The 129,075-nt window shown below is 41.1% G+C and overlaps 7 protein-coding genes, 3 long non-coding RNA genes and 81 other non-coding genes across 91 annotated transcripts in view; 5 read left to right on the top strand and 86 right to left on the bottom strand.

The window, feature by feature from the left end:
* LOC132464261 (uncharacterized) overlaps positions 1-903 on the bottom strand; it is a 2,866-nt gene extending 1,963 nt beyond the window's left edge. The window contains exon 1 of the long non-coding RNA XR_009527212.1: positions 1-903. This exon is cut by the window's left edge and continues 132 nt beyond it. This is a non-coding gene — a long non-coding RNA (uncharacterized LOC132464261).
* A 19,150-nt stretch (positions 904-20,053) lies between these two features.
* Positions 20,054-21,408, bottom strand: LOC132465243 (uncharacterized). Its single transcript, XM_060062067.1, has 4 exons — positions 21,349-21,408; positions 21,220-21,275; positions 20,947-21,135; positions 20,054-20,773 (listed from the first exon to the last, which is right to left on the bottom strand). The coding sequence occupies exons 1-4, from the start codon at positions 21,369-21,371 to the stop codon at positions 20,190-20,192; spliced, it is 852 nt and encodes a 283-aa protein (XP_059918050.1). The 5' UTR covers positions 21,372-21,408; the 3' UTR covers positions 20,054-20,189.
* An 8,268-nt stretch (positions 21,409-29,676) lies between these two features.
* LOC132464260 (uncharacterized) lies at positions 29,677-31,022 on the bottom strand. The gene is made up of 4 exons (XM_060060543.1): positions 30,964-31,022; positions 30,835-30,890; positions 30,562-30,750; positions 29,677-30,396 (listed from the first exon to the last, which is right to left on the bottom strand). Exons 1-4 carry the CDS (start codon positions 30,984-30,986, stop codon positions 29,813-29,815), a joined length of 852 nt encoding a protein of 283 aa, XP_059916526.1. The 5' UTR covers positions 30,987-31,022; the 3' UTR covers positions 29,677-29,812.
* Positions 31,023-35,740: 4,718 nt separating this feature from the next.
* On the bottom strand, positions 35,741-37,097 carry LOC132465242 (putative uncharacterized protein DDB_G0288537). The gene is made up of 4 exons (XM_060062066.1): positions 37,039-37,097; positions 36,910-36,965; positions 36,637-36,825; positions 35,741-36,463 (listed from the first exon to the last, which is right to left on the bottom strand). The coding sequence occupies exons 1-4, from the start codon at positions 37,059-37,061 to the stop codon at positions 35,877-35,879; spliced, it is 855 nt and encodes a 284-aa protein (XP_059918049.1). The 5' UTR covers positions 37,062-37,097; the 3' UTR covers positions 35,741-35,876.
* Positions 37,098-40,423: 3,326 nt separating this feature from the next.
* On the top strand, positions 40,424-44,182 carry ppib (peptidylprolyl isomerase B (cyclophilin B)). Its single transcript, XM_060060542.1, has 5 exons — positions 40,424-40,651; positions 41,125-41,238; positions 42,136-42,229; positions 42,736-42,920; positions 43,735-44,182. Exons 1-5 carry the CDS (start codon positions 40,517-40,519, stop codon positions 43,855-43,857), a joined length of 651 nt encoding a protein of 216 aa, XP_059916525.1. The 5' UTR covers positions 40,424-40,516; the 3' UTR covers positions 43,858-44,182.
* On the top strand, positions 41,587-41,770 carry LOC132465316 (small nucleolar RNA SNORA81). The gene has a single exon (XR_009527548.1). It is a non-coding gene; the product is annotated as a small nucleolar RNA SNORA81 (small nucleolar RNA).
* On the bottom strand, positions 41,607-42,737 carry LOC132464258 (uncharacterized). The gene is made up of 2 exons (XR_009527211.1): positions 42,477-42,737; positions 41,607-42,333 (listed from the first exon to the last, which is right to left on the bottom strand). It is a non-coding gene; the product is annotated as an uncharacterized LOC132464258 (long non-coding RNA).
* A 2,304-nt stretch (positions 44,183-46,486) lies between the features above and the next one.
* Positions 46,487-46,597, bottom strand: trnal-caa (transfer RNA leucine (anticodon CAA)). Its single transcript has 2 exons — positions 46,560-46,597; positions 46,487-46,532 (listed from the first exon to the last, which is right to left on the bottom strand). It is a non-coding gene; the product is annotated as a tRNA-Leu (tRNA).
* Positions 46,598-46,710: 113 nt separating this feature from the next.
* On the bottom strand, positions 46,711-46,821 carry trnal-caa (transfer RNA leucine (anticodon CAA)). The gene is made up of 2 exons: positions 46,784-46,821; positions 46,711-46,756 (listed from the first exon to the last, which is right to left on the bottom strand). It is a non-coding gene; the product is annotated as a tRNA-Leu (tRNA).
* Positions 46,822-47,603: 782 nt separating this feature from the next.
* trnal-caa (transfer RNA leucine (anticodon CAA)) lies at positions 47,604-47,714 on the bottom strand. The gene is made up of 2 exons: positions 47,677-47,714; positions 47,604-47,649 (listed from the first exon to the last, which is right to left on the bottom strand). It is a non-coding gene; the product is annotated as a tRNA-Leu (tRNA).
* A 559-nt stretch (positions 47,715-48,273) lies between these two features.
* Positions 48,274-48,384, bottom strand: trnal-caa (transfer RNA leucine (anticodon CAA)). Its single transcript has 2 exons — positions 48,347-48,384; positions 48,274-48,319 (listed from the first exon to the last, which is right to left on the bottom strand). It is a non-coding gene; the product is annotated as a tRNA-Leu (tRNA).
* A 783-nt stretch (positions 48,385-49,167) lies between these two features.
* trnal-uaa (transfer RNA leucine (anticodon UAA)) lies at positions 49,168-49,278 on the bottom strand. The gene is made up of 2 exons: positions 49,241-49,278; positions 49,168-49,213 (listed from the first exon to the last, which is right to left on the bottom strand). It is a non-coding gene; the product is annotated as a tRNA-Leu (tRNA).
* Positions 49,279-49,391: 113 nt separating this feature from the next.
* Positions 49,392-49,502, bottom strand: trnal-caa (transfer RNA leucine (anticodon CAA)). Its single transcript has 2 exons — positions 49,465-49,502; positions 49,392-49,426 (listed from the first exon to the last, which is right to left on the bottom strand). It is a non-coding gene; the product is annotated as a tRNA-Leu (tRNA).
* A 337-nt stretch (positions 49,503-49,839) lies between these two features.
* On the bottom strand, positions 49,840-49,950 carry trnal-caa (transfer RNA leucine (anticodon CAA)). The gene is made up of 2 exons: positions 49,913-49,950; positions 49,840-49,885 (listed from the first exon to the last, which is right to left on the bottom strand). It is a non-coding gene; the product is annotated as a tRNA-Leu (tRNA).
* Positions 49,951-50,287: 337 nt separating this feature from the next.
* trnal-caa (transfer RNA leucine (anticodon CAA)) lies at positions 50,288-50,398 on the bottom strand. The gene is made up of 2 exons: positions 50,361-50,398; positions 50,288-50,333 (listed from the first exon to the last, which is right to left on the bottom strand). It is a non-coding gene; the product is annotated as a tRNA-Leu (tRNA).
* A 705-nt stretch (positions 50,399-51,103) lies between these two features.
* Positions 51,104-51,214, bottom strand: trnal-caa (transfer RNA leucine (anticodon CAA)). The gene is made up of 2 exons: positions 51,177-51,214; positions 51,104-51,149 (listed from the first exon to the last, which is right to left on the bottom strand). It is a non-coding gene; the product is annotated as a tRNA-Leu (tRNA).
* Positions 51,215-51,998: 784 nt separating this feature from the next.
* On the bottom strand, positions 51,999-52,109 carry trnal-caa (transfer RNA leucine (anticodon CAA)). Its single transcript has 2 exons — positions 52,072-52,109; positions 51,999-52,044 (listed from the first exon to the last, which is right to left on the bottom strand). It is a non-coding gene; the product is annotated as a tRNA-Leu (tRNA).
* Positions 52,110-52,445: 336 nt separating this feature from the next.
* trnal-caa (transfer RNA leucine (anticodon CAA)) lies at positions 52,446-52,556 on the bottom strand. Its single transcript has 2 exons — positions 52,519-52,556; positions 52,446-52,491 (listed from the first exon to the last, which is right to left on the bottom strand). It is a non-coding gene; the product is annotated as a tRNA-Leu (tRNA).
* Positions 52,557-53,499: 943 nt separating this feature from the next.
* On the bottom strand, positions 53,500-53,610 carry trnal-caa (transfer RNA leucine (anticodon CAA)). The gene is made up of 2 exons: positions 53,573-53,610; positions 53,500-53,545 (listed from the first exon to the last, which is right to left on the bottom strand). It is a non-coding gene; the product is annotated as a tRNA-Leu (tRNA).
* Positions 53,611-53,722: 112 nt separating this feature from the next.
* Positions 53,723-53,833, bottom strand: trnal-caa (transfer RNA leucine (anticodon CAA)). Its single transcript has 2 exons — positions 53,796-53,833; positions 53,723-53,768 (listed from the first exon to the last, which is right to left on the bottom strand). It is a non-coding gene; the product is annotated as a tRNA-Leu (tRNA).
* A 1,007-nt stretch (positions 53,834-54,840) lies between these two features.
* trnal-caa (transfer RNA leucine (anticodon CAA)) lies at positions 54,841-54,951 on the bottom strand. Its single transcript has 2 exons — positions 54,914-54,951; positions 54,841-54,886 (listed from the first exon to the last, which is right to left on the bottom strand). It is a non-coding gene; the product is annotated as a tRNA-Leu (tRNA).
* A 559-nt stretch (positions 54,952-55,510) lies between these two features.
* trnal-caa (transfer RNA leucine (anticodon CAA)) lies at positions 55,511-55,621 on the bottom strand. Its single transcript has 2 exons — positions 55,584-55,621; positions 55,511-55,556 (listed from the first exon to the last, which is right to left on the bottom strand). It is a non-coding gene; the product is annotated as a tRNA-Leu (tRNA).
* Positions 55,622-55,734: 113 nt separating this feature from the next.
* On the bottom strand, positions 55,735-55,845 carry trnal-caa (transfer RNA leucine (anticodon CAA)). Its single transcript has 2 exons — positions 55,808-55,845; positions 55,735-55,780 (listed from the first exon to the last, which is right to left on the bottom strand). It is a non-coding gene; the product is annotated as a tRNA-Leu (tRNA).
* Positions 55,846-57,296: 1,451 nt separating this feature from the next.
* Positions 57,297-57,407, bottom strand: trnal-caa (transfer RNA leucine (anticodon CAA)). The gene is made up of 2 exons: positions 57,370-57,407; positions 57,297-57,342 (listed from the first exon to the last, which is right to left on the bottom strand). It is a non-coding gene; the product is annotated as a tRNA-Leu (tRNA).
* A 782-nt stretch (positions 57,408-58,189) lies between these two features.
* Positions 58,190-58,300, bottom strand: trnal-caa (transfer RNA leucine (anticodon CAA)). Its single transcript has 2 exons — positions 58,263-58,300; positions 58,190-58,235 (listed from the first exon to the last, which is right to left on the bottom strand). It is a non-coding gene; the product is annotated as a tRNA-Leu (tRNA).
* A 113-nt stretch (positions 58,301-58,413) lies between these two features.
* trnal-caa (transfer RNA leucine (anticodon CAA)) lies at positions 58,414-58,524 on the bottom strand. The gene is made up of 2 exons: positions 58,487-58,524; positions 58,414-58,459 (listed from the first exon to the last, which is right to left on the bottom strand). It is a non-coding gene; the product is annotated as a tRNA-Leu (tRNA).
* Positions 58,525-58,861: 337 nt separating this feature from the next.
* Positions 58,862-58,972, bottom strand: trnal-caa (transfer RNA leucine (anticodon CAA)). Its single transcript has 2 exons — positions 58,935-58,972; positions 58,862-58,907 (listed from the first exon to the last, which is right to left on the bottom strand). It is a non-coding gene; the product is annotated as a tRNA-Leu (tRNA).
* A 336-nt stretch (positions 58,973-59,308) lies between these two features.
* Positions 59,309-59,419, bottom strand: trnal-caa (transfer RNA leucine (anticodon CAA)). The gene is made up of 2 exons: positions 59,382-59,419; positions 59,309-59,354 (listed from the first exon to the last, which is right to left on the bottom strand). It is a non-coding gene; the product is annotated as a tRNA-Leu (tRNA).
* Positions 59,420-60,362: 943 nt separating this feature from the next.
* trnal-caa (transfer RNA leucine (anticodon CAA)) lies at positions 60,363-60,473 on the bottom strand. Its single transcript has 2 exons — positions 60,436-60,473; positions 60,363-60,408 (listed from the first exon to the last, which is right to left on the bottom strand). It is a non-coding gene; the product is annotated as a tRNA-Leu (tRNA).
* Positions 60,474-60,586: 113 nt separating this feature from the next.
* trnal-caa (transfer RNA leucine (anticodon CAA)) lies at positions 60,587-60,697 on the bottom strand. The gene is made up of 2 exons: positions 60,660-60,697; positions 60,587-60,632 (listed from the first exon to the last, which is right to left on the bottom strand). It is a non-coding gene; the product is annotated as a tRNA-Leu (tRNA).
* A 337-nt stretch (positions 60,698-61,034) lies between these two features.
* trnal-caa (transfer RNA leucine (anticodon CAA)) lies at positions 61,035-61,145 on the bottom strand. Its single transcript is given in 2 exon segments — positions 61,035-61,089; positions 61,108-61,145. It is a non-coding gene; the product is annotated as a tRNA-Leu (tRNA).
* Positions 61,146-61,482: 337 nt separating this feature from the next.
* trnal-caa (transfer RNA leucine (anticodon CAA)) lies at positions 61,483-61,593 on the bottom strand. Its single transcript has 2 exons — positions 61,556-61,593; positions 61,483-61,528 (listed from the first exon to the last, which is right to left on the bottom strand). It is a non-coding gene; the product is annotated as a tRNA-Leu (tRNA).
* Positions 61,594-61,706: 113 nt separating this feature from the next.
* trnal-caa (transfer RNA leucine (anticodon CAA)) lies at positions 61,707-61,817 on the bottom strand. The gene is made up of 2 exons: positions 61,780-61,817; positions 61,707-61,752 (listed from the first exon to the last, which is right to left on the bottom strand). It is a non-coding gene; the product is annotated as a tRNA-Leu (tRNA).
* Positions 61,818-62,154: 337 nt separating this feature from the next.
* trnal-caa (transfer RNA leucine (anticodon CAA)) lies at positions 62,155-62,265 on the bottom strand. Its single transcript is given in 2 exon segments — positions 62,155-62,209; positions 62,228-62,265. It is a non-coding gene; the product is annotated as a tRNA-Leu (tRNA).
* A 337-nt stretch (positions 62,266-62,602) lies between these two features.
* On the bottom strand, positions 62,603-62,713 carry trnal-caa (transfer RNA leucine (anticodon CAA)). The gene is made up of 2 exons: positions 62,676-62,713; positions 62,603-62,648 (listed from the first exon to the last, which is right to left on the bottom strand). It is a non-coding gene; the product is annotated as a tRNA-Leu (tRNA).
* Positions 62,714-63,272: 559 nt separating this feature from the next.
* trnal-caa (transfer RNA leucine (anticodon CAA)) lies at positions 63,273-63,383 on the bottom strand. The gene is made up of 2 exons: positions 63,346-63,383; positions 63,273-63,318 (listed from the first exon to the last, which is right to left on the bottom strand). It is a non-coding gene; the product is annotated as a tRNA-Leu (tRNA).
* A 336-nt stretch (positions 63,384-63,719) lies between these two features.
* Positions 63,720-63,830, bottom strand: trnal-caa (transfer RNA leucine (anticodon CAA)). The gene is made up of 2 exons: positions 63,793-63,830; positions 63,720-63,765 (listed from the first exon to the last, which is right to left on the bottom strand). It is a non-coding gene; the product is annotated as a tRNA-Leu (tRNA).
* Positions 63,831-64,773: 943 nt separating this feature from the next.
* On the bottom strand, positions 64,774-64,884 carry trnal-caa (transfer RNA leucine (anticodon CAA)). Its single transcript has 2 exons — positions 64,847-64,884; positions 64,774-64,819 (listed from the first exon to the last, which is right to left on the bottom strand). It is a non-coding gene; the product is annotated as a tRNA-Leu (tRNA).
* Positions 64,885-64,997: 113 nt separating this feature from the next.
* trnal-caa (transfer RNA leucine (anticodon CAA)) lies at positions 64,998-65,108 on the bottom strand. Its single transcript has 2 exons — positions 65,071-65,108; positions 64,998-65,043 (listed from the first exon to the last, which is right to left on the bottom strand). It is a non-coding gene; the product is annotated as a tRNA-Leu (tRNA).
* Positions 65,109-65,445: 337 nt separating this feature from the next.
* trnal-caa (transfer RNA leucine (anticodon CAA)) lies at positions 65,446-65,556 on the bottom strand. The gene is given in 2 exon segments: positions 65,446-65,500; positions 65,519-65,556. It is a non-coding gene; the product is annotated as a tRNA-Leu (tRNA).
* Positions 65,557-65,893: 337 nt separating this feature from the next.
* Positions 65,894-66,004, bottom strand: trnal-caa (transfer RNA leucine (anticodon CAA)). Its single transcript has 2 exons — positions 65,967-66,004; positions 65,894-65,939 (listed from the first exon to the last, which is right to left on the bottom strand). It is a non-coding gene; the product is annotated as a tRNA-Leu (tRNA).
* Positions 66,005-66,117: 113 nt separating this feature from the next.
* Positions 66,118-66,228, bottom strand: trnal-caa (transfer RNA leucine (anticodon CAA)). Its single transcript has 2 exons — positions 66,191-66,228; positions 66,118-66,163 (listed from the first exon to the last, which is right to left on the bottom strand). It is a non-coding gene; the product is annotated as a tRNA-Leu (tRNA).
* Positions 66,229-66,565: 337 nt separating this feature from the next.
* Positions 66,566-66,676, bottom strand: trnal-caa (transfer RNA leucine (anticodon CAA)). The gene is given in 2 exon segments: positions 66,566-66,620; positions 66,639-66,676. It is a non-coding gene; the product is annotated as a tRNA-Leu (tRNA).
* Positions 66,677-67,013: 337 nt separating this feature from the next.
* On the bottom strand, positions 67,014-67,124 carry trnal-caa (transfer RNA leucine (anticodon CAA)). The gene is made up of 2 exons: positions 67,087-67,124; positions 67,014-67,059 (listed from the first exon to the last, which is right to left on the bottom strand). It is a non-coding gene; the product is annotated as a tRNA-Leu (tRNA).
* A 559-nt stretch (positions 67,125-67,683) lies between these two features.
* Positions 67,684-67,794, bottom strand: trnal-caa (transfer RNA leucine (anticodon CAA)). The gene is made up of 2 exons: positions 67,757-67,794; positions 67,684-67,729 (listed from the first exon to the last, which is right to left on the bottom strand). It is a non-coding gene; the product is annotated as a tRNA-Leu (tRNA).
* Positions 67,795-67,907: 113 nt separating this feature from the next.
* Positions 67,908-68,018, bottom strand: trnal-caa (transfer RNA leucine (anticodon CAA)). Its single transcript has 2 exons — positions 67,981-68,018; positions 67,908-67,953 (listed from the first exon to the last, which is right to left on the bottom strand). It is a non-coding gene; the product is annotated as a tRNA-Leu (tRNA).
* Positions 68,019-68,355: 337 nt separating this feature from the next.
* trnal-caa (transfer RNA leucine (anticodon CAA)) lies at positions 68,356-68,466 on the bottom strand. The gene is given in 2 exon segments: positions 68,356-68,410; positions 68,429-68,466. It is a non-coding gene; the product is annotated as a tRNA-Leu (tRNA).
* Positions 68,467-69,026: 560 nt separating this feature from the next.
* Positions 69,027-69,137, bottom strand: trnal-caa (transfer RNA leucine (anticodon CAA)). Its single transcript has 2 exons — positions 69,100-69,137; positions 69,027-69,072 (listed from the first exon to the last, which is right to left on the bottom strand). It is a non-coding gene; the product is annotated as a tRNA-Leu (tRNA).
* A 1,229-nt stretch (positions 69,138-70,366) lies between these two features.
* On the bottom strand, positions 70,367-70,477 carry trnal-caa (transfer RNA leucine (anticodon CAA)). Its single transcript has 2 exons — positions 70,440-70,477; positions 70,367-70,412 (listed from the first exon to the last, which is right to left on the bottom strand). It is a non-coding gene; the product is annotated as a tRNA-Leu (tRNA).
* A 113-nt stretch (positions 70,478-70,590) lies between these two features.
* On the bottom strand, positions 70,591-70,701 carry trnal-caa (transfer RNA leucine (anticodon CAA)). Its single transcript is given in 2 exon segments — positions 70,591-70,645; positions 70,664-70,701. It is a non-coding gene; the product is annotated as a tRNA-Leu (tRNA).
* A 337-nt stretch (positions 70,702-71,038) lies between these two features.
* Positions 71,039-71,149, bottom strand: trnal-caa (transfer RNA leucine (anticodon CAA)). Its single transcript has 2 exons — positions 71,112-71,149; positions 71,039-71,084 (listed from the first exon to the last, which is right to left on the bottom strand). It is a non-coding gene; the product is annotated as a tRNA-Leu (tRNA).
* Positions 71,150-71,486: 337 nt separating this feature from the next.
* On the bottom strand, positions 71,487-71,597 carry trnaf-gaa (transfer RNA phenylalanine (anticodon GAA)). Its single transcript is given in 2 exon segments — positions 71,487-71,541; positions 71,560-71,597. It is a non-coding gene; the product is annotated as a tRNA-Phe (tRNA).
* Positions 71,598-71,934: 337 nt separating this feature from the next.
* Positions 71,935-72,045, bottom strand: trnal-caa (transfer RNA leucine (anticodon CAA)). Its single transcript has 2 exons — positions 72,008-72,045; positions 71,935-71,980 (listed from the first exon to the last, which is right to left on the bottom strand). It is a non-coding gene; the product is annotated as a tRNA-Leu (tRNA).
* Positions 72,046-72,604: 559 nt separating this feature from the next.
* trnal-caa (transfer RNA leucine (anticodon CAA)) lies at positions 72,605-72,715 on the bottom strand. The gene is made up of 2 exons: positions 72,678-72,715; positions 72,605-72,650 (listed from the first exon to the last, which is right to left on the bottom strand). It is a non-coding gene; the product is annotated as a tRNA-Leu (tRNA).
* A 113-nt stretch (positions 72,716-72,828) lies between these two features.
* trnal-caa (transfer RNA leucine (anticodon CAA)) lies at positions 72,829-72,939 on the bottom strand. The gene is made up of 2 exons: positions 72,902-72,939; positions 72,829-72,874 (listed from the first exon to the last, which is right to left on the bottom strand). It is a non-coding gene; the product is annotated as a tRNA-Leu (tRNA).
* A 1,234-nt stretch (positions 72,940-74,173) lies between these two features.
* On the bottom strand, positions 74,174-74,284 carry trnal-caa (transfer RNA leucine (anticodon CAA)). The gene is made up of 2 exons: positions 74,247-74,284; positions 74,174-74,219 (listed from the first exon to the last, which is right to left on the bottom strand). It is a non-coding gene; the product is annotated as a tRNA-Leu (tRNA).
* A 112-nt stretch (positions 74,285-74,396) lies between these two features.
* trnal-caa (transfer RNA leucine (anticodon CAA)) lies at positions 74,397-74,507 on the bottom strand. Its single transcript has 2 exons — positions 74,470-74,507; positions 74,397-74,442 (listed from the first exon to the last, which is right to left on the bottom strand). It is a non-coding gene; the product is annotated as a tRNA-Leu (tRNA).
* Positions 74,508-75,067: 560 nt separating this feature from the next.
* Positions 75,068-75,178, bottom strand: trnal-caa (transfer RNA leucine (anticodon CAA)). The gene is made up of 2 exons: positions 75,141-75,178; positions 75,068-75,113 (listed from the first exon to the last, which is right to left on the bottom strand). It is a non-coding gene; the product is annotated as a tRNA-Leu (tRNA).
* A 337-nt stretch (positions 75,179-75,515) lies between these two features.
* On the bottom strand, positions 75,516-75,626 carry trnal-caa (transfer RNA leucine (anticodon CAA)). Its single transcript has 2 exons — positions 75,589-75,626; positions 75,516-75,561 (listed from the first exon to the last, which is right to left on the bottom strand). It is a non-coding gene; the product is annotated as a tRNA-Leu (tRNA).
* Positions 75,627-76,185: 559 nt separating this feature from the next.
* trnal-caa (transfer RNA leucine (anticodon CAA)) lies at positions 76,186-76,296 on the bottom strand. The gene is made up of 2 exons: positions 76,259-76,296; positions 76,186-76,231 (listed from the first exon to the last, which is right to left on the bottom strand). It is a non-coding gene; the product is annotated as a tRNA-Leu (tRNA).
* A 114-nt stretch (positions 76,297-76,410) lies between these two features.
* On the bottom strand, positions 76,411-76,521 carry trnal-caa (transfer RNA leucine (anticodon CAA)). Its single transcript has 2 exons — positions 76,484-76,521; positions 76,411-76,456 (listed from the first exon to the last, which is right to left on the bottom strand). It is a non-coding gene; the product is annotated as a tRNA-Leu (tRNA).
* Positions 76,522-77,305: 784 nt separating this feature from the next.
* On the bottom strand, positions 77,306-77,416 carry trnal-caa (transfer RNA leucine (anticodon CAA)). The gene is made up of 2 exons: positions 77,379-77,416; positions 77,306-77,351 (listed from the first exon to the last, which is right to left on the bottom strand). It is a non-coding gene; the product is annotated as a tRNA-Leu (tRNA).
* Positions 77,417-78,198: 782 nt separating this feature from the next.
* trnal-caa (transfer RNA leucine (anticodon CAA)) lies at positions 78,199-78,309 on the bottom strand. Its single transcript has 2 exons — positions 78,272-78,309; positions 78,199-78,244 (listed from the first exon to the last, which is right to left on the bottom strand). It is a non-coding gene; the product is annotated as a tRNA-Leu (tRNA).
* Positions 78,310-78,422: 113 nt separating this feature from the next.
* trnal-caa (transfer RNA leucine (anticodon CAA)) lies at positions 78,423-78,533 on the bottom strand. The gene is made up of 2 exons: positions 78,496-78,533; positions 78,423-78,468 (listed from the first exon to the last, which is right to left on the bottom strand). It is a non-coding gene; the product is annotated as a tRNA-Leu (tRNA).
* Positions 78,534-79,463: 930 nt separating this feature from the next.
* On the bottom strand, positions 79,464-79,574 carry trnal-caa (transfer RNA leucine (anticodon CAA)). The gene is made up of 2 exons: positions 79,537-79,574; positions 79,464-79,509 (listed from the first exon to the last, which is right to left on the bottom strand). It is a non-coding gene; the product is annotated as a tRNA-Leu (tRNA).
* A 561-nt stretch (positions 79,575-80,135) lies between these two features.
* trnal-caa (transfer RNA leucine (anticodon CAA)) lies at positions 80,136-80,246 on the bottom strand. The gene is made up of 2 exons: positions 80,209-80,246; positions 80,136-80,181 (listed from the first exon to the last, which is right to left on the bottom strand). It is a non-coding gene; the product is annotated as a tRNA-Leu (tRNA).
* An 868-nt stretch (positions 80,247-81,114) lies between these two features.
* Positions 81,115-81,225, bottom strand: trnal-caa (transfer RNA leucine (anticodon CAA)). Its single transcript has 2 exons — positions 81,188-81,225; positions 81,115-81,160 (listed from the first exon to the last, which is right to left on the bottom strand). It is a non-coding gene; the product is annotated as a tRNA-Leu (tRNA).
* Positions 81,226-82,007: 782 nt separating this feature from the next.
* On the bottom strand, positions 82,008-82,118 carry trnal-caa (transfer RNA leucine (anticodon CAA)). Its single transcript has 2 exons — positions 82,081-82,118; positions 82,008-82,053 (listed from the first exon to the last, which is right to left on the bottom strand). It is a non-coding gene; the product is annotated as a tRNA-Leu (tRNA).
* A 113-nt stretch (positions 82,119-82,231) lies between these two features.
* trnal-caa (transfer RNA leucine (anticodon CAA)) lies at positions 82,232-82,342 on the bottom strand. The gene is made up of 2 exons: positions 82,305-82,342; positions 82,232-82,277 (listed from the first exon to the last, which is right to left on the bottom strand). It is a non-coding gene; the product is annotated as a tRNA-Leu (tRNA).
* Positions 82,343-83,124: 782 nt separating this feature from the next.
* Positions 83,125-83,235, bottom strand: trnal-caa (transfer RNA leucine (anticodon CAA)). Its single transcript has 2 exons — positions 83,198-83,235; positions 83,125-83,170 (listed from the first exon to the last, which is right to left on the bottom strand). It is a non-coding gene; the product is annotated as a tRNA-Leu (tRNA).
* Positions 83,236-83,794: 559 nt separating this feature from the next.
* On the bottom strand, positions 83,795-83,905 carry trnal-caa (transfer RNA leucine (anticodon CAA)). The gene is made up of 2 exons: positions 83,868-83,905; positions 83,795-83,840 (listed from the first exon to the last, which is right to left on the bottom strand). It is a non-coding gene; the product is annotated as a tRNA-Leu (tRNA).
* Positions 83,906-84,242: 337 nt separating this feature from the next.
* trnal-caa (transfer RNA leucine (anticodon CAA)) lies at positions 84,243-84,353 on the bottom strand. The gene is made up of 2 exons: positions 84,316-84,353; positions 84,243-84,288 (listed from the first exon to the last, which is right to left on the bottom strand). It is a non-coding gene; the product is annotated as a tRNA-Leu (tRNA).
* A 337-nt stretch (positions 84,354-84,690) lies between these two features.
* On the bottom strand, positions 84,691-84,801 carry trnal-caa (transfer RNA leucine (anticodon CAA)). The gene is made up of 2 exons: positions 84,764-84,801; positions 84,691-84,736 (listed from the first exon to the last, which is right to left on the bottom strand). It is a non-coding gene; the product is annotated as a tRNA-Leu (tRNA).
* A 559-nt stretch (positions 84,802-85,360) lies between these two features.
* Positions 85,361-85,471, bottom strand: trnal-caa (transfer RNA leucine (anticodon CAA)). The gene is made up of 2 exons: positions 85,434-85,471; positions 85,361-85,406 (listed from the first exon to the last, which is right to left on the bottom strand). It is a non-coding gene; the product is annotated as a tRNA-Leu (tRNA).
* A 113-nt stretch (positions 85,472-85,584) lies between these two features.
* trnal-caa (transfer RNA leucine (anticodon CAA)) lies at positions 85,585-85,695 on the bottom strand. Its single transcript has 2 exons — positions 85,658-85,695; positions 85,585-85,630 (listed from the first exon to the last, which is right to left on the bottom strand). It is a non-coding gene; the product is annotated as a tRNA-Leu (tRNA).
* A 561-nt stretch (positions 85,696-86,256) lies between these two features.
* trnal-caa (transfer RNA leucine (anticodon CAA)) lies at positions 86,257-86,367 on the bottom strand. The gene is made up of 2 exons: positions 86,330-86,367; positions 86,257-86,302 (listed from the first exon to the last, which is right to left on the bottom strand). It is a non-coding gene; the product is annotated as a tRNA-Leu (tRNA).
* Positions 86,368-86,926: 559 nt separating this feature from the next.
* On the bottom strand, positions 86,927-87,037 carry trnal-caa (transfer RNA leucine (anticodon CAA)). The gene is made up of 2 exons: positions 87,000-87,037; positions 86,927-86,972 (listed from the first exon to the last, which is right to left on the bottom strand). It is a non-coding gene; the product is annotated as a tRNA-Leu (tRNA).
* Positions 87,038-87,150: 113 nt separating this feature from the next.
* On the bottom strand, positions 87,151-87,261 carry trnal-caa (transfer RNA leucine (anticodon CAA)). Its single transcript has 2 exons — positions 87,224-87,261; positions 87,151-87,196 (listed from the first exon to the last, which is right to left on the bottom strand). It is a non-coding gene; the product is annotated as a tRNA-Leu (tRNA).
* Positions 87,262-87,822: 561 nt separating this feature from the next.
* Positions 87,823-87,933, bottom strand: trnal-caa (transfer RNA leucine (anticodon CAA)). The gene is made up of 2 exons: positions 87,896-87,933; positions 87,823-87,868 (listed from the first exon to the last, which is right to left on the bottom strand). It is a non-coding gene; the product is annotated as a tRNA-Leu (tRNA).
* Positions 87,934-88,492: 559 nt separating this feature from the next.
* On the bottom strand, positions 88,493-88,603 carry trnal-caa (transfer RNA leucine (anticodon CAA)). The gene is made up of 2 exons: positions 88,566-88,603; positions 88,493-88,538 (listed from the first exon to the last, which is right to left on the bottom strand). It is a non-coding gene; the product is annotated as a tRNA-Leu (tRNA).
* A 113-nt stretch (positions 88,604-88,716) lies between these two features.
* On the bottom strand, positions 88,717-88,827 carry trnal-caa (transfer RNA leucine (anticodon CAA)). The gene is made up of 2 exons: positions 88,790-88,827; positions 88,717-88,762 (listed from the first exon to the last, which is right to left on the bottom strand). It is a non-coding gene; the product is annotated as a tRNA-Leu (tRNA).
* Positions 88,828-89,388: 561 nt separating this feature from the next.
* On the bottom strand, positions 89,389-89,499 carry trnal-caa (transfer RNA leucine (anticodon CAA)). The gene is made up of 2 exons: positions 89,462-89,499; positions 89,389-89,434 (listed from the first exon to the last, which is right to left on the bottom strand). It is a non-coding gene; the product is annotated as a tRNA-Leu (tRNA).
* Positions 89,500-90,058: 559 nt separating this feature from the next.
* trnal-caa (transfer RNA leucine (anticodon CAA)) lies at positions 90,059-90,169 on the bottom strand. Its single transcript has 2 exons — positions 90,132-90,169; positions 90,059-90,104 (listed from the first exon to the last, which is right to left on the bottom strand). It is a non-coding gene; the product is annotated as a tRNA-Leu (tRNA).
* A 113-nt stretch (positions 90,170-90,282) lies between these two features.
* Positions 90,283-90,393, bottom strand: trnal-caa (transfer RNA leucine (anticodon CAA)). The gene is made up of 2 exons: positions 90,356-90,393; positions 90,283-90,328 (listed from the first exon to the last, which is right to left on the bottom strand). It is a non-coding gene; the product is annotated as a tRNA-Leu (tRNA).
* Positions 90,394-90,954: 561 nt separating this feature from the next.
* On the bottom strand, positions 90,955-91,065 carry trnal-caa (transfer RNA leucine (anticodon CAA)). Its single transcript has 2 exons — positions 91,028-91,065; positions 90,955-91,000 (listed from the first exon to the last, which is right to left on the bottom strand). It is a non-coding gene; the product is annotated as a tRNA-Leu (tRNA).
* A 559-nt stretch (positions 91,066-91,624) lies between these two features.
* Positions 91,625-91,735, bottom strand: trnal-caa (transfer RNA leucine (anticodon CAA)). The gene is made up of 2 exons: positions 91,698-91,735; positions 91,625-91,670 (listed from the first exon to the last, which is right to left on the bottom strand). It is a non-coding gene; the product is annotated as a tRNA-Leu (tRNA).
* Positions 91,736-91,848: 113 nt separating this feature from the next.
* On the bottom strand, positions 91,849-91,959 carry trnal-caa (transfer RNA leucine (anticodon CAA)). The gene is made up of 2 exons: positions 91,922-91,959; positions 91,849-91,894 (listed from the first exon to the last, which is right to left on the bottom strand). It is a non-coding gene; the product is annotated as a tRNA-Leu (tRNA).
* Positions 91,960-96,352: 4,393 nt separating this feature from the next.
* On the top strand, positions 96,353-98,519 carry LOC132464256 (uncharacterized). Its single transcript, XR_009527210.1, has 2 exons — positions 96,353-97,035; positions 97,882-98,519. It is a non-coding gene; the product is annotated as an uncharacterized LOC132464256 (long non-coding RNA).
* Positions 98,520-101,853: 3,334 nt separating this feature from the next.
* oaz2a (ornithine decarboxylase antizyme 2a) lies at positions 101,854-113,446 on the top strand. The gene is given in 6 exon segments (XM_060060541.1): positions 101,854-102,239; positions 107,786-107,852; positions 107,854-107,934; positions 109,502-109,677; positions 110,516-110,601; positions 111,749-113,446. Coding segments are annotated over 6 exon segments (648 nt in total). The 5' UTR covers positions 101,854-102,132; the 3' UTR covers positions 111,880-113,446.
* A 1,007-nt stretch (positions 113,447-114,453) lies between these two features.
* Positions 114,454-120,233, bottom strand: psma4 (proteasome 20S subunit alpha 4). The gene is made up of 9 exons (XM_060060540.1): positions 120,118-120,233; positions 119,601-119,628; positions 119,438-119,480; positions 119,020-119,182; positions 118,607-118,684; positions 117,869-117,957; positions 117,121-117,251; positions 116,027-116,150; positions 114,454-114,775 (listed from the first exon to the last, which is right to left on the bottom strand). Exons 2-9 carry the CDS (start codon positions 119,601-119,603, stop codon positions 114,621-114,623), a joined length of 786 nt encoding a protein of 261 aa, XP_059916523.1. The 5' UTR covers positions 119,604-119,628; positions 120,118-120,233; the 3' UTR covers positions 114,454-114,620.
* Positions 120,234-125,868: 5,635 nt separating this feature from the next.
* The window catches only part of LOC132464937 (unconventional myosin-IXAb-like), a 91,729-nt gene continuing 88,522 nt past the window's right edge, over positions 125,869-129,075 (top strand). The window contains 1 exon segment of the mRNA XM_060061571.1: positions 125,869-126,428. The gene's annotated coding sequence lies outside the window, so the exon portion shown is untranslated.

The following is a 129,075-nucleotide window of genomic DNA, read 5'->3' as shown; positions in this document are numbered from 1 at the left end:
AGACAGAGTGGCAGGAGAGGGCAGCAGTTCCAATTAATTCTGTCACCATTCAGCCTTCGAGGTGTCATATAGAATGTGCTGTCAGGCGTCTGCTTGTTATCTGATCTATAAGGAAATCCTCCAGGGACGCCGGTGGAGACGTGACAGTGACGCTTTGCACATTGAGGTAGAGTGACATTATCAGTAGGCACGGCCTTGAAATAGCATCGCCTTTGTTTCTCCCTGGCTCTCTCTCTGTCTCTCTCTCTCTCTCTCTCTCTCTCTGTCTCTCTCTCTCTCTGTCTCTCTCTCTCTCTCTGTCTCTCTCTCTCTCTCTCTCTCTCTCTCTCTGTCACTCTCTCTCTTTCTATCTCTATCCCTGTGTCTCTCACTCGCTTTCTCTTTCCCCCCCTCCATATCTCTCTCTCTCTCTCTCTCTCTCTCTCTCTTGCTCTCTCTTTCTCTCTCTTTCTCTCTCTCTCTCTCTCTCTCTCTCTCTCTCTCTCTCTCTCTCTCTCTCTCTCTCTCTCTCTCTCTGTCTTTCTCTCTCTGTCTCTCTCTCTCTTTCTCTCTTTTTCTCTCTCTAAATCTCCTACTTGTCTCATCCGATCTCATTCTTCTTCCCTCTCGCGCCATTTTCTCTTTTCCTCCCAGTGCTTTCTCCTCTTCCCTCTATGCCTCTAATTCTCTCCATTGCCTTCCCGACCAAGTCACTCACCCCAATCCTCTGATCTCTACCTGCAATCTTCCCTCCCCCCCCCCCCCCCCCCCCCCCCCCACACACACACACAAAGCTCCATCTATTCTTCTATCCTCTTTCTAATTAAACCCCAACCCTCTCTCTCCCTACCTCCCTCTCTCTCTCTTTCAACCTCTCTCCCTTATTTTTAAAGCCAAACAATTTCTCTCACTCTGTCGCTCTTACCAACCATTCCTCTCTCTCCGCCCTCCCACCACCCTCCCTCCTCCCTCCCTCCCTCCCTCCCTCCCTCCTCCCTCCCTCCCTCCCTCCCTCCCTCCCTGCCTGCCGCCCCCTCCATGCTCTCGCAGCGATGTGGTGCTTCCAGCAGATCAGGGGGTGATAGAGATGGGCTGGTCAGCGTAATGACACTCGGGCTGAGGCCAAAGGTCACTGCTGTGGGGAATTCGCCGGCTTTTCAGCCATTATGGGAGAGAGAGAGGCAGGTAGAGGGGGAGGTGGGGGACAGAGAGTGCAAGAGGGGGGAGGGAGAGTGCGGGTGGGGGGGAAAGGAGGGGGGTCACAGGGATGGAGAGAGAGGAGTGAGGTTGGGGGGAGAGCAAGAGAAATGGAAAAGAGGTGTGGAGGGAGATAGAAAGGTAGAGAGAGAGAGAGAGAGCGAGAGAGAGAGAGAGAGAGAGAGAGAGAGAGAGAGAGGAGAGAGAGAGAGAGAGAGAGAGAGAGAGAGAGAGACAGGTGGTGGAGGGAGAGAGAGATAGAGAGAATGGGGAGAAACAAAAACAATTGGGATGGAGAGAGAGAGACAGATAGAAAAAGGTGGGGAATAGAGAGAGAGAGATGGAGAGGTGGGGGAGAGAGAGAGACAGGTGGTGGAGGGAGAGAGATGGAGAGAATGCAGAGAATTAACGTTTTTGGGGATAGAGAGAGAGAAAGGGGGATTGGAGAGAGATAGTGAGTGAAGAAGGGGGAGACAGAGGTGGGGAGGGAGAGAGAGACAGATTGAAAAAGTTGGGGAATAGAGAGGGAGAGAGAGAGAGATAGAGAGGTGGGAGGGAGAGAGAAAATGGGGGAGAGGGGAATGTGTGATGGAGGCAGGCCCGCCAGGGAACATTCCATCTCCAAGCCGCTCCGCCAGCACGGAGGAGGAGGAGAGTTGTGATTAATTTGATTGGGACGCGATTGGAAATAATTATGTGTACACCACCGAGTGTGTGTGTGTGTGTGTGTGTGTGTGTGTGTGTGTATGAATAATTCAAACATAAACACCCCCCAGAGTGAACAAATGAAAGGAAACAAATCGGGCGAAAGGAAGACATCAAAGTAATTCAGCCTGACAACCTCTGAACACGCTGTCTACCGCGTTAGCCTCATCAGCCAGTGGCGTGTGGGTAACATATAATTATATACAACTACATATATATATATATATATACAGTATATGTATATATTTATATATATATCTATACATATATATATATATATATGTATATATATATATATATATATATATATATATATATATATATGTATGTTTGGAGAGAGCGGCAAAACCAAATGGATGCCGAGAATATTTCTGCATCAAAAGCCACCTTTTCAAGATCGCTTTCACCACAAAACCTCCTTCCCTTCTCTCCCCTTCCTCCATTTAACAATTCCTAGTTTTTTCTACCTATTTTAGTTCTTTAGCTACCTATTATATTTGATCCTGTTTTATCTTTTTATATTTATCTCTATCTTAATAAATGATTTCAATTTTAGTGCACTATGTAAAGCATCTATGAGCATTTAGCAAAGCGCTATATACGTTTAATGTATTATTATTATTATTATTATTATTATTAACGACGCGGCAGTGGGAACGCGGGCGGCCATGTTTGTGCCAACCCCGACCACCATTAAACCACCAGAGGATGCTTGTCATTCCGGTCGATAGCCGTCGGGACGAGGGGACGGGCTGCATGCGAGGGCCTAAAGTACCTGTTTGATGTTCCAGGTCTGCACACACAAACGGGTCGTTCTTCAAACACGGCGCCGCGCCAGCGGCACGGCCCTCTGGTGTCCACACCGCGGCAGACAGCAGGTGTCCACAGAGTGGGCCGCCAGGTAACATATCACGCAAGGCGAGGGGGGAGGGTCTGAGGAAGAGCTGCAGAGTAAATATCGTCCAGGGGGCTGGACGGACCGCCGTGTATGAGTCTCCAGTGTGTAGCACCGCGAAAAGAAATTGCCGAAATGGTAGTTATTAATTCCAGAGTGGATTAAACACACCCCTGTGTATGAATCGTGCTATAATCCACGCTTTATATTTCATTATATTTCAGGACGGTGGTTCATCATTCGTCGGTTATTTTTTTCCCTGTTACATCGGCAGCTATAGTGATGCAACCGTATCTCATCCTGTGGATCTCTCTCTGCTCTGTCCCACTCCCGTCCCCTGGCCGCCTGCCTCGATGCCTCTCTGCTCGGGAGAGAGCATGTGAGCGATCAACGCTGACACCTGTGTCCTCTCTCACCCTACTCCATGCTGCGGCTCATTTAATAGCTCCCTCTGTGTGTGTTAGTGTGTGTGTGTGTGTGTGTGTGTGTGTGTGTGTGTGTGTGTGTGTGTGTGTGTGTGTGTGTGTGTGTGTGTGTGTGTGTGTGTGTGTGTGTGTGTGTGTGTGTGTGAGTGTGAGTGAGAGCCTGTCTGTCTGTCTGTCTGTTTGTCTCTATGTGTGTGTGCTTGTATGCGTGACTGCATCAAGTGTGTGTGTGCGTGTGTGTCTGTGTGTGTGTGTGTGTGTGTGTGAGTGTGAGTGAGAGCCTGTCTGTCTGTCTGTCTGTTTGTCTCTATGTGTGTGTGCTTGTATGCGTGACTGCATCAAGTGTGTGTGTGCGTGTGTGTCTGTGTGTGTGTCTGTGTATGTGTGTGTGTCTGTCTATACGTGAGTGTGCTTGTATGCGTGACTGCATCAATTGTGTGTGTGTGTGTTTGTGTGTGTGTGTGTGTGTGTGTGTGTTCATATCTGGCTAGTGGTGATATGTCTTCATATCCCGGTTCCCTGTGAGTGTGTTAACTAGAAATAAAAGAGATTTCACAGAAGTACCGCCACAGCACCTGTGGCCTGATGCAGTGCACACATACACACACACACACACGTACACACACAAACACACACATACACAAACACACATACATCTCACTCAAACCTCTCAATCCTTAACACACTCAGACAGAGACACACACACACACACACACATTTCTCAACCATTAACACATCCACACATCCAGACACACACACATCAAAACCGTGAACACACATGCACACACAATCTCACACATACACACACAGACACACGCACACATACACACACCCTTAGAGCGCATAGGACCTATAGAACCCGTCGGCCTCGCAGTGGCCAATTATCACTAATCCTAGCAGCAGCAGATCAATACGGCGTACATGGGAAGAGATCCCACTCCGGGAGAGAATATAGTTTATCACCGTGCCTGGCTTAGCCTATCGCCCACATGGCTGCGTATCGATGGCGCTCTTTAGTGGGGAGGTGTGATGCAGGGGTGCGAGGCTCTCAGAGCGTAGCGCAACCCCGCTTCACCCCCCCCCCCCCCTCCTGTCCCCATGGAGCAGCCAGCGGTTCTCACCAGCAGGAGAGCCCCCCCTCCCAGCGTGGTTGTAACACCAGAGACGGCGTCGCTCCACTAGCAACACCACGCACGGCGGAGAAGCCCCTGAACCAGTCCTGGTGTGTTGATGGGTCTGCTCTAGGAACGCAGCATCACATAACGGAGCAAACTTTATGTTGGGTCCCTTTTATATCGCGGGGAAATACTTCCAGTTCAGTACTGATATTGCGTGGAAGCACTTGTACACAGAAAAAACAGGCACGCACGCACACATCAGGCACGCGCACACACACACACACACACACACACACACACACACACCCGTGCGCACGCACACATGCACACACACACACCTTGCACGCACACACACACACCTCACACACACACACACACAGACACGGCAAGGAATGCAAAGCATACACAAGAATTGTTAGGCATAAGTCTATCTCCAGTGTCTGCCTGTGATGCTAATTACTTAATTAATTACTGCTCAACCCAAATTCAGTAAGAGCCAATAATGCCTTCTTAACATGTATGAGAGGCTTCAAGATGCGTAGTGTAAAATCGATCGTCATACGCACCTGCACGCGTTCATTCAGCAGATGCTCTCCGCTCCCATCAGCCGTCTGCTCACTGCCTCGCTTCCTCTCATTCCCTGACTCTCCCTCTCTCTTTTACTCTGTCTGGCTTTCTCCCTCCCCCCTCTCTCTCCCTCTCTCTCTCTGTTGCTCTGTCTCTTTCTCTCTTTCTCTGTCCGTCTGTCCGTCTTTACCAGGGATCGGAGTCTTCCTCCTAGTCGGGGAGCTGCTCAGCTGCAGAGTCTGACATCATCCTTACAGGGAGCAGGTTTTACCATCTCTCTCTCTCTCTCTCTCTCTCTCTCTCTCTCTCTCTCTCTCTCTCTCTCTCTCTCTCTCTCTCTCTCTCTCTCTCTCTCATTCTCTCTCTCTCCCTCTCTCTCTCTCTCTCTCTCTCATTCTCTCTCTCTCCCTCTCTCTTTCTCTCTCTCTTTCTCTGGCTCGCTCCCTGTTTGTGTGTGTGTCTCTCTCTCTGTTTCTCTCTCTCTCTGTGTCTGTCTCTCTATCTCTCTCTCTCTCTTCTGTCTCCCTCTCATTATCTCTTTCTCTCTCTCCTCTCTGTCTCTCTCTACCTCTCTCTCTCACTCTCTCCAGCTCTCTCCCTCCCCTTCTCCCCAGACACTTGTGCACACCATACAGCACCATTCTGCAATCTCTCACCCTTTATTTTCTGTTTCTTCCAGTTCCTTCCTTTGCATTGTTTCACATGATGCCACTGTTTTCAACAGCTTTTCAATTCAATTCTATTCAATTCATCAAAGACAATTCTTCTATAGAAAGCTTGATGTTTGTGACACACAATGTTGGTGTGTTAAACTCATCAAACTGGATAATTATCCACCTTGAGATTCCTGCAGCATCTGGCAGGTGTTTTACCAGAAGCTCAATACGTTCTCTCTATGTCTTTCCCAGCAATCGACGGGGAAAACACATCAGGGTGAGCAGTAGTGTCTGAATCCGACCTGAATCCTCACAGACACCCATCTCTCTGCCCCCTGTATCATCCAGCCCCTCACTGAACGGTGTGAGGCAGAGAGGAGCCTGTCTCTGTCCATGGTGCTGATTACAGCTACTGATTACTTAGAGCTCCCCCAACCACAAACCACTGTACACTAACCCCCCAACCACTAACCATTAACCACTACCAACCACTAACCACTCCCCACTAACCACTATCCACTTACCATTAACCACTACTAACCACTAATCACTAACTATTAACCACAAACCACATACCACTCAGCATTAACCACTACTAGCCATTAACCACTAACCTTTAACCACTCACCACTCACCACTAACCACTTACCACTAACTATAAACCCCTAACCACTAAACACTATCCTCCCCCCTACCCCGCCTCAAGGCAACCTTGAGGACAGGTAGGAAAACAGGTGGTGCACAGCTTTAATAAACACAAACGTGCGTGTGTGTTAGTCCGTGCGTGCCACACACATGAACACACACACACACACACACACACAGCTATATTTACCTGGTGCTGCGGTGTCTCTGTGTAGCTGTGCGTCTCAACTCATTCAGCCTCACATTCATCACGCTGAGGAGACCCTGACAGCTGGGATTCAAATGGATTAGTCCTATTATAGAGATGTGTGGTGCAAATTACACAGAGACACACCCGCACACACACACACACACACACACACACACACACAAACGTACGGGTATGCACACACACACGGTGGGGTTTGCACTCACACCCACACATGCATACCCACACACACAAACGTAGGGGTCTGCACTCACGCACACCCACTCATGCATGCATCCCCACATGCATACACACACAGACATGCACACACATCACACACACACACACACACACACACACACACACACACACACACACACACACACACACACACACACACATACACATAGTTCTAAGAGGAATTTGTGCATGTGTTATTCCGAAGGCACGCCTTCACAAATGAACACACACACACACACACACACACACACACACACACACACACACACACACACACACACACACACACACACACACACACACACACACACACAAACACACACAAACACAACCCAAGGAAGTTAAAGGCCTGACTACTACTCATTTGATGGTTCAAGGCAGCAGATTGGGAGGTAGAGTTAAAGCTGTTTGTGTTGCAGCTCTCATGCCACATTGTTGTCTTAACCCTCATCTCAAGAGGTACCATCTCCTTGTTTCCATAGTGACACCATCCCTCCTTTGTGTGTGAGGCGGGATGTGTGTAAATCACAGTTAGGGGGGAGGGAGAAGGGCGAGAGAGGGGGGGGGAGGGAGAGGTGTCGACCGATAGGGAGAGCTTGAGAGAGAGAGAGAGAGCCAGGGTGTGATTCTTGGATGAGTCAGTTCATCTATTTATATAAAAACACGGACAAAGCCAGTGTGTTCCGTGTCTGGGAAATCCTCCTGCAGGTTTGATTTGTGCTCCGCGCACGCACGCACACGAGACGAGGAACCGATGCTCGCAGGAAGTCAGTGATGCGGCTGTTCATGCACTAGACTGTGTTGACACCCGCATCACGTCTGTGTGGAACGGTCGCTGAAGGGGATCTCTTGTGGCTGCGAATTGTGTCTCAACCGTTGGGAGCAGAGCAACATTAACAAAAGGCAGAGACTATTGTATTGTTTTACCTTTTTCTATGCCTCATTATGGGCCGCCGGTACTGGGAAACAAAGCCTCCTATCTGGTATTGTTACATTCCAGGTGGAAAGGGAAATGCAATGAATAATATGAATACATCGAAATTCCTTTTAATTAGTCTGGGACTCTGAGTCTATAGAATACGACGCCTGTGACTAGAGCTAGATGTTGTATAAATGCTAAGAGGAGTAGCCGCATTGAGGCCAGGGAACCAAAATCAGTTGGCACTTATTGCCAAGAGTACCCCAAACACTAGTTGTAATAACAGAGGCGATGCTATCCCTCAGGTTTGATTGTAGCCTGTTGCTTTATAGAAAAGTAAACTAAATAATCCTTAATTGCAGAATGAATCATCCTCGTCCGAACTAGCCGCTGTCTTGACGGAGGAATTAATCATACCTTAAAGGGTCCGAGCGGTGCTCCCAGCAGGAAATCCCCTCTGCCGCTGAAGCCATCGCTGCAGGAGGCAGTCAGAGGCCAGGGCAGTCCCTCCTGTTCCTCGGCCACCAGGGCTGGTGAGAGAGCGGGTCGGAGGGTCTGGATGAGCAGCAGGGCACCCCCGCGATGACGGGTTAGGATCCGAGGGCACGTTCTGCAGCGGGGTGTCGGCCATCTTGGCTGTTACCACTTCTGCGTGTTGGCGAGGGTGAGCGAAACAACCGGCAGACGATGGATCAAACTAAAGGGAGAAATTCGGATCCAGTACACTTTTTCTGTTTAATCCTACTTCTTGCTAGTACTACTGTTGGTAATTCAGTTTTGTCCTGTACTTATATGATAATCCATGAATTATCAGAGATTCATTCAAGGTTGAATTGATTGTATTGTCCAGAAGTGAGGAGGAGAGAGAGAATAATAAAAACAGAGAGAAATAAAAAAGGAAGGGGGCGTGTACTGAGGATCTCTATAAAAAGCGTGTCACTCGTCGCCTGACAGTGAGTCGTTGACAGCTGGGGAGCATTCTGTGTTTCGAGACGAGACCCACTGACACACGTTATTGTACTCTGGAAGGACTTTTTTCTTTCAAAAGATATTGCAGTAATTATTGTCCAAGTAATGTGTGCTTGAAAGGGTGTGTTTTTGAGAACACCTGTGTGTGTGTGTGTGTGTGTGTGTGTGTGTGTGTGTGTGTGTGTGTGTGTGTGTGTGTGTGTGTGTGTGTGTGTGTGTGTGTGTGTGTGTGTGTGTGTGTGTGTGTGTGTGTGCGCGCGTGTGCATGTGCGTGTGTGTGTGTGTGTGTGTCTGTTTGTCTGTGAATGTGTGTTCTCCTCTTCTCATTTCTATCTCATCTTGAATCAATCTCGAGAGTGGAACCGTACGTATTTCTCGGAGTATAATTTGACTGGCTGACAGCAGCGTCTGCAGCCAGCCAATGAAAGCACTTCCTGACAATAGAGTGTCTGATCTGTCACATGGCTTGAATGAGGACTGACACAGCTGCCAGCATGCTGTGTGTTTGTGTGTGTGTGTGTGTGTGTGTGTTTGTTTTTGCTACATAGTGAGGACCGATGCAAGTTTTTAACCCACAGAGTGAGGTCCTTTTTGGGAAGTGAGGACATTTTGGCCGGTCCTCAGTTTGTCTTCATTGAAATCACCTCCTAAGGCTATATAGATGCTGTCCTCTGTTTTTCTCAAAGGTCCTCATTTTGGGTCAAAAATTAGTTTTTTACTCCTGTATTTTAACACACTTTTGCTCTCTGACCCACCTACGGTCGTTCTTCGGTACTGCACCATCAAGGGGAGGGGCCTCCCCCCCTCCCAACGTAATGTGGACTCTTGACCTCGGCTATGAAATCGCAACAATGTTGCAAACTTGGGAGGGCACATCGCTAACGTGCAGGGCCCCTCCCCCCCTGCACGTGCTGCTGCCTGACGCAACAGAGGTGACTTAAAATAGTTCATCAATCCAATAGAAGTATGAAAAATATCTTCCCGGTGGCGTAACGGGGAAAACAAGGTGTCCTTTGACATCTACGTTTCGAGGCAATTGCAACGGTGCCACACATGACCATATTTGAATATGTTTCGGGGTAGTAATTAGCTGTCGATTTTGGAGGCCTTAATCAATATTGATCAGCTATAGATTTGCTCCCCGATGGAGACTTTTGACAAATGACATGTTATTTAGCATCTACACGTTGAGCTGAGTCCAATGAGATCAAGCTTGACCTTGTGCCACACCGAGATCATGTCCTAGACCATAGGTATACCATGTCAAATACATGTACCGTTTTGCTAGAGTGTCATGCTTGGTGTTATTGGACTCAGCTCAACGTGTAGATGCTAAAACACATGTCATTTGTCATAAACCTTTATCGGGAAGCAAATCAATAGCTGGTCATTAGTGATTAAGGCCTCCAATTTCGACAGCTAATTACTACCATTAAACATGTTGGAATATGGTCATGTGTGGCACCGTTGCAATCGCCTGGAAGCGTAGATGTTGAAGGACACCTTGTTCGCCCTCTTACGCCACCGGGAAGATATCTACATACTTCTGATTGACTAATGACATTATGTGTCAGGCAGCAGCAGTCCAGGTGCAGGGGGGGAGGGGCCCTCCCCTTGATGGGCCATCACTTAAGGCTGAGCTGAAGGCAGAGATGCACCACAGTATTCTCCACTGCTGAACTCTGACTCACAGGCCCAGTCCAGTGTTGAAAATACATAAATTATGTGTTTAATATAATTAAACACATAATCTCTCTCTCTCTCTCTCTCTCTCTCTCTCTCTCTCTCTCTCTCTCTCTCTCTCTCTCTCTCTCTCTCTCTCTCTCTCTCTCTCTCTCTCTCTCTCTCTCTCTCTCTCTCTCTTTCTTCCCCCCCTCCCCCCCCCCCGGTAGATCTCGGGAGGTTGGCTACTTGAAAAGTAAAGTAGATCTTGGGTCAAAAAAGGTTGGGCACCCCTGACTTAGGCTTATGCTTACAGTTTGCTGGCTTCAATGTCAATTGTCAATGTCAAAACAAACCGAGTGCTTGGTCCTCAATCTGTTTGTTAAAAACTTTTTCTTAAAGTTGGTGTTCCAATTTATCTAAGGCAGTGTTTGGGTTAAGGGGGGTACCTAGAGTCCAGAATTTTTATTTCTGTGATTGAATGTGAGCCAGAACTGCTGGTCCTCACTTTGTGGGTCTTTCAACCCGGTCCTCAATATGTAGCAAGTACACAGGGACGCTGGAAGTCCGTCCGAGGGGGGGGTGCTGAGAGAGAATCTATATAATGACGTCATAATAAATGCTGCGCAACATCCGTTGTTTACAGAGACGAGATGAGGGGTGACGTCACATTCAGGGATCCGCTCTGATAAACACTCTACTGGTGTGTAAAAAGAGTTCTGCCAACTAGCCACTGTTATTCACAAACGTTAGCAAATAAACAATGTGGAAATTAGAGTCAACTCGGCTGATACTGGGCTGAATTTCACACACTAACAACATGCCGACAAGCTGTTGCGGTCCGGGATTATACACAGCGTTATAACAAGGATTCAGGAGGTTATTTCTAAAGGTTTACAAAGGAAAGTGACAATAATAGAAAGCCTTAATTTTCATCCAGACTTACGAGTTGTCTGATATGAGGAAGGTGACGATTTCTCCGTCAAGTGAACCGCCCGTCTTTGCTCTTTTTTTGCCAACCAGTTTACGTGCGGGATTCCAGAATCAAAACGATAACATTCAAGTCTATTAATATGGCAGCAACATTTTACACCAGTTTTAGAATGTTCACTACAACAGATGTTGAACACCAACATGCTTATGTAAAATCAGCATAGTACCGATAATATGATAAATATCATAAAAAGGGTGGGTGTCAATAATTTAATGAAAAATCATGTTGTATGATAAAATTATACAACAAAAAAAAAGTATTGATTTGTTCAGAAAACTTTCTCACTTGCAGTTACAGCCAGGGGCCGCTGCAGCACCCTAAGCACCCCCACTTCCCGCGTCCCTGGGTTACACTGTTGTTTTTTATTGGTCGTCATGAAAAAAACCATAAGGGGTAACACTGTTGTTTTTTATTGGTCGTCATGAAAAAAACGTAAGGGGTAACACTGTTGTTTTTTATTGGTCGTCATGAGAAAAAACATAAGGGGTAACACTGTTCCTTTTTTAATTGGTCGTCATGAAAAAAAACATAAGGGGTAACATTGTTGTTTTTTATTGGTCGTCATGAAAAAAAACATAAGGGGTAACCATGTTGTTTTTTATTGGTCGTCATGAAAAAAAACATAAAAGGGGTAACACTGTTTTTTTTTATTGGTCGTCATGAAAAAAAACCTAAGGGGTAACAATGTCGTTTTTTATTGGTCGTCATGAAAAAAACTTAAGGGGTAACACTGTTGTTTTTTATTGGTCGTCATGAAAAAAAACATAAGGGGTAACACTGTTGTTTTTTATTGGTCGTCATGAAAAAAAACATAAAGGGGGTAACACAGTTGTTTTTTTTGGTCTTCATGAAAAAAAACATCAGGGGTAACACTGTTGTTTATTATTTGTCATCTTGAAAAAAAACATAAGGGGTAACACTGTTGTTTTTTATTGGTCGTCATGAAAAAAAACATAAGGGGTAACACTGTCGTTTTTTTTCATGACGACCAATAAAAAACGACAGTGTTACCCCTTGTGGTTTTTTTCATGACGACCAAAGAAAAACAACAGTGTTACCCCCTATGTTTTATTTGAAAAATATCGACAGTGTTATCCCTTATGTTTATTTCATGACGACCAATAAAAAACAGCAGTCTTACCCCTTATGTTTTTTTTCATTACGACCAATAAAAACGACAGAGTTACCCCTTATGTTTTTTTTCATGACGGCCAATAAAAAACGACAATGTAACACTGTCGTTTTTATCAAATGAAACATGAGGGGTGACACTGTCGTTTTTCTTTGGTAGTCACGAAAAAAACCATAAGGGGTAACACTGTTCCTTTTTTTATTGGTCGTCATGAAAAAAAACATAACACTGTTCCTTTTTTTATTGGTCGTCATGAAAAAAGACATAAGGGGTAACATTGTTGTTTTTTTATTGGTCGTCATGAAAAAAAACATAAGGGGTAACCATGTTGTTTTTTATTGGTCGTCATGAAAAAAAACATAAAGGGGGTAACACTGTTGTTTTTTTTGGTCGTCATGAAAAAAAACATAAGGGAAATAATAGAAATACACACATACATTTTAATGTCATGTATATCCTCTTTATTGATGATTGATTAATGTTAATTGTCATCGCCTCAGTGGTGCAGTGGGGTATACTCAGCCTAACCCCCTGGAGACAGGGGTTCAAGTCCGGTTGATGACCTCTGTTGGAAGTTTCTTTTCTCTATTTCATGCAAATTATAAAGTCAAGTATAACCTTTGTGATGACTTTAACCGGTGTCTTGATGGTGCATTGTTAAGTTCGGAGGTTAACACTCTAAACAGCTCATGTTCCGATCCCTGCAAAAACATCGACAGGGGTGCCACTGTCGTTTTTTATTGGTCAACATGGAAAAAACATGAGGGGTAACTCTGTTGTTTTTTATGGGCCGTCATGAAATAAATATAAGGGGAAAACACTGTCGATATTTATCAAATAAAACATAGGGGGTGACACTGTTCTTTTTCTTTGGTCGTCATGAAAAAAAACACAAGGGGTAACACTGTCGTTTTTATCAAATGAAACATGAGGGCTAACATTGTCGTTTTTATCAAATGAAACATAAGGGGTAACACTGTCGTTTTTCTTTGGTCGTCATGTGAAAAAAACCATAAGGGGTAACACTGTTGTTTTTTATTGGTCGTCATGAAAGGAAACATAAGGGGTAACACTGTTGTTTTTTATTGGTCGTCATGAAAGAAAACATAAGGGGTAACCATGTTATTTTTTATTGGTCGTCATGAAAAAAAACATAAAAGGGGTAACACTGTTTTTTTTTATTGGTCGTCACGAAAAAAAACCTAAGGGGTAACAATGTCGTTTTTTATTGGTCGTCATGAAAAAAACGTAAGGGGTAACACTGTTGTTTTTTATTGGTCGTCATGAAAAAAAACATAAGGGGTAACACTGTTGTTTTTTTTGGTCGTCATGAAAAAAAACATAAGGGGTAACACTGTTGTTTATTATTTGTCATCTTGAAAAAAAACATGAGGGGTAACACTGTTGTTTTTTATTGGTCGTCATGAAAAAAAACATAAGGGGTAACACTGTCGTTTTTTTTCATGACGACCAATAAAAAACGACAGTGTTACCCCTTGTGGTTTTTTTCATGACGACCAAAGAAAAACAACAGTGTTACCCCCTATGTTTTATTTGATAAATATCGACAGTGTTATCCCTTATGTTTATTTCATGACGACCAATAAAAAACAGCAGTCTTACCCCTTATGTTTTTTTTCATTACGACCAATAAAAACGACAGAGTTACCCCTTATGTTTTTTTTCATGACGACCAATAAAAAACGACAGTGTAACACTGTCGTTTTTATCAAATGAAACATGAGGGGCGAAACTGTCGTTTTTCTTTAGTTGTCACGAAAAAAACCATAAGGGGTAACACTGTTCCTTTTTTTATTGGTCGTCATGAAAAAAAACATAACACTGTTCCTTTTTTTATTGGTCGTCATGAAAAAAAACATAAGGGGTAACATTGTTGTTTTTTATTGGTCGTCATGAAAAAAAACATAAGGGGTAACCATGTTGTTTTTTATTGGTCGTCATGAAAAAAAACATAAAGGGGGTAACACTGTTGTTTTTTTTGGTCGTCATGAAAAAAAACATAAGGGAAATAATAGAAATACACACATACATTTTAATGTCATGTATATCCTCTTTATTGATGATTGATTAATGTTAATTGTTATCGCCTCAGTGGTGCAGTGGGGTATACTCTGCCTAACCCCCTGGAGACAGGGGTTCAAGTCCGGTTGATGACCTCTTTTGGAAGTTTCTTTTCTCTATTTCATGCGAATTATAAAGTCAAGTATAACCTTTGTGATGACTTTAACCGGTGTCTTGATGGTGCATTGTTAAGTTCGGAGGTTAACACTCTAAACAGCTCATGTTCCGATCCCTGCAAAAATATCGACAGGGGTGCCACTGTCGTTTTTTATTGGTCAACATGGAAAAAACATGAGGGGTAACTCTGTTGTTTTTTATGGGCCGTCATGAAATAAATATAAGGGGAAAACACTGTCGATATTTATCAAATAAAACATAGGGGGTGACACTGTTCTTTTTCTTTGGTCGTCATGAAAAAAAACACAAGGGGTAACACTGTCGTTTTTTCATCAAATGAAACATGAGGGCTAACATTGTCGTTTTTATCAAATGAAACATAAGGGGTAACACTGTCGTTTTTCTTTGGTCGTCATGTGAAAAAAACCATAAGGGGTAACACTGTTGTTTTTTATTGGTCGTCATGAAAGGAAACATAAGGGGTAACACTGTTGTTTTTTATTGGTCGTCATGAAAGAAAACATAAGGGGTAACACTGTTGTTTTTTATTGGTCGTCATGAAAAAAAACATAAGGGGTAACACTGTTGTCTTTGTCAAATAAAAAGATAAGGGGTAACCATGTTGTTTTTTATTGGTCGTCATGAAAAAAAACATAAAAGGGGTAACACTGTTTTTTTTTATTGGTCGTCATGAAAAAAAACCTAAGGGGTAACAATGTCGTTTTTTATTGGTCGTCATGAAAAAAACGTAAGGGGTAACACTGTTGTTTTTTATTGGTCGTCATGAAAAAAAACATAAGGGGTAACACTGTTGTTTTTTTTGGTCGTCATGAAAAAAAACATAAGGGGTAACACTGTTGTTTATTATTTGTCATCTTGAAAAAAAACATAAGGGGTAACACTGTCGTTTTTTATCAGTCATCATGAAAAAAACAAGGGGTAACACTGTCGTTTTTTTTCATGACGACCAATAAAAAACGACAGTGTTACCCCTTGTGGTTTTTTTCATGACGACCAAAGAAAAACAACAGTGTTACCCCCTATGTTTTATTTGATAAATATCGACAGTGTTATCCCTTATGTTTATTTCATGACGACCAATAAAAAACAGCAGTCTTACCCCTTATGTTTTTTTTCATTACGACCAATAAAAACGACAGTGTTACCCCTTATGTTTTTTTCATGACGGTCAATAAAAAAACGACAGTGTAACACTGTCATTTTTATCAAATGAAACATGAGGGGTGACACTGTCGTTTTTCTTTGGTAGTCACGAAAAAAACCATAAGGGGTAACACTGTTCCTTTTTTTATTGCTCGTCATGAAAAAAAACATAAGGGGTAACACTGTTCCTTTTTTTATTGGTCGTCATGAAAAAAAACATAAGGGGTAACATTGTTGGTTTTTATTGGTCGTCATGAAAAAAAACATAAGGGGTAACCATGTTGTTTTTTATTGGTCGTCATGAAAAAAAACATAAAAGGGGTAACACTGTTGCTTTTTATTGGTCGTCATGAAAAAAAACCTAAGGGGTAACACTGTCGTTTTTTATTGGTCGTCATGAAAAAAACGTAAGGGGTAACACTGTTGTTTTTTATTGGTCGTCATGAAAAAAAACATAAAGGTGGTAACACCTTTATGTCATGGTGTTACGACCAAAGGTGGTAACACCTTTGGTCGTCATGAAAAAAACGTAAGGGGTAACACTGTTGTTTTTTATTGGTCGTCATGAAAAAAAACATAAGGGGTAACACTTTCGTTTTTATCAAATGTTTTTTTTTTTTTATTGGTCGTCATGAAAAAAAACATAAGGGGTAACACTGTTCCTTTTTTTATTGGTCGTCATGAAAAAAAACATAAGGGGTAACATTGTTGTTTTTTATTGGTCGTCATGAAAAAAAACATAAGGGGTACCCATGTTGTTTTTTATTGGTCGTCATGAAAAAAAACATAAAGGGGGTAACACTGTTGTTTTTTTTGGTCGTCATGAAAAAAAACATAAGGGGTAACACTGTTGTTTATTATTTGTCGCCTTGAAAAAAAAACATTAGGGAAATAATAGAAATACACACATGCATTTTAATGTCATGTATATCCTCTTTTTTGATAATTGATTATTGTATATTGTCATCGCCTCAGTGGTGCAGTGGGGTGCACCCTGCCTAACCCCCTTGTGACCGGGGTTCAAGTCCGGTTGATGACCTCTGTTGGTAGTTTTTTTTCTCTATTTCATGCGAATTATAAAGTCAAGTATAACCTTTGTGATGACTTTAACTGGTATCTTGATGGTGCATTGTTAAGTTCGGAGGTTAACACTCTAAACAGCTCATGTTCCGATCCCTGCAAAAACGTCAACCGGGGTGCCATTGTCTTTTTTTATTGGTCAACATGGAAAAAACATGAGGGGTAACTCCGTCGTTTTTTATCGGCCGTCATGAAATAAATATAAGGGGAAAACACTGTCGATATTTATCAAATAAAACATAGGGGGTGACACTGTCATTTTTCTTTGGTCGTCATGAAAAAAACTATAAGGGGTAACACTGTTGTTTTTTATTGGTCGTCATGAAAGAAAACATAAGGGGTAACACTGTTGTTTTTTATTGGTCGTCATGAAAAAAAACATAAAGGTGGTAACACTGTTGTTTTTTTTGGTCGTCATGAAAAAAAACATAAGGGGTAACACTGTTGTTTATTATTTGTCGTCTTGAAAAAAAAAAAAAGGGAAATAATTGAAATACACACATACATTTGTGTAATGTCATGTATATCCTCTTTAATGATGATTGATTTTTGTGTATTATCATCGTCTCAGTGGTGCAGTGGGGTGCACTCTGCCTAAGCCCCTGGAGACCGGGGTTCAAGTCCGGTTGATGACATCTGTTGGAAGTTTCTTATCTCTATTTCATGCGAATTATAAATTCAAGTATAACCTTTGTGATGACTTTAAATGGTGTCACGATGGTGCATTGTTAAGTTCGGAGGTTAACACTCTAATCAGCTCATGTTCCGATCCCTGCAAAAAAGTTGACAGGGGTGCCACTGTTGTTTTTTATTGGTCGACATGGAAAAAACATGAGGGGTAACTGTCGTTTTTTATCGGCTGTCATGAAATAAATATAAGGGGAAAACACTGTCGATATTTATCAAATAAAACATAGGGGGTGACACTGTTGTTTTTCTTTGGTCGTCATGAAAAAAAACACAAGGGGTAACACTGTCGTTTTTATCAAATGTTTTTTTTTTTTTATTGGTCGTCATGAAAAAAAACATAAGGGGTAACACTGTTCCTTTTTTTATTGGTCGTCATGAAAAAAAACATAAGGGGTAACATTGTTGTTTTTTATTGGTCGTCATGAAAGAAAACATAAGGGGTAACACTGTTGTTTTTTATTGGTCGTCATGAAAAAAAACATAAGGGATAACACGGTTGTCTTTGTCAAATAAAATATAAGGGGTAACACTGTCGTTTTTTTTCATGACGACCAATAAAAAACGACAGTGTTACCCCTTGTGTTTTTTTTCATGACGACCAAAGAAAAACAACAGTGTTACCCCCTATGTTTTATTTGATAAATATCGACAGTGTTACCCCTTATGTTTATTTCATGACGACCAATAAAAAACAGCAGTCTTACCCCTTATGTTTTTTTTCATGACGACCAATAACACTGTCGTTTTTCTTTGGTCGTCATGAAAAAAACCATAAGGGGTAACACTGTTGTTTTTTATTGGTCGTCATGAAAGGAAACATAAGGGGTACCACTGTTGTTTTTTATTGGTCGTCATGAAAGAAAACATAAGGGGTAACACTGTTGTTTTTTATTGGTCGTCATGAAAAAAAACATAAGGGGTAACACTGTTGTCTTTGTCAAATAAAATATAAGGGGTAACACTGTCGTTTTTTATCAGTCATCAAGAAAAAAAACAAGGGGTAACACTGTTGTTTTTTTTCATGACGACCAATAAAAAACGACAGTGTTACCCCTTATGTTTTTTTTCATGACGACCAATAAAAAACGAAACATGAGGGGTGACACTGTCGTTTTTCTTTGGTAGTCACGAAAAAAAACATAAGGGGTAACACTGTTCCTTTTTTTATTGGTCGTCATGAAAAAAAACATAAGGGGTAACACTGTTCCTTTTTTTATTGGTCGTCATGAAAAAAAACATAAGGGGTAACACTGTTGTTTTTTATTGGTCGTCATGAATAAAAACATAAGGGAGGCACTGTTGTTTTTTATTGGTCGTCATGAATAAAAACATAAGGGAGGCACTGTTGTTTTTTATTGGTCGTCATGAATAAAAACATAAAGGGGGTAACACTGTTGTTTTTTATAGGTCGTCTCTTCTGTGGTATCGTTGTTTTTGGCCAGGTACACGTGGTTTATTCAGGTAAAACTGTTGCCAGATCGGATTGGCCAATTTCCGCCTAAAAACCGTCTAATCATCTTCAGCCAGCCCAAAACGCATATTGCCAGAAAACGGATTAACCATATATTTTTGCAATGGCAAATACACACCTTAATAAAACCTTGACTATGAACATCTTTCAGACACACAAAACACACAAGGTCTGTGTAAAGAACAGACAGCAGCAGAAAATGGGTCTTCAATGAGATGACATTAATACACAAAATAGGCAAGTAAAATGCCAATGCCTGAGCACAATAAACACCTGAATGCAAACTCAATGTTTTTTCAAACCAGCCTAAATTCTATGTACCCACCCCATGCGGGTACATACTTGGCCTGGGAGGAATGAACCCCTGAAAAAGCCTGATCTTTCTAGAGATTTACAGATGGACTCCAACAGGTGACAATTGTCTGGCCACTGGGAAAGGGATCATGCAGAGTCCAAGACACCGCACCTGGAGGTAATTCAGCTAATTTTTCGAGCACCTGACCAGCGACCAGTGCTCCGAAGCACCTGGTTTTGTGTCGCTGCACAGGCCACAGGGCTTTCGGGGTGCTGGCCTGCTGATGGTTAAAGCTGCTTTTGGAGGAGCAAATATAAAGGCTAGTAAAAAATAAAGTATGCCTTACATCAAGTATGAGATCGACATAGGCAAAAAAAAAAAAAAAACGTTCACCTCGATCAAGGCTTTTGTGCTCTCCTTGAAAGGTGGTAAAGTGCACCAAAGACTGCCATGTTCCAACTGCGGGATCTGTTTGCGAGTGGTGTGGTGGTGACGTATATCATACGCGTCGAGAGCAGCGGTTGTATTCCACAAAGCGCCCTACACAAAACTAACCGTATCAAACTCCTAAATTCTAGTTTTTTTGGCATGAACATTTTTCATTTAAATCCACAAACATGTGTAATCCGGGGCATATAAAGACTTGATCAGAAAATAATTACTTTCTCATTCATTTTTTTCAGTCTCATAGGTAGGTCCCATGAGCAATGGCGACTTACGAGCTCTATACCTGCAATTAACCCTTAATCATGCGGCTATGGATCATGGTAGTCCGCAAAATTAGGTACAAATGCTCTCTTGTTGTAGACGTGTGTGTGCTGAATGTTGTCGCTAGTAAAATCAAGTCAAGCAGTACACAATACATGGAAGTTACATTTGTAATTTTATTGACCAAACCGACAACATGTTAATGATCAAGGGTTCACTTCCATCCCTTGTACCCTCCATATACAGCACTCACCGAGGGCTTTCCCCCTGATACTTGCTGCCTAGCGGTAGGCTACTGGTAATACCTAGTGGGAAAGCTCTGGGCTTGTTGTCCATATCCTGATGGCATTCCCAGACTGGCCATCTGGACGCTCTGAGGAGAGGCTCCCTGCTGCTGCTGCTGCCACACTGGTTGCACGCTGTCCCACTCCTGCTGTTGCCCCTCCCACTGCTGCTGCTGCTGTTGCCCCTCCCACTGCTGCTGCTGCTCACTGCTGCTGCGAGGAGAGTCATAAACGATGTAGTGGTTCTCCTGCGAGTCATCTCTGCCATTCTCCAAGCTACTGGTGTAGTCAGTGTAGGTTCCTGTAAGGTACTGGCCTCTGAGGAACCTCATATTGAAAGGAAAGAAAGACCCCCGGGAAAAGGCACTGGGCATGGAGGCTCCTAGTTGAGGGGCGCTGGCAGCCCATGGAGGGGTGCCTTTTTCCTGGGTCTCAGACTCGTAGGCACCTTTCTCGTTCGTGGCCTCAACCTGGAGCAGCTCTCCTGGGAAGGACTCTGGGGGAGGAGGTAAAGCAGATGGGCTGCCATTACTGGTGGATGAACCACCTTGCCCTCCGGAGAAGGTGATAGGAGACATAACCCAGGAGCCATCTAGAAAGTAAAAAAATGAAAAAATGAATACAAGGTAGCCGTGAGTGTGAACCCATGGATAAAACCTTAGTCTTTCATAGAGCTCAAAACCAAAATGCTTTTTAATTTTACAATTCATTTAACATTGCTAACAGGAGTACGCTTGCATATTTGTATTATTCGTTCAAGGTTACCTTGAGATGCTCCATGTTTGGAATCTGGGACATATCCAGGAGGAGGAGCCATAGCAGACCCATCCTGGTATCCATGGCCAGACTGGGAACTGGTACCTCCATAGCCAGGGTTTACCTCTACCTCAGACTGGTAGACTCCTGGCGCTTTATAAGAGCCACCGCCAGTGGACCCAGCTTTATACATGGGGCCTAAACATAAGCAAAGATCAGCCACACATGTGAACACATTAAAGTGAATTTAAACAAAAAGCTACACTTTAATAATATACATACCATTTTTAAGAGGTCTACATTCGATATCCCAAAGCAGGACTGCTTGGATGATGACACTAAAACGGAACAAATGTTAAAAAAACAAAAACATTATTAATCATGAAACATTGCTAAATCCTCCTCGCTTACCATGTAATTAGAAATGCTGCCATGGTTCCAAATGGAATTTAGCACATTCTTCCTAAAGGGTTGAGGAGGGTTTTTAAATGTTGGCGGCCACCAGCTGACCAATCAAAGCATAATGAGTTGATGATGAACAGCTGTCACTCATTGATTGTGTAAGAAGTGGAAATGGGAACTCACCCCATATCGTCTCACGTTAAACCATTGAGGAAGCTTTACGTTTACAATCACATAAGCTTGAGTCAAAAGTCAAAGAAAAAAGTGACTAAGTGATACAAAAAGTAATAAATTAAATAATATAATTAAACATATCGGTTTTATCTTTATTTTACACTGAATTTGCACTGAATTCTAAATCACATTGCAGCTGGAATATCAACAGCATCTGAATCATCTTTATAGTTTGACTTTTGCTATATAGTTAACTGGTTTGATATAACCACCATTACTTTAATAATGAATAACAGAGATTAAAATGCATTATGCATTGTTATAAAGGCTGTGAAGCAATAGGAAAAGGTTTTTTTAGGTTAATTTGTAATTGTAAATAGTGTCGATTTGATGTCTCAACAGGCCAATAAACGGCCAATAAAAAACGACAGTGTAACACTGTCGTTTTTTTCAAATGAAACATGAGGGGTGACACTGTCGTTTTTCTTTGGTAGTCACGAAAAAAACCATAAGGGGTAACACTGTTCCTTTTTTTATTGGTCGTCATGAAAAAAAACATAAGGGGTAACACTGTTCCTTTTTTTATTGGTCGTCATGAAAAAAAACATAAGGGGTAACATTGTTGTTTTTTATTGGTCGTCATGAAAAAAAACATAAAGGGGGTAACACTGTTGTTTTTTTTGGTCGTCATGAAAAAAAACATAAGGGAAATAATAGAAATACACACATACATTTTAATGTCATGTATATCCTCTTTATTGATGATTGATTATGGTGAATTGTCATCGCCTCAGTGGTGCAGTGGGGTGCACTCTGCCTAACCCCCTGGAGACAGGGGTTCAAGTCTGGTTGATGACCTCTGTTGGAAGTTTCTTTTCTCTATTTCATGCGAATTATAAAGTCAAGTATAACCTTTGTGATGAGTTTAACCGGTGTCTTGATGGTGCATTGTTAAGTTCGGAGGTTAACACTCTAAACAGCTCATGTTCCGATTCCTGCAAAAACGTCGACAGGGGTGCCACTGTCGTTTTTTATTGGTCAACATGGAAAAAACATGAGGGGTAACTCTGTCGTTTTTTATCGGCCGTCATGAAATAAATGTAAGGGGAAAACACTGTAGATATTTATCAAATAAAACATAGGGGGTGACACTGTTGTTTTTCTTTGGTCGTCATGAAAAAAAACACAAGGGGTATACTGTCGTTTTTATCAAATGAAACATGAGGGGTAACACTGTCGTTTATATCAAATGAAACATAAGGGGTAACACTGTCGTTTTTCTTTGGTCGTCATGTGAAAAAAACCATAAGGGGTAACACTGTTGTTTTTTATTGGTCGTCATGAAAGGAAACATAAGGGGTAACACTGTTGTTTTTTATTGGTCGTCATGAAAGAAAACATAAGGGGTAACACTGTTGTTTTTTATTGGTCGTCATGAAAAAAAACATAAGGGGTAACACTGTTGTCTTTGTCAAATAAAATATAAGGGGTAACACTGTCGTTTTTTATCAGTCATCAAGAAAAAAACAAGGGGTAACACTGTTGTTTTTTTTCATGACGACCAATAAAAAACGACAGTGTTACCCCTTATGTTTTTTTTCATGACGACCAATAAAAAACGACAGTGTAACACTGTCGTTTTTATCAAATGAAACATGAGTGGTGACACTGTCGTTTTTCTTTGGTAGTCACGAAAAAAACCATAAGGGGTAACACTGTTCCTTTTTTTATTGGTCGTCTTGAAAAAAACCACAAGGGATAACACTGTTGTCTTTGTCAAATAAAACATAAGGGGCAATACTGTCGTATTTTATTGGTCGTCATGAATAAAAACATAAGGGGTAACACTGTTGTTTTTTATTGGTCGGCATGAAAAAAAACATAAGGGGTAACACTGTCGTTTTTTTTCATGACGACCAATAAAAAACGACAGTGTTACCCCTTGTGGTTTTTTTCATGACGACCAAAGAAAAACAACAGTGTTACCCCCTATGTTTTATTTGATAAATATCGACAGTGTTATCCCTTATGTTTATTTCATGACGACCAATAAAAAACAGCAGTCTTACCCCTTATGTTTTTTTTCATTACGACCAATAAAAACGACAGAGTTACCCCTTATGTTTTTTTTCATGACGACCAATAAAAAACGACAGTGTAACACTGTCGTTTTTATCAAATGAAACATGAGGGGCGAAACTGTCGTTTTTCTTTAGTTGTCACGAAAAAAACCATAAGGGGTAACACTGTTCCTTTTTTTATTGGTCGTCATGAAAAAAAACATAACACTGTTCCTTTTTTTATTGGTCGTCATGAAAAAAAACATAAGGGGTAACATTGTTGTTTTTTATTGGTCGTCATGAAAAAAAACATAAGGGGTAACCATGTTGTTTTTTATTGGTCGTCATGAAAAAAAACATAAAGGGGGTAACACTGTTGTTTTTTTTGGTCGTCATGAAAAAAAACATAAGGGAAATAATAGAAATACACACATACATTTTAATGTCATGTATATCCTCTTTATTGATGATTGATTAATGTTAATTGTCATCGCCTCAGTGGTGCAGTGGGGTATACTCTGCCTAACCCCCTGGAGACAGGGGTTCAAGTCCGGTTGATGACCTCTTTTGGAAGTTTCTTTTCTCTATTTCATGCGAATTATAAAGTCAAGTATAACCTTTGTGATGACTTTAACCGGTGTCTTGATGGTGCATTGTTAAGTTCGGAGGTTAACACTCTAAACAGCTCATGTTCCGATCCCTGCAAAAATATCGACAGGGGTGCCACTGTCGTTTTTTATTGGTCAACATGGAAAAAACATGAGGGGTAACTCTGTTGTTTTTTATGGGCCGTCATGAAATAAATATAAGGGGAAAACACTGTCGATATTTATCAAATAAAACAAAGGGGGTGACACTGTTCTTTTTCTTTGGTCGTCATGAAAAAAAACACAAGGGGTAACACTGTCGTTTTTTCATCAAATGAAACATGAGGGCTAACATTGTCGTTTTTATCAAATGAAACATAAGGGGTAACACTGTCGTTTTTCTTTGGTCGTCATGTGAAAAAAACCATAAGGGGTAACACTGTTGTTTTTTATTGGTCGTCATGAAAGGAAACATAAGGGGTAACACTGTTGTTTTTTATTGGTCGTCATGAAAGAAAACATAAGGGGTAACACTGTTGTTTTTTATTGGTCGTCATGAAAAAAAACATAAGGGGTAACACTGTTGTCTTTGTCAAATAAAAAGATAAGGGGTAACCATGTTGTTTTTTATTGGTCGTCATGAAAAAAAACATAAAAGGGGTAACACTGTTTTTTTTTATTGGTCGTCATGAAAAAAAACCTAAGGGGTAACAATGTCGTTTTTTATTGGTCGTCATGAAAAAAACGTAAGGGGTAACACTGTTGTTTTTTATTGGTCGTCATGAAAAAAAACATAAGGGGTAACACTGTTGTTTTTTTTGGTCGTCATGAAAAAAAACATAAGGGGTAACACTGTTGTTTATTATTTGTCATCTTGAAAAAAAACATAAGGGGTAACACTGTCGTTTTTTATCAGTCATCATGAAAAAAACAAGGGGTAACACTGTCGTTTTTTTTCATGACGACCAATAAAAAACGACAGTGTTACCCCTTGTGGTTTTTTTCATGACGACCAAAGAAAAACAACAGTGTTACCCCCTATGTTTTATTTGATAAATATCGACAGTGTTATCCCTTATGTTTATTTCATGACGACCAATAAAAAACAGCAGTCTTACCCCTTATGTTTTTTTTCATTACGACCAATAAAAACGACAGTGTTACCCCTTATGTTTTTTTCATGACGGTCAATAAAAAAACGACAGTGTAACACTGTCATTTTTATCAAATGAAACATGAGGGGTGACACTGTCGTTTTTCTTTGGTAGTCACGAAAAAAACCATAAGGGGTAACACTGTTCCTTTTTTTATTGCTCGTCATGAAAAAAAACATAAGGGGTAACACTGTTCCTTTTTTTATTGGTCGTCATGAAAAAAAACATAAGGGGTAACATTGTTGGTTTTTATTGGTCGTCATGAAAAAAAACATAAGGGGTAACCATGTTGTTTTTTATTGGTCGTCATGAAAAAAAACATAAAAGGGGTAACACTGTTGCTTTTTATTGGTCGTCATGAAAAAAAACCTAAGGGGTAACACTGTTGTTTTTTATTGGTCGTCATGAAAAAAAACATAAAGGTGGTAACACCTTTATGTCATGGTGTTACGACCAAAGGTGGTAACACCTTTGGTCGTCATGAAAAAAACGTAAGGGGTAACACTGTTGTTTTTTATTGGTCGTCATGAAAAAAAACATAAGGGGTAACACTTTCGTTTTTATCAAATGTTTTTTTTTTTTTTATTGGTCGTCATGAAAAAAAACATAAGGGGTAACACTGTTCCTTTTTTTATTGGTCGTCATGAAAAAAAACATAAGGGGTAACATTGTTGTTTTTTATTGGTCGTCATGAAAAAAAACATAAGGGGTACCCATGTTGTTTTTTATTGGTCGTCATGAAAAAAAACATAAAGGGGGTAACACTGTTGTTTTTTTTGGTCGTCATGAAAAAAAACATAAGGGGTAACACTGTTGTTTATTATTTGTCGCCTTGAAAAAAAAACATTAGGGAAATAATAGAAATACACACATGCATTTTAATGTCATGTATATCCTCTTTTTTGATAATTGATTATTGTATATTGTCATCGCCTCAGTGGTGCAGTGGGGTGCACCCTGCCTAACCCCCTTGTGACCGGGGTTCAAGTCCGGTTGATGACCTCTGTTGGAAGTTTTTTTTCTCTATTTCATGCGAATTATAAAGTCAAGTATAACCTTTGTGATGACTGTAACTGGTATCTTGATGGTGCATTGTTAAGTTCGGAGGTTAACACTCTAAACAGCTCATGTTCCGATCCCTGCAAAAACGTCAACCGGGGTGCCATTGTCTTTTTTTATTGGTCAACATGGAAAAAACATGAGGGGTAACTCCGTCGTTTTTTATCGGCCGTCATGAAATAAATATAAGGGGAAAACACTGTCGATATTTATCAAATAAAACATAGGGGGTGACACTGTCATTTTTCTTTGGTCGTCATGAAAAAAACTATAAGGGGTAACACTGTTGTTTTTTATTGGTCGTCATGAAAGAAAACATAAGGGGTAACACTGTTGTTTTTTATTGGTCGTCATGAAAAAAAACATAAAGGTGGTAACACTGTTGTTTTTTTTGGTCGTCATGAAAAAAAACATAAGGGGTAACACTGTTGTTTATTATTTGTCGTCTTGAAAAAAAAAAAAAGGGAAATAATTGAAATACACACATACATTTGTGTAATGTCATGTATATCCTCTTTAATGATGATTGATTTTTGTGTATTGTCATCGTCTCAGTGGTGCAGTGGGGTGCACTCTGCCTAAGCCCCTGGAGACCGGGGTTCAAGTCCGGTTGATGACATCTGTTGGAAGTTTCTTATCTCTATTTCATGCGAATTATAAATTCAAGTATAACCTTTGTGATGACTTTAAATGGTGTCTTGATGGTGCATTGTTAAGTTCGGAGGTTAACACTCTAATCAGCTCATGTTCCGATCCCTGCAAAAAAGTTGACAGGGGTGCCACTGTTGTTTTTTATTGGTCGACATGGAAAAAACATGAGGGGTAACTGTCGTTTTTTATCGGCTGTCATGAAATAAATATAAGGGGAAAACACTGTCGATATTTATCAAATAAAACATAGGGGGTGACACTGTTGTTTTTCTTTGGTCGTCATGAAAAAAAACACAAGGGGTAACACTGTCGTTTTTATCAAATGTTTTTTTTTTTTTATTGGTCGTCATGAAAAAAAACATAAGGGGTAACACTGTTCCTTTTTTTATTGGTCGTCATGAAAAAAAACATAAGGGGTAACATTGTTGTTTTTTATTGGTCGTCATGAAAGAAAACATAAGGGGTAACACTGTTGTTTTTTATTGGTCGTCATGAAAAAAAACATAAGGGATAACACGGTTGTCTTTGTCAAATAAAATATAAGGGGTAACACTGTCGTTTTTTTTCATGACGACCAATAAAAAACGACAGTGTTACCCCTTGTGTTTTTTTTCATGACGACCAAAGAAAAACAACAGTGTTACCCCCTATGTTTTATTTGATAAATATCGACAGTGTTACCCCTTATGTTTATTTCATGACGACCAATAAAAAACAGCAGTCTTACCCCTTATGTTTTTTTTCATGACGACCAATAACACTGTCGTTTTTCTTTGGTCGTCATGAAAAAAACCATAAGGGGTAACACTGTTGTTTTTTATTGGTCGTCATGAAAGGAAACATAAGGGGTACCACTGTTGTTTTTTATTGGTCGTCATGAAAGAAAACATAAGGGGTAACACTGTTGTTTTTTATTGGTCGTCATGAAAAAAAACATAAGGGGTAACACTGTTGTCTTTGTCAAATAAAATATAAGGGGTAACACTGTCGTTTTTTATCAGTCATCAAGAAAAAAACAAGGGGTAACACTGTTGTTTTTTTTCATGACGACCAATAAAAAACGACAGTGTTACCCCTTATGTTTTTTTTCATGACGACCAATAAAAAACGAAACATGAGGGGTGACACTGTCGTTTTTCTTTGGTAGTCACGAAAAAAAACATAAGGGGTAACACTGTTCCTTTTTTTATTGGTCGTCATGAAAAAAAACATAAGGGGTAACACTGTTCCTTTTTTTATTGGTCGTCATGAAAAAAAACATAAGGGGTAACACTGTTGTTTTTTATTGGTCGTCATGAATAAAAACATAAGGGAGGCACTGTTGTTTTTTATTGGTCGTCATGAATAAAAACATAAGGGAGGCACTGTTGTTTTTTATTGGTCGTCATGAATAAAAACATAAAGGGGGTAACACTGTTGTTTTTTATAGGTCGTCTCTTCTGTGGTATCGTTGTTTTTGGCCAGGTACACGTGGTTTATTCAGGTAAAACTGTTGCCAGATCGGATTGGCCAATTTCCGCCTAAAAACCGTCTAATCATCTTCAGCCAGCCCAAAACGCATATTGCCAGAAAACGGATTAACCATATATTTTTGCAATGGCAAATACACACCTTAATAAAACCTTGACTATGAACATCTTTCAGACACACAAAACACACAAGGTCTGTGTAAAGAACAGACAGCAGCAGAAAATGGGTCTTCAATGAGATGACATTAATACACAAAATAGGCAAGTAAAATGCCAATGCCTGAGCACAATAAACACCTGAATGCAAACTCAATGTTTTTTCAAACCAGCCTAAATTCTATGTACCCACCCCATGCGGGTACATACTTGGCCTGGGAGGAATGAACCCCTGAAAAAGCCTGATCTTTCTAGAGATTTACAGATGGACTCCAACAGGTGACAATTGTCTGGCCACTGGGAAAGGGATCATGCAGAGTCCAAGACACCGCACCTGGAGGTAATTCAGCTAATTTTTCGAGCACCTGACCAGCGACCAGTGCTCCGAAGCACCTGGTTTTGTGTCGCTGCACAGGCCACAGGGCTTTCGGGGTGCTGGCCTGCTGATGGTTAAAGCTGCTTTTGGAGGAGCAAATATAAAGGCTAGTAAAAAATAAAGTATGCCTTACATCAAGTATGAGATCGACATAGGCAAAAAAAAAAAAAAAACGTTCACCTCGATCAAGGCTTTTGTGCTCTCCTTGAAAGGTGGTAAAGTGCACCAAAGACTGCCATGTTCCAACTGCGGGATCTGTTTGCGAGTGGTGTGGTGGTGACGTATATCATACGCGTCGAGAGCAGCGGTTGTATTCCACAAAGCGCCCTACACAAAACTAACCGTATCAAACTCCTAAATTCTAGTTTTTTTGGCATGAACATTTTTCATTTAAATCCACAAACATGTGTAATCCGGGGCATATAAAGACTTGATCAGAAAATAATTACTTTCTCATTCATTTTTTTCAGTCTCATAGGTAGGTCCCATGAGCAATGGCGACTTACGAGCTCTATACCTGCAATTAACCCTTAATCATGCGGCTATGGATCATGGTAGTCCGCAAAATTAGGTACAAATGCTCTCTTGTTGTAGACGTGTGTGTGCTGAATGTTGTCGCTAGTAAAATCAAGTCAAGCAGTACACAATACATGGAAGTTACATTTGTAATTTTATTGACCAAACCGACAACATGTTAATGATCAAGGGTTCACTTCCATCCCTTGTACCCTCCATATACAGCACTCACCGAGGGCTTTCCCCCTGATACTTGCTGCCTAGCGGTAGGCTACTGGTAATACCTAGTGGGAAAGCTCTGGGCTTGTTGTCCATATCCTGATGGCATTCCCAGACTGGCCATCTGGACGCTCTGAGGAGAGGCTCCCTGCTGCTGCTGCTGCCACACTGGTTGCACGCTGTCCCACTCCTGCTGTTGCCCCTCCCACTGCTGCTGCTGCTGTTGCCCCTCCCACTGCTGCTGCTGCTCACTGCTGCTGCGAGGAGAGTCATAAACGATGTAGTGGTTCTCCTGCGAGTCATCTCTGCCATTCTCCAAGCTACTGGTGTAGTCAGTGTAGGTTCCTGTAAGGTACTGGCCTCTGAGGAACCTCATATTGAAAGGAAAGGAAGACCCCCGGGAAAAGGCACTGGGCATGGAGGCTCCTAGTTGAGGGGCGCTGGCAGCCCATGGAGGGGTGCCTTTTTCCTGGGTCTCAGACTCGTAGGCACCTTTCTCGTTCGTGGCCTCAACCTGGAGCAGCTCTCCTGGGAAGGACTCTGGGGGAGGAGGTAAAGCAGATGGGCTGCCATTACTGGTGGATGAACCACCTTGCCCTCCGGAGAAGGTGATAGGAGACATAACCCAGGAGCCATCTAGAAAGTAAAAAAATGAATACAAGGTAGCCGTGAGTGTGAACCCATGGATAAAACCTTAGTCTTTCATAGAGCTCAAAACCAAAATGCTTTTTAATTTTACAATTCATTTAACATTGCTAACAGGAGTACGCTTGCATATTTGTATTATTCGTTCAAGGTTACCTTGAGATGCTCCATGTTTGGAATCTGGGACATATCCAGGAGGAGGAGCCATAGCAGACCCATCCTGGTATCCATGGCCAGACTGGGAACTGGTACCTCCATAGCCAGGGTTTACCTCTACCTCAGACTGGTAGACTCCTGGCGCTTTATAAGAGCCACCGCCAGTGGACCCAGCTTTATACATGGGGCCTAAACATAAGCAAAGATCAGCCACACATGTGAACACATTAAAGTGAATTTAAACAAAAAGCTACACTTTAATAATATACATACCATTTTTAAGAGGTCTACATTCGATATCCCAAAGCAGGACTGCTTGGATGATGACACTAAAACAGAACAAATGTTAAAAAAACAAAAACATTATTAATCATGAAACATTGCTAAATCCTCCTCGCTTACCATGTAATTAGAAATGCTGCCATGGTTCCAAATGGAATTTAGCACATTCTTCCTAAAGGGTTGAGGAGGGTTTTTAAATGTTGGCGGCCACCAGCTGACCAATCAAAGCATAATGAGTTGATGATGAACAGCTGTCACTCATTGATTGTGTAAGAAGTGGAAATGGGAACTCACCCCATATCGTCTCACGTTAAACCATTGAGGAAGCTTTACGTTTACAATCACATAAGCTTGAGTCAAAAGTCAAAGAAAAAAGTGACTAAGTGATACAAAAAGTAATAAATTAAATAATATAATTAAACATATCGGTTTTATCTTTATTTTACACTGAATTTGCACTGAATTCTAAATCACATTGCAGCTGGAATATCAACAGCATCTGAATCATCTTTATAGTTTGACTTTTGCTATATAGTTAACTGGTTTGATATAACCACCATTACTTTAATAATGAATAACAGAGATTAAAATGCATTATGCATTGTTATAAAGGCTGTGAAGCAATAGGAAAAGGTTTTTTTAGGTTAATTTGTAATTGTAAATAGTGTCGATTTGATGTCTCAACAGGCCAATAAACGGCCAATAAAAAACGACAGTGTAACACTGTCGTTTTTATCAAATGAAACATGAGGGGTGACACTGTCGTTTTTCTTTGGTAGTCACGAAAAAAACCATAAGGGGTAACACTGTTCCTTTTTTTATTGGTCGTCATGAAAAAAAACATAAGGGGTAACACTGTTCCTTTTTTTATTGGTCGTCATGAAAAAAAACATAAGGGGTAACATTGTTGTTTTTTATTGGTCGTCATGAAAAAAAACATAAAGGGGGTAACACTGTTGTTTTTTTTGGTCGTCATGAAAAAAAACATAAGGGAAATAATAGAAATACACACATACATTTTAATGTCATGTATATCCTCTTTATTGATGATTGATTATGGTGAATTGTCATCGCCTCAGTGGTGCAGTGGGGTGCACTCTGCCTAACCCCCTGGAGACAGGGGTTCAAGTCTGGTTGATGACCTCTGTTGGAAGTTTCTTTTCTCTATTTCATGCGAATTATAAAGTCAAGTATAACCTTTGTGATGAGTTTAACCGGTGTCTTGATGGTGCATTGTTAAGTTCGGAGGTTAACACTCTAAACAGCTCATGTTCCGATTCCTGCAAAAACGTTGACAGGGGTGCCACTGTCGTTTTTTATTGGTCAACATGGAAAAAACATGAGGGGTAACTCTGTCGTTTTTTATCGGCCGTCATGAAATAAATGTAAGGGGAAAACACTGTAGATATTTATCAAATAAAACATAGGGGGTGACACTGTTGTTTTTCTTTGGTCGTCATGAAAAAAAACACAAGGGGTATACTGTCGTTTTTATCAAATGAAACATGAGGGGTAACACTGTCGTTTATATCAAATGAAACATAAGGGGTAACACTGTCGTTTTTCTTTGGTCGTCATGTGAAAAAAACCATAAGGGGTAACACTGTTGTTTTTTATTGGTCGTCATGAAAGGAAACATAAGGGGTAACACTGTTGTTTTTTATTGGTCGTCATGAAAGAAAACATAAGGGGTAACACTGTTGTTTTTTATTGGTCGTCATGAAAAAAAACATAAGGGGTAACACTGTTGTCTTTGTCAAATAAAATATAAGGGGTAACACTGTCGTTTTTTATCAGTCATCAAGAAAAAAACAAGGGGTAACACTGTTGTTTTTTTTCATGACGACCAATAAAAAACGACAGTGTTACCCCTTATGTTTTTTTTCATGACGACCAATAAAAAACGACAGTGTAACACTGTCGTTTTTATCAAATGAAACATGAGTGGTGACACTGTCGTTTTTCTTTGGTAGTCACGAAAAAAACCATAAGGGGTAACACTGTTCCTTTTTTTATTGGTCGTCTTGAAAAAAACCACAAGGGATAACACTGTTGTCTTTGTCAAATAAAACATAAGGGGCAATACTGTCGTATTTTATTGGTCGTCATGAATAAAAACATAAGGGGTAACACTGTTGTTTTTTATTGGTCGGCATGAAAAAAAACATGAGGGGTAACACTGTTGTTTTTTATTGGTCGTCATGAATAAAAACATAAGGGGTAACACTGTTGTTTTTTATTGGTCGTCATGAATAAAAACATAAAGGGGGTAACACTGTTGTTTTTTATTGGTCGTCATGAATAAAAACATAAGGGGTAACACTGTTGTTTTTTATCGGTCGTTATGAAAAAAACACAAGGGGTAACACTGTCGTTTTTATCAAATGAAACGTAAAAAAAAAATGTCGTTTTTTTATCTGTGGTCATGAAAAACCCATAGGGGGTAACACTGTAGAAAAGTATCGAATAAAACATAGGGGGTAACACCAGGGACGTGGGAAGTCAGTCCAGGGGGGGGGGGGGGGTGCTGAGAGAGAGTCTATATAATGACGTCATAATAAATGCTGCGCAACATTCAGGGCTCCGCTCTGATAAACACTCTACTGGTGTGTAAAAAGAGTTCTGCCAACTAGCCACTGTTATCCACAAACGTCAGCAAGTAAACAATGTGGAAATTAGAGTCAACTCGGCTGATACTGTGTTGAATTTCACACACTAACAACATGCCGACAAGCTGTTGCGGTCCGGGATTATACACAGCGTTATAACAAGGATTTAGGAGGTTATTTCTAAAGGTTTAAAAGGAGAGTGACAATAAAAGAAAGCCTTTATTTTCATCCAGAGTTACGAGTTGTCTGATATGAGGAAAGTGACGGTTTCTCCGTCAAGTGAACCGTCCGTCTTTGCTCTTTTTTTGCCAACCAGTTTACGTGCAGGATTCCAGAATCATAACGATAACATTCAACGTGTCTATTAATATGGCAGCAACATTTTACACCAGTTTTAGAATGTTCACTACAACAGATGTTGGAACACCAACATGCTTATGTAAAATCAGCATAGTACGATATTCAGCTATCGACAGTAAAGGAAGGAGAGGAAAGGAGAAAAATGGAAAAAGAGAAAAATTTAGGAATGCAGTGAAAACGAAATTAATTTAGCGTTACTATTGACGCTGCTGCTCATCAGGTAGGGCTTACTTTTGATCATGTTAGTTTAAGAAGGATGTCTAAACATGGCACCACCAAAGTATGGCATGGGGAGCACGAGTTCGATCTACGCCTGCAACATGTCTCTCTTATTAATCATTTTTTAAGAAGAAGAAGAAAAAAGATAACAATCATCGACAGAAAAATAGCGCAGGGAGCAGAGGCAGTCAAATATGGATCATACGTGATCTTACATTGACCCCTGGTGGTCAAATAACGAGTTTAATTTATCTTTGTAAATATGGCTAATCTCTGGCAACTCGCCAACCACACATTAAAATGCGTTGCAGAATGAAATGACTTATTATCAGACCGGGTGTTATGCAAATAAGAAAGTAATACGGCACCTCTTCAGCCTAGTGCGGCACACTAGACATTGCTGTTCGTTTCAGTGACGGCATAACCCCGTTTTCCAGGATATGTCTATTTTAACCTAAACTCTTATTGCCAATTGATGAAACGTACATTTAATCTTCTGTGGTATCGTTGTTTTTGGCCAGGTACACGTGGTTTATTCAGGTAAAACTGTTGCCAGATCGGATTGGCCAATTTCCGCCTAAAAACCGTCTAATCATCTTCAGCCAGCCCAAAACGCATATTGCCAGAAAACGGATTAACCATATATTTTTGCAATGGCAAATACACACCTTAATAAAACCTTGACTATGAACATCTTTCAGACACACAAAACACACAAGGTCTGTGTAAAGAACAGACAGCAGCAGAAAATGGGTCTTCAATGAGATGACATTAATACACAAAATAGGCAAGTAAAATGCCAATGCCTGAGCACAATAAACACCTGAATGCAAACTCAATGTTTTTTCAAACCAGCCTAAATTCTATGTACCCACCCCATGCGGGTACATACTTGGCCTGGGAGGAATGAACCCCTGAAAAAGCCTGATCTTTCTAGAGATTTACAGATGGACTCCAACAGGTGACAATTGTCTGGCCACTGGGAAAGGGATCATGCAGAGTCCAAGACACCGCACCTGGAGGTAATTCAGCTAATTTTTCGAGCACCTGACCAGCGACCAGTGCTCCGAAGCACCTGGTTTTGTGTCGCTGCACAGGCCACAGGGCTTTCGGGGTGCTGGCCTGCTGATGGTTAAAGCTGCTTTTGGAGGAGCAAATATAAAGGCTAGTAAAAAATAAAGTATGCCTTACATCAAGTATGAGATCGACATAGGCAAAAAAAAAAAAAAAACGTTCACCTCGATCAAGGCTTTTGTGCTCTCCTTGAAAGGTGGTAAAGTGCACCAAAGACTGCCATGTTCCAACTGCGGGATCTGTTTGCGAGTGGTGTGGTGGTGACGTATATCATACGCGTCGAGAGCAGCGGTTGTATTCCACAAAGCGCCCTACACAAAACTAACCGTATCAAACTCCTAAATTCTAGTTTTTTTGGCATGAACATTTTTCATTTAAATCCACAAACATGTGTAATCCGGGGCATATAAAGACTTGATCAGAAAATAATTACTTTCTCATTCATTTTTTTCAGTCTCATAGGTAGGTCCCATGAGCAATGGCGACTTACGAGCTCTATACCTGCAATTAACCCTTAATCATGCGGCTATGGATCATGGTAGTCCGCAAAATTAGGTACAAATGCTCTCTTGTTGTAGACGTGTGTGTGCTGAATGTTGTCGCTAGTAAAATCAAGTCAAGCAGTACACAATACATGGAAGTTACATTTGTAATTTTATTGACCAAACCGACAACATGTTAATGATCAAGGGTTCACTTCCATCCCTTGTACCCTCCATATACAGCACTCACCGAGGGCTTTCCCCCTGATACTTGCTGCCTAGCGGTAGGCTACTGGTAATACCTAGTGGGAAAGCTCTGGGCTTGTTGTCCATATCCTGATGGCATTCCCAGACTGGCCATCTGGACGCTCTGAGGAGAGGCTCCCTGCTGCTGCTGCTGCCACACTGGTTGCACGCTGTCCCACTCCTGCTGTTGCCCCTCCCACTGCTGCTGCTGCTGTTGCCCCTCCCACTGCTGCTGCTGCTGCTCACTGCTGCTGCGAGGAGAGTCATAAACGATGTAGTGGTTCTCCTGCGAGTCATCTCTGCCATTCTCCAAGCTACTGGTGTAGTCAGTGTAGGTTCCTGTAAGGTACTGGCCTCTGAGGAACCTCATATTGAAAGGAAAGGAAGACCCCCGGGAAAAGGCACTGGGCATGGAGGCTCCTAGTTGAGGGGCGCTGGCAGCCCATGGAGGGGTGCCTTTTTCCTGGGTCTCAGACTCGTAGGCACCTTTCTCGTTCGTGGCCTCAACCTGGAGCAGCTCTCCTGGGAAGGACTCTGGGGGAGGAGGTAAAGCAGATGGGCTGCCATTACTGGTGGATGAACCACCTTGCCCTCCGGAGAAGGTGATAGGAGACATAACCCAGGAGCCATCTAGAAAGTAAAAAAATGAAAAAATGAATACAAGGTAGCCGTGAGTGTGAACCCATGGATAAAACCTTAGTCTTTCATAGAGCTCAAAACCAAAATGCTTTTTAATTTTACAATTCATTTAACATTGCTAACAGGAGTACGCTTGCATATTTGTATTATTCGTTCAAGGTTACCTTGAGATGCTCCATGTTTGGAATCTGGGACATATCCAGGAGGAGGAGCCATAGCAGACCCATCCTGGTATCCATGGCCAGACTGGGAACTGGTACCTCCATAGCCAGGGTTTACCTCTACCTCAGACTGGTAGACTCCTGGCGCTTTATAAGAGCCACCGCCAGTGGACCCAGCTTTATACATGGGGCCTAAACATAAGCAAAGATCAGCCACACATGTGAACACATTAAAGTGAATTTAAACAAAAAGCTACACTTTAATAATATACATACCATTTTTAAGAGGTCTACATTCGATATCCCAAAGCAGGACTGCTTGGATGATGACACTAAAACGGAACAAATGTTAAAAAAACAAAAACATTATTAATCATGAAACATTGCTAAATCCTCCTCGCTTACCATGTAATTAGAAATGCTGCCATGGTTCCAAATGGAATTTAGCACATTCTTCCTAAAGGGTTGAGGAGGGTTTTTAAATGTTGGCGGCCACCAGCTGACCAATCAAAGCATAATGAGTTGATGATGAACAGCTGTCACTCATTGATTGTGTAAGAAGTGGAAATGGGAACTCACCCCATATCGTCTCACGTTAAACCATTGAGGAAGCTTTACGTTTACAATCACATAAGCTAGAGTCAAAAGTCAAAGAAAAAAGTGACTAAGTGATACAAAAAGTAATAAATTAAATAATATAATTAAACATATCGGTTTTATCTTTATTTTACACTGAATTTGCACTGAATTCTAAATCACATTGCAGCTGGAATATCAACAGCATCTGAATCATCTTTATAGTTTGACTTTTGCTATATAGTTAACTGGTTTGATATAACCACCATTACTTTAATAATGAATAACAGAGATTAAAATGCATTATGCATTGTTATAAAGGCTGTGAAGCAATAGGAAAAGGTTTTTTTAGGTTAATTTGTAATTGTAAATAGTGTCGATTCGATGTCTCAACAGGCAATTTCTCATTGAAGTATCTCCTGACCATTTGAATGATTTGTAATAATAAATCTGGTACATCCTTAATATCCTTGTGTTATATATCGATGTAAAAGCACCCACATCCACTTAGGTCTCAGTTGAACCAATCCGACTTACTTTCTCATATCTTGCGCAGATATAACCATGATGGATCATTGCTCACATGAATGTAATACACACATGGTATGTAGGTTTATACAAAAAATTGAATTTCACAGGATAATTTGTGTATGTTTACTATGAATATATAAGTGTATAGCCTGAGATAAATTGTGCAAAGTAGCTGCGTTGTCGTAGGTGGTGGGTGATATTGACGGAGAGAACAACGTTGTTACATTGTTACCTTAGTGTAGAAGAGACAAAAGCCCTCTGGGAGTGCTTCTTCTCACACCGTTGGTGTAGCAATCTGGTGCTTCGCGCAGCGCTTTCAGCTGCAAATCTAGAGGGCAGTCCAGGACAGCGCTAGCCCTCACAAGCCAGTCTTTTTCTATCCCTCTCAGCGCTTCCACCTCCCAGCAGACCAGTGCATAGAATATCAAAGATGCCACCACAGTATAATTATTTTTTTTATTAAACACGGTCCTGCACACTGCCAAGGACTCCTCAGCAAATGAAGACAACTTTGGCTAATGGGTACCGGACATTCGTGTTATCCTACCCGTCCAGTTTTTGGTTAAGTTGATCACCCAGATATCTGTACACTCCTACACTATCTCAACACCCAATCTCTGGGTGTGGAGCGGTCTAGTCCGGGGCTTCTTCCTGCAGAAGTTCATCACCATCATCTCGGTCTTGCTGACTTTCACATGAAGTCGGTTGGGCTCCCCCAAGTCGACAGAGTCCTGGATGACCTCCCTGTGATCATGTATGTTCCCATCTGAGGGGAGTGGAGTCGTGTCAGGAGGGGACAGTTATTTAATGTGCGGGACGTCCTGGGAGGAGGGAGGTCAGCAGTGTGCAAACGCTGTGTATCATTCATTCATTGGTTGAAAGGGACTCAGATGTTGCACCTCTTTATTTTGTTTTGTTGTAAATGCAGCTGGAACTACACACAAACTGCACACACCCACACACACATGCGCAGTCGCACACACACACACACACACACACACACACACACACACACACACACACACACACACACACACACAAACAAATCCATAAATTATGCAATTGTTCTTAAATGCATCTTTGTGTATTTAGTGTGTGCCAGAGCTTTATTTAGCATGCACGATAAAGACATGTAGACGGTTCTAAAGAACGTGAAACAACAGTCAAATAGATTTGTTTGTGTTCTCTGTTAAAACTATTATTCTTTGTAGGTTTTTTAGGCGATGCTGAATCAAAGTACAAGTTCAAAGTTCTAACGTTTTTATTCGCCATTTGTGCATAAACCAGACAGTCCAAACACATACGAATTCTTGTGCAGGGCTTCCCAAGTCAAGTACAGTATTAATACAAAGAGAGAGAGAGAGAGAGAGAGAGAGAGAGAGAGAGAGAGAGAGAGAGAGAGAGAGAGAGAGAGAGAGAGAGAGAGAGAGAGAGAGAGAGAGAGAGAGAGAAAAATTGAGATAAGGACAAATTGCATGTTGTGAATTGCATTCAGAGAGCACCACAGTAGATAGTGATTAAAATATATATACATATCAAATTAAATTGAATTCAGCAGTGCAACCATACTGTATAACCACATGTAGCAGCGTTATTGCACGTAGGAAGTGGGGGTAGGGTGGTGAGGGATATTGCACATTGTATTTTTTTCAGTTGTTCTCTGTTAATGCCATCAGTCACACTGTGGCAGGGAAGAAGCTGTTGAAGAATCTTGTTGTGTGTGTGATGACACTGTCCGCTCTACTGTGTCTGAGGCTGTATTTGGATTGTTTGTTATTGAGTAAAGGTGAGCTGGGTGGAGGGAGTCTCTAATGATTCTCACTGCCCTTTTCCGACAGCTGATTGTAAATAAATTCCATTGAGGGAAGTGTGGTCCCAGTAATCTGGTAATGTGGCCCAATCTGGCAACACTGCCAGATTGGGCATCCATCAGGAAGAGCAGACCGCTGCAGTCGTTAGGACCCCTTGGAGTGACCTCCTCTCTGCCTGTGTGGTATTCCCGTACCAGACAGTGATACCTGAAGTGAGAATGCTCTCTACAAGTCCACTGTAGGCCAGGGTGAGAGGACGCTGGTTTAGTCCCGATTTCCTGAGCAGTCTGATGAAATACAGCCACTGCTGGGCTTTTTTCACTGTGGCAGCAGTGAAATGATGGACCAATTGGAGTGAACCATGTATTTGACCATTCATTTCATGCATTACTTTTTTTTCTGGCACATTGGATCTCCACACCAGTGTGGTCATTTTAAAAAGGTCAATAGTATTTGTTGTGTGAAGACAAAATTCTTCCTGATTTCTTACTTCACGAAATGATTATGATTTTAGGCTATTTAGGCTGCTGCTCTGCTACACTTCAAAAAGTGTAACCGACATCGGTATGTCGTAGTGAATCATGGACCCAATGGAAGACGTGAATACGTGCCTGAACGGGACATGTATTTTTCAGTTCCCCTTGTACGCGTTGACCTTTGATTGGCTTGAATGCTCAAAGAGACGAACCAATCAGTGCAACATGCGTGTGTCTGGTCCCGGAAAGCCACGCCACTATGAGCAGTGTTGCCAGATTGGGTCAAATTTCCCGCCCAATCTGTCTGCAGCGGGCTTCAGCCAGTGTTGGGAATTCTGGCCCAATCTGGCAACACTGCCAGATTGGGCATCCATCAGGAAGAGCAGACCGCTGCTTCAGACCCTGCCCGTCGCTGCAGTCTCCACCCCCGACACCCGACACACAGTAGGATAAATAGGCCGTCGTTCGGCAGCTCCTTTTTCCTCGTTAATGGTCAGGATCTGCGAGAGGAGAATGAAGTTCCTAGTTGCTGCCACGCTCATTGTGGGATCGGTGGTTTTCCTTCTCTTCCCGAGCGGTTCCGACGCCGATGAAAAGAAGAAGGGGCCTAAAGTCACCGCGAAGGTATGCGCCGCCTTGCTAAGCTAGTGGCGGTCGGTGCGGATCAACCAGAGCCAGCTAGCCAAGCCCCGCCGTCAGGGCTCCACGGCGGAGCTCCGCGTCTGAGGCTAGCTCCGTGTTGGCCTAAACACCAGTGTGTGTCTACGCCGTTGCTAGCTGTTGGCTAGCCGCCTGTCAAGCGCTAGGCGGTTGCTGCATGCACTGATTTTATGGCGTCCTGGTTGTTTAAAATTCAAAGTGAGGGTTTCTCACGTATATATCTGCGTTCCTGCTAGTCCAGATGTTTATTGATGGGGAAATTAAGCTCTTGGTTGCAGGTTGTGTCCCGGTCAGGCCCAGACTGCTCCCCGTTGCTGCGGCTCTGTTGGCCACGTATACATACTGCAAACCTGCAAGCATGTTCAGCATGTTGGCAGATGTCCTTTTTATTTAGGATCAGAACTAATATGTTAAACACATTTGTGTTTCCTTTTCAGGTGTACTTTGATATGAACATTGGAGATGAGGAAGTGGGAAGAATTGTGATTGGAGTGTTTGGGAAGACCGTTCCCAAAACTGTGGAGAACTTTGTCGCATTGGCCACAGGGGAGGTAAGGAGAGACCCGTCTGAGACCACTAGGAGGAGATTAGTCTTATGCAGGGGTTTCTCTCAAAATTATGACCTGTATTACGGACTCCTTGAACTGGGTTTCTGAATGTAAACTGCCTTGCATGCTTTTGTTCTAGTTATGGATGGAAAATCTGATGAAATTTAAAAAATCCCCTAATTGCATTGGAGTACTTGGTTATACTAGCATTTAGTATTTGACCGAAAATGTTGTATAACTGATAAATCCATTATTTAAAAATAAATAAACAAATTGCTGGAAGATAAAGCAAAGACGCCCAAGTCAAATGCATAGTTTTGAACAGTCTATTGGAATTTTATTGTGTATATACCCTTCTTTTTAAAGCACCCTGCTAAAACTGCGACAGTCAAGGCTTTGATGCCTAGCTCTTGTGGCCGTGTAAGCATGGGTACACCAAGGAAGGAGAGCGTAAGCACGGTGTCGAAAGTTAGGCTTGGGAGGACCTCTTTCTTAATGTCCAGTATCCCTTGGCTCAAGATGCTGTGCAACATTGCAAAATGTAGGCCTTGAAACAACTATTGTTTCTTATCTTGGGTGTTGTTTGGACACCAACTACTACTACTACTACTACTACTACTAATGGACTGTATAATGTAGCGTGCTGTGAACCTGCTGGCCTCATTCTGGGTTCATGCTTGATTTATAAATGTCAAGTTCAATGGCAGTCATCTTAATCCTTAATAAGTAAACTTACCATACAGTTTTAAGTAGGCCACATGATGTCATTATGTCACGTCACCTCCATAAATTAATCTCCCTTCAATTGTTTTACTATTTCCTCTCATCCCTACTCGAATAATGATCGATTGTATTCATAGCTTGAGTTAAACACATTGAACAACTCATTGTTCTTTACAGAAAGGATTCGGCTACAAAGGCAGCAAATTCCATCGTGTCATCAAGGACTTTATGATCCAGGGTGGAGACTTCACCAGGGGTGATGGCACTGGAGGTAAAGCCCAGCTTAGCGCTCCTCTTGATGCCCCTGCATGTGTATAATGTAATGTAGCCGTCTGCTCCACAATAGAAATTGTTGTGGCGTAAGGTCTTGAATGGCTATATGTATGAAGCCTAAACAAGTGATTTATTAATAGAAAGTAGACTAATTGATTGTGTAGAACATAAGCAGCAGTGTCATAAAATGCATATGTCGGGATGGATACAGCAAAACTATATTTGCACTAAAGTCATTGGCAAACCAATGTGGGTGGCGTACCAAATGTGCTTGCTAAATATTATTTGTTATATTATGGTGCTCACAGGAGCACATTAAACAAATCCTGGAGGATACACCTCGCCCTTCTATTCAAATAGTGTTAAACTGCAACAACAAATCAAGTAGTACCTGTTACGGGGTGGGGCGTGGTTATTAGTCTTGTGTTTCCGAGCCTAGTCCTAGGTGTAGAATCGTTTTTATTCTCAATACTGACAACGATTCCTTGACTCCCCGTGTTCTAGGCAAGAGCATCTACGGAGACCGCTTCCCCGATGAGAACTTCAAGCTGAAGCACTACGGCAAGGGCTGGCTGAGCATGGCCAACGCCGGCAAGGACACCAACGGCTCCCAGTTCTTCATCACCACCATCCAGACTCCCTGGCTGGACGGAAAGCACGTGGTCTTTGGAAAGATCCTGGAGGGCTTTGTGAGTGTCTTGTTATTACTGAACCATAACCCGATTTGTACAGGCTTAATCATTTGACAACCTGATGATTAACTAGTATTGGTGCTACAAATCTGCATTCAGACACTTTATACCTTAAAGGCACCCAGTGCAACTTTCGAGGCTTAAAAATAAACATTCAATTTCTAGTCTTTTTTACACGTAGTAAGTTTCAATAACTCCATACCATTACATACCGACATTTAAGCAGCAAAGATGAGACGTCGTTGTGTGGTGAGAACTGATACAAAATCGATAACAACAACAATGCCGCCATTTTCTTTCTTTTTTGTAACCTACAATAAATAAAGCAGGCTTCCAGTCAATGGAAAAATGGCTTCTCCCCACCGGCGATTGTTGTTGTTTACGATTTTCTATCAGTTCTCACCACACAACGACGTCTCATCTTTGCTCCTTGAATGTCGATATGTAATGGTATGGAGTTATTGAAACTTACTACGTGTAAAAAAGACTAGAAATTGAATGTTTATTTTTCATTGAATGTTTACATAAAGTTGCACTGGGTGCCTTTTAAGAAAATAGTACCTGGCGTTGTGTAGCATCTTATCCTAGATATCTTTGGTTAAATGGGTTAACCTTGCATTTGTTAGTGCTTGGCACTTGTTTCTATGAACATCCTTACTGTACCAACAGCGATATGTTTATTTCTGACAAATGTACTTTTTGCAAGTCTCTTTGGATAAAAGTTTGCACCAACCATATTGGCCCTTTGTTTCCGCCTCCGCTCGTGGTTGTTCTTGGTGGGAGCCTCCATTCATTATCCTTTTTCTTTCAGGATGTTGTGAAGAGGATTGAGGCCACCAAGACGGACAGCAGGGACAAGCCCCTCCTCGAGGTCTCCATCCGCGACTCTGGCAAGATCGATGTGGACAAGCCCTACGCGGTGGCCAAGGAGTAGAGCACTACTGAAGCATCACATTAAACGGCACTGTGTGCAGGGGAGGGAAGAGGAGATCGGGTGCTGGCCGCTTTGGAATTGACGCCAGACCCGTTGTGTGTCCTGATGAAGAGGGGGGCCGTGGTCATCATGAGGATGAAGAAGGAGGTGCCTTCTTTTTAAATGCGGCAGAACAAAAATCGCAGCCAAGATTTCAAAACCACAAGGTTTGGGTCCATTTTCAGTTTTCCCCAACAATCATTCCAAGTTGCAATTCCAAGCTGTTCTTGCGATTGGTTTTTTGTAATAAAATAAGGAAATCTTGAATAAAGGTTACTTAACTTGATTTGGTGCCGACTGAATCGTTATGATTTACTGTATTTATTCTGGAAGGGTATAGTTCCTTATATATTTTTCGGAGCAACAACGCTACCTCCCCATTTCTACTTGTAAGTGCACTAAAATAACCATATGACGTGAAATGTCCTCTAGGGGTCGCGCTTACACAGCATCAGGCTACTAGGAAACTGCAGTGAAGTGCGCACATTATCTAACATGAATAACCAAATTCCTATTCTGACTCCCTGACTCCCTCACGTATTTTCTTAGATGTCTGCTTGTGACATGTCTAATGTTTAATAAGCATTTACCATGTGGTGGGCCTATATATTTAGATAATCTTCCGGTGTAGGCTATAATTCCATTTCGCCATGTGGATCCGATTCATTACAAGGACGGACAGGCGGATGTGGTTCAGCATAATTAAATTCTGACATAATGGTCCTCACTAAACCTTGCAGAAACATAGATCACTTGTATGATGCCCATATATTTTCAAGTGCATAATATTGTGTAGCATAGGATAGAGTTCAGTCTACTCTCCCGTCTTGAGACATGAACATAAACTGAACTGAGCAGAATAATCTTTAAACTAATCAAAATGTCAAATTAATGTAGTGTTGTAGTGGATCTGAGTAACATTTTCTTAAAAGACAACTCAATCATAGGCCTATCAAACATTTTCTTTTCTATTCGTGGTGCCAGTAAGATCATGCTGGCATATATTAAAACACATTAGTTCATAATCTTTTCAGCAACCGATTCCTACAAGCTCCATGGCTGACCATCTGCACTTTAAGTACGTTTAGAGAGACTTTTAAAGAGAAATGGGAGTTCTAATCATTTATTTGAGTTATTAATGTTTATATTTAGCCAATGCATTAATCGCTCAAATGAAAAAATCTTTATCCTGTTCTTTCAATGTCTGTATTTATATAATATATAAGGCCATAGGCAGCAATCTATGAGGCCAGAGGGAGGGTGCTGGTCATTAGGATGGAATTGCTAAAAAAGAACGAGCTCCTCTGTTTGAGTGAACCGACGGTCATGGACAGAGTGCGCTGCTATATACAGTGTGTCTTAGCTATGTAGTCCATGTTATGACATATTTAAGGCTGAAGTTTAAAATTAATTGTCAGCAGTGGGATTTGAACTTATGCCTCAAGTCGGAGACCAGAAACCTCCAATTTAGCATTAATTCGAGTGGCGTACGGCCACACCGAACGCAACGCCATGATGTCACTACATGCGTCCGTCGGCGGATTGCCGAGGGCGTGTCTGACGGATAGGGGACCAGTCTTTGTAGACGCATACTGCAGCCAATCAAATCGCCTCCCTCTTCAAAGCCAATGTGTGGATATTAATACAAAAAAGCACACAAACAACAGGTGACTAAAAACAATCCTATTATTCCACATTTCTTTAAAAGTATATAGGCCTAACGGCCAGATTTTTCCTGCTTCTTCCTGCATGATAAAGCAAAATGGATCCAGTAAAACTCGTGGAGTGTATTTGCATAACCGCGATCTGATTGGCTGACAGATCCGGCACTGCCTGAAAAGTAAAAAAATTCTCAACTTCTGAACGCAAGAGACGGAGCCAACAATACATTTCAGGATCACCGCATGCAATGTCAATGAGATCCGTCAGAACTGGGCTCCCACTCCTCCAGTTGGAGACCAGAAACAACAGATTTGTAGATGGCAGTAAATCTTGCGTCTCTCGCCTTTTAGACCTCTAGGCCATCCTGACGACTGGGTAGTGGAGTGTCTAACTTGAGTTTAAAAACCTTAGAAATGTACAATGATTTATAAATGTATAATGATTTATAAAAGTGAAGTTTTTAAAAGTTTGTCAATAGAGTGATTTGAACCCACGCCTCCAGTTAGAGACTAGAAACCCCAGATTTGAGGAAGGTAGGCTATTAATCCTACAGTCTGGCACCTAAAGCAGCTCGGCCATTCTGACATCTATCTAAAGCAAGTAGAGAGTCTAAATAAACTTAAAATGAATCAAGAAATGAACCATATAATTATAGTATTATAGTTATTTGAACAATAATTTATGAAACTGAAGATTTAAAATAGTTGTCAGAAGCGGGATTTGAACCCACGACTCCAATTGGAGACCATAAACCTCAGGTTTGAGGAAGGTATTAATCCATGAGTCTGGCGCCTAAGACCGCTCGGACATTCTGACAACTCAAAAAAACAAGTAGCGATTCTAAATGAAACTAAAATAACGCAAGAAATGAACCTAGTAAATCTAGCAATTTGAACAATAATTTATGAAACTGAAGATTGACAAAAGTAGTCAGAAGTGGGATTTGAACCCACACCTCCAATTAGAGACCAGAAACCTCAGCTTTGAGGTAGGTATTAAGACTTGATTCTGGCGCCTTAGACCACTCGGCCATCCTGACAACTTGCAAAATTAAGTAGAGAGTCCAAATTAAGCTTCAATTACTCAAGAAATGTACCTTATAATTGTAGCAAGTTGAACAATGATTTTTTAAAACTGAATATTTAATATAGTTGTCAGAAGTGGGATTTGAACCCACGCCTCCAGTTGGAGACCAGAAACCTCAGAATTGAGGTAGGTAATAATCCTTGAGTCTGGCGCCTTAGACCGCTCGGCCATCCTGACATCTGTCTAATGCAAAGTAGAGAGTCTAAATAAACTTAAAATGACTCAAGAAATTAACCATATAATGATAGTTATTTGAACAATAATTTATGAAATTGAAGTTTTAAATAGGTTGTCAGAAGTGGGATTTGAACCCACTCCTCCAGTTGGAGACCATAAACCTCAGATTTGAGGAAGGTAGTAATCCTTGAGTCTGGCGCCTAAGGCCGCTCTGACATTCTGACAACACCAAAATACAAGTAGCGATTCTAAAAGAAACTAAAATAACGCAAGAAATGAACCTAGTAAATCTAGTCATTTGAACAATAATTTATGAAACTGAAGATTGACAGAAGTTGTCTGAAGTGGGATTTGACCCCACGCCTCCAATTAGAGACCAGCAACCTCTGCTTTGAGGCAGGTATTAAGCCTTGAGTCTGGCGCCTTAGACCACCCAGCCATCCTGACATTTTTATTATCCTAGTAGAGAGTCTAAACTAACCTAAATTGACTCAAGAAATTAACCATATAATTATAGTTATTTGAACAATAATTTATGAAACTGAAGTTTTAAAAAGGTTGTCAGAAGTGGGATTTGAACCCACATCTCGAGTTGGAGACCATAAACCTCAGGTTTGAGGAAGGTAGTAAACCTTGAGTGTGGCTCCAAAGACCGCTCGGCCATCCTGACAACAATTAAAAACTAGTAGAGAGTCCACATTAAGCTCTAATGACTCAAGAAATGTACCTTATAATTGTAGCAAGTTGAACAATGATTTTTAAAACTGACCATATAAAAATACTGTCAGAAATGGGATTTGAACCCACGCCTCCAATTGGAGCCCAGAAACCTCAGCTTTGAGGAAGGTGGTAATCCTTGAGTCTGGCGCCTAAGACCACTCGGCCATCCTGACAACGTGAAAAATCAAGTAGAGCGTCCAAATTAAGCTCCAATTACTCAAGAAATGTACCTTATAATTGTAGCAAGTTGAACAATGATTTTTTAAAACGGAATGTTTAAAATAGTTGTCAGAAGTAGGATTTGAACCAACTCCTCCAGTTGGAGACCAGAAACCTCAGATTTGAGGAAGGTAGTGATCCTTGAGTCTGGCGCCTTAGACCGCTCGGCCAACCTGACATATTTTTAATGCAAATAGAGAGTCTAAATTAACTTAAAATGACTCAAGGAATTAACCATATAATTATAGTTAATTGAACAATAATTTATGAAACTGAAGCATAAAAAACGTTGTCAGAAGCGGGAATTGAACCCACGCCTCTAGTTAGAGACTATAAACCTCAGGTTTGAGGAAGGTATTAATCCATGAGTCTGGCGCCATAGACCACTCTGCCATCCTGACAACAAACAAAAGGTAGTAGAGAGTCCACATTAAGCTCTAATGACTCAAGAAATGTACCTTATAATTGTAGCAAGTTGAACAATGATTTTTAAAACTGACCATATAAATATGATGTCTGAAGTGGGATTTGAACCCACGCCTCCAGTTGGAGACCAGAATCCTCAGATTTGAGGAAGGTAGTAATCCTTGAGTCTGGCGCCTTAGACCGCTCGGCCATCCTGACGATTTGTCTAATGCAAAGTAGAGAGTCTAAATTAATTTAAAATGACTCAAGAAATTAACCATATAATTATAGTTATTTGAACAATAATTTATGAAATTGAAGTTTTAAATAGGTTGTCAGAAATGGGATTTGAACCCACTCCTCCAGATGGAGACCATAAACCTCAGATTTGAGGAAGGTAGTAATCCTTGAGTCTGGCGCCTAAAACCGCTCTGACATTCTGACAACTCCAAAAAACAAGTAGCGATTCTAAATGAAACTCAAATAACGCAAGAAATGAACCTAGTAAATCTAGTCATTTGAACAATAATATATGAAACTGAAGATTGACAAAAGTTGTAAGACGTGGGATTCGAACCCACGCCTCCAATTAGAGACCAGAAACCTCAGGTTTGAGGAAGGTATTAATCCTTGAGTCTGGCGCTTTAGACCGCTCGGCCATCCTGACATTTGTTTAATGCAAGTAGAGAGTCTAAATTAACTTAAAATGACTCAAGAAATTAACCATATAATTATAGTTATTTGAACAATAATTTATGAAACTGAAGTATTAATGAGGTTGTCAAAAGCGGGATTTGAACCCACGCCTCTAGTTGGAGACTATAAACCTCAGGTTTGAGGAAGGTAGTAATCCTTGTGTCTGGCGCCTTAGACCGCTCGGCCATCCTGACAACAATATAAAGCTAGTAGAGAGTCCACATTAAGCTCTAATGACTCAAGAAATGTACCTTATAATTGTAGCAAGTTGAACAATGATTTTTAAAACTGACCATATAAAAATTTTGTCAGAAGTGGGATTTGAACCCACGCCTCCAATTGGAGACCAGAAACCTCAGCTTTGAGGAAGGTGGTAATCCTTAAGTCTGGCGCCTTAGACCGCTCGCCCATCCTGACAACTTTCAAAAACAAGTAGAGAGTCCAAATTAAGCTCCAATTACTCAAGAAATGTACCTTATAATTGTTGCAAGTTGAACAATGATTTTTTAGAACTGAATATTTAAAAAAGTTGTCAGAAGTGGGATTTGAACCCACGCCTCCAGATGGAGACCAGAAACCTCAGATTTGAGGAAGGTAGTAATCCTTGAGTCTGGCGCCTTAGACCACTCGGCCATCCTGACATCTGACTAATACAAAGTAGAGAGTATAAATTAACTTAAAATGACTCAAGAAATTAACCATATAATTATAGTTATTTGAACAATAATTTATGAAATGGAAGTTTTAAATAGGTTGTCAGAAGTGGGATTTGAACCCACTCCTCCAGTTGGAGACCATAAACCTCAGATTTGAGGAAGGTAGTAATCCTTGAGTCTGACTCCTTAGACTGCTCGGCCATCCTCACAACAATTAAAATCTAGTATAGAGTCCACATTAAGCTCTAATGACTCAAGAAATGTACCTTATAATTGTAGCAAGTTGAACAATGATTTTTTAAAACGGAATATTTAAAAAAGTTGTCAGAAGTGGGGTTTGAACCCACGCCTCCAGTTGGAGACCAGAAACCTCAGATTTGAGGAAGGTAGTGTTCCTTGAGTCTGGCGCCTTAGACCGCTCGGCCATCCTGACATATATTTAATACAAGTAGAGAGTCTAAATTAACTTAAAATGACTCAAGAAATTAACCATATAATTATAGTTATTTGAACAATAATTTATGAAACTGAAGCATTAATAAGGTTGACAGTAGCAGGATTTGAACCCATGCCACTAGTTGGAGACTATAAACCTCAGGTTTGAGGAAGGTATAATAATCCTTGTGTCTAGCGCCTTAGACCGCTCTTCCATCCTGACAACTATAAATATCTAGTAGAGAGTCCACATTAAGCTCTGATGACTCAAGAAATGTACCTTATAATTGTAGCAAGTTGAACAATGATTTTTAAAACTGACCATATAAATATGATGTCAGAAGTGGGATTTGAACCCACGCCTCCAGTTGGAGACCAGAAACCTCAGATTTGAGGAATGTAGTAATCCTTGAGTCAGGCGCCTTAGACCGCTCGGCCATCCTGACATCTGTCTAATGCAAAGTAGAGAGTCTAAATTAACTTAAAATGACTCAAGAAATTAACCATATAATTATAGTTATTTGAACAATAATTTATGAAATTGAAGTTTTAAATAGGTTGTCAGAAGTGGGATTTGAACCCACACCTCCAGTTGGAGACCATAAACCTCAGATTTGAGGAAGGTAGTAATCCTTGAGTCTGGCGCCAAAGACCGCTCTGACATTCTGACAACTCCAAAAAACAAGTAGCGATTCTAAATGAAACTCAAATAACGCAAGAAATGAACCTAGTAAATCTAGTCATTTGAACAATAATTCATGAAACTGAAGATTGACAAAAGTTGTAATTCGCTTTAGACCGCTCGGCCATCCTGCCATTTTTTTAATGCAAGTAGAGAGTCTAAATTAACTTAAAATGACTCAAGAAATTAACCATATAATTATAGTTATTTGAACAATAATTTATGAAACTGAAGTATTAATGAGGTTGTCAGAAGCGGGATTTGAACCCACGCCTCTAGTTGGAGACTATAAACCTCAGGTTTGAGGAGGGTAGTAATCCTTGTGTCTGGCGCCTTAGACCGCTCGGCCATCCTGACAACAATACAAAGCTAGTAGAGAGTCCACATTAAGCTCTAATGACTCAATAAATGTACCTTATAATTGTAGCAAATTGAACAATGATTTTTAAAACTGACCATATACAAATGTTGTCAGAAGTGGGATTTGAACCCACGCCTCCAATTGGAGACCAGAAACCTCAGCTTTGAGGAAGGTGGTAATCCTTGAGTCTGGCGCCTTAGACCGCTCGGCCATCCTGACAACTTTCAAAATCAAGTAGAGAGTCCAAATTAAGCTCCAATTACTCAAGAAATGTACCTTATAATTGTTGCAAGTTGAACAATGATTTTTTAAAACTGAATATTTAAAAACGTTGTCAGAAGTGGGATTTGAACACACGCCTCCAGTTGGAGACCTGAAACCTCAGATTTGAGGAACATAGTAATCCTTGAGTCTGGCGCCTTAGACCACTCGGCCATCCAGACATCTGACTACTGCAAAGTAGAGAGTCTAAATTAACTTAAAATGACTCAAGAAATTAACCATATAATTATAGTTATTTGAACAATAATTTATGAAACTGAAGCATTAATAAGCTTATCAGTAGCGGGATTTGAACCCACGCCTCTAGTTGGAGACTATAAACCTCAGGTTTGTGGAAGGTAGTAATCCTTGTGTCTGGCGCCTTAGACCGCTCGGCCATCCTGAGAACAATATAAAGCTAGTAGAGAGTCCACATTAAGCTCTAATGACTCAAGAAATGTACCTTATAATTGTAGCAAGTTGAACAAAGATTTTTTAAAACGGAATATTTAAAAAAGTTGTCAGAAGTGGGATTTGAACCCACACCTCCAGTTGGAGACCAGAAACCACAGATTTGAGGAAGGTGGTAATCCTTGTGTCTGACGCCTTAGACTGCTCGGCCATCCTCACAACAATAAATATCTAGTAGAGAGTCCACATTAAGCTCTAATGACTCAAGAAATGTACCTTATAATTGTAGCAAGTTGAACAATGATTTTTAAAACTGACCATATAAATATGATGTCAGAAGTGGGATTTGAACCCACGCCTCCAGTTGGAGACCAGAAACCTCAGATTTGAGGAAGGTAGTAATCCTTGAGTCTGGCGCCTTAGACCGCTCGGCCATCCTGACATCTGTTTAATGCAAAGTAGAGAGTCTAAATTAACTTAAAATGACTCAAGAAATTAACCATATAATTATAGTTATTTGAACAATAATTTATGAAACTGAAGTATTAATGAGGTTGTCAGAAGCGGGATTTGAACCCACGCCTCTAGTTGGAGACTATAAACCTCAGGTTTGAGGATGGTAGTAATCCTTGTGTCTGGCGCCTTAGACCGCTCGACCATCCTGACAACAATATAAAGCTAGTAGAGAGTCCACATTAAGCTCTAATGACTCAAGAAATATACCTTATAATTGTAGCAAGTTGAACAATGATTTTTAAAACTGACCATATAAATATGTTGTCAGAAGTGGGATTTGAACCCACGCCTCCAATTGGAGACCAGAAACCTCAGCTTTGAGGAAGGTGTTATTCCTTGAGTCTGGCGCCTTAGACCGCTCGGCCATCCTGACAACTTTCACAATCAAGTAGAGAGTCCAAATTAAGCTCCAATTACTCAAGAAATGTACCTTATAATTGTTGCAAGTTGAACAATGATTTTTAAAACTGACCATATAAATATGAAGGTAGTAATCCTTGAGTCTGGCGCCTTAGACCGCTCGGCCATCCTGACATCTGTCTAATGCAAAGTAGAGAGTCTAAATTAACTTAAAATGACTCAAGAAATTAACCATATAATTATAGTTATTTGAGCAATAATTTATGAAATTGAAGTTTTAAATAGGTTGTCAGAAGTGGGATTTGAACCCACACCTCCAGTTGGAGACCATAAACCTCAGATTTGAGGAAGGTAGTAATCCTTGAGCCTGGCGCCAAAGACCGCTCTGACATTCTGACAACTCTAAAAAACAAGTAGCGATTCTAAATGAAACTCAAATAACGCAAGAAATGAACCTAGTAAATCTAGTCATTTGAACAATAATTTATGAAACTGAAGATTGACAAAAGTTGTAAGAAGAGGGATTCGAACCCACGCCTCCAATTAGAGACCAGAAACCTCAGGTTTGAGGAAGATATTAATCATTGAGTCTGGCGCTTTAGACCGCTCGGCCATCCTGACATTATTTAAATGCAAGTAGAGAGTCTAAATTAACTTAAAATGACTCAAGAAATTAACCATATAATTATAGTTATTTGAACAATAATTTATGAAACTGATGTATTAATGAGGTTGTCAGAAGCGGGATTTGAACCCACGCCTCTAGTTGGAGACTAAGAACCTCAGGTTTGTGGAAGGTAGTAATCCTTCTGTCTGGCGCCTTAGACCGCTCTTCCATCCTGACAACAATAAATATCTAGTAGAGAGTCCACATTAAGCTCTAATGACTCAAGAAATGTACCTTATAATTGTAGCAAGTTGAACAATGATTTTTAAAACTGACCATATAAAAATATTGTCAGAACTGGGATTTGAACCCACGCCTCCAATTGGAGACCAGAAACCTCAGCTTTGAGGATGGTGTTAATCCTTGAGTCTGGCACCTTAGACCGCTCGGCCATCCTGACAACTTACACAATCAAGTAGAGAGTCCAAATTAAGCTCCAATTACTCAAGAAATGTACCTTATAATTGTTGCAAGTTGAACAATGATTTTTAAAACTGACCATATAAATATGATGTCAGATGTGGGATTTGAACCCACGCCTCCAGTTGGAGACCAGAAACCTCAGATTTGAGGAAGGTAAAAATCCTTGAGTCTGGCGCCTTAGACCGCTCGGCCATCCTGACATCTGTCTGATGCAAAGTAGAGAGTCTAAATTAACTTAAAATGACTTAAGAAATTAACCATATAATTATAGTTATTTGAACAATAATTTATGAAATTGAAGTTTTAAATAGGTTGTCAGAAGTGGGATTTGAACCCACACCTCCAGTTGGAGACCATAAACCTCAGATTTGAGGAAGGTAGTAATCCTTGAGTCTGGCGCCAAAGACCGCTCTGACATTCTGACAACTCCACAAAACAAGTAGCGATTCTAAATTAAACTCAAATAACGCAAGAAATGAACCTAGTAAATCTAGTCATTTGAACAATAATTTATGAAACTGAAGATTGACCAAAGTTGTAAGACGGGGCATTCGAACCCACGCCTCCAATTAGAGACCAGAAACCTCAGGTTTGAGGAAGGTATTAATCCTTGAGTCTGGCACTTTAGACCGCTCGGCCATCCTGACATATTTGTTTTGCAAGTAGAGAGTCTAAATTAACTTAAAATGACTCAAGAAATTAACCATATAATTATAGTTATTTGAACAATATTTTATGAAACTGAAGTATTAATGAGGTTGTCAGAAGCGGGATTTGAACCCACGCCTCTAGTTGGAGACAATGAAGCTCAGGTTTGTGGAAGGTAGTAATCCTTGTGTCTGGCGCCTTAGACCGCTCGGCCATCCTGACATATATTTAATACAAGTAGAGAGTCTAAATTAACTTAAAATGACTCAAGAAATTAACCATATAATTATAGTTATTTGAACAATAATTTATGAAACTGAAGCATTAAAAAGGTTGTCAGTAGCGGGATTTGAACCCCCGCCTCTAGTTGGAGACTATAAACCTCAGGTTTGAGGAAGGTATAATAAACCTTGTGTCTAGCGCCTTAGACCGCTCTTCCATCCTGACAACAATAAATATCTAGTAGAGAGTCCACATTAAGCTCTAATGACTCAAGAAATGTACCTTATAATTGTGGCAAGTTGAACAATGATTTTTAAAACTGACCATATAAATATGATGTCAGAAGTGGGATTTGAACCCACGCCTCCAGTTGGAGTCCAGAAACCTCAGATTTGAGGAAGGTAGTAATCCTTGAGTCTGGCGCCTTAGACCGCTCGGCCATCCTGACATCTGTTTAATGCAAAGTAGAGAGTCTAAATTAACTTAAAATGACTCAAGAAATTAACCATATAATTATAGTTATTTGAACAATAATTTATGAAATTGAAGTTTTAAATAGGTTGTCAGAAGTGGGATTTGAACCCACTCCTCCAGTTGGAGACCATAAACCTCAGATTTGAGGAAGGTAGTAATCCTTGAGTCTGGCGCCAAAGACCGCTCTGACATTCTGACAACTCCAAAAAACAAGTAGCGATTCTAAATGAAACTAAAATAGCGCAAGAAATGAACCTAGTAAATCTAGTCATTTGAACAATAATTTATGATACTGAAGATTGACAAAAGTTGTAAGAAGTGGGATTCGAACCCACGCCTCCAATTAGAGACCAGAAACCTCAGGTTTGAGGAAGGTATTAATCCTTGAGTCTGGCGCTTTAGACCGCTCGGCCATCCTGACACCAATATAAAGCTTGTAGAGAGTCCACATTAAGCTCTAATGACTCAAGAAATGTACATTATAATTGTAGCAAGTTGAACAATGATTTTTAAAACTGACCATATAAAAATGTTGTCAGAAGTGGGATTTGAACCCACGCCTCCAATTGGAGACCAGAAACCTCAGCTTTGAGGAAGGTGGTAATCCTTGAGTCTGGCGCCTTAGACCGCTCGGCCATCCTGACAACTTGTAAAATCAAGTAGAGAGCCCAAATTAAGCTCTAATTACTCAAGAAATGTACCTTATAATTGTTGCAAGTTGAACAATGTTTTTTTAAAACTGAATATTTAAAAAAATTGTCCGAAGTGGGATTTGAACCCACGCCTCCAGTTGGAGACCAGAAACCTCAGATTTGAGGAAGGCAGTAATCCTTGAGTCTGGCGCCTTAGACCACTCGGCCATCCTGACAACTGCCTAATGCAAAGTAGAGAGTCTAAATTAACTTAAAATGACTCAAGAAATTAACCATATAATTATAGTTATTTGAACAATAATTTATGAAATTGAAGTTTTAAATAGGTTGTCAGAAGTGGGATTTGAACCCACACCTCCAGTTGGAGACTATAAACCTCAGATTTGAGGAAGGTAGTAATCCTTGAGTCTGGCGCCAAAGACCGCTCTGACATTCTGACAACTCCAAAAAACAAGTAGCGATTCTAAATGAAACTCAAATATCGCAAGAAATGAACCTAGTAAATCTAGTAATTTGAACAATAATTTATGAAACTGAAGATTGACAAAAGTTGTATTAAGGGGGATTCGAACCCACGCCTCCAATTAGAGACCAGAAACCTCAGATTTGAGGAAGGTATTAATCCTTGAGTCTGGCGCTTTAGACAGCTCGGCCATCCTGACATATTTTTAATGCAAGTAGAGAGTCTAAATTAACTTAAAATGACTCAAGAAATTAACCATATAATTATAGTTATTTGAACAATAATTTATGAAACTGAAGTATTAATGAGGTTGTCAGAAGCGGGATTTGAACCCACGCCTCTAGTTGGAGACTATAAACCTCAGGTTTGAGGAAGGTAGTAATCCTTGTGTCTGGCGCCTTAGACCGCTCGGCCATCCTGACAACAATACAAAGCTAGTAGAGAGTCCACATTAAGCTCTAATGACTCAATAAATGTACCTTATAATTGTAGCAAATTGAACAATGATTTTTAAAACTGACCATATACAAATGTTGTCAGAAGTGGGATTTGAACCCACGCCTCCAAATGGAGACCAGAAACCTCAGCTTTGAGGAAGGTGGTAATCCTTGAGTCTGGCGCCAAAGACCGCTCTGACATTCTGACAACTCCAAAAAACTAGTAGCGATTCTAAATGAAACTCAAATAACGCAAGAAATGAACCTAGTAAATCTAGTCATTTGAACAATAATTTATGAAACTGAAGATTGACAAAAGTTGTAAGAAGAGTGATTCGAACCCACGCCTCCAATTAGAGACCAGAAACCTCAGGTTTGAGGAAGGTATTAATCCTTGAGTCTGGCGCTTTAGACCGCTCGGCCATCCTGACATATTTGTAATGCAAGTAGAGAGTCTAAATTAACTTAAAATGACTCAAGAAATTAACCATATAATTATAGTTATTTGAACAATAATTTATGAAAATGAAGTATTAATGAGGTTGTCAGAAGCGGGATTTGAACCCACACCTCTAGTTGGAGACTATGAACCTCAGGTTTATGGAATGTAGTAATCCTTGTGTCTGGCGCCTTAGACCGCTCGGCCATCCTGACAACAATATAAAGCTAGTAGAGAGTCCACATTAAGCTCTAATGACTCAAGAAATGTACCTTATAATTGTAGCAAGTTGAACAATGATTTTTAAAACTGACCATATAAACATGTTGTCAGAAGTGGGATTTGAACCCACGCCTCCAATTGGAGACCAGAATCCTCAGCTTTGAGGAAGGTAGAAATCCTTGAGTCTGGCGCCTTAGACCGCTCGGCCATCCTGACATCTGTCTGATGCAAAGTAGAGAGTCTAAATTAACTTAAAATGACTTAAGAAATTAACCATATAATTATAGTTATTTGAACAATAATTTATGAAATTGAAGTTTTAAATAGGTTGTCAGAAGTGGGATTTGAACCCACACCTCCAGTTGGAGACCATAAACCTCAGATTTGAGGAAGGTAGTAATCCTTGAGTCTGGCGCCAAAGACCGCTCTGACATTCTGACAACTCCACAAAACAAGTAGCGATTCTAAATTAAACTCAAATAACGCAAGAAATGAACCTAGTAAATCTAGTCATTTGAACAATAATTTATGAAACTGAAGATTGACCAAAGTTGTAAGACGGGGGATTCGAACCCACGCCTCCAATGAGAGACCAGAAACCTCAGGTTTGAGGAAGGTATTAATCCTTGAGTCTGGCACTTTAGACCGCTCGGCCATCCTGACATATTTGTTTTGCAAGTAGAGAGTCTAAATTAACTTAAAATGACTCAAGAAATTAACAATATAATTATAGTTATTTGAACAATATTTTATGAAACTGAAGTATTAATGAGGTTGTCAGAAGCGGGATTTGAACCCACGCCTCTAGTTGGAGACAATGAACCTCAGGTTTGTGGAAGGTAGTAATCCTTGTGTCTGGCGCCTTAGACCGCTCGGCCATCCTGACAACAATATAACGATAGTAGAGAGTCCACATTAAGCTCTAATGACTCAAGAAATGTACCTTATAATTGTAGCAAATTGAACAATGAATTTTAAAACTGACCATATAAACATGTTGTCAGAAGTGGGATTTGAACCCACGCCTCCAATTGGAGACCAGAAACCTCAGCTTTGAGGAAGGTGGTAATCCTTGAGTCTGACGCCTTAGACTGCTCGGCCATCCTCACAACAATTAAAATCTAGTATAGAGTCCACATTAAGCTCTAATGACTCAAGAAATGTACCTTATAATTGTAGCAAGTTGAACAATGATTTTTTAAAACAGAATATTTAAAAAAGTTATCAGAAGTGGGATTTGAACCCACGCCTCCAGTTGGTGACCAGAAACCTCAGATTTGAGGAAGGTAGTGTTCCTTGAGTCTGGCGCCTTAGACCGCTCGGCCATCCTGACATTTATTTAATACAAGTAGAGAGTCTAAATTAACTTAAAATGACTCAAGAAATTAACCATATAATTATAGTTATTTGAACAATAATTTATGAAACTGAAGCATTAAAAAGGTTGTCAGTAGCGGGATTTGAACCCCCGCCTCTAGTTGGAGACTATAAACCTCAGGTTTGAGGAAGGTATAATAAACCTTGTGTCTGGCGCCTTAGACCGCTCTTCCATCCTGACAACAATAAATATCTAGTAGAGAGTCCACATTAAGCTCTAATGACTCAAGAAATGTACCTTATAATTGTAGCAAGTTGAACAATGATTTTTAAAACTGACCATATAAATATGATGTCAGAAGTGGGATTTGAACCCACGCCTCCAGTTGGAGACCAGAAACCTCAGATTTGAGGAAGGTAGTAATCCTTGAGTCTGGCGCCTTAGACCGCTCAGCCATCCTGACATCTGTTTAATGCAAAGTAGAGAGTCTAAATTAACTTAAAATGACTCAAGAAATTAACCATATAATTATAGTTATTTGAACAATAATTTATGAAACTGAAGTATTAATGACGTTGTCAGAAGCGGGATTTGAACCCACGCCTCTAGTTGGAGACTATAAACCTCAGGTTTGAGGAAGGTAGTAATCCTTGGGTCTGGCGCCTTAGACCGCTCGACCATCCTGACAACAATATAAAGCTAGTAGAGAGTCCACATTAAGCTCTAATGACTCAAGAAATATACCTTATAATTGTAGCAAGTTGAACAATGATTTTTAAAACTGACCATATAAATATGTTGTCAGAAGTGGGATTTGAACCCACGCCTCCAATTGGAGACCAGAAACCTCAGCTTTGAGGAAGGTGTTATTCCTTGAGTCTGGCGCCTTAGACCGCTCGGCCATCCTGACAACTTTCACAATCAAGTAGAGAGTCCAAATTAAGCTCCAATTACTCAAGAAATGTACCTTATAATTGTTGCAAGTTGAACAATGATTTTTAAAACTGACCATATAAATATGAAGGTAGTAATCCTTGAGTCTGGCGCCTTAGACCGCTCGGCCATCCTGACATCTGTCTAATGCAAAGTAGAGAGTCTAAATTAACTTAAAATGACTCAAGAAATTAACCATATAATTATAGTTATTTGAGCAATAATTTATGAAATTGAAGTTTTAAATAGGTTGTCAGAAGTGGGATTTGAACCCACACCTCCAGTTGGAGACCATAAACCTCAGATTTGAGGAAGGTAGTAATCCTTGAGCCTGGCGCCAAAGACCGCTCTGACATTCTGACAACTCTAAAAAACAAGTAGCGATTCTAAATGAAACTCAAATAACGCAAGAAATGAACCTAGTAAATCTAGTCATTTGAACAATAATTTATGAAACTGAAGATTGACAAAAGTTGTAAGATGAGGGATTCGAACCCACGCCTCCAATTAGAGACCAGAAACCTCAGGTTTGAGGAAGGTATTAATCCTTGAGTCTGGCGCTTTAGACCGCTCGGCCATCCTGACATTATTTAAATGCAAGTAGAGAGTCTAAATTAACTTAAAATGACTCAAGAAATTAACCATATAATTATAGTTATTTGAACAATAATTTATGAAACTGATGTATTAATGAGGTTGTCAGAAGCGGGATTTGAACCCACGCCTCTAGTTGGAGACTAAGAACCTCAGGTTTGTGGAAGGTAGTACTCCTTGTGTCTGGCGCCTTAGACCGCTCTTCCATCCTGACAACAATAAATATCTAGTAGAGAGTCCACATTAAGCTCTAATGACTCAAGAAATGTACCTTATAATTGTGGCAAGTTGAACAATGATTTTTAAAACTGACGATATAAACATGTAGTCAGAAGTGGGATTTGAACCCACGCCTCCAATTGGAGACCAGAAACCTCAGCTTTGAGGAAGGCGGTAATCCTTGAGTCTGGCGCCTTAGACCGCTCGGCCATCCTGACAACTTTCAAAATCAAGTAGAGAGTCCAAATTAAGCTCCAATTACTCAAGAAATGTACCTTATAATTGTTGCAAGTTGAACAATGATTTTTTAAAACTGAATATTTAAAAAAGTTGTCAGAAGTGAGATTTGAACCCACGCCTCCAGTTGGAGACCAGAAACCTCAGATTTGAGGAAGGTAGTAATCCTTGAGTCTGGCGCCTTAGACCACTCGGCCATCCTGACATCTGACTAATGCAAAGTAGAGAGTCTAAATTAACTTAAAATGACTCAAGAAATTAACCATATAATTATAGTCTGTTGAACAATAATTTATGAAACTGAAGTATTAATGAGGTTGTCAGAAGCGGGATTTGAACCCACTCCTCCAGTTGGAGACCATAAACCTCAGATTTGAGGAAGGTAGTAATCCTTGAGTCTGACGCCTTAGACTGCTCGGCCATCCTCACCACAATTAAAATCTAGTATAGAGTCCACATTAAGCTCTAATGACTCAAGAAATGTACCTTATAATTGTAGCAAGTTGAACAATGATTTTTTAAAACGGAATATTTAAAAAAGTTGTCAGAAGTGGGATTTGAACCCACGCCTCCAGTTGGAGACCAGAAACCTCAGATTTGAGGAAGGTAGTGTTCCTTGAGTCTGCCGCCTTAGACCGCTCGGCCATCCTGACAAATATTTGATACAAGTAGAGAGTCTAAATTAACTTAAAATGACTCAAGAAATTAACCATATAATTATAGTTAGTTGAACAATAATTTATGAAACTGAAGCATTAAAAAGGTTGTCAGTAGCGGGATTTGAACCCACGCCTCTAGTTGGAGACTATAAACCTCAGGTTTGAGGAAGGTATAATAATCCTTGTGTCTGGCGCCTTAGTCCGCTCTTCCATCCTGACAACAATAAATATCTAGTAGAGAGTCCACATTAAGCACTAATGACTCAAGAAATGTACCTTATAATTGTGGCAAGTTGAACAATGATTTTTAAAACTGACGATATAAACATGTAGTCAGAAGTGGGATTTGAACCCACGCCTCCAATTGGAGACCAGAAACCTCAGCTTTGAGGAAGGCGGTAATCCTTGAGTCTGGCGCCTTAGACCGCTCGGCCATCCTGACAACTTTCAAAATCAAGTAGAGAGTCCAAATTAAGCTCCAATTACTCAAGAAATGTACCTTATAATTGTTGCAAGTTGAACAATGATTTTTTAAAACTGAATATTTAAAAAAGTTGTCAGAAGTGGGATTTGAACCCACGCCTCCAGTTGGAGACCAGAAACCTCAGATTTGAGGAAGGTAGTAATCCTTGAGTCTGGCGCCTTAGACCACTCGGCCATCCTGACATCTGACTAATGCAAAGTAGAGAGTCTAAATTAACTTAAAATGACTCAAGAAATTAACCATATAATTATAGTTTGTTGAACAATAATTTATGAAACTGAAGTATTAATGAGGTTGTCAGAAGCGGGATTTGAACCCACTCCTCCAGTTGGAGACCATAAACCTCAGATTTGAGGAAGGTAGTAATCCTTGAGTCTGACGCCTTAGACTGCTCGGCCATCCTCACCACAATTAAAATCTAGTATAGAGTCCACATTAAGCTCTAATGACTCAAGAAATGTACCTTATAATTGTAGCAAGTTGAACAATGATTTTTTAAAACGGAATATTTAAAAAAGTTGTCAGAAGTGGGATTTGAACCCACGCCTCCAGTTGGAGACCAGAAACCTCAGATTTGAGGAAGGTAGTGTTCCTTGAGTCTGCCGCCTTAGACCGCTCGGCCATCCTGACAAATATTTGATACAAGTAGAGAGTCTAAATTAACTTAAAATGACTCAAGAAATTAACCATATAATTATAGTTAGTTGAACAATAATTTATGAAACTGAAGCATTAAATAGGTTGTCAGTAGCGGGATTTGAACCCACGCCTCTAGTTGGAGACTATAAACCTCAGGTTTGAGGAAGGTATAATAATCCTTGTGTCTGGCGCCTTAGTCCGCTCTTCCATCCTGACAACAATAAATATCTAGTAGAGAGTCCACATTAAGCACTAATGACTCAAGAAATGTACCTTATAATTGTGGCAAGTTGAACAATGATTTTTAAAACTGACCATATAAATATGATGTCAGAAGTGGGATTTGAACCCACGCCTCCAGTTGGAGACCAGAAACCTCAGATTTGAGGAAGGTAGTAATCCTTGAGTCTGGCGCCATAGACCGCTCGGCCATCCTGACATCTGTTTAATGCAAAGTAGAGAGTCTAAATTAACTTAAAATGACTCAAGAAATTAACCATATAATTATAGTTATTTGAACAATAATTTATGAAATTGAAGTTTTAAATAGGTTGTCAAAAGTGGGATTTGAACCCACTCCTCCAGTTGGAGACCATAAACCTCAGATTTGAGGAAGGTAGTAATCCTTGAGTCTGGCGCCAAAGACCGCTCTGACATTCTGACAACTCCAAAAAACAAGTAGCGATTCTAAATGAAACTAAAATAACGCAAGAAATGAACCTAGTAAATCTAGTCATTTGAACAATAATTTATGAAACTGAAGATTGACAAAAGTTGTAAGAAGTGGGATTCGAACCCACGCCTCCAATTAGAGACCAGAAAACTCAGGTTTGAGGAAGGTAGTAATCCTTGAGTCTGGCGCTTCAGACCGCTCTGCCATCCTGACAACACAATAACGCTAGTAGAGAGTCCACATTAAGCTCTAATGACTCAAGAAATGTACATTATAATTGTAGCAAGTTGAACAATGATTTTTAAAACTGACCATATAAATATGATGTCAGAAGTGGGATTTGAACCCACGCCTCCAGTTGGAGACCAGAAACCTCAGATTTGAGGAAGGTAGTAATCCTTGAGTCTGGCGCCTTAGACCGCTCAGCCATCCTGACATCTGTTTAATGCAAAGTAGAGAGTCTAAATTAACTTAAAATGACTCAAGAAATTAACCATATAATTATAGTTATTTGAACAATAATTTATGAAACTGAAGTATTAATGACGTTGTCAGAAGCGGGATTTGAACCCACGCCTCTAGTTGGAGACTATAAACCTCAGGTTTGAGGAAGGTAGTAATCCTTGGGTCTGGCGCCTTAGACCGCTCGACCATCCTGACAACAATATAAAGCTAGTAGAGAGTCCACATTAAGCTCTAATGACTCAAGAAATATACCTTATAATTGTAGCAAGTTGAACAATGATTTTTAAAACTGACCATATAAATATGTTGTCAGAAGTGGGATTTGAACCCACGCCTCCAATTGGAGACCAGAAACCTCAGCTTTGAGGAAGGTGTTATTCCTTGAGTCTGGCGCCTTAGACCGCTCGGCCATCCTGACAACTTTCACAATCAAGTAGAGAGTCCAAATTAAGCTCCAATTACTCAAGAAATGTACCTTATAATTGTTGCAAGTTGAACAATGATTTTTAAAACTGACCATATAAATATGAAGGTAGTAATCCTTGAGTCTGGCGCCTTAGACCGCTCGGCCATCCTGACATCTGTCTAATGCAAAGTAGAGAGTCTAAATTAACTTAAAATGACTCAAGAAATTAACCATATAATTATAGTTATTTGAGCAATAATTTATGAAATTGAAGTTTTAAATAGGTTGTCAGAAGTGGGATTTGAACCCACACCTCCAGTTGGAGACCATAAACCTCAGATTTGAGGAAGGTAGTAATCCTTGAGCCTGGCGCCAAAGACCGCTCTGACATTCTGACAACTCTAAAAAACAAGTAGCGATTCTAAATGAAACTCAAATAACGCAAGAAATGAACCTAGTAAATCTAGTCATTTGAACAATAATTTATGAAACTGAAGATTGACAAAAGTTGTAAGAAGAGGGATTCGAACCCACGCCTCCAATTAGAGACCAGAAACCTCAGGTTTGAGGAAGGTATTAATCCTTGAGTCTGGCGCTTTAGACCGCTCGGCCATCCTGACATTATTTAAATGGAAGTAGAGAGTCTAAATTAACTTAAAATGACTCAAGAAATTAACCATATAATTATAGTTATTTGAACAATAATTTATGAAACTGATGTATTAATGAGGTTGTCAGAAGCGGGATTTGAACCCACGCCTCTAGTTGGAGACTAAGAACCTCAGGTTTGTGGAAGGTAGTACTCCTTGTGTCTGGCGCCTTAGACCGCTCTTCCATCCTGACAACAATAAATATCTAGTAGAGAGTCCACATTAAGCTCTAATGACTCAAGAAATGTACCTTATAATTGTGGCAAGTTGAACAATGATTTTTAAAACTGACGATATAAACATGTAGTCAGAAGTGGGATTTGAACCCACGCCTCCAATTGGAGACCAGAAACCTCAGCTTTGAGGAAGGCGGTAATCCTTGAGTCTGGCGCCTTAGACCGCTCGGCCAACCTGACAACTTTCAAAATCAAGTAGAGAGTCCAAATTAAGCTCCAATTACTCAAGAAATGTACCTTATAATTGTTGCAAGTTGAACAATGATTTTTTAAAACTGAATATTTAAAAAAGTTGTCAGAAGTGGGATTTGAACCCACGCCTCCAGTTGGAGACCAGAAACCTCAGATTTGAGGAAGGTAGTAATCCTTGAGTCTGGCGCCTTAGACCACTCGGCCATCCTGACATCTGACTAATGCAAAGTAGAGAGTCTAAATTAACTTAAAATGACTCAAGAAATTAACCATATAATTATAGTCTGTTGAACAATAATTTATGAAACTGAAGTATTAATGAGGTTGTCAGAAGCGGGATTTGAACCCACTCCTCCAGTTGGAGACCATAAACCTCAGATTTGAGGAAGGTAGTAATCCTTGAGTCTGACGCCTTAGACTGCTCGGCCATCCTCACCACAATTAAAATCTAGTATAGAGTCCACATTAAGCTCTAATGACTCAAGAAATGTACCTTATAATTGTAGCAAGTTGAACAATGATTTTTTAAAACGGAATATTTAAAAAAGTTGTCAGAAGTGGGATTTGAACCCACGCCTCCAGTTGGAGACCAGAAACCTCAGATTTGAGGAAGGTAGTGTTCCTTGAGTCTGCCGCCTTAGACCGCTCGGCCATCCTGACAAATTTTTGATACAAGTAGAGAGTCTAAATTAACTTAAAATGACTCAAGAAATTAACCATATAATTATAGTTAGTTGAACAATAATTTATGAAACTGAAGCATTAAAAAGGTTGTCAGTAGCGGGATTTGAACCCACGCCTCTAGTTGGAGACTATAAACCTCAGGTTTGAGGAAGGTATAATAATCCTTGTGTCTGGCGCCTTAGTCCGCTCTTCCATCCTGACAACAATAAATATCTAGTAGAGAGTCCACATTAAGCACTAATGACTCAAGAAATGTACCTTATAATTGTGGCAAGTTGAACAATGATTTTTAAAACTGACGATATAAACATGTAGTCAGAAGTGGGATTTGAACCCACGCCTCCAATTGGAGACCAGAAACCTCAGCTTTGAGGAAGGCGGTAATCCTTGAGTCTGGCGCCTTAGACCGCTCGGCCATCCTGACAACTTTCAAAATCAAGTAGAGAGTCCAAATTAAGCTCCAATTACTCAAGAAATGTACCTTATAATTGTTGCAAGTTGAACAATGATTTTTTAAAACTGAATATTTAAAAAAGTTGTCAGAAGTGGGATTTGAACCCACGCCTCCAGTTGGAGACCAGAAACCTCAGATTTGAGGAAGGTAGTAATCCTTGAGTCTGGCGCCTTAGACCACTCGGCCATCCTGACATCTGACTAATGCAAAGTAGAGAGTCTAAATTAACTTAAAATGACTCAAGAAATTAACCATATAATTATAGTTTGTTGAACAATAATTTATGAAACTGAAGTATTAATGAGGTTGTCAGAAGCGGGATTTGAACCCACTCCTCCAGTTGGAGACCATAAACCTCAGATTTGAGGAAGGTAGTAATCCTTGAGTCTGACGCCTTAGACTGCTCGGCCATCCTCACCACAATTAAAATCTAGTATAGAGTCCACATTAAGCTCTAATGACTCAAGAAATGTACCTTATAATTGTAGCAAGTTGAACAATGATTTTTTAAAACGGAATATTTAAAAAAGTTGTCAGAAGTGGGATTTGAACCCACGCCTCCAGTTGGAGACCAGAAACCTCAGATTTGAGGAAGGTAGTGTTCCTTGAGTCTGCCGCCTTAGACCGCTCGGCCATCCTGACAAATATTTGATACAAGTAGAGAGTCTAAATTAACTTAAAATGACTCAAGAAATTAACCATATAATTATAGTTAGTTGAACAATAATTTATGAAACTGAAGCATTAAATAGGTTGTCAGTAGCGGGATTTGAACCCACGCCTCTACTTGGAGACTATAAACCTCAGGTTTGAGGAAGGTATAATAATCCTTGTGTCTGGCGCCTTAGTCCGCTCTTCCATCCTGACAACAATAAATATCTAGTAGAGAGTCCACATTAAGCACTAATGACTCAAGAAATGTACCTTATAATTGTGGCAAGTTGAACAATGATTTTTAAAACTGACCATATAAATATGATGTCAGAAGTGGGATTTGAACCCACGCCTCCAGTTGGAGACCAGAAACCTCAGATTTGAGGAAGGTAGTAATCCTTGAGTCTGGCGCCATAGACCGCTCGGCCATCCTGACATCTGTTTAATGCAAAGTAGAGAGTCTAAATTAACTTAAAATGACTCAAGAAATTAACCATATAATTATAGTTATTTGAACAATAATTTATGAAATTGAAGTTTTAAATAGGTTGTCAAAAGTGGGATTTGAACCCACTCCTCCAGTTGGAGACCATAAACCTCAGATTTGAGGAAGGTAGTAATCCTTGAGTCTGGCGCCAAAGACCGCTCTGACATTCTGACAACTCCAAAAAACAAGTAGCGATTCTAAATGAAACTAAAATAACGCAAGAAATGAACCTAGTAAATCTAGTCATTTGAACAATAATTTATGAAACTGAAGATTGACAAAAGTTGTAAGAAGTGGGATTCGAACCCACGCCTCCAATTAGAGACCAGAAACCTCAGGTTTGAGGAAGGTAGTAATCCTTGAGTCTGGCGCTTCAGACCGCTCTGCCATCCTGACAACACAATAACGCTAGTAGAGAGTCCACATTAAGCTCTAATGACTCAAGAAATGTACATTATAATTGTAGCAAGTTGAACAATGATTTTTAAAACTGACCATATAATAATGTGGTCAGAAGTGGGATTTGAACCCACGCCTCCAATTAGAGACCAGAAACCGCAGCTTTGAGGAAGGTGGTAATCCTTGAGTCTGGCGCCTTAGACCGCTCGGCCATCCTGACAACTTTCAAATTCAAGTAGAGAGTACAAATTAAGCTCTAATTACTCAAGAAATGTACCTTATAATTGTTGCAAGTTGAACAATGATTTTTTAAAACTGAATATTTAAAAAAGTTGTCAGAAGTGGGATTTGAACCCACGCCTCCAGTTGGTGACCAGAAACCTCAGATTTGAGGAAGGCAGTAATCCTTGAGTCTGGCGCCTTAGACCACTCGGCCATCCTGACATCTACCTACTGCAAAGTAGAGAGTCTAAATTAACTTAAAATGACTCAAGAAATTAACCATATAACTATAGTTAGTTGAACAATAATTTATGAAACTGAAGTATTAATGAGGTTGTCAGAAGCGGGATTTGAACCCACTCCTCCAGTTGGAGACCATAAACCTCAGATTTGAGGAAGGTAGTAATCCTTGAGTCTGACGCCATAGACTGCTCGGCCATCCTCACCACAAATAAAATCTAGTATAGAGTCCACATTAAGCTCTAATGACTCAAGAAATGTACCTTATAATTGTAGCAAGTTGAACAATGATTTTTTAAAACGGAATATTTAAAAATGTTGTCAGAAGTGGGATTTGAACCCACGCCTCCAGTTGGAGACTAGAAACCTCAGATTTGAGGAAGGTAGTGTACCTTGAGTCTGGCGCCTTAGACCGCTCGGCCATCCAGACATATTTTTAATACAAGTAGAGAGTCTAAATTAACTTAAAATGACTCAAGAAATTAACCATATAATTATAGTTATTTGAACAATAATTTATGAAACTGAAGCATTAAAAAGGTTGTCAGTAGCGGGATTTGAACCCACGCCTCTAGTTGGAGACTATAAACCTCAGGTTTGAGGAAGGTATAATAATCCTTGTGTCTGGCGCCTTAGACCGCTCGGCCATCCTGACACCAATATAAAGCTAGTAGAGAGTCCACATTAAGCTCTAATGACTTAAGAAATGTACCTTATAATTGTAGCAAGTTGAACAATGATTTTTAAAACTGACCATATAAAAATGTTGTCAGAAGTGCGATTTGAACCCACGCCTCCAATTAGAGACCAGAAACCTCAGCTTTGAGGAAGGTGTTAATCCTTGAGTCTGGCACCTTAGACAGCTCGGCCATCCTGACAACTTTCACAATCAAGTAGAGAGTCCAAATTAAGCTCCAATTACTCAAGAAATGTACCTTATAATTGTTGCAAGTTGAACAATGATTTTTAAAACTGACCATATAAATATGATGTCAGAAGTGGGATTTGAACCCATGCCTCCAGTTGGAGACCAGAAACCTCAGATTTGAGGAAGGTAGAAATCCTTGAGTCTGGCGCCTTAGACCGCTCGGCCATCCTGACATCTGTCTGATGCAAAGTAGAGAGTCTAAATTAACTTAAAATGACTCAAGAAATTAACCATATAATTATAGTTATTTGAACAATAATTTATGAAATTGAAGTTTTAAATAGGTTGTCAGAAGTGGGATTTGAACCCACACCTCCAGTTGGAGACCATAAACCTCAGATTTGAGGAAGGTAGTAATCCTTGAGTCTGGCGCCAAAGACCGCTCTGACATTCTGACAACTCCAAAAAACAAGTAGCGATTCTAAATGAAACTCAAATAACGCAAGAAATGAACCTAGTAAATCTAGTCATTTGAACAATAATTTATGAAACTGAAGATTGACAAAAGTTGTAAGATGAGGGATTCGAACCCACGCCTCCAATTAGAGACCAGAAACCTCAGGTTTGAGGAAGGTAGTAATCCTTGAGTCTGGCGCCTTAGACCGCTCGGCCATCCGGACATCTGTCTAATGCAAAGTAGAGAGTCTAAATTAACTTAAAATGACTCAAGAAATTAACCATATAATTATAGTTATTTGAGCAATAATTTATGAAATTGAAGTTTTAAATAGGTTGTCAGAAGTGGGATTTGAACCCACACCTCCAGTTGGAGACCATAAACCTCAGATTTGAGGAAGGTAGTAATCCTTGAGTCTGGCGCCAAAGACCGCTCTGACATTCTGACAACTCCAAAAAACAAGTAGCGATTCTAAATGAAACTCAAATAACGCAAGAAATGAACCTAGTAAATCTAGTCATTTGAACAATAATTTATGAAACTGAAGATTGACAAAAGTTGTAAGATGGGGGATTCGAACCAACGCCTCCAATTAGAGACCAGAAACCTCAGGTTTGAGGAAGGTATTAATCCTTGAGTCTGGCGCTTTAGACCGCTCGGCCATCCTGACATTATTTTAATGCAAGTAGAGAGTCTAAATTAACTTAAAATGACTCAAGAAATTAACCATATAATTATAGTTATTTGAACAATAATTTATGAAACTGATGTATTAATGAGGTTGTCAGAAGCGGGATTTGAACCCACGCCTCTAGTTGGAGACTAAGAACCTCAGGTTTGTGGAAGGTAGTAATCCTTGTGTCTGGCGCCTTAGACCGCTCTTCCATCCTGACAACAATAAATATCTAGTAGAGAGTCCACATTAAGCTCTAATGACTCAAGAAATGTACCTTATAATTGTAGCAAGTTGAACAATGATTTTTAAAACTGACGATATAAACATGTAGTCAGAAGTGGGATTTGAACCCACGCCTCCAATTGGAGACCAGAAACCTCAGCTTTGAGGAAGGTGGTAATCCTTGAGTCTGGCGCCTTAGACCGCTCGGCCATCCTGACAACTTTCAAAATCAAGTAGAGAGTCCAAATTAAGCTCCAATTACTCAAGAAATGTACCTTATAATTGTTGCAAGTTGAACAATGATTTTTTAAAACTGAATATTTAAAAAAGTTGTCAGAAGTGGGATTTGAACCCACGCCTCCAGTTGGAGACCAGGAACCTCAGATTTGAGGAAGGTAGTAATCCTTGAGTCTGGCGCCTTAGACCACTCGGCCATCCTGACATCTGACTAATGCAAAGTAGAGAGTCTAAATTAACTTAAAATGACTCAAGAAATTAACCATATAATTATAGTTTGTTGAACAATAATTTATGAAACTGAAGTATTAATGAGGTTGTCAGAAGCGGGATTTGAACCCACTCCTCCAGTTGGAGACCATAAACCGCAGATTTGAGGAAGGTAGTAATCCTTGAGTCTGACGCCTTAGACTGCTCGGCCATCCTCACCACAATTAAAATCTAGTATAGAGTCCACATTAAGCTCTAATGACTCAAGAAATGTACCTTATAATTGTAGCAAGTTGAACAATGATTTTTTAAAACGGAATATTTAAAAAAGTTGTCAGAAGTGGGATTTGAACCCACGCCTCCATTTGGAGACCAGAAACCTCAGATTTGAGGAAGGTAGTAATCCTTGAGTCTGGCGCCTTAGACCACTCGGCCATCCTGACATCTGACTAATGCAAAGTAGAGAGTCTAAATTAACTTAAAATGACTCAAGAAATTAACCATATAATTATAGTTTGTTGAACAATAATTTATGAAACTGAAGTATTAATGAGGTTGTCAGAAGCGGGATTTGAACCCACTCCTCCAGTTGGAGACCATAAACCTCAGATTTGAGGAAGGTAGTAATCCTTGAGTCTGACGCCTTAGACTGCTCGGCCATCCTCACCACAATTAAAATCTAGTATAGAGTCCACATTAAGCTCTAATGACTCAAGAAATGTACCTTATAATTGTAGCAAGTTGAACAATGATTTTTTAAAACGGAATATTTAAAAAAGTTGTCAGAAGTGGGATTTGAACCCACGCCTCCAGTTGGAGACCAGAAACCTCAGATTTGAGGAAGGTAGTGTTCCTTCAGTCTGCCGCCTTAGACCGCTCGGCCATCCTGACAAATATTTAATACAAGTAGAGAGTCTAAATTAACTTAAAATGACTCAAGAAATTAACCATATAATTATAGTTAGTTGAACAATAATTTATGAAACTGAAGCATTAAAAAGGTTGTCAGTAGCGGGATTTGAACCCACGCCTCTAGTTGGAGACTATAAACCTCAGGTTTGAGGAAGGTATAATAATCCTTGTGTCTGGCGCCTTAGTCCGCTCTTCCATCCTGACAACAATAAATATCTAGTAGAGAGTCCACATTAAGCTCTAATGACTCAAGAAATGTACCTTATAATTGTGGCAAGTTGAACAATGATTTTTAAAACTGACCATATAAATATGATGTCAGAAGTGGGATTTGAACCCACGCCTCCAGTTGGAGACCAGAAACCTCAGATTTGAGGAAGGTAGTAATCCTTGAGTCTGGCGCCATAGACCGCTCGGCCATCCTGACATCTGTTTAATGCAAAGTAGAGAGTCTAAATTAACTTAAAATGACTCAAGAAATTAACCATATAATTATAGTTATTTGAACAATAATTTATGAAATTGAAGTTTTAAATAGGTTGTCAAAAGTGGGATTTGAACCCACTCCTCCAGTTGGAGACCATAAACCTCAGATTTGAGGAAGGTAGTAATCCTTGAGTCTGGCGCCAAAGACCGCTCTGACATTCTGACAACTCCAAAAAACAATTAGCGATTCTAAATTAAACTAAAATAACGCAAGAAATGAACCTAGTAAATCTAGTCATTTGAACAATAATTTATGAAACTGAAGATTGACAAAAGTTGTAAGAAGTGGGATTCGAACCCACGCCTCCAATTAGAGACCAGAAACCTCAGGTTTGAGGAAGGTATTAATCCTTGAGTCTGGCGCTTTAGACCGCTCGGCCATCCTGACAACACAATAAAGCTAGTAGAGAGTCCACATTAAGCTCTAATGACTCAAGAAATGTACATTATAATTGTAGCAAGTTGAACAATGATTTTTAAAACTGACCATATAAATATGTGGTCAGAAGTGGGATTTGAACCCACGCCTCCAATTGGAGACCAGAAACCGCAGCTTTGAGGAAGGTGGTAATCCTTGAGTCTGGCGCCTTAGACCGCTCGGCCATCCTGACAACTTACAAAATCAAGTAGAGAGTCCAAATTAAGCTCTAATTACTCAAGAAATGTACCTTATAATTGTTGCAAGTGTAACAATGATTTTTTAAAACTGAATATTTAAAAAAGTTGTCAGAAGTAGGATTTGAACCCACGCCTCCAGTTGGAGACCAGAAACCTCAGATTTGAGGAAGGCAGTAATCCTTGAGTCTGGCGCCTTAGACCACTCGGCCATCCTGACATCTACCTAATGCAAAGTAGAGAGTCTAAATTAACTTAAAATGACTCAAGAAATTAACCATATAACTATAGTTAGTTGAACAATAATTTATGAAACTGAAGTATTAATGAGGTTGTCAGAAGCGGGATTTGAACCCACTCCTCCAGTTGGAGACCATAAACCTCAGATTTGAGGAAGGTAGTAATCCTTGAGTCTGACGCCATAGACTGCTCGGCCATCCTCACCACAAATAAAATCTAGTATAGAGTCCACATTAAGCTCTAATGACTCAAGAAATGTACCTTATAATTGTAGCAAGTTGAACAATGATTTTTTAAAACGGAATATTTAAAAAAGTTGTCAGAAGTTGGATTTGAACCCACGCCTCCAGTTGGAGACTAGAAACCTCAGATTTGAGGAAGGTAGTGTTCCTTGAGTCTGGCGCCTTAGACCGCTCGACCATCCTGACATTTATTTAATACAAGTAGAGAGTCTAAATTAACTTAAAATGACTCAAGAAATTAACCATATAATTATAGTTATTTGAACAATAATTTATGAAACTGAAGCATTAAAAAGGTTGTCAGTAGCGGGATTTGAACCCACGCCTCTAGTTGGAGACTATAAACTTCAGGTTTGAGGAAGGTATAATAATCCTTGTGTCTGGCGCCTTAGACCGCTCGGCCATCCTGACACCAATATGAAGCTAGTAGAGAGTCCACATTAAGCTCTAATGACTCAAGAAATGAACCTTATAATTGTAACAAGTTGAACAAAGATTTTTTAAAACGGAATATTTAAAAAAGTTGTCAGAAGTGGGATATGAACCCACGCCTCTAGTTGGAGACCAGAAACCTCAGATTTGAGGAATGTAGTGTTCCTTGAGTCTGGCGCCTCAGACCGCTCGGCCATCCTGACATTTAGTTAATACAAGTAGAGAGTCTAAATTAACTTAAAATGCCTCAAGAAATTAACCATATAATTATAGTTATTTGAACAATAATTTATGAAACTGAAGCATTAATAAGGTTGTCAGTAGCGGGATTTGAACCCACGCCTCTAGTTGGAGACTATAAACCTCAGGTTTGAGGAAGGTATAATAAACCTTGTGTCTGGCGCCTTAGACCGCTCTCCCATCCTGACAACAATAAATATCGAGTAGAGAGTCCACATTAAGCTCTAATGACTCAAGAAATGTACCATATAATTGTAGCAAGTTCAACAATGATTTTTAAAACTGACCATATAAATATGATGTCAGAAGTGGGATTTGAACCCACGCCTCCAATTGGAGACCAGAAACCTCAGCTTTGAGGTAGGTGTTAATCCTTGAGTCTGGCACCTTAGACCGCTCGGCCATCCTGACAACTTTCACAATCAAGTAGAGAGTCCAAATTAAGCTCCAATTACTCAAGAAATGTACCTTATAATTGTTGCAAGTTGAACAATGATTTTTAAAACTGACCATATAAATATGATGTCAGATATGGGATTTGAACCCACGCCTCCAGTTGGAGACCAGAAACCTCAGATTTGAGGAAGGTAGAAATCCTTGAGTCTGGCGCCTTAGACCGCTCGGCCATCCTGACATCTGTCTGATGCAAAGTAGAGAGTCTAAATTAACTTAAAATGACTCAAGAAATTAACCATATAATTATAGTTATTTGAACAATAATTTATGAAATTGAAGTTTTAAATAGGTTGTCAGAAGTGGGATTTGAACCCACACCTCCAGTTGGAGACCATAAACCTCAGATTTGAGGAAGGTAGTAATCCTTGAGTCGGGCGCCACAGACCGCTCTGACATTCTGACAACTCCACAAAACAAGTAGCGATTCTAAATTAAACTCAAATAACGCAAGAAATGAACCTAGTAAATCTAGTCATTTGAACAATAATTTATGAAACTGAAGATTGACCAAAGTTGTAAGACGGGGGATTCGAACCCACGCCTCCAATTAGAGACAAGAAACCTCAGGTTTGAGGAAGGTATTAATCCTTGAGTCTGGCGCTTTAGACCGCTCGGCCATCCTGACAACAATATAACGATAGTAGAGAGTCCACATTAAGCTCTAATGACTCAAGAAATGTACCTTATAATTGTAGCAAGTTGAACAATGATTTTTTAAAACGGAATATTTAAAAAAGTTGTCAGAAGTGGGATTTGAACCCACGCCTCCAGTTGGAGACCAGAAACCTCAGATTTGAGGAAGATAGTGTTCCTTGAGTCTGGCACCTTAGACCGCTCGGCCAACCTGACATATATTTAATACAAGTAGAGAGTCTAAATTAACTTAAAATGACTCAAGAAATTAACCATATAATTATAGTTATTTGAACAATAATTTATGAAACTGAAGCATTAAAAAGGTTGTCAGTAGCGGGATTTGAACCCACGCCTCTAGTTGGAGACTATAAACCTCAGGTTTGAGGAAGGTATAATAAACCTTGTGTCCGGCGCCTTAGACCGCTCTTCCATCCTGACAACAATAAATATCTAGTAGAGAGTCCACATTAAGCTCTAATGACTCAAGAAATGTACCTTATAATTGTAGCAAGTTGAACAATGATTTTTAAAACTGACCATATAAATATGATGTCAGAAGTGGGATTTGAACCCACGCCTCCAGTTGGAGACCAGAAACCTCAGATTTGAGGAAGGTAGTAATCCTTGAGCCTGGCGCCTTAGACCGCTCGCCCATCCTGACAACTGTTTAATGCAAAGTAGAGAGTCTAAATTAACTTAAAATGACTCAAGAAATTAACCATATAATTATAGTTATTTGAACAATAATTTATGAAATTGAAGTTTTAAATAAGTTGTCAGATGTGGGATTTGAACCCACTCGTCCAGTTGGAGACCATAAACCTCAGATTTGAGGAAGGTAGTAATCCTTGAGTCTGGCGCCAAAGACCGCTCTGACATTCTGACAACTCCAAAAAACAAGTAGCGATTCTAAATGAAACTAAAATAACGCAAGAAATGAACCTAGTAAATCTAGTCATTTGAACAATAATTTATGATACTGAAGATTGACAAAAGATGTAAGAAGTGGGATTCGAACCCACGCCTCCAATTAGAGACCAGAAACCTCAGGTTTGAGGAAGGTATTAATCCTTGAGTCTGGCGCTTTAGACCGCTCGGCCATCCTGACAACATTATAAAGCTTGTAGAGAGTCCACATTAAGCTCTAATGACTCAAGAAATGTACATTATAATTGTAGCAAGTTGAACAATGATTTTTAAAACTGACCATATAAAAATGTTGTCAGAAGTGGGAGTTGAACCCACGCCCCCAATTGGAGACCAGAAACCTCAGCTTTGAGGAAGGTGGTAATCCTTGAGTCTGGCGCCTTAGACCGCTCGACCATCCTGACAACCTTGCAAAATCAAGTAGAGAGTCCAAATTAAGCTCTAATTACTCAAGAAATGTACCTTATAATTGTTGCAAGTTGAACAATGATTTTTTAAAACTGAATATTTAAAAAAATTGTCTGAAGTGGGATTTGAACCCACGCCTCCAGTTGGAGACCAGAAACCTCAGATTTGAGGAAGGCAGTAATCCTTGAGTCTGGCGCCTTAGACCACTCGGCCATCCTGACAACTGCCTAATGCAAAGTAGAGAGTCTAAATTAACTTAAAATGAGTCAAGAAATTAACCATATAATCATAGTTATTTGAACAATAATTTATGAAATTGAAGTTTTAAATAGGTTGTCAGAAGTGGGATTTGAACCCACACCTCCAGTTGGAGACCATAAACCTCAGATTTGAGGAAGGTAGTAATCCTTGAGTCTGGCGCCAAAGACCGCTCTGACATTCTGACAACTCCAAAAAACAAGTAGCGATTCTAAATGAAACTAAAATAACGCAAGAAATGAACCTAGTAAATCTAGTCATTTGAACAATAATTTATGATACTGAAGATTGACAAAAGATGTAAGAAGTGGGATTCGAACCCACGCCTCCAATTAGAGACCAGAAACCTCAGGTTTGAGGAAGGTATTAATCCTTGAGTCTGGCGCTTTAGACCGCTCGGCCATCCTGACAACAATATAAATCTTGTAGAGAGTCCACATTAAGCTCTAATGACTCAAGAAATGTACATTATAATTGTAGCAAGTTGAACAATGATTTTTAAAACTGACCATATAAAAATGTTGTCAGAAGTGGAATTTGAACCCACGCCCCCAATTGGAGACCAGAAACCTCAGCTTTGAGGAAGGTGGTAATCCTTGAGTCTGTCGCCTTAGACCGCTCGACCATCCTGACAACCTTGCAAAATCAAGTAGAGAGTCCAAATTAAGCTCTAATTACTCAAGAAATGTACCTTATAATTGTTGCAAGTTGAACAATGATTTTTTAAAACTGAATATTTAAAAAAATTGTCAGAAGTGGGATTTGAACCCACGCCTCCAGTTGGAGACCAGAAACCTCAGATTTGAGGAAGGCAGTAATCCTTGAGTCTGGCGCCTTAGACCACTCGGCCATCCTGACAACTGCCTAATGCAAAGTAGAGAGTCTAAATTAACTTAAAATGAGTCAAGAAATTAACCATATAATTATAGTTATTTGAACAATAATTTATGAAATTGAAGTTTTAAATAGGTTGTCAGAAGTGGGATTTGAACCCACACCTCCAGTTGGAGACCATAAACCTCAGATTTGAGGAAGGTAGTAATCCTTGAGTCTGGCGCCAAAGACCGCTCTGACATTCTGACAACTCCAAAAAACAAGTAGCGATTCTAAATGAAACTCAAATATCGCAAGAAATGAACCTAGTAAATCTAGTAATTTGAACAATAATTTATGAAACTGAAGATTGACAAAAGTTGTAATATGTGGGATTCGAACCCACGCCTCCAAATAGTGACCAGAAACCTCAGATTTGAGGAAGGTATTAATCCTTGAGTCTGGCGCTTTAGACCGCTCGGCCATCCTGACATATTTTTAATGCAAGTAGAGAGTCTAAATTAACTTAAAATGACTCAAGAAATTAACCATATAATTATAGTTATTTGAACAATAATTTATGAAACTGAAGTATTAATGAGGTTGTCAGAAGCGGGATTTGAACCCACGCCTCTAGTTGGAGACTATAAACCTCAGGTTTGAGGAAGATAGTAATCCTTGTGTCTGGCGCCTTAGACCGCTCGGCCATCCTGACAACAATACAAAGCTAGTAGAGAGTCCACATTCAGCTCTAATGACTCAATAAATGTACCTTATAATTGTAGCAAATTGAACAATGATTTTTAAAACTGACCATATACAAATGATGTCAGAAGTGGGATTTGAACCCACGCCTCCAATTGGAGACCAGAAACCTCAGCTTTGAGGTAGGTGGTAATCCTTGAGTCTGGCGCCTTAGACCGCTCGGCCATCCTGACAACTGTCAAAAACAAGTAGAGAGTCCAAATTAAGCTCCAATTACTCAAGAAATGTACCTTATAATTGTTGCAAGTTGAACAATGATTTTTTAAAACGGAATATTTAAAAAAGTTGTCAGAAGTGGGATTTGAACCCACGCCTCCAGTTGGAGACCAGAAACCTCAGATTTGAGGAAGGTAGTGTTCCTTGAGTCTGGCGCCTTAGACCGCTCGGCCATCCTGACATATATTTATTGCAAGTAGAGAGTCTAAATTAACTTAAAATGACTCAAGAAATTAACCATATAATTATAGTTATTTGAACAATAATTTATGAAACTGAAGCATTTAAAAGGTTGTCAGTAGCGGGATTTGAACCCACGCCTCTAGTTGGAGACTATAAACCTCAGGTTTGAGGAAGGTATAATAATCCTTGTGTCTGGCGCCTTAGACCGCTCTACCATCCTGACAACAATAAATATCTAGTAGAGAGTCCACATTAAGCTCTAATGACTCAAGAAATGTACCTTATAATTGTAGCAAGTTCAACAATGATTTTTAAAACTGACCATATAAATATGATGTCAGAAGTGGGATTTGAACCCACTCCCCCAGTTGGAGACCATAAACCTCAGATTTGAGGAAGGTAGTAATCCTTGAGTCTGGCGCCAAAGACCGCTCTGACATTCTGACAACTCCAAAAAACAAGTAGCGATTCTAAATGAAACTCAAATAACGCAAGAAATGAACCTAGTAAATCTAGTCATTTGAACAATAATTTATGAAACTGAAGGTATTAATCCTTGAGTCTGGCGCTTTAGACCGCTCGGCCATCCTGACATATTTGTAATGCAAGTAGAGAGTCTAAATTAACTTAAAATGACTCAAGAAATTAACCATATAATTATAGTTATTTGAACAATAATTTATGAAACTGAAGTATTAATGAGGTTGTCAGAAGCGGGATTTGAACCCACACCTCTAGTTGGAGACTATGAACCTCAGGTTTGTGGAAGGTAGTAATCCTTGTGTCTGGCGCCTTAGACCGCTCGGCCATCCTGACAACAATATAAAGCTAGTAGAGAGTCCACATTAAGCTCTAATGACTCAAGAAATGTACCTTATAATTGTAGCATGTTGAACAATGATTTTTAAAACTGACCATATAAACATGTTGTCAGAAGTGGGATTTGAACCCACGCCTCCAATTGGAGACCAGAAACCTCAGCTTTGAGGAAGGTGGTAATCCTTGAGTCTGGCGCCTTAGACCGCTCGGCCATCCGGACAACTTTCAAAATCAAGTAGAGAGTCCAAATTAAGCTCCAATTACTCAAGAAATGTACCTTATAATTGTTGCAAGTTGAACAATGATTTTTTAAAACTGAATATTTAAAAAAGTTGTCAGTAGTGCGATTTGAACCCACGCCTCCAGTTGGAGACCAGAAACCTCAGATTTGAGGAAGGTAGTAATCCATGAGTCTGGCGCCTTAGACCACTCGGCCATCCTGACATCTGACTAATGCAAAGTAGAGAGTCTAAATTAACTTAAAATGACTCAAGAAATTAACCATATAATTATAGTTATTTGAACAATAATGTATGAAATGGAAGTTTTAAATAGGTTGTCAGAAGTGGGATTTGAACCCACTCCTGCAGTTGGAGACCATAAACCTCAGATTTGAGGAAGGTAGTAATCCTTGAGTCTGACGCCTTAGACTGCTCGGCCATCCTCACAGCAATTAAAATCTAGTATAGAGTCCACATTAAGCTCTAATGACTCAAGAAATGTACCTTATAATTGTAGCAAGTTGAACAAAGATTTTTTAAAACGGAATATTTAATATAGTTGTCAGAAGTGGGATTTGAACCCACGCCTCCAGTTGGAGACCAGAAACCTCAAATTTGAGGAAGGTAGTGTTCCTTGAGTCTGGCGCCTTAGACCGCTCGGCCATCCTGACATATATTTAATACTAGTAGAGAGTCTAAATTAACTTAAAATGACTCAAGAAATTAACCATATAATTATAGTTATTTGAACAATAATTTATGAAACTGAAGCATTAATTAGGTTGTCAGTAAAAAAAAGCCATAGAAAGCCAGCTCTGTTGTGGGACTTGAGCTGGACAGTCTGGAGGTGGTGGTGGAGAGGAGGATGAGGGACAAATTCAAGTCCATCATGGGCAACCCCTCCCATCCCCTCCATGCTGAGCTGTGGCAGATGGGGAGCACCTTCAGCCACAGGTTCATGTTCCCCAGGTGCAAGACGGAGCGCTTCAGGTGCTCCTTTGTGCCGGTAGCCATTAGGCTGTTCAACAGTGCCCGATGATGATTGTGTTTGTGTATGTCTATGTGTTTGCATATGCATGTGTGTGTGTGTTTAGGTATGCGTATATATGTGTATATGCATCACCCATCTTGATGTTGTTTCTGTTTGTCTTGTTTTTGTCCCTATTAACTATAAGCGTCTCCTTATGCATTAGCACTTTGTATTTATTTATTTATTGTATTTATTACATTGTTATTTTGTCCTGTGTCCTTCCACTGCTGCTGCAACAAACAAATTTCTCCTACGGGGGATTAATAAAGTTATATCGTATCGTATCGTCGTAGCGGGATTTGAACCCACGCCTCTAGTCGGAGACTATAAACCTCAGGTTTGAGGAAGGTAAAATAATCCTTGTGTCTGGCGCCTTAGACCGCTCTACCATCCTGACAACAATAATTCTCTAGTAGAGAGTCCACATTAAGCTCTAATGACTCAAGAAATGTACCTTATAATTGTAGCAAGTTCAACAATGATTTTTAAAACTGACTATATAAATATGATGTCAGAAGTGGGATTTGAACCCACGCCTCCAGTTGGAGACCAGAAACCTCACATTTGAGGAAGGTAGTGTTCCTTGAGTCTGGCGCCTTAGACCGCTCTGCCATCCTGACATCTGTCTAATGCAAAGTAGAGAGTCTAAATTAACTTAAAATGACTCAAGAAATTAACCATATAATTATAGTTATTTGAACAATAATTTATGAAATTGAAGTTTTAAATAGGTTGTCAGAAGTGGGATTTGAACCCACTCCTCCAGTTGGAGACCATAAACCTCAGATTTGAGGAAGGTAGTAATCCTTGAGTCTGGCGCCAAAGACCGCTCTGACATTCTGACAACTACAAAAAACAAGTAGCGATTCTAAATGAAACTAAAATAACGCAAGAAATGAACCTAGTAAATCTAGTCATTTGAACAATAATTTATGAAACTGAAGGTTGACAAAAGTTGTAAGAAGTGGGATTCGAACCCACGCCTCCAATAAGAGGCCAGAAACGTCTGGTTTGAGGAAGGTATTAATCCTTGAGTCTAGCGCTTTAGACCGCTCGGCCAACCTGACATATTTTTAATGTAAGTAGAGAGTCTAAATTGACTTAAAATGACTCAAGAAATTAACCATATAATTATAGTTATTTGAACAATATTTTATGAAACTGAAGTATTAATGAGGTTGTCAGAAGCGGGATTTGAACCCACGCCTCTAGTTGGAGACTATAAACCTCAGGTTGGAGGAAGGTAGTAATCCTTTGGTCTGCCGCCTTAGACCGCTCGGCCATCCTGACAACAATATAAAGCTAGTAGAGAGTCCACATTAAGCTCTAATGACTCAAGAAATGTACCTTATAATTGTAGCAAGTTGAACAATGATTTTTAAAACTGACGATATAAACATGTAGTCAGAAGTGGGATTTGAACCCACTCCTCCAATTGGAGACCAGAAACCTCAGCTTTGAGGAAGGTGGTAATCCTTGAGTCTGGCGCCTTAGACCGCTCGGCCAACCTGACAACTTTCAAAATCAAGTAGAGAGTCCAAATTAAGCTCCAATTACTCAAGAAATGTACCTTATAATTGTTGCAAGTTGAACAATGATTTTTTAAAACTGAATATTTAAAAAAGTTGTCAGAAGTGGGATTTGAACCCACGCCTCCAGTTGGAGACCAGAAACCTCAGATTTGAGGAAGGCAGTAATCCTTGAGTCTGGCGCCTTAGACCACTCGGCCATCCTGACATCTGCCTAATGCAAAGTAGAGAGTCTAAATTAACTTAAAATGACTCAAGAAATTAACCATATAATTATAGTTAGTTGAACAATAATTTATGAAACTGAAGTATTAATGAGGTTGTCAGAAGCGGGATTTGAACCCACTCCTCCAGTTGGAGACCATAAACCTCAGATTTGAGGAAGGTAGTAATCCTTGAGTCTAGCGCTTTAGACCGCTCAGCCATCCTGACATATTTATAATGCAAGTAGAGAGTCTAAATTAACTTAAAATGACTCAAGAAATTAACCATATAATTATAGTTATTTGAACAATATTTTATGAAACTGAAGTATTAATGAGGTTGTCAGAAGCGGGATTTGAACCCACGCCTCTAGTTGGAGACTATAAACCTCAGGTTTGAGGAAGGTAGTAATCCTTGGGTCTGGCGCCTTAGACCGCTCGGCCATCCTGACAACAACATAAAGCTAGTAGAGAGTCCACATTAAGCTCTAATGACTCAAGAAATGTACCTTATAATTGTAGCAAGTTGAACAATGATTTTTAAAACTGACCATATAAAAATGTTGTCAGTAGTTGGATTTGAACCCACGCCTCCAATTGGAGACCAGAAACCTCAGCTTTGAGGAAGGTGTTATTCCTTGAGTCTGGCTCCTTTGACCGCTCTGCCATCCTGACAACTTGCACAATCAAGTAGAGAGTCCAAATTAAGCTCCAATTACTCAAGAAATGTACCTTATAATTGTTGCAAGTTGAACAATGATTTTTAAAACTGACCATATAAATATGATGTCAGAAGTGGGATTTGAACCCACGCCTCCAATTAGAGACCAGAAACCTCAGGTTTGAAGAAGGTATTAATCCTTGAGTCTGGCGCTTTAGACCGCTCGGCCATCCTGACATTATATTAATGCAAGTAGAGAGTCTAAATTAACTTAAAATGACTCAAGAAATTAACCATATAATTACAGTTATTTGAACAATAATTTATGAAACTGATGTATTAATGAGGTTGTCAGAAGCGGGATTTGAACCCACGCCTCTAGTTGGAGACTAAGAACCTCAGGTTTGTGGAAGGTAGTAATCCTTGTGTCTGGCGCCTTAGACCGCTCTTCCATCCTGACAACAATAAATATCTAGTAGAGAGTCCACATTAAGCTCTAATGACTCAAGAAATGTACCTTATAATTGGAGCAAGTTGAACAATGATTTTTAAAACTGACGATATAAACATGTAGTCAGAAGTGGGATTTGAACCCACTCCTCCAATTGGAGACCAGAAACCTCAGCTTTGAGGAAGGTGGTAATCCTTGAATCTGGCGCCTTAGACCGCTCGGCCAACCTGACAACTTTCAAAATCAAGTAGAGAGTCCAAATTAAGCTCCAATTACTCAAGAAATGTACCTTATAATTGTTGCAAGTTGAACAATGATTTTTTAAAACTGAATATTTAAAAAAGTTGTCAGAAGTGGGATTTGAACCCACGCCTCCAGTTGGAGACCAGAAACCTCAGATTTGAGGAAGGCAGTAATCCTTGAGTCTGGCGCCTTAGACCACTCGGCCATCCTGACATCTTCATAATGCAAAGTAGAGAGTCTAAATTAACTTAAAATGACTCAAGAAATTAACCATATAATTATAGTTAGTTGAACAATAATTTATGAAACTGAAGTATTAATGAGGTTGTCAGAAGCGGGATTTGAACCCACTCCTCCAGTTGGAGACCATAAAGCTCAGATTTGAGGAAGGTAGTAATCCTTGAGTCTGACGCCTTAGACTGCTCGGCCATCCTCACCACAATTAAAATCTAGTATAGAGTCCACATTAAGCTCTAATGACTCAAGAAATGTACCTTATAATTGTAGCAAGTTGAACAATGATTTTTTAAAACGGAATATTTAAAAAAGTTGTCAGAAGTGGGATTTGAACCCACGCCTCCAGTTGGAGACCAGAAACCTCAGATTTGAGGAAGGTAGTGTTCCTTGAGTCTGGCGCCTTAGACCGCTCGGCCATCCTGACATATATTTAATACAAGTAGAGAGTCTAAATTAACTTAAAATGACTCAAGAAATTAACCATATAATTATAGTTATTTGAACAATAATTTATGAAACTGAAGCATTAAAAAGGTTGTCAGTAGCGGGATTTGAACCCACGCCTCTAGTTGGAGACTATAAACCTCAGGTTTGAGGAAGGTATAATAATCCTTGTGTCTGGCGCCTTAGACCGCTCTTCCATCCTGACAACAATAAATATCTAGTAGAGAGTCCACATTAAGCTCTAATGACTCAAGAAATGTACCTTATAGTTGTAGCAAGTTGAACAATGATTTTTAAAACTGACCATATAAATATGATGTCAGAAGTGGGATTTGAACCCACGCCTCCAGTTGGAGACCAGAAACCTCAGATTTGAGGAAGGTAATAATCCTTGAGTCTGGCGCCTTAGACCGCTCGGCCATCCTGACATCTGTTTAAAGCAAAGTAGAGAGTCTAAATTAACTTAAAATGACTCAAGAAATTAACCATATAATTATAGTTATTTGAACAATAATTTATGAAATTGAAGTTTTAAATAGGTTGTCAGAAGTGGGATTTGAACCCACTCCTCCAGTTGGAGACCATAAACCTCAGATTTGAGGAAGGTAGTAATCCTTGAGTCTGGCGCCAAAGACCGCTCTGACATTCTGACAACTCCAAAAAACAAGTAGCGATTCTAAATTAAACTAAAATAACGCAAGAAATGAACCTAGTAAATCTAGTCATTTGAACAATAATTTATGAAACTGAAGATTGACAAAAGTTGTAAGAAGTGGGATTCGAACCCACGCCTCCAATTAGAGACCAGAAACCTCAGGTTTGAGTAAGGTATTAATCCTTGAGTCTGGCTCTTTAGACCGCTCGGCCATCCTGACAACAATATAAAGCTAGTAGAGAGTCCACATTAAGCTCTAATGACTCAAGAAATGTACATTATAATTGTAGCAAGTTGAACAATGATTTTTAAAACTGACCATATAAAAATGTTGTCAGAAGTGGGATTTGAACCCACGCCTCCAATTGGAGACCAGAAACCTCAGCTTTGAGGAAGGTGGTAATCCTTGAGTCTGGCGCCTTAGACCGCTCGGCCATCCTGACAACTTGCAAAATCAAGTAGAGAGTCCAAATTAAGCTCTAATTACTCAAGAAATGTACCTTATAATTGTTGCAAGTTGAACAATGATTTTTTAAAACTGAATATTTAAAAAAGTTGTCAGAAGTGGGATTTGAACCCACGCCTCCAGTTGGAGACCAGAAACCTCAGATTTGAGGAAGGCAGTAATCCTTGAGTCTGGCGCCTTAGACCACTCGGCCATCCTGACAACTGCCTAATGCAAAGTAGAGAGTCTAAATTAACTTAAATTGACTCAAGAAATTAACCATATAATTATAGTTATTTGAACAATAATTTATGAAATGGAAGTTTTAAATAGGTTGTCAGAAGTGGGATTTGAACCCACTCCTCCAGTTGGAGACCATAAACCTCAGATTTGAGGAAGGTAGTAATCCTTGAGTCTGACGCCTTAGACTGCTCGGGCATCCTCACAACAATTAAAATCTAGTATAGAGTCCACATTAAGCTCTAATGACTCAAGAAATTTACCTTATAATTGTAGCAAGTTGAAAAATGTTTTTTAAAACTGACCATATAAAAATGTTGTCAGAAGTGGGATTTGAACCCACGCCTCTAATTGGAGACCAGAAACCTCAGGTTTGAGGAAGGTATAATAATCCTTGTGTCTGGCGCCTTAGACCGCTCTTCCATCCTGACAACAATAAATATCTAGTAGAGAGTCCACATTAAGCTCTAATGACTCAAGAAATGTACCTTATAATTGTAGCAAGTTGAACAATGATTTTTAAAACTGACCATATAAATATGATGTCAGAAGTGGGATTTGAACCCACGCCTCCAGTTGGAGACCAGAAACCTCAGATTTGAGGAAGGTAGTAATCCTTGAGTCTGGCGCCTTAGACCGCTCGGCCATCCTGACATCTGTTTAATGCAAAGTAGAGAGTCTAAATTAACTTAAAATGACTCAAGAAATTAACCATATAATTATAGTTATTTGAACAATAATTTATGAAATTGAAGTTTTAAATAGGTTGTCAGAAGTGGGATTTGAACCCACTCCTCCAGTTGGAGACCATAAACCTCAGATTTGAGGAAGGTAGTAATCCTTGAGTCTGGCGCCAAAGACCGCTCTGACATTCTGACAACTCCAAAAAACAAGTAGCGATTCTAAATTAAACTAAAATAACGCAAGAAATGAACCTAGTAAATCTAGTCATTTGAACAATAATTTATGAAACTGAAGATTGACAAAAGTTGTAAGAAGTGGGATTCGAACCCACGCCTCCAATTAGAGACCAGAAACCTCAGGTTTGAGGAAGGTATTAATCCTTGAGTCTGGCGCTTTAGACCGCTCGGCCATCCTGACAACAATATAAAGCTAGTAGAGAGTCCACATTAAGCTCTAATGACTCAAGAAATGTACATTATAATTGTAGCAAGTTGAACAATGATTTTTAAAACTGACCATATAAAAATGTTGTCAGAAGTGGGATTTGAACCCACGCCTCCAATTGGAGACCAGAAACCTCAGCTTTGAGGAAGGTGGTAATCCTTGAGTCTGGCGCCTTAGACCGCTCGGCCATCCTGACAACTTTCAAAATCAAGTAGAGAGTCCAAATTAAGCTCTAATTACTCAAGAAATGTACCTTATAATTGTTGCAAGTTGAACAATGATTTTTTAAAACTGAATATTTAAAAAAGTTGTCAGAAGTGGGATTTGAACCCACGCCTCCAGTTGGAGACCAGAAACCTCATATTTGAGGAAGGCAGTAATCCTTGAGTCTGGCGCCTTAGACCACTCGGCCATCCTGACAACTGCCTAATGCAAAGTAGAGAGTCTAAATTAACTTAAAATGACTCAAGAAATTAACCATATAATTATAGTTATTTGAACAATAATTTATGAAATGGAAGTTTTAAATAGGTTGTCAGAAGTGGGATTTGAACCCACTCCTCCAGTTGGAGACCATAAACCTCAGATTTGAGGAAAGTAGTAATCCTTGAGTCTGACGCCTTAGACTGCTCGGGCATCCTCACAACAATTAAAATCTAGTATAGAGTCCACATTAAGCTCTAATGACTCAAGAAATGTACCTTATAATTGTAGCAAGTTGAAAAATGTTTTTTAAAACTGACCATATAAAAATGTTGTCAGAAGTGGGATTTGAACCCACGCCTCTAATTGGAGACCAGAAACCTCAGGTTTGAGGAAGGTATAATAATCCTTGTGTCTGGCGCCTTAGACCGCTCTTCCATCCTGACAACAATAAATACCTAGTAGAGAGTCCACATTAAGCTCTAATGACTCAAGAAATGTACCTTATAATTGTAGCAAGTTGAACAATGATTTTTAAAACTGACCATATAAATATGATGTCAGAAGTGGGATTTGAACCCACGCCTCCAGTTGGAGACCAGAAACCTCAGATTTGAGGAAGGTAGTAATCCTTGAGTCTGGCGCCTTAGACCGCTCGGCCATCCTGACATCTGTTTAATGCAAAGTAGAGAGTCTAAATTAACTTAAAATGACTCAAGAAATTAACCATATAATTATAGTTATTTGAACAATAATTTATGAAATTGAAGTTTTAAATAGGTTGTCAGAAGTGGGATTTGAACCCACTCCTCCAGTTGGAGACCATAAACCTCAGATTTGAGGAAGGTAGTAATCCTTGAGTCTGGCGCCAAAGACCGCTCTGACATTCTGACAACTCCAAAAAACAAGTAGCGATTCTAAATTAAACTAAAATAACGCAAGAAATGAACCTAGTAAATCTAGTCATTTGAACAATAATTTATGAAACTGAAGATTGACAAAAGTTGTAAGAAGTGGGATTCGAACCCACGCCTCCAATTAGAGACCAGAAACCTCAGGTTTGAGGAAGGTATTAATCCTTGAGTCTGGCGCTTTAGACCGCTCGGCCATCCTGACAACAATATAAAGCTAGTAGAGAGTCCACATTAAGCTCTAATGACTCAAGAAATGTACATTATAATTGTAGCAAGTTGAACAATGATTTTTAAAACTGACCATATAAAAATGTTGTCAGAAGTGGGATTTGAACCCACACCTCCAATTGGAGACCAGAAACCTCAGCTTTGAGGAAGGTGGTAATCCTTGAGTCTGGCGCCTTAGACCGCTCGGCCATCCTGACAACTTTCAAAATCAAGTAGAGAGTCCAAATTAAGCTCTAATTACTCAAGAAATGTACCTTATAATTGTTGCAAGTTGAACAATGATTTTTTAAAACTGAATATTCAAAAAAGTTGTCAGAAGTGGGATTTGAACCCACGCCTCCAGTTGGAGACCAGAAACCTCAGATTTGAGGAAGGCAGTAATCCTTGAGTCTGGCGCCTTAGACCACTCGGCCATCCTGACAACTGCCTAATGCAAAGTAGAGAGTCTAAATTAACTTAAAATGACTCAAGAAATTAACCATATAATTATAGTTATTTGAACAATAATTTATGAAATGGAAGTTTTAAATAGGTTGTCAGAAGTGGGATTTGAACCCACTCCTCCAGTTGGAGACCATAAACCTCAGATTTGAGGAAGGTAGTAATCCTTGAGTCTGACGCCTTAGACTGCTCGGGCATCCTCACAACAATTAAAATCTAGTATAGAGTCCACATTAAGCTCTAATGACTCAAGAAATGTACCTTATAATTGTAGCAAGTTGAAAAATGTTTTTTAAAACTGACCATATAAAAATGTTGTCAGAAGTGGGATTTGAACCCACGCCTCTAATTGGAGACCAGAAACCTCAGGTTTGAGGAAGGTATAATAATCCTTGTGTCTGGCGCCTTAGACCGCTCTTCCATCCTGACAACAATAAATATCTAGTAGAGAGTCCACATTAAGCTCTAATGACTCAAGAAATGTACCTTATAATTGTAGCAAGTTGAACAATGATTTTTAAAACTGACCATATAAATATGATGTCAGAAGTGGGATTTGAACCCACGCCTCCAGTTGGAGACCAGAAACCTCAGATTTGAGGAAGGTAGTAATCCTTGAGTCTGGCGCCTTAGACCGCTCGGCCATCCTGACATCTGTTTAATGCAAAGTAGAGAGTCTAAATTAACTTAAAATGACTCAAGAAATTAACCATATAATTATAGTTATTTGAACAATAATTTATGAAATTGAAGTTTTAAATAGGTTGTCAGAAGTGGGATTTGAACCCACTCCTCCAGTTGGAGACCATAAACCTCAGATTTGAGGAAGGTAGTAATCCTTTAGTCTGGCGCCAAAGACCGCTCTGACATTCTGACAACTCCAAAAAACAAGTAGCGATTCTAAATTAAACTAAAATAACGCAAGAAATGAACCTAGTAAATCTAGTCATTTGAACAATAATTTATGAAACTGAAGATTGACAAAAGTTGTAAGAAGTGGGATTCGAACCCACGCCTCCAATTAGAGACCATAAACCTCAGGTTTGAGGAAGGTATTAATCCTTGAGTCTGGCGCTTTAGACCGCTCGGCCATCCTGACAACAATATAAAGCTAGTAGAGAGTCCACATTAAGCTCTAATGACTCAAGAAATGTACATTATAATTGTAGCAAGTTGAACAATGATTTTTAAAACTGACCATATAAAAATGTTGTCAGAAGTGGGATTTGAACCCACGCCTCCAATTGGAGACCAGAAACCTCAGCTTTGAGGAAGGTGGTAATCCTTGAGTCTGGCGCCTTAGACCGCTCGGCCATCCTGACAACTTTCAAAATCAAGTAGAGAGTCCAAATTAAGCTCTAATTACTCAAGAAATGTACCTTATAATTGTTGCAAGTTGAACAATGATTTTTTAAAACTGAATATTTAAAAAAGTTGTCAGAAGTGGGACTTGAACCCACGCCTCCAGTTGGAGACCAGAAACCTCAGATTTGAGGAAGGCAGTAATCCTTGAGTCTGGCGCCTTAGACCACTCGGCCATCCTGACAACTGCCTAATGCAAAGTAGAGAGTCTAAATTAACTTAAAATGACTCAAGAAATTAACCATATAATTATAGTTATTTGAACAATAATTTATGAAATGGAAGTTTTAAATAGGTTGTCAGAAGTGGGATTTGAACCCACTCCTCCAGTTGGAGACCATAAACCTCAGATTTGAGGAAGGTAGTAATCCTTGAGTCTGACGCCTTAGACTGCTCGGGCATCCTCACAACAATTAAAATCTAGTATAGAGTCCACATTAAGCTCTAATGACTCAAGAAATGTACCTTATAATTGTAGCAAGTTGAAAAATGTTTTTTAAAACTGACCATATAAAAATGTTGTCAGAAGTGGGATTTGAACCCACGCCTCTAATTGGAGACCAGAAACCTCAGGTTTGAGGAAGGTATAATAATCCTTGTGTCTGGCGCCTTAGACCGCTCTTCCATCCTGACAACAATAAATATCTAGTAGAGAGTCCACATTAAGCTCTAATGACTCAAGAAATGTACCTTATAATTGTAGCAAGTTGAACAATGATTTTTAAAACTGACCATATAAATATGATGTCAGAAGTGGGATTTGAACCCACGCCTCCAGTTGGAGACCAGAAACCTCAGATTTGAGGATGGTAGTAATCCTTGAGTCTGGCGCCTTAGACCGCTCGGCCATCCTGACATCTGTTTAATGCAAAGTAGAGAGTCTAAATTAACTTAAAATGACTCAAGAAATTAACCATATAATTATAGTTATTTGAACAATAATTTATGAAATTGAAGTTTTAAATAGGTTGTCAGAAGTGGGATTTGAACCCACTCCTCCAGTTGGAGACCATAAACCTCAGATTTGAGGAAGGTAGTAATCCTTGAGTCTGGCGCCAAAGACCGCTCTGACATTCTGACAACTCCAAAAAACAAGTAGCGATTCTAAATTAAACTAAAATAACGCAAGAAATGAACCTAGTAAATCTAGTCATTTGAACAATAATTTATGAAACTGAAGATTGACAAAAGTTGTAAGAAGTGGGATTCGAACCCACGCCTCCAATTAGAGACCAGAAACCTCAGGTTTGAGGAAGGTATTAATCCTTGAGTCTGGCGCTTTAGACCGCTCGGCCATCCTGACAACAATATAAAGCTAGTAGAGAGTCCACATTAAGCTCTAATGACTCAAGAAATGTACATTATAATTGTAGCAAGTTGAACAATGATTTTTAAAACTGACCATATAAAAATGTTGTCAGAAGTGGGATTTGAACCCACGCCTCCAATTGGAGACCAGAAACCTCAGCTTTGAGGAAGGTGGTAATCCTTGAGTCTGGCGCCTTAGACCGCTCGGCCATCCTGACAACTTTCAAAATCAAGTAGAGAGTCCAAATTAAGCTCTAATTACTCAAGAAATGTACCTTATAATTGTTGCAAGTTGAACAATGATTTTTTAAAACTGAATATTTAAAAAAGTTGTCAGAAGTGGGATTTGAACCCACGCCTCCAGTTGGAGACCAGAAACCTCAGATTTGAGGAAGGCAGTAATCCTTGAGTCTGGCGCCTTAGACCACTCGGCCATCCTGACATCTGCCTAATGCAAAGTAGAGAGTCTAAATTAACTTAAAATGACTCAAGAAATTAACCATATAATTATAGTTATTTGAACAATAATTTATGAAATGGAAGTTTTAAATAGGTTGTCAGAAGTGGGATTTGAACCCACTCCTCCAGTTGGAGACCATAAACCTCAGATTTGAGGAAGGTAGTAATCCTTGAGTCTGACGCCTTAGACTGCTCGGCCATCCTCACAACAATTAAAATCTAGTATAGAGTCCACATTAAGCTCTAATGACTCAAGAAATGTACCTTATAATTGTAGCAAGTTGAAAAATGTTTTTTAAAACTGACCATATAAAAATGTTGTCAGAAGTGGGATTTGAACCCACGCCTCTAATTGGAGACCAGAAACCTCAGCTTTGAGGAAGGTGGTAATCCTTGAGTCTGGCACGTTAGACCGCTCGGCCAACCTGACATCTATCTAAATCAAGTAGAGAGTCTATTTTAACTTAAAATGACTCAAGAAATTAACCTTATAATTATAGTTATTTTAACGATGATTCAGGAAACTGAAGTTTTTAAATAGGCTGTCAGAAGTGGGATTTGAACCCAAGCATCCAGTTGGAGACCAGAAACCTCAGGTTTGAGGAAGGCCATCCTGACGACTGTGTAGTGGAGTGTCTAACTTGAGTTTAAAAACCTTAAAAATGTACCCAATAATTCTATTCGTTTGAGCAACGATTTCTAAAGCCGAAATTTATAGAGGTTATCAGAAGTGTGATTTGAACCCTCTCCTCCAGTTGGAGAACAGAAAGCACAATTTTGAGAAAGGTAGTAATTCTTGAGTCTTTCGCCTTCGACTACTCGGCCATCCTGACGACTGTAACTCAAGTAGAATGTCTATATTGAGCTAAAATGACGTCAAAAATGTACCCAATAATTCTATTATTTTCATATAGGTTGTGAGAAGTGGGATTTTAATCCACGCCTCCAGCTGAAGACCAGAAACCCCAGCTTTGAGGAAGGTAGAAGCACATATTTTATAAGCTTATAAATTCTTCTCAGCATTCACAATAATTAACTTAACCTAACAAGCAAGGTTTGTTGGGGGAAAAGAGAAAGTTGTCAATAGCTAGATAGATCAGAAGTCGATGGTGCACACAGCAATTCACCTGCGTTGTAGCCATTCATTTAAAGGCATGAATGTTTATTGTTGCCAAGCACAGCAGAGCACGGTTTTTAAAGTGAACATAAAGGCTGTCATTTGACAACACTACAGCCAGTGGCGGACTCAGACTGTTTGAAGGGCAGGGGCGAAAAAATAAAAAGGGCACATTCTGGACAACATGGGGCCCCACCAGCGGACACAGTGGCTTTTCTAACTTGATGGTGTTTTGTTCCCCCAACGGAGCCTTAAAGGCAGCCCTGCCTGGAAGGTCCTATCCCCTAACCTTAGCAAGCGCTGCCTTGAAGGTTTCATTCGGGGCACTTGTTACATCTCCATGTAGCACTTAAAAGAATAGTTGGGCTCATAATTTAAACGGGGGGTCTCGGGGTCCTCCCCCAGAATTTTTTTTGCTTCAAAGACACTGTTTCCCCTTATTCTAGCGACTTTATAAACACCAAAATGAGTTGTTCACATCATTGTGCACTTTCACATTTTAGCCAAAGAAAGGAGGATGCCTTACTGCTTTCATCTTTACTAACATTTAAGTAAAAATTTGACTGGAGAAAATTCAATGTGCCGCTACCATTCAGTCTTTGACCGCTGACAGCCAGCTACGGAAACATTTAAGGAAGTTTTCCTTCATGTTGAGGTGATAGCTGACCATTATCGTCTCTCTTGCATGAAATGACCTACACTTGAATGATCTTGAACGCTCAAAAAATGTATATACATTTTAAACTGATTATGCAAACTGAAAATATTAAGTTTTTCTAACTTGGCATCTAATTGCGCTTTTCCACTATGGGTACTGACATACTCTTAATCCGCTTTTTGCTTCATTATCCAGTGGAGATTTACCACTCGATGTAGCGGTTTGTCATGGCGACGCCACATGAAAGCAACGCCTCGCATTCCCCGTTCGTCAGCTACCAAAGAGAGGAATGTCTGTACCTCAATAGCTAACCATGTGTTTTTTTCGGTTTGCCATATTCTTGCTCCAGAGGGCACATCATCATCATCAAGGGCAACTTAGGGCACTCATTAATTTTTGTTCACTTGTAAAGGGCAGCCAATAAGGCACTTTCTCTCATTTTCCCCACCATAGAGGGCACTTTAGCACACTTTTTCAACCATGGGGGCACCAGACGGGCACTAAAAGGGCACCAGACGGGCAGAAGAGCACTAGAAGGGCACTATAAGGACCAAACGAGCAGAAGGGCACTATCAGGGCACTAGAAGGGCACTGGAAAGGCACTGGATGGGCACTAGAAGGACCAGACGGGCAGAGGGGCACTAGAAGGGCACTAGAAGGACCAGACGGGCAGAAGGGCACTATCAGGGTACTAGAAGGGCACTATCAGGGTACTAGAAGGGCACTATCAGGGTACTAGAAGGGCACTAGAAGGGCACTAGAAGGACCAGACGGGCAGAAGGGCACTATCAGGGTACTAAAAGGGCACCAGATGGGCAGAAGGGCACTTGAAGGACCAGACGGGCAGAAGGGGACTATCAGGGCACTAGAAGGGCACCAGACGGGCAGAAGGGCACTATCAGGGTAGCTACTAAAGGGGGCACTAAAAGGGCACCAGACGGGCAGAAGGGGATTATAAGGGCACTCATTAAGGCACGTCATTGAATTTTGTTGTTCTAGAGGGCACATCATCATAATTTATTGTATGAAGGAGCACCCTAGAGGGCACCTAATCATGTTTTGCACGTGAAAAGGGCAGCCAATAAGGCATTTCCTCTCGTTTTCGACACTCATGAAGGGCACTTTAGCGCGCTTTTTCAACCATTGAGCCATGAGGGGGGGGGGGGGGGGGGGGCGGTCGCCACTGACTACAGCAATGACCTCGCTGTAAATTACAGTGCAGCTGTATACATCATTGAGCCACTTTGAGCAAAAGTCATTTGGTCAATCAATTTAAAGTGACTATATAGAAAAATAGAAGCCTAATTAACGACTACATTACCAGTAACCATCGCAGGAGAAGCTGGCGTGCCAGCCCTGTCAGACCGACGGGCCGCGACTCCTAACACCAATGTTTGTGATAACGCCGTTTAAAATAACGCCGTTAGGTATGCCGTTACCGTTACTGTACGCTAAATGCGGTGCGTTATTGTGAATTGATTGAATAAACTACTTATCCGAACGCACCCCTGGCTCCAAAAAACACAAACTGCTAGTGAGGAGACCCAGGTGGGTTAACAACGAGAAAAGCGATTATGATTGGCTAAGGCAGAGTCATGTTTCATGGTAGCCAATCGGAGCCAGTGTTTTTACACACAAGCCAGGACACGCGCGCCACACACACACACACACACACACACACACACACACACACACACACACACGCGCGCGCGCGCGCACACACACACGCACGCACACGCGCGCGCGCACAAACGCACACACCAAACAGTTCGATGAAGCAGCAGAAATGGCGAGTCCGGGAGCAATAAATAAATAAATAAACAAAACTCTTGAAACTTGAGTGACGGGCAGGATCTCCTGTTTTTAAAGGCCTACGCGCAGGTTAACCGGACGTTTTGGTAATATGTGTATCATTTATTAAATGTCTCCAAAATAGTGTTAAAGTCCAGTTTTTGTCGTTTTTGGCAGTAACGGGTAGCCTGGATACCAGCCTGAACTCCGCCCACAAAATTTTTGGTCTGGGAGATCTGGAATTGAGCTAGTTGGGAGGTATTCAAGGCCTCGAAAAAGTGATCTGACCAATCAAATTGTAAGGGCGGGCTTTATACGTTGATGGACAGATGATACACATTAACGTAATCAACCACGTCACCAAAGAGCGCTCAGTTCGAATTCGTGAACAAACATGGCTGCCGCTGGAGAGCTAAGAAGGGTAGATTCTGCCATTGAGTCTGTTTTAGAAGACCTCGACAGCGCCTTAATTCTGAAAGAGGAACAGAGAAACGCAATCAAGGCGTTTGTAGATGGAAAAGATGTTTTTGCCGTGCTTCTTTTTCTACTTCTTCGAACGTGCGCTCAGTTGAGTTAGTTTGAGAATAGCTGTGCGTCGCACAACATGCTCTGATTTGTTTTAGGTCTATCCAATTGAGCGAAGAGGCATTTTCCTTCCTGGTTCCGCCCTATAATCACAGCCCAATGGTTCGGTCTCAGACTCATATTCTGACTAGAATTATGAGTATGACATCGTCAGGCTAAGTAGCGGGTGCAATCCGATGGAAAATTTGCATTTTCTGTAGTATTCAGCAGATGTTCCAATCCACAGCCTTTGCAACTAAGCAAATTGAAATTCAGTTGGAAGTATATCAGGGCCTTGAATGGGCAGTTTAGCATTTAAAACATTAAGGCCAAGTGAAAACTGCTCAGAAAAATCCAAATTCTTTGACATATAGCAACTTTCTTTTTTTACAGTAACGCAAATAGTTACTTTCCCTGGTAAGTAGTTACTTTTATTATAGAGTAATTCAGTTACTAACCCAGTTACTTTTTGGAACAAGTAGATAATTACTTTTTTAAAGTAACGTTCCCAACACTGCCTAACACACACAGAGATGTGTGGGACACTTGTTATTTTGCACAAGCTCGATCAGGCATACAGTGACTCACCAGAAGGGAAAGTATGGAAGGAATTCAGCAGGCTCTGCATAACCATGTCTGGGTTAAACCCTCTGTTGTTGGCCCCGGACCCCTGCATGCATGGCGATTGGTCGAGATTGTTCAGTGAAACAGTTGTTATTCTTCACTTAATGGTTCTGCTGGGAAGGCCACACTACGCGCCGGACATATCTGGAATAGCTTCCTGTGCGCGGTTTTGTCAAGAAGATTAAAAAGAACAGTGGAGGGAATCACAACAACAGGAGGCAGCGGAGGTACGGAGGCGTGCCGTCATTCCACAACAACAGGAGGCAGTGGAGGTATGGGGGTCTTCGGTCATTCCACAACAACAGGTATGGCCTTTTTTCATTACGTCATCTTATGGTCGTTTTGGTCAGAGTGAGTTATTTTTGATTTCTTCATCACGCCAACGTTTTGATGAGGACGGTTGGACGGTTATGTTATGGGTCATTGTCTGTGAGCCACTAAGGTGGAGATGAAAGAAAAAACAAAGTGGCTTGAAGATTTTCGGGATTCTTTGGTGACAGTGTTGCACACCTAGTCTGAAGCCAAAGAATGCTAGGATGAGTAACTAATACTTTCATTAAGCACACATCCTCTCATCTAACCCGCATATCCCCTATTGGGAATCAGGAGCATTGAGGTTTTTCAGCAGCATCAACATGGTCTCAATCATATATGATTTCCAACATATAGAGTCTAATGTGTGTAGTCTAACACTTTCTGTACAATTTAAGTAGAAATAAAAGTTACCTTATGTTTGTGGCATAAAATACAACCAATTTTCCCTTTCCTGAATAGAGAAACAGTTTTGCTCTTTCGTAAAAAATAAACCACCTAGAGTCAGGTGTTGACAAATACCTTTGTCTCAAATAAGGTAAAGATAACAGACATGAATCAAACAGAACCGAACAGGTTGATCCAGATAAGAAAAGCCAAACAAACAGCCATCCCTCCACTCTCCTGCTCCAAGGCGGCATCGCCTTCCACAAGCAAAACATAAACACAATCCAGACCGTGGGAAAGGTCAACTGGGCCTTGTTTACTTTTTTTCTCAATGAGTTTGTCAAGACTTAGAGTAGAGTTACCATTATGGGCCCAGCGGGTTCCCAGCACAAAGCAAGCTTCTAGCGGGCTCATCGTGAACGTAACAACCACTTTCCCTCATTGTTCTCCAGCTTCCTATCGGCCCCGGTCTTTTCCTGACGTGGCGCTGGTCACGTTGTTCCCTGGGAAGAAGGTACCGTCAGGAGGACGTGGTCCGGGCCGCCCAGAAGGTTCCCACGATCTCCTGACCTTCCTCCCATGGATGCTGCTTGCTCACAGCTCCAGAACAGGAAGTCTGTCCCCGATTTCCACCAAGGGAAGTCCAAGTTGAGTTTGTAATCACAGCCTCCAAGAATGGCTCAGAGAATGTTGCAAACTAATGCTGCCATCCAAGCGGGTTTCCCCTTTTTGGATTTAGTTAAATTTATATGAAAACATTGCGATTTTGACCCGATCTAACATCTTTAGTTGGTTTTTAAGGTTGTTATTGTGGAAAACATGCACTATATTTGACCACTTTGTGTCTTGTTTTTATGTGTATTTAAATTCAATCAATGTATCTATTACGTTCCTTAGATAAGTTTTAATCGTCTGCTTAAAAATATGTATATATTTATCTCTATGTGTGTGTCGCTATCTCATAACTGCTTCAGGATAGGAGATAATTATTATAGAACCTTAACATATTTTCATCATATCTTTTTGGGACGGTATGAACCTGAAACCATGATTTGGTATTTGTGTGTGCTTGTATTAAAGGTACAGTGTGTGCTTGTGTGTGACAAAGAGTGTCTCTGTCCGAGCATGCAAGCCAATTATTAGTTATCAGTATATCTGTTTGAGAGTACAGTTTACATAATATTTACATAGATAGATGGTCAAAATATAACTCTCCCTCTGATTCGTTGAGCCTAGAGCTCTGCATGCCTGTAAAATGGTAAAATGACAATAAGCAGACGTTTTCATCCAAAGCGAAATAAAGGGAATGTCTGTTGACCATTAATGAGCAGGAAGCGTTAAAGTTAGCAGGTTCGAACCCAGACCCTTTAAGCTGTGAGTCAAACACTATTTTACTACTAACTAGCCTATTGTATGCATGTTTAAAAACAAGATGAGGATGAGAATTATCCAAATGAATGAGGCAAAATCGATATCAGAAGATGGGCCATAACAAATTGCCCAAGCAACCTCAACCTCAGAAAAGGAATTCAAATTGAAAAGATAGCAAGAAGAATCCACCAATCGTTGAGATAGGATGACTGAGACAGACCCCTCTTGAGAGAACGATGTCTGCAGATTGCTGCCTGGCCCCCTACCTACGCCTGTATCACATGTAGCTAACCAAACTAGATGACTTGAGGTGGAAAAACACCAGCTCAGTCACCAATCAGGTCAGAAATTAAGCCAAACTCCTATTACCTGTTCACCCATTGTTTGTGTTTCACTGTAAAGAGGCTTGCATGTAGAAACAATACAAGATTACTCAAAGTATGAATGTATCTTCTCTGTCATCTTTAAACATCGAAGCGCATAGACAACAGAAAGACGCACACAGATACAACCCATGACCCATGAACCCATTTTGGCTCAGAGGTAGCAGTTCCACGCCAACACTCGAAACTTGATAAGATATACACGGAAATAGTTGTGTTGTGACTACCTGCAGTCACACGTCAGTCTACCTTTCCCCGGAAAGGTAGACTTGTAATGTGACCTGTAATGTGAACAATAGAAGCGTAAATATAGACAAGGAGGTTGTCAAAGGATGTGCAATGTTGCTTGCCAAATCCAGGAAAATTAAATACACAAACAAACTTACAAACTGTAATTATAATGTTACTTGTATTGGAGACAGCGGGGCTAATAGTGTGAGATTATGATATAAGTTTGCTGTTAGATTTATTTTCAGTCTGTATTTGGATAGGGGTGTCATGTCCTTCCAGTACAGAATGCACTTGTGCATTTATTGTTTTTAAGTGATCGACTGTCTTGTGAGACATGGACTTGCATGAGATATGGTGTGTGTGTGTGTGTGTGTGTGTGTGTGTGTGTGTGTGTGTGTGTGTGTGTGTGTGTGTGTGTGTGTGTGTGTGTGTGTGTGTGTGTGTGTGTGTGTGTGCGTGTGTGCGTGTGTGTGCATGTCTTTGTCTTAAAAAAAGCCTGTGCACATATGATAAGCCTATCAATGGCCCAGAATCTGAGCTGCATCTTTGACGTGTCAAAATGCCCTCCTACATCGCCTATCGGGACTCAGGCAGCATCGGGTTCTGGCGACAAGAGGACACTCAATTTATTCAAACTGCTGTTGAATTTGTCATGCTTCTGGTCTGGGGACTGTCTGAAGTGGATGGCTTGGTGTGTGTATCGGGGCCAAATACGCATGATCTTCCCCTTTGTGTTCTCTGTCGGAGGAGGTTTGACCACCGACGGAAGTATCAGGTCAACGGACAGTGTTTTGTTTTTCGCGGTGAGAGCCGTTGATTGGTGGAAACCTGAGACGTTTACCTGCTTATAGAGGTCTTGAGCCTTGTGCACACTCAGCCGTGTGACGGAGTAGCAAAACGCTGTGAAAGAGGTCAGATCGTCCTCGATAGAAAGCCTGAGCTACTGATCCCAGATCAGATTGCACGGTAGCATGGGCCTATGGATCCGATGACCACCACTTTCTAGAGGACATTTTTATACCGGTGAAGGTATCGACATATTGCTGTTTACATTTTGAAGGTGTCCATAGGAAAGCATTGGGAATGGATTTGCCTGGAAAGACTAAATTGTACTAGCTTAATTTAAACACGGTATTACATCTACACACATATGGTATGTTTAATCTATGCCATTAGTTTTTCATTCATGCATAAGAGATTAACTACACTCTTACGTCACTAATAATTTTCTCACAGAGGGATCTCGCAGAAGAGGGATATGCATAGCTGTGTTTTTATTTCCCATGGTGCCTTTCCTCTGCAGCCCCCCACCACCCCAGATGGAATAGACTGAATCCATCCCCTCTCTGGAGTGAGTTCACCAGCTCTGAGGGCTCCAGCAGCAGTGTAGCTATGATGCTAAATGGATGATCCCAGAGGGGCTCACACCTAGTACTGAGTCGAGGTTTGGGGGCATTGACCCCACGACATGGACACGAGTAAACATTTCGATGCACAATACAAAATAAAGCTCACTTTATCTGTGTCACTCTCTGCTCAAGAAGTAAAAAGTTAAAACAAAAAGACATTATGAAGGAAATTCTAAATGATGAAACATTTGCAAATACACCAAAAAATGTGATATAGGCCTACATGTATTAAATATACATATGCATCTATACAGGGGATTATAAAATGGCTCATGGAAATGTTGAGATATTGTAACATTTCTCATTGAATATTAGCTATTTCTAGTTGGGCTATTCAATTATCTCAGCATACAATAATAATAAAATATATATAATAATATAACTCCACATAAATTGCTTTACGTGCTTTCAGTAATTAGTTTTTGAGAACTTGGTTTTTAGACAATTTGAAGTGAGACTGAACACTTGGATTGATTATCACCAATCAGAGTGAGCGTAATCAGAAAGGCGCAACGCTGGATCGGCGGGCCGGGGAGTATCTCAAAACTTGGAAGTCCGTTCTAAAGCCGGACGATAGCCCACACTAGATCCATTCGTATAGATTAAAGAGAAGATATTCTCATATGATAAGCAATATTTTATTCTTTTTTTGATGATTATTTTCAACAAACAATGTGCACACAGCACCAATAATCCATCCCATATTTGCGCGGAAGGAGGACCTACATATTGCTGAGTGCGCGTTCGAGACGAGACCCACCGCTGTGTATGCACGCTTGAACTTTTACACTTCTTTTAGAATGATACAAAATGAATCAGCTAGGGATAATGCATAGCCTACCTAAGCACTGTTAAGAAATAAATTAATTTAAGGGAAATATTGTCTTGCACGAATGTGGGCCTATAATAAGAAGTTGTTTTGAAAGCTACTTCCGGAACAGAATACCCATGATTCTCCTCGGTTTGGTTATAAATAGGCAGTGGCGCTGGATACGCTAGAGACAAGGTTTCGGACGTACAGTGTGCGGCCCCTCTTTGTGTCAGCAACCAATCACCGATCCGAGCGGTCAGTGGGTTCCGAGGGGGCGGCCGTGACCAGCCTATCAGTTATTGGCTGGTAGCGGCCGCCCTGTACGCTCGGAGCATTGGATGCAGAAGCGTCCTTATAAAGACCCTGCGTTCCGCCTCGACCGACGCAGACTTTTTTTTTTAAAGCTCCCGTCCTCTCTTGTCCGTGGACCAACAAAACATCGTCTCCCAAAGCAGCAATACCTCCTAGGTTAACTGAATAGGTGGTTTTAATTTACGGATGGTGCACTTTTCCGTGGAGCTTCTATTAAATAGTCACTGTTTTGGTTTTCTACAAGGTCACCAAGTTTCATTTTTCGACTATATCATGCTGAACACAGAGGAGAGGTAGGCTGTTTTTTTTGGGGGGGTTTTGCATACATGTCAACATGTGTTCAATTGATTGTTTTGGACATCTTAATCCAACAATGGAGACCTGTGTACATGCATGACAGGGTTGTAAATAACTCCTGATTTGCGGAGAAACGGACTCTTGCGCGGTTCTTTCCACAGCGGGTATCACCTGACTGTGGGGTTACAGTAGTGGTTGTTGTGCCACTCTCTGGGGCGTTTTGCGATTGACTTCTGACCTTTTTTATTTTTAACAATTCGACTGTTTTGTATGACGCCGTGCAGCCAAGAGCTCTGCTACATTTTTGTGTTTTCTTCAGACGCGTTGAAATGATAAATTGATGATGTATCGTTACGCTCTTCGATGACGACGCAAGGATATTGGCTTCATTATACCAATCGACAAACAATGCATGTTCCTGTTTCCTTTCATGTCCTACATGATTACGTCTACTGCAAGGATGTGGAAGCTTCTAGCGATTTGAGCATGCTCTCTGTCGACTACCAGACACATGGGGGGTATTTGATGTTTCTGTGGTAACGTCTGATGTTGTTTCGCTGTGATCTGTTTTGATGCACCGTGTTGTGTGAGCGGTGCACTCTTTGCAGGATGATGATTACGTTTCACCCCTGTCACTGGCCTACATTGGGAGCATTAGATAACAAATCCTTTAACGTTTTGCTGGCTCACTTCTGAAGCGTCTACCAAAGTCACTTTGAGGTTATGGATGCCTGGAGTGCACATAGGGCTGCATCATTCATGTCTGTGAAATCAATATTTACCAAATAGTCGCTACTTTTTTTTAAATATATTTGACTCGTTTCTTAATAAGAGTCTGCCTGGTTAAAAACATCAATTTGGTAGTGTTTGGCCAAACGGGACACCTGGCATTTACCTGAGTTCAGGTGATTTTGGGGTCTGTACATTATGTACAGCCGCCCTTTTCCATCGCAATTAAATGCCACAGGATAGATTACACCGGCCGAGATGGGAATGGTGTAACCAGTCGTGTTATTGTGTACCAAGTTTATCCTTGAGACAAGTTAATCGCCATATGAGGGTGTTAAGACCTAATGGGACGGTTCGGTTTCTGTGTTGTGCTACGACGGTGTTATGACGTTAGACAAAGTCTGCAGAGAACATCAACAATGTATTAGTCTATCGGATATACACCACAACCCACGCTGTTGTAGGGACATGCAAGTTATCCATGAAAGGTGCCACAGTAAACACACATTGGGTAGTTTTCTGATTGTAAACAGCTCATTTGCATAGCACTATACATGTCCTCTCTTGATCCCTTCTGTCGTTCCCTTCTCCCTGTTCATTCACTGGTTTCATGAACCAAAAGCAACCGTGGCCAATGTATTACAAGCAGGAAGTAGAACTATGTTCTGAAGGGATATCCTAGTGTTGGCTCTTTGTAATACTCAGGACAATAGTACAGTAGCCTACAGGCATTCAGTGCCGTTTCCACCTCAAGGCCGTCCTCCGACAGACAGATGCTTAATCCCCCAGGATAATCAACTAAATCCGTCCTCAAACCAACAAGCCATTCATAATACAACCCAATTAGTTTATCTCTCTCAATTCAAAATGCGTTGTTACAAAAACGATCAAAAAAAATCGTCGCTATACACTGCTCAGTTGTACTCACCTAAGGCTCAGTATGACTAAGAATAAAGTGACAGGGATATGTAAACATTGTAATTAGGGTTTTCAGTTCAAAGGTATAACCTTAATTGTATAACAGTATAGTCGTTTAAGTGATCTCCCTTGCACGCTTGTCTTCCATATTACAGGCTGATCATAACTATTATTAACCATTAACTATAACTCCTCCACACCTATGATGAAGAGGGGCAGTGTTCTAGACGTCCCTCGTCTCTGTCCACCTGCACTTGGACAGAGACTCTGTAGCCATTTTAAAGCAGCCTTCCTTATGAAACGGTTTGTTGGCCCGTATTCCTCATTTAGGCCGACCTAGTGCCTGTCTGGCGGACTCAGATGGCGGTTTGGATGTGCGGGGGTGTGGCAGAAATGTCAGAGGGGCAAGGGTGTTGCCTTTCAAAACAAGCTGCCATTTCTATCATGGGCAGGCACGTTTTTCTTTTTTGTTCTTGTAAAGGGTAGTGAGGTTGGGGGGAGAGGAATATTCTTGGCATCCTTGCCACTGTCCTCCTCTTCCTCCTTGTCTTTGCCAGCCATGACTTCCATCATTGCTCCAACCTCTCACAGCCTCCTCTAATTGGACATGTGTATGTTTTGTTACTCATGCCATTCTCGGTTCTCCCCTGTTCTGCCCACACCAAGCCTAAAGTATGGTGCGTTTTTGAACTTGTTGTTGTCATTTTTCATTTTCGTTTTTGTTTAGATGGTATTATAACATTTCAATGACCCATCCAACCTATTTAATTAACACTCTTTTTCCCTTTTCATTGGGATGTATCAATATCTAGTTCATCTTATTCTATTACTCTCGCTAACCAACAAAATATAGAAGTTGTACGCTGTTGCCAGAGGTATGTATCGAGTATATCTTGTAAAGGCACAATTAAGATAACATAACAAGGTGTGTGCATGTGTATCTGTGTGTGTCTCCAGCTCGTGCGTGTGTTTGTTCTGCCTTGTTTTGCACTTTATGTACTTGTAACGCCTCACAAGGCTTTGCAGTTGTATCTTTACTTCCTGGGTTCATCAGCCAAAGCCCAGATCTTAACTAGATTATAACTACTAGTGGAAGTAGGTATGAGATTAACGCTTTAATAATCCCAGAAGGAAAATTCGGATACAAAACAAATATAATGGAGTATTAAAAGGTAGCGGCAATATACCCAGGGCAAGGCAGGGCCGTGCAGCTCCTGAAAGGACAACAGGGCAGCCAGCGGTCTCCCCTCCGTGTTCACAGTTGCTCGGTTAACCAATGCATGAAACAAACAGGGAAAATACAAGTAGGTATTTACATGATGTGCTCTGTGGTTAACGTAGCCTAAAGTATAGAGACAGGGCTTATCCTGAAATGTGAAGCACCAAAGCAGCGTCCGTTTAACTTTAAAGCCTTGTAAAAGATAGTGTTCTGCACGTCATGACCGAGAGGGAGTCGCAGCGTAATGATCTTGTTTTTCCACCTACCTGGTAACTATACAGACATAGCAGAGTCTCTAACCGGTCTAGTTGCCCGGGAGGAGCAGCGATTGTGAACTCCCCTGCTTGCACCTCCTCGACCGAGCCCTTGTTCTTGTTATCGTCTGGTAGTCGTAATGCAAAAGTCAAGTTGGCCCAAAAAATGCATGCATGCAATGCAATGGGGACATTGGTTCAGATCTTGCTGCCTGAGAAGAAGTGTAGTGCCCAACTGTTAGTAGCTCTTTAACTAACTATCTCTTTAACGAACTAAAGAGCAAATCAACTATTTTCAGATAATTAATCAATTACAACATAATGCATTTGCAGTGAATTTGATTGCTTGGTCTAACAAGCTAAGCCATCCATTGTATGACAACACATTAATAAATGAATGGGTATTATCTGATTAATCAATTGTCAAAAAACGAGGGTACAATAGCAGTGAAACTAAACTAAAGTATGAAACAAGTGTGCTTACTATCATTACGTCACACTAGTCTCTATATCACCAGAGGCTGTGTGGTGTTCACGACACCAAAGGCTCATAATTCACATATTTTCCAAAGACCATCTAGGGCCTGGTTCACTGTCACTTTAGAGGGTAAAGGATGGCAAACAAAAGAAATCGTAGCTTTTTGACTGCCTGCTAATATATATTTCAGTACCTTGTAGTGACATTTAATATTTATGGATCGGGAGGGATAGATTCCACGGCAAATACGTTACATCATAAGCGGACGTGATGAATATCATGTACAATTTGGAGATTTCCGTGATTCCCTGTGCCTTTTCTTAGTTGAAGCCCACGGGCAGAACACGAATTATGAACACATCGGAACGGAGCCAAGAGAGAACCAGGTCTTGAGGTAGATGGTACAGTCAGTCACATGACCTCCTCCTCTCCTCCTCGCTGTGTCTGGGATGTGAAATGTTGCACGGTAACTCCAAGCGCCAACGCCATGCTGGGTTCCTGGGCCCTCGCAGGAGCTATTTCCAGAGGTGTTTACTGGTCATGTGCTTGTTGACCCACCCTCGTCATATGGCTGGCTGGCTGTCTGGCCTTCTGGCTAGCTGGCCTTCCGGCTGGCTGGCCTTCTGTCTGCCGTTGACTGTTCAACGGTTTTCCCAAACTGGTATCCAATTGGTACTCCTCAGTCAATAGCTGGAGTGCTTTAAGCTCTGTCTTGACCTCGCCCGACAACTGTGTCCGCTCTTCAGCTCTATGGCTGCTGTTTAGCCGAAGGATAACATCATTAGCTTTTAAGCAAAAAATGTTGGTCGGTTTTTAAGCTAAAAGATTTTGATTAACGTTTTTGCTTGGTTATTAAGCCTAAAGACAATATAATGAGCGTTTTAACCATCAGCCTTAAAGCCGGTAGACAATTCTATACTCAGATTTGAACTTTTACCCACAATCTTTACCCAAAAATACACTTTTTAAAAGTAGTTTAAACTTGTAGCCCTGTAGACTTGCAGTATGAACTCTGTTTGCTATGGTCGGACAGAAGAGAAGGCTTTGATGAACGGCAGAGACTGTCTTCCTCAGATAACGGCTCTTGGCCATTTGTTTGGAAACTGGAGATTAATCTGTCAAGGAAAACGAAAGAAAATAATTGGATAAACAAGCTGTTTCTAAGAATAGCCAAGCGATGCCAAGCCCATTGGCCTCTGTAACAGTTCACTGGGGACAACAATGACACATTTAATGTAATACAGATTGTTTTAATATTCATAGTATTTAATAATTTTGACTGAGGACAAGTTCCTGGGTGGCTATGAAAAGCGAAACCAAAAGCGCACGGAATCTTCAGATGCATTTAATGAATGAATGCATGCATGAAACAGCTGTTTGTGTTGACAGGACTCAGGTAGTGGTTGGCCTGTGTATTTTCTTTGGCGTTCCTCTTAACAATACGTGGACAGAGCAGGTGGCCCAGCCAGCTGAGAGGGTTATTAATAAGGGCGGGGGGGGATCCTCCATTAACGATTGGCTTTCCAGTGTTTACTCTGGACGTCCTTCTGTTGTCAGTGCGCCTGCTGTGGATTCAGTTAATTACCCTCAATTACAAAACCATATAAACCCCTGAGTAGACGGGTAACAGAGGATCGTCTGGCTTCGACGGGCGTCTGACTCTCTAAAATTGCACTTAGCCAGGTTGCGTGTGAAATTCAGAGCAACTCTAATAGCCCTGAGCGCTGTACGTCCACACTGTGACTCTCGAGATGAGTTCACATGCATATTAAATGGGCGCTTGTTCAGTGAAGCCGATGATGCAGCGCTAACCTCGACCAACAAGTAGAGGCCTAAAGTTATCTTCCATGGTAACATTGCATTGCATGTTTTCTCCTGTGTTGTTGTTGCCTGTTCTTGTTGTGGTTTAGAATTTCTACTGAGCTAGTTTATGTTCCCTTCCAGTTCGTCGCTGACATGCCCCAGGCTGTCGGGCTCCAGTACCCAGGGTCCGGGGCCTCTGTGGTGCTCCTGATGCCCCTCACCCACAGCTAAAGATCCCGGGTGGGCGAGGGACTGTCAGGGATCACTCTCTGGGCGTGCTACTCCATAAGGTGAGTTTACGCACACACGCACGCACGCACGCACGCACGCACGCACGCACGCACGCACGCACGCACGCACGCACGCACGCACGCGCGCACACTCACAGGCTGCTTAATGACTTGTATCTTAATGCGCTGTAAGTTGATCTTGATAAAAGAGAGCGTCTGCTAAATAGCACTCTGGCAGAGGAAGTGGACCAGTTCAGCCCTTTCTCCCCGCTGTGATCGTTGCTCAGCTGATGCATGTGCACCCGACCGCACAACCGGCTATTTACGTACTTTTCTTTATGTTGACAGCGTGGGTGTGGACCGATCTGGAACGAGCCTAACCCTAAAACCACATCACGCAATCCAGCTCAGTTCACTCTGGGACAGGCCCGAGTTGGCACCATAATACTCTCACACCCCAGAGATGAGCAATGTAATGCCTTGCCTATGTGGAGCAGTTGGGAGTTGGGACTCATGGGAGACAGCGTTTCAAAATAATAACAATAAAAGAGCCGACGTGCTTGAACCTTCTTGTCTGGGTTCCTTAGCGTCGCTTGACCTGACTCTATATGCATATACAAATATTTCCACATAGTCTACACACACCTGAGGTGTCGAGGCTTGTTGTTGTTGCATACTATGACTGACTAATCATTCAATTAGTAGATTCTTTTAACCAAAGGGGTTTACGGGGAAATCTTTAGAAGTCATTAGGGATCAGTAGGGCTATGGCCTTATTCATGCCCAATCAACGTTGCGGGTGGACCAGACAATGCCGCACTGCCTTGTCTGCCCCCTTATTCCAGCGCAGCTCAAAAGATCTCACAATGTTCAATAAAAACGCAAAGGACTGTGTAAAGTAATCGAAAACCTAAAACCAACCAGCTTCAAAGGCACAAAAAGAAGAAGAGAGGCATTGCGGGCGATTGCCACAAACACCTGGGCAATGGGCGAGTGTCACTTCATGGCCCGTTTGTGTTCGGTATCTTGTGGCCTTCATACACGCCTTCAGGGCCGGGCCGTGCAGCTCCTGAAAGGACAACAGGGCAGCCATCGGTCTCCCCTCTATGTTCACAGTTGCTCGGTAAACAGTGAAGTGCTACAATGCTAACGTTACACGGTAAACAAAGTTCGTCAAACAAGGTCTTCCGGTCTGATCGCCGGCTTACTTGATTGGCCGCCGCAGCGTGAGTTTCCGTTGCGTTTATCTAAAGGTTGATTCTGGTTCAACCTTTTCGCCGCAGGGCGGCTTTTATTTTTATTTTTTTTAGCTCAATGCTCCCATTCAAAAGAATGGTCGAACAGGCGTTTGATTTCGCCCCAAAGGCCTGATTCTGTGTGAGTCGGCCCTAAGGGGTGTTGCTCCAGGATGGCCCAATGTGCATATCCTTCCGAACAACCGTCGGAGCTCTACGCATCTCCTTCTGCTCTCCTTCTGCTGCCCGCAACAAAGACATGTTCTACACCCGACTTGTTTAGTATAATCCATATCCATGTTCCAATTTAGTTTATTTCAATGAATATCTATCATGATTGATGGATACCTTTTTGTTCTCCACCCTCTCCCCCTTCCTTCCCGGGTCTCAAGGACACACGATTGACCGTGACCCAGGCCGGTGGCCCGGCCAGCGGCGGTCCGGCGGTTTTCCACTTCCACTACCAGCTGAGCGAGCAGCACGCAGCCTGCTGGGACGCCATCCTTCGTGGGGAGCGCCTCTTCATCCAGATCCCCCCGGGGCAGCTGGCCGAGGGCAGCAAGGAAGGGTACGTCTGGGAGGGCGGAGAAGACGGGTTTACTGCATCATGCCAACCCCCACAATCGCACTCCATGATTGGGTTGAGTCATCACATCCTGACTTGTGACGAGAGCTCTTCCAACACATTGGCAGTGCACACGGTTGGCACCTTGTAATGCAACTTTACAAAGTTTCCATTACAAGCTACGGGATTTGGCTGTTCACAGACATGGCACAAATGCAAGCCTTTTCGCGTTCCAGGCACGCTTCCTGTACCACCAACGTACAGAGATTGATTCCTTGTATGTGTAACCTACTTGGCAATAAACAGGTTATATCAAGTGAAGCCTCAGATTTGCCCCCCTCCATGGGCCTTATATTCACCTGGCGGCCACCTGGGTTCCAAACACTCACTGGGTGAGGGGGGAACTGAATGTGGAATAGCGCATTCAGTTCCCCCCCTCACCCAGCTTGTGTTTAGAACTAGAATGAACTGTAACTAAACAAAACATTGTAGACAAACAGAAACTTCAGAATCAGAATGGGGTTTATTTTGCGCCAAGGCTGTGAATGCCACATCCTATAGTTTGTGATGGAAAGCTGCATCGCAAGGTGCCAACCGTCTGCACTGCCAATGTGTTGGAAGCGCTCTCATCACAAGTCACGATGTGATGACTGAACCCAATCATGAAATGCGATTGTGGGGTGGGTGTGATGCAGTAATGAGATGTGAGAACAGCTGTAGCCGCTCTTAACCAGCTGTAATCGCACTTTTGTGTTGCATCGCATGTAAAAAATGCTTACATCATTCTCACCCTCTTCCCATCTCTCTCCCCTCCTCTCTCTCGCTCTCTCTCTCTCCACAGGCTCACCGCTCTGCTAGAGTTCACAGAAGAGAAGCTCAAAGTCGGCTGTGTGTTCCTCTGGTTCCATAAAAGCAGAGCTGACCGACGTAAGGCATTTTGACACCTTGTTCGGTTTGGCACGCTAGCAGGAAGGCCCCGAGGTCTGTTTATATAATATTGAAGTGGCGTGGCAATGAATGCCACATGGACGAAATCAGTATTTAGAACACTTTGTTTTGTACACAATGTGTCCAAGTACATGCATGCATTATTGTAAGATCCCATAATTCCCATTATAGCATGCAGACAAGCCTACTGCCACATTTGCATGGAAGTTTTAATTGTGAATGAAAGTATATTCTTTTATTTTACATCACTTTTTGCCAGTATATTTGACAGGCTGGTTTTGAGTTTCCATGACCCTAGCGAAGTTAAGATTAAGATGATTGTTCTTGTGAAGTTTTCTTTACAAGTAGTTTATTAACCTCTACATCAGGGATGGGCAACTGGCGGCCCGCGTCCTCACTCAGTGCGGCCCGCATCCTCACTCAGTCAGGCCCACACATAATAAAAAAAAAAAAAAAAAAAAGAATAATAATAATTGATCGAGTTACAGAAAAACTCGGTGAAGAAAGATGAGAAGAATTCATAGAATTCGAAGGCAAACCCATGCGTCTAGTTTGCTTAGAAGCGATATCAGTCATTAAAGATATCCACTTAAGTCGCCACTACAACTACTACAACTGCTTGTTGGGTTTGAGTTCATTGAGTTGTTGCACTTAATGTTGGGCCACTGTTTTTCAGTTTTTTGACTTCATTGAATGATGATGTATGGGAGCCCTTTGCACTGATACAAATACTGACCATTCATGTGGCTGTTTGAGCATGGAAAACATGAAATGAATGTATGTTGGTTCAATTAACATACCGTACATAGGTTATGATTCTGGATGATTTTTTAGGTAGTGGCCATCCCCAAAATGCACCAGAATACAGGAAATCATATCTACCAAATTCAAAATTGTGTAGCTTCTCTCAGCTCACGTTTAGTTGAAGTGTGCAGTCATGTGGCCCTCCGATGGTTATGATGAAAAATGTGGCCCTCTTTATCATGAAAGTTGCCCATCCCTGCTCTACATGATCAAGCAGATACTGCCATGTTGGTTTGACGATGAGCTCAGATGATGCTGCTGATGATGATGATGATGATGATGATGCTGATGATGCTGATGATGCTGATTCTTCCTCCACCAGTGGCCATCATCAGGACGTTCCACTACATGGGCTTTGAGATGGTGAAGCCGGGAGACCCCGTGGTACCGGCCCGTCCTGACCTTGTCTTCATGGCCTACCCTCTGGAGGCCAGCAGCTCCGATGAGGAGTGACCCCCCTGGACGTCCCTGCAACCCCATCTGTCCTCCCCCCCCCCCCCCCCCCCCTCATCTTCATGGCCTACCCACTGGAATCCCCTGCCACCCCATCTGTCGTCCCTCACCTCATCCTCTGCCGATGTTGCACTGCAACACTCCCCCCCCCTGGATCCCTCCCTCTGGATCCCTCTCTCCCTCTCGCCCAAACTAACCCAACAACAGGAACGGAAACGAACAGCAGAGTTCGAACACATTCAGCTTCTTCTGCTGACTGTTTGATGTTTCCCTCTGGTTGGCAGAAGGAACAGATGTTAACAAGGGCCAACAGCCATGGTAACATCTGTCGGACAATTTGGGTGAAGGTGGGAGAGAAACCACTGCATATCTCTCCTCTTTCAGGTCTTCCGAGGCTTTGGGTGGTCACCTTGTAGGCTCCACATGGGCATGCTAGAAAGACAGCATGACGGGAGATTTTAGTAGCACACATTTAGCCGACATTGTGTTTAAAAAGTAGTTTTGCATTAAAACTATACAAGTGTGAGTTTGATGTGTCGAGTTTTCATGTGAATGTAATCAAATTGATATATATATATTTAAATTAATTGGTGATCATCCATCTGGCCATCATTCCAGCTAGCATCGCTCACTTGCGGTTTAAAGAAATCTGTATTTTTACGATCTTTTTGGTTAGTACCGAAGACTATGTTCCTGGCACATCACGCATACATCGTAGACACCACATAGGTGTTACGGCAACGAGAAAACTTTTAACCCAAGATGGGTTAGGCATTTACAGGCTTCCACTGTCAGAGGAGCTGACACTGTCTATTCCAACCAGTTTGTTGTTTGAACTATCCCCTAGTTCATACCTTTTAGTGAACTGTGCTGTAGGTGACCCTGCTGGAGGCGAAGGCCTGGTTGGAGGAGGGGGAGAGCGAGGGCTCTTTGTGCCTAAAGAGAGGAGTGCTATATGCTTTTATACTCTTGAGTCTTATTACTGTAGATACTGTAGATTACTGTTGATTTTCCTGTGCACACCCAGCACCGTGGTATAGAAATCACCCTCGGCACCTTTATCGTTTAGACAAAGCTGTTCTTTTGTTTTCGTTTTCTCGAACAAAAATAAAGCCAAAGACTTCATTCTGTGTCTGCAAACATGGTCAAGTTTATTTTGAACATGGATCTTTTAAAAAAACCAAAATAAGCAATGTGGGGACAAAAAGCAATATTGATAGATCATACCGTCTCTGTATGTCAACTTATAAGAGGGCAGATAACCTACTTTGAGAATCCTCCCTTTTCCTTTGTGTTGGGGTGTTTGGATTTTGACCTAGTTTGCATGTGCATAGACCAGACGCCTCTATACTGCTGAGTGGCCTGTGACTCAAAAGCTGTTAAACCAATGTCAATATCTGAATCTTTTCAAAACTGTATTTTAATGTAAATTTCTGTGTTTTTTGGGAGGGGTGGGGTCAGGCTGTCGTGGTTTACAGTTAAGAGTTAAACATTTTATGACACACTTGTATAATATAGATAGGCCTTAATTTCTTCGTGTGGGAGATAAATAAAATGCATATCTGAATGAAGTCATTTTCTTTCAATAAAATAGGCTTTTATAATAGAGCTCTGAAAATGATTTATTCCAAATACTCCAGTAATCTGCAGTCTGTTCAACTCTAAAGTGACTACCATGTTCTGCAGACAAATGACGAGTGTAGTTTGCCCTACAGACATATCCGTCTATTGAGAGCGGTTTGGAGCACTTAAAATACTTTAACAAAGTCACGTGTAGATAGACGGTTGCAAGATTGAAAGAGACAGAGTTGGTCAGTAGGTAACAGACATTAGTTTAAGCCTATATTGAATGTGAAATATTTTCACATTGATTGAACATAACTATCTCAAGCATGGGGATGATAGCCACTTCCTAGATCAGGGTTAGGTTTAGGGTTAACATCCCATTTCCAGGAATTCGCTGACGCTGCTTGCCATCGTTTCTCGGTTTCGTTAGTCTAGCCTACTCCTACAAATAATTCTCTACCCATACACCGAGAGGGCTTTATCAAGACGAATCAGGTTAGGTATTTGTATTGGCTTGAGTTGGTTATAATTGAGTAGCCCAACTGTGTATTCCCGAAAAAGGGGGCACAATAAAATGACCATTGATACTATATCACATTATACCCAAATAAAATATATATTATTTACTCAAATGTTCCGGAAAGTGTGCACTTCGCGGCTACTGCCGGCTACACATCTTTTTTGGGATCTGATGACGAACAAGAACTTAACTTGGGCCATAAGTAGGCCAATACGATGGTCAAGAGTCTATCTCTTCTTCAAACATAGCCCTGAACATATCTGCATTATTAAACCAGTACCATTTTAGCTATGGAAAAGCAGTGATGACGATATCTTCAGGGTAACCCACTACATGTGGTAACTATAAAAGCAATTTAATATCATACATTACAATTCGTGGATGTTTTTACCTAAGCACCTTCAAGTACGACAAAGATCCCCGTGCTGTGCATTCATATGGAGCAAGGGTTGTGTCAGATAGTGTTAAAGAACAAATCAAAAACTCTGTACCTGATCAATCATTCGGGTTTATTTTAAGAAAAAACAACACAAGTAGAGCAACAATGTGCTTCTGGCATTTCACACAGTGCACTCGTCAACTGAGCTCACACAATCATACACACGCAGGTAAACTTAATATAGGAGGCGAGGGCGGAGGCGGTCTTGGGGACGGACTACTTGTCTTTCTCCTTCTGCTCCTTCTCCTTCTTCGCCTTCTCCACCTTGGCCTCCTCCAAGTCGTGCTTCTTGATGAGCTCCTCCACCTCCTTCTGCTTCAGCACCTTGATGCACGTCTTGCCGTTCTCCCGGGTCAGCGTCGCGATCTCCACTACAAACAAATAGATGTTCAAATGGACTGCGTTCATACAGCGCTTTCCCTCACAGCGGCCCCTCAAAGTGCTTTATAGTCGCTGCCTGACATTCACCCATTCAACCAGACGGCGGTGACAACCATGCAGGGCAACAGCCAGCTTGTAAGGAGCTGTTTGGGTTAGTTGTCTTGCCCAGAAACACCTCGACACTCGCGCAACTAGCAACCTGCCTGTTACCAGTCAACCTGCTCCATCTCCTCAGCAACTGGCCTTGCACTTTCTGGGTTGCATCTTCATTGTTACATGCGCTTATTGTAAGTTGCTTCTGACAAAAGCAACTTGGTGTTTGTCTCTTGATCGAGATGTTCTGGGATCGATTCCTTCGATCCTAATGCCTGCGTTTGAGCTGCTGTACACTTCCTTAAATGAGATGCAGCTAGGGCCTAGCTTTAGGAGAAGCCAACGTTTGGGGAAAGGAGCAAAACCACAGCTCCACTCGGTCAAACTCCCTCTTGAATTCTCATGTGGCCTGATTGTGGAGAACACCTGCTAGGGCATAAGGGGAGTGATAGAATTACAGCTCCTCTTTCATGGGTCCCACTTTGAACACTATCTGCGCCCGCTCTTATCTTGTGACTCCCTTCAGCAGATAAGACATTGCAGTGTTACAGGGTCACTGGCAATACACAACAGCTCCTTGTTTGAACAGCAACAGGAAATGTGTGTGCACATCATGAGATAATCAGCCAGACAATCCGCATAACACGGACTAAAGCAACAGATGAAGACATGGTCTTTGTCTCTCAGCTTCTAGCTGTTGGGTTTGCAGTTCAGCTGCAGCTCTTGTGAACTCTTGGTATAAACTGCCTTGATAAGAGTGACTGTCCACATCCATATTGAATTTTTTTTGTCTATTATTTAGCTTTTCCTTTGAAGATTTTTTTTTATTAAGGGTTAGCACTATCTTTCATTTAATTAAAATGTATCTTTCTATAAAGACGCGTTTTATCTTGTTACGTCGTATGTGTCGAGAATTCACATGCCCAGCTTAGTAACTGTCGAGTTGTCGTACTCTATCTAAATTCTCCATTTCGTGAAGTGGTGCCCAAATCTACGATACATTGGTATATTTAAGGCTTCTCCTCACTAAGCTACAGGACCTAACCCCTTCCTGCTCCTGACTGAGCCTTCCTCCACCATTACCCATGCCCAGATCAAGTCCTCGTGTTCCACTGCCCATCGAGAGCTCAGAGACGCCGGGCACTGACCTTTCTCGGCGGACAGCTTGCTGACGTCCATGGTCTTGTTGAGGACTTTGACAGCGAGGGCCAGCGCTGAGGCCAGAGACATCTCGCCCTCTTTGAAGTCCTGCTTCAACATGGACACCGCAGACTGGTGGGAGAACAGGTAAACAGGACATGTCAAGATAAAATTACATTTCAAAATAAAAGCTCTATGTATATAAAAATCACTTATCGATAAACCATCCAAGTACTACAGGTAAAATAAAGAGGTTTTGTATTGGAAAGCCCAGCCACAGTCCTGATAGCCATCATACGGGGACTCACTTTGAGAAGCTCAACCCAGAGACATGCTTCCAGTGATACACAATCCCTAGTGCGGCAACATCTGTAAGGAATGCAACTGACGCCGCATCCACAACACTGATGATATGTTTGATGACCTCGTAGCTCTACCATTTATGTAAACAAGGTTTAACTAGCAAGCTAGCTTGACAATCGACCTCTACAAGGTCATGGTCAAGCAAGGCTGGATCCTTGTTCAGGTCAATTACTGTTCCTACTTATGTTAATAAATGTAAATAAAAACAATCAACGTCCATCAGAAAAATCTGCGGCTGGGCGCCCTCTGTCTGCCGTATATGGAATCACATCTCTGCCCTTTGTCAATTATGTTTTTTTTGTGCTATAGTTCTTGTCCACAAATCTTTTTGTGTATTTGTGGAGAAGAGAGTGCATCCTTTCCATAATTGAATTAATAGAGAATCACATCTCTGCCCTTTGTCAATTATGTTTTTTTGTGTATTTGTTTTTTTTGTGCAATAGTTCTTGTCCACAAATCTTTTTGTGTATTTGTGGACAACAGAGTACATCCTTTCCATAATTGAATTAATAGAGGGATAACTAGGAGCAGCAAAGGTCTGCAGGACAGATTTGAAACTGTGTCGCAACACCAAGCTTGTACCCACCATGGTCAAATAGTGAACGTTTGTCACAAACAGGGGAGCTTTCGCTGTCTAAAATATTAAATGAAACAAGGGCCTGCCACTTCATTGGCTGTTGGTTTTGATGTGACGGGCAGGGTGACCCCTGACCCCGAGAGACCCAGCAAGATGACTCACGGCGCTGTTGTTGCCGATGCAGGTGGCCTTCCAGCCGCCGTAGTTCCCGCTGGGGTCGCTCTGGTACAGCTGGAACCCATAGTGCTTGTCCCAGCCCATGTACAGCAGAGACACGCCAAACGGACGCTTGCCTGATCCACACAAGAAAGAGTGGGAGGAGAGAGAGATATATAAAAGACAATTAGTATTAAGTGTATTATTACTAAGATTGTAAGCTACTTCAAGTTCACAGATCTTTGAATTCATTTTTTAATTGATAAGATAGTATACACAATGGACTCTATACCTTTGATATAGACAATAACTGTGAAACTATCAATATTAGGCTTTGTAAGGGGTCTTTCATTAGAATCATGCCGACGGTAGTTTCGAGGGAGCCGTCAACAAGACTAAACACGCTGGGTTGGTATGTGTTGCTGTGTTCAACAGCCCAGAGCAAACGGCTCAACTTAGGTCCCAGCACCCACCTCATCACCCTTCTGATAGCGCAGGGGAAGGGCACGCGCTCACTCACTATCCCATTAGAAGCCCCACTACCACACCACCAGGTGTGATGCTGAATAGCCATTACAAGCCATCTAAAAATTGACCCTATGATGACATCCCACATGGGAGGGTCCACCCCCCTAGAAGTTGTATGACGGATGGATCAGCTTCCCAGTTGGTACAGTCCATTTTGTAGGCCTGTCCGTTTGTTTTCGTGTGTGTGGATTTAACAGTGATGCCAGGGAGTGGGGGAGGGACGTACCTCCAAACTGGGTGTAGGCCTGTTTGATGTCACACAGGGCTGTGACCAGCTGCTCACAGGGCATGGGCTCCTGGTACTGCAGCAGGTACCTAGAGAGACGGCACACAGACTCGTCATGCTGCCGTACCCGGTGCTTACATTTCTAACACAGGTTACTCTTTATGCAATAAGTGCAAAAATTCAATGCAAGCGAGAAAAAAAAACCTGACCAACTTTATTTATTATTCTCTTCCTAGCATTCATATTTAATAATTGGAACAATACAAGATGCTCATCAGTAATCAATTAAACAGACATGCAATTTTATATGGCTGAATGCCATATGAGGACTTTTCTTATACGCTTTGCATTGAGATAAGATGTTCCCCGCAGGTTTCCCAGCAGTGTTGCTAGCGGAACCCACTGGAATAGATCTGCTTTATGGTCATATCCACAGCAAGATGGGAACAAGGATCCTAAATGCCTTGGTAAATGACCAACTATTTCTGTACGAATCTCATACATCATTTAAATTAATACACTCTTAATTTCTGCTTTAAAATGTCAGTCGATTGGTCTGTGAATACTATTAAACATTTACATCAATTGCTAAAGTAGTCCTCTAATTGTCAAATTATGCTCGGGGAGGAACCTTCTACATACTCTTGTCTGATAGCAAAAATAAAATAGTAAACACGACCAGGGAACACAGTTGCATTTAGCCTTGTATCAAGTGCTACATAGTATTCAGTGGCTCACCTCTGGGCTATTAGCCTCAGTTCATTGGTAAGCACGTTAGCATCTGATGTGATTCCAGCCACGCTGCACGCTATGTCTCTGGAAGAGAGGGAGAGGGCCAACGCGAAGAGATGAGATAGAATGACAAGATATAGCTGACTTCAAACAATTAAGGTTAGGTCTTTTGCAACAAAAGTAATGGTGTTCCTTCATTGATCTTCACTTCGTTGTTTGTAATCTTCAGCTGTGTTTTCTTAATATAATTATTGGGAGGTGGTCACCCACTACACAGACAATACTGGGTGATCATACGGATTTACAATAGTCAGGCTATAACTAAAAAGGTAAAGGTATTCTGATACAAGACACCAGATATTACAAACGGAACTGGGTGAAAAAGTATATGACTTAACAAGATATAAACAACTACTCACTCATTGAGTTTGTAGATCTTTTCTGAGAAGAACACTTCGTCCAACAGCTTGTGAATGTTCCGCCTTTCAGCGGCCAGCAACACGCCGTCATTGGCTAGGATTCCGAGGCAGGTGCCAGCGTGGCCAATGGCCTCCATAGCATACTCCACCTGGTACAGGCGCCCTACACACACACAAACACACACAATTAATATACATATTAGACCATGACACAAAACTAATAATGCAACACAAATAACCTTAAGTCTAAACCTAAAATACAAAATAACAAATCATACTGTAACCCAATATCAATGCTAAACGCTAATCCACAGCGCAATAAAATCTGTTAAGGAACATGCAATGCAGTGTTCACAGTCCTAACTGCAGGCGCCCTTCAGCAGTACAGAGAATCATGCTGACAACACGTTGCACTCACCCTCAGGCGAGAAGATGGTCGTCCTGGAATCATATCGACGGGACTGAAACAGAATTAATTCAGTTCTGGATTAGTCTTCAATGCACTTAAATAAAGACATTTTTTCAAGACAAAAAGCATTGTCACATTTTTTTTAAGTTTAAAAGTGTTTGAGTGAACTCACCATTTTTTATTACAGTCAGATTGTGTTGCTAAAATGGAAACATAATTTATAATTAATTCAGAGTTAAAATAACATTAAACAGATTAAAGCCGAGTTATACAGCTATGGTTAGCTCCCTCTCACAGAATGAAAGTGAAAGAGTTAGCTCTTAGCGCCTGATATCTGACAACTTAATCACGAACTACGGAAAAGATCAAGACCAGAGGCTGCTGGAAAGGTATAGAGAAGTACTTCGTATCTCTTGATAAAAGCCTATTAAAACCAAACAACTGTCCACACGTCTGTCCAGAGAAGAGGACGCCAATGCTAGCTAGCCTGTTAGCCTGTTAGCTCGTAGTGATGAATGAAGCAGCACAATTTAAACGAGGCAGCCCAATGGACCACTGTGGACAACAGCTCACTTTAAAGTAAATTAATCTGCACATGTTGCATCTATTATAACTACCTTATGATAAAGAAATTGAACGGAACCGCAGAGGATCTTAAATTAATGTAAAATAACTTGACAGAAACAAACCTCTTAGCGTGAGTGTTGTTCTTCTCCTGTTCCCGGTGTGATGTCACCGGATATGACATCTTGAGGTAGGGCGCCTCTAGTGACCTGGAGGGGTTCTGCAGTGCGCTTTCTGAACTTCGGGTAGCGGTTATATTATTGACCTAATATTATAACAAGATATATACTAGTTTCCTGCTTCCGTCAATGCAAGAAATGTGGTCGTGTTTGTTTTGCATCATATCGTGTAGTCATATCTTCATATCACCTACAAAGCTCTCCACAACCTAGCCCCCAGTTACCTCTGCGACCTCCTCCTCAAGAATACACTCCCTCCCGCTCCCTCCGCTCAACCTCTGCTGGACTACTATGCATCCCCACATCACGACTCACTACAATGGGTGCCCGGTCATTCAGCTGTTCAGCACCCCTCTGGAACTCCCTCCCCCCACACATAAAACAGTCAGACACCATTACAACCTTCAAGTCACAACTCAAAACTCACCTGTTCAAACTCGCACACAACGTCTAACTGATCACTGTTTTGATTGTTTGTTTGTTTTGTTTTGTCTTGTTTTTGTTATATTTATTTATTATTTATTATGTTTATTTATTTATTTTTTCCACAATGTCTTTTTTTTTTTAAACGATTTATGATGACTATATGCTCTGTAAGGTGACCTTGGGTGTCTTGAAAGGCGCCTCTAAATTAAATGTATTATTATTATTATTATTATTATTATTATTATTATTATCTATGTGAAACAATGATAAGAGACATTTATTAATATTAAGAATCTAAGTAGTCCATTCAGTGTAAATTAAAAGGATATACGTCTGGGGTAGGCGGCCAGCAAGAGTTCAAACAAAACAAAACTAATTTTTTTTGCATACTATTAAACTACAGCATACTAGCAAACTACTGCATCAGATCAATGGCTGATCAACTCACCCTCCCTACTGGAATACCAAGACATATCCGTTTAATCTTGCAATCTAGAATGGGGCCTAATTAGCTTCCCTTAAGATAGCCTACAGTATATGATGTATTCATATTTTTATTGTGGGTCCATCCATATGTGCATGTGCGCACTCCAGTCTACCACTAGGCGGCCATGTTGCATAAATATTGGGATATGTTTGACGCGAATTGGGTCAGGGTTAAAGTTATTTTTTATTTTATTTTTTTATTTTAGGCATCTAAATAAACATGATGTAGTGAAGAGGAAGCCAAAAAATGTCTGACTTGAGACACACCCATGATCAAATTCAAACACACACACACACGCACGCACGCACGCACGCACGCACGCGCGCACACACACACACACACACACGCACGCGCGCGCACACACACACACACACACACACACACACACACACACACACACACACACACACACACACACACACACACACACACACACACTGCCCTTGGGCAAGGTATTGGCGACACATGATCAAGCTCTATTGTCCGGTGATCTCAACTTCAGGTCTATTTTTAATCTTAACTATCAGGATATCGTGATAAAAGATTAAATATTCCCTGGTTTATGTGTGTTGTGTTAGTCTATATTACATGGTTTTCAATGCACATAACCTATTAAACTTGTGTCAGCAACAGACGCTACCACTTAATTAACATGTCAGGCCCTAACAAAGAAAATGGCTCAAGGACACAGCATAAAAAAACACACAGTATTTTATAAATCTTTAAGGACATTTTATGGCCAATTCACTTCAACCGAAAACAGTGAAAACAGCTTAAATCAAATGCAGTGTGCCATTAGCACCACTAAACAAATAGTGTGTTATTCATAATATTCAAACCATCCCTAATATAAATGAATCAGATTTATTTACGCTAATGGTACTCCAGTTCGCATAAATAAAGTCCAGAATGCACAGTAGGCCTACTCTTCGTCGGTTTTGTTTTGAGTCCGGCCTAGCATTTGTTTCTAATGAGCCGGGGATGCCAAGAGTCCCTGGCAGCTTACTGCAGGATTATCAAACATAATCATCTCCTCACCTTGTCCTGCTGGGATCGGCAGAGATCCAGAGAGCAGCTCCAGAGAGCTACAGCTGCAAAGCCTCCCTAAACAACCCGTAACACCACACTGTTTATCCACCGACGGAGACGACGGCACGTTCTGTGATTGATGCAACCGGACCCAGACGTCTGCCCTGCGCCTTAAAAAGCCGCGTTTCTTCTCCACGTTCCACGGGGATCCACCTGAAGAAAACAGTAGAATCCCTCTTGGGGTTGTTTATGTGCTTTAGGCCGCTGACATAAGCCTGAGTTTTTTGCGATTTCACCGCAGACCCCAAAATGCTGCCGCTGGAGTTGAAGTTAAACAATCTGTACTGTGCTCCTGCAGCCGTGGGCTTCATCCCGTTTCAACAAACAGCTCCATTGTTTTGACATTGGGCCTCATGGCGAAATGATGGATGTGAGCTCTCGAATCTCCGCTGGCAGCTTAATTATTTGGTATCACTGAAGAAGCCTATGTTGTAACAGTTGATCAAGCTGCAAGTTGGCCAGTTGTGCTCTCAGGGGCCTTGTATTGCTCTCTATAAACCCTGTCAGTGGTCAGAGTGGAGGCCTTCTTCTTCCCCTGCTGAAATAATGCCTTGTTTCTCATCAGCTCCCCAAAAAGTACAACAGGCTGCAGTCCTGCACACATACCCACACAGAGACACACACTGACACACACAAACACACATATGCATGGACACACAATGGTACACACGGATGTAAATGCACACACAAAAACAGATGAAAGGCAAGAAAGAAGGACAGAAAAAGCTAAACAAAGAAGACAGAGAAAGAGAGAGAGAAGGGGGAGATACGAATACAAAGAGAGCATCCTATTCTTCCAGAGCTTCAAAGCTCCATTCTCTGATCTCTTCAATTAAAAGCATAAGAGAGTTCAGGGCCCGAACAGATGAGGATATACTACCCTGTTCTCTACTGGACCTACCGGAACAGGATAGATCAAGAGCCGCACAGGAAGCAGGAGCAGACAAGACCAGGAATGACGAGATGGAGTGGTAGAACTAGGAACATGAGGGTAGATCATGGGGAAGATGGATGAAAGCCTGTTTTCTATCACCAGACAATGGGAGCTGAACCACAAGACTAAACCAATTTTTTATATTTGAGAGAGGTTATTCTTTTCATTGACTGAAGAGTGAAAAATGTGTTATTATGTGTGACTGGTCTGTTGTTATTTAACAATGTGGTTACCATGACCAAGTACAGAATAGTTAGAATGACAGAAATGTATCATCGATTTAGATTAGGATTGAGATCTAAATGGATGCTGACCATGTCCTGTGTAAAGCATAAGAAAGGGTTAATGTTTAGGTCTCGACTTTGGTTTGCTGTCTTCCGTCAATGTGGCTCACAGGAAACGTGGTTGTGTCATATCTATGTGTAACAATGATAACAGACATTTATATTAGAGGAGAGGGTACTGCAAAACTTGGATGATGTGGTAAATATTTTTAGATGAATGACTAACATTTGCAGAGAAAAGTGTGTGGTTCTATGTTATCTTTAATGGGGTTCAAACACAGCATGAAGAGAAAACATACATGATAGTTATGTCTCAAGGTTCATGTCAATGTCAACATGTGTGTTGAAAAATGTCTGAAATGGATTTTCATGTCAGTGTACAAAGAAATGACCTTCATAAAAAAAACACTCTACACCCATACTTAAAGTTTAACCGAGCTCAACCAGGTTTTTCCAGTTGAAAGGTGAGATGTGTTTGTGCTTCATCCATCTGGGGGCCTCCACCGTTTGAAATGTACCCATTCGTTGTCCCTCCGGGGGGCCATCAACTATCCCCTGATGGCTTCCCCCCCACCCCTCCCCGCCTCACCTCCCATCCCTTACCTCTCTCTCTCCCACCATCTCTACATCCCAGATTCCCCTCAAATCTGAATACTCCTGTCATCTTTTGGCCTGGTGTGATAGTAGTGTAGTTTATGGGTGTGGCCTAATAGTTGTGATAGAAGTGTAGTTTATGGGAATGGCCTATAGGTGTGGATAGTTTATTGTGTAGTTTATGGGTGTGGCCTATAGGTTTGGATAGTATATAGTGTCGTTTATGGGTGTGGCCTATAGGGGTGGATAGCTTATAGTGGAGTTTATAGGTGTGGCCTATAGGTGTGATAGTATTCAAGGTTATAGTGATTAGTGAGGTCCCCCCTTCACTTTAGGCGTCTTTGAGTGTTATTAATTATTATTATTCTTCATGTTTGACCTCTGTTTTCCTTTTATTCCTAGTCTGTTTTACATAGTTTTGAATGATGACTATATGCTCTGTAAGGTGACCTTGGGTGTCTTGAAAGGCGCCTCTAAATTAAATGTATTATTATTATTATTATTATAGGGGTCACCTATAGGTGTGATAGTAGTGTGATTTATAGGTGTGGCCTTTGGATGTGTGACAGTCGTTCTTATGGGTGTGGCCTATACGTGTGTGGATGGTTTATCGTGTAGTTTAAGAGTGTAGCCTATAAGTGTGGGGGGGATGTTGACACCGGGCCAAACAGGTAGAATGTTTAGGAGCCGGCTGAGAGCGAGGCCTTTGGGTCCCTCTCTGTTCCTCCCCTCGTAGTTCAAGCCCAGTGCCGGCGAAGGCATTGTCTGCGTGTAACGTGCTGAATGGTGCTTGGGTAGAGAGTAAGAGGCAGCCCTGCAGCGGTTTGACAGCAGTGAACGGCTAAATTGACTTTATTGAGGTGCACAGGAGGGATTGGCCGGAGTGCATTATGTCCACAGAGGTACCCACCCTGTATACACATACTCTCATACACACAGGCAGAAACACAGACGCACACATTCTCCTTCACGCACACACACAGACACACCCACACACAAACAGAAATGCATGCAAGAATGCAGACACACGCACAAGCACAAACACAAGCACACTCAAACACACAAGCGTGCACAAACACTGGCAACCACTGACCACATACACACAGTTTCAAATGTCCAGTAATTGTACTCATGCCGTCCCCATGCTATGGGAAGTTATCTTTCAATATGTGAACCCTCCTTTGAACAAGTCTTTAGATAGGATAAAATTACATATGGATATGACATATTTCACCCATCAGCTTCATGTTAACACATGCAAGCATGCAGAACCAGTTTTTGCTTTCGCAGAAAGCATCAGCTTAGGGGGACAGACTGAACAACGGTAGCCTGTGGGTGAAATTAAGTTAGGCTACTACGTAGCTACACAGTAAAAGCATTCATTATTTATCATATATAAAAATAAAAAAAAATCTTAAGGCGATCCCTTGATCTCCACCATTTTCAACAGAAGACAACGGAGGCACAACTTAATTGCCATCCAATAATTGTATGAATGTAACTGGTAGGATTAAGAAGGGTAGGTTGTATGTCCTTGACCACACCCCATGTCAGTGACCGCCATGTGCTGATTGACAGTGTTGATGAAATACGCAAACGAATCCCTTGAAGCCGTGGTCGGGGAAAAAACAATCGGCTTCTCATTTTAGCAAAAGTCTAGTGTTTCATCTCTTAGGGTCCTCCCGGTTGTTACCGCCCATCGCAAGACGCCTTCCCATCCTACTATTAGTAACCTCGTTCACAGGCGTTCTTCATCTCACGACGGAACGCCTGTTACGGGATGCTCCGAATGAGCGTTATCACGGGGGAGCAAGAGGGCGTGACTATATTTCCGTGGGTTTAGCGGAGAGAGGCGATAGAGAGGGCGGGACTTCTGATAGATATCCAGTACCGAATAAGATACATGTTTCGGATATTGCTTTGTCATATTTTTGGTAAAAATTCTGTCATTATTCTCCCTATCGATTTTGTTGGTCTTATTGGCACGGCCCTATTTTTCTCGCTCCAGGGAATGTTAACGGGCTTACACAACCCGAAGGAAGTAAGAGATGCGGAAATGCGTTCCGATAGACCGGGATAACGCAAAAACTCAGGATCCTTGCTCCAACGATCCTACTGCAATCATGGGCGCGCGATGCGCGTACACGGAAGCTTGCAGCGATTGTAAGCGGAAAAAAAAGAGACAAGCTGTTGTATGAGGACGACGTGACAGGGGACCGAAGCATTTCCTTTGAGAAAAGTAATATTGGAATATATCGAGGGAAGAATAGCGCATTTAGACAGAAGACGGGTGGTTCTCATAGGATACGCGCCGTGGAGCCTAGGACGCGCGGCTTTGATGCATTAACAGGAATGTGTGTTTGAATGTGGTCCGCGTAACCCTTCCTTGTCATACACGCTATAGCGTGAGCTGTCGGGGCAGTGGATTCCAGCAACAGCAGAGGTAAGGCATTGCACGGCTGTGATAACGCCATGTGTACACAGTGAAGATAAGATAAAAAAAAAAAGAAGGCAAGGAATCTCTATGATGATGTACGTGTTAAACAGCACCAAGGTCCACTCGGGTGAGCTGTCATTTCTCCATGAGCGCTTAAAGCGTTCTCACCGATAGTCCATTGTAGGCTATTTCACATGATGGAACCCAGGGCATTTAAATATTGTAGCATACAGCCACAACAGCAAAATTGATGTGTTGGTCATATTGAAGGAAATGCTCGCCAACCTTGCTATGTGTGTGTATGTGGTCACAAATAACGACTAACCAAGCCAGCGCAACCAGAGCAGAAGAAAGCATCCCCCCAGTTGCCTTCTGAAAGTGACTATCCTTATTTTCTTGCGTCATACAACATTTCCAGCATCATGCCCTGATCTCAGGCGCTCTCATATAGCCGGGACGTTGTGAGATAGACAATATGCATTAAACCCAGCGTGCAGATGCCGTTGAACACAAACGGCAGCTTTACCGTGACGCATTCGACCAGGACAGCGGCGGCGGCACCGGACCGGGGCATTCCAAGTGGAGGGGGGGACGGGGGAGTCCGGGAGAGCGATCAACTAAACGCGTTTTCCTAATAATGTTAGATTCATGGTTCTGCAGAGGACCACATTCAGCTAGCACGCTTGTAGGCGTGATTGTCATTGTTGATGACACGTGTAAAGGAAGGGGACAAGACGAGGTCTACTTTGGCAGCTTGATCCCAATTCGATATGATTATAACCTCATCACTACATGTAAGCCCTTTCAATCAGGCGAAGGCACGAATAGTTAGTACACTAACAGCCATGGCAGCAGCTCTACCACAGAGGAGCTCTTGGGGCCACTGGGACGTGTTTAAACCTGCCTACTTGGACTTGGCCAGAGTGCCTTAAGCCTTTCAGTCCACTACCCAAATTGGGAGAGAGAGAGAGACTGCAAAACACAGGAAGCACCCTCCTTCGATGGTGAGCTGCTTTCTATGGAGCAACGGCACTCAAGCAGCGGCTACTAGTCACAAGTTGTCCCCATCAGCCGTGGGCGAGTCTCATGAAAAAAACACAGTCATGTTGTTCACATCTGCTTTTTTCTTTTCAAAACCGATACCACGGCTGGACTGTGGTCTTCTGGTGGCTGTTATCTTGGATTGAAGCTTGTATATGCATGAAGCGATCAGATAAAGAGGCATCATGGAGTCAGGCCTTTCAATCGGGGATCTCTGGGGTTTTGCCGCCCCTGGGCGGGCGGGCGGGCGGGCCGGCCGGCCTCACACACATTGTCTGGTCCTGTTCGGAACGAGACATCTCCTCCGGCTGCCATGTCAAGTTGGCTGGCATTAACATTTCATTTAGTCTATTATGTAAGCTGCTAAACCCCCCAAGAGCGGACAGGAAAACAGTGGTTTGAGAGCTTGAGTGGCCCAGCGAATGGATGCACTCGGAGCGCACTCGAAAAGCTCAGAAGTCAGAGCTGAACTGTCTAGTTTTGACAGCACTGCAGTAGACGTTGGTGTATTATTTTTTTCTTTACTGCAAACCTGATTTGCATTTATACTCTGGGTGAGAGCCATGGGATAGCTACTTGTAACTCTACACCGATACAACCACACACACCGGCAAATTCATATTGGAGATAATCACGCTGTTCTGTGTGGATTTCAGTGCAGAAAGTTAACGGATGAGTTTGTAGTCTGGGCAGCCACCCTGTGTTATCAGAGGTGTGTTTCTATTGGTTTTGTAGTACTACTCATCCACCGGTTAAGGAGTTTCGACAAACGCAGCTCTTTCTCTGGGAGCAGACCTGACTGAGCGAGCGTTGTCGCCGGGCTGTGATCCTGCGTGGTGACAGGATACAGTGGGTGCTCTTAGAATAATCCAATGTCGATGACATCATGCCTTCCACACAGACACTATCCTAGTCGCCCTATTGGTTGACGCCCTTGTCCTGGGTGACTTCTATGTGGGGTTCTGATTACACAGCAGCTGGCAGGACATCCATCCCTGGTGCCCGTGCAAGGGGCGTGGGCTGATGGGGCTCAAGGCCTCATGTAAGACAATACCAATGGCTGGCCAGGGTCTGTCCATACTCTGACAGCGATGCCTAAATTCAATTCCAACCAGGGGTAATTATAGACATGTCTGCAATTGTTGGGGGTTGGTTTGTGTGCATGTGTTTCGGTTTTCTTTTCACGTGTGTGTGTGTGTGTGTGTGTGTTTGTGTGTGTGTGTGTGTGTGTGTGTGTAGTGCAGGGGTAGTCTGAAATATTTCAGAGACTGTGTTGTTTCAGTTGTTTGGGCAGTCAGGGTAGTCAGAACATCTCGTCAATGTTGCTCTTCAGGATTCCATTGAGTGAGGGAATGTCAAAAATATGGTGCATTTTCTGTTTGTGAACATTCTCCCAAACATAGTTGTGTTGCGTTGTCTGTTGGCTTGGACTGCGGCCATGAAGTGTTTGACTTTCAGACACTTATTCAGCTGATCTGGGAAAGTATGTGGTCTGCAGACACTTAATTTCTCAATTCACACTTGGGGAATTGAGAAAGGATCAAATCTCACCGCTGACCTCTATGCCAGTTTTTGGTTTGGTTCACCCATCTGAGCTCCCCCCTCCTCAAGC

Source organism: Gadus macrocephalus, chromosome 9, assembly GCF_031168955.1.
Source record: "Gadus macrocephalus chromosome 9, ASM3116895v1".
In the NCBI taxonomy this organism is placed as follows: Eukaryota; Metazoa; Chordata; class Actinopteri; order Gadiformes; family Gadidae; genus Gadus; species Gadus macrocephalus.
This window is presented reverse-complemented; position numbering and strand designations above follow the sequence as displayed.

Excerpts from the sequence above, each read along its gene's own strand:
- psma4 (XM_060060540.1), bottom strand. Across the intron at positions 119,183-119,437 it reads GACCATCTTCTCGCCTGAGG|GGCGCCTGTACCAGGTGGAG; the intron begins GTGAGTGCAACG and ends GTGTGTGTGTAG. Across the intron at positions 117,958-118,606 it reads CTGAGGCTAATAGCCCAGAG|GTACCTGCTGCAGTACCAGG; the intron begins GTGAGCCACTGA and ends CCGTCTCTCTAG.
- ppib (XM_060060542.1), top strand. The coding sequence starts at position 40,517 with ATGGTCAGGATCTGCGAGAGGAGAATGAAGTTCCTAGTTGCTGCCACG. Across the intron at positions 41,239-42,135 it reads TCGCATTGGCCACAGGGGAG|AAAGGATTCGGCTACAAAGG; the intron begins GTAAGGAGAGAC and ends TGTTCTTTACAG. Across the intron at positions 42,230-42,735 it reads CAGGGGTGATGGCACTGGAG|GCAAGAGCATCTACGGAGAC; the intron begins GTAAAGCCCAGC and ends CCCGTGTTCTAG.
- LOC132465242 (XM_060062066.1), bottom strand. The coding sequence starts at position 37,061 with ATGGCAGCATTTCTAATTACATG. Across the intron at positions 36,826-36,909 it reads ATGTAGACCTCTTAAAAATG|GCCCCATGTATAAAGCTGGG; the intron begins GTATGTATATTA and ends GCTTATGTTTAG. Across the intron at positions 36,464-36,636 it reads CAAACATGGAGCATCTCAAG|ATGGCTCCTGGGTTATGTCT; the intron begins GTAACCTTGAAC and ends TTTACTTTCTAG.
- LOC132464260 (XM_060060543.1), bottom strand. The coding sequence starts at position 30,986 with ATGGCAGCATTTCTAATTACATG. Across the intron at positions 30,751-30,834 it reads ATGTAGACCTCTTAAAAATG|GCCCCATGTATAAAGCTGGG; the intron begins GTATGTATATTA and ends GCTTATGTTTAG. Across the intron at positions 30,397-30,561 it reads CAAACATGGAGCATCTCAAG|ATGGCTCCTGGGTTATGTCT; the intron begins GTAACCTTGAAC and ends TTTACTTTCTAG.
- LOC132465243 (XM_060062067.1), bottom strand. The coding sequence starts at position 21,371 with ATGGCAGCATTTCTAATTACATG. Across the intron at positions 21,136-21,219 it reads ATGTAGACCTCTTAAAAATG|GCCCCATGTATAAAGCTGGG; the intron begins GTATGTATATTA and ends GCTTATGTTTAG. Across the intron at positions 20,774-20,946 it reads CAAACATGGAGCATCTCAAG|ATGGCTCCTGGGTTATGTCT; the intron begins GTAACCTTGAAC and ends TTTACTTTCTAG.